The sequence below is a fragment of the Herpailurus yagouaroundi genome, unplaced genomic scaffold (assembly GCF_014898765.1).
Source record: "Herpailurus yagouaroundi ecotype Mexico unplaced genomic scaffold, PumYag 28, whole genome shotgun sequence".
NCBI classification, from domain to species: domain Eukaryota; kingdom Metazoa; phylum Chordata; class Mammalia; order Carnivora; family Felidae; genus Herpailurus; species Herpailurus yagouaroundi.
In genome coordinates this window covers 70,702,657-70,846,835 of record NW_024412376.1, presented here as the reverse complement: position 1 = coordinate 70,846,835, position 144,179 = coordinate 70,702,657, and the positions used below count along the sequence as shown (strand labels likewise).

The 144,179-nt window shown below is 34.7% G+C and overlaps 1 long non-coding RNA gene across 1 annotated transcript; it reads left to right on the top strand.

Moving 5' to 3' along the window:
- Positions 1 to 42,071: 42,071 nt before the first annotated feature.
- Positions 42,072 to 116,249, top strand: LOC121030601 (uncharacterized). Its single transcript, XR_005790314.1, has 3 exons — positions 42,072 to 42,334; positions 48,135 to 48,212; positions 116,194 to 116,249. It is a non-coding gene; the product is annotated as an uncharacterized LOC121030601 (long non-coding RNA).
- The last annotated feature ends 27,930 nt before the right edge of the window (positions 116,250 to 144,179 follow it).

Genomic DNA, 144,179 nt, shown 5'->3' with positions numbered 1-144,179 from the left:
GATATACACAATTATTAAATTCAATGAATTTGATTATTACTTTACATTGCAATTCAATTTAACTCAATTTTACCTTGCAAAAATTCTATTAATCACTTTAATATACAAAGATGTAGTTTTGATGGAAAGACAAGAAAGATAAGGTAATGCTTTCAATATTCCCAACACCTATGGGGTGACACCTTATTAACAACAAAGATATGTGCTAAAATCAGAGTATGAACATTTTATTCAGTCAGAAGAGTTAAGAAAGGTTTCATAAAAGAGATGAAAGGTTTCAGAAAGAGATGATGTTTGAGCTGCATCTTAACACTTTAAAATGAAAGAATTGGTTTCATATGTATGATCTCACTTGATACCCATATTTCCTCCTCAACTTATGCTAATTGGGGTTTATTCTCAACCCTTTCAAGTCCTCTTGGTTAAGGTCACAGGAATGAATTGCTAAGAATTTTAATCATGACTCATGAGTTTTTAATAGTATGCAAAACAAGTTAACCTCTTCTTCTTGAAAATCTCTCCTTTCTTCACTAATATTTTATTTTTTGTTTTTGATTCTCTGTTCCTGAAGATGATTGGGTATTAATATCTTTCCATACACTCTTCCTCTGACTTAGATATTAAATTTACATCAGGCTTATACTATGTGTTAGGAAATGTTCTCTTTTTTCCCCCATTCCTGTTTATTTTGAGAAGTTTATAAGATATTAGAATTCATAGGTAACATTTGTTTAAATACTTCTAAAACTAGCCTGTCAAATACATTTCTTACATGGAAAAATGCTTTAAAATACAGAACAAATTTCTTCAAAGTCTATAGGGGCATTTATGCTTTATATTTCTTCTTGAGACAGGTAATACATATTTTGTAGGAATTTGTCCATATGTCTAATCTCAAATTTGTTAACATAACTATATTTTTTATTCAACTTTCAGGGCCCTTCTACTCACTTTTCCATCTGTCATGATTCTCACTTCTCTAGATCTTATGATTTAGGTTGCAACTCAAAAGTAATGTCAAAGAAATTTTCCTTTATCCATTATATAATTTTCTGACAGATGTCAAGTTTCTCTCCGTATCATTAACTTAATCATTTCCTGAAATTCCCTTTTATTTTTTATTTTTATTAGGATTTAAGCTTTATGAGAGTAGGGACCTAGTCTGACTTATTTATCAATATATCCTGAATTTCCAGAATAGTGTCTAGGGTATAATACAGCATAATATTTTTTTGAATAAATGAATGGTACTTGTTATTTCTCATAGTTTGCTCACATTTTTGCATACCCTGCAGTGAGACACTGTCTGCCATTTTTGTTCTGGAATATTGTTCTGGATTTATGTGGTGAACAGTCTTTGAAGATAGGTATAGTGTTGCCCTCTACAGCAAAGGGAGACATGCTTATTGTTTAATGTAATAAAGATAATTTTTGTCTCCAGTCTATAGGGAGGGCAAGCTTATGCTCAGAATGCCTTTCCTGAAATACAATCCAGTGAGTGGGCCCATGTGGGCCCATTGGCTTGTTCCTTGTGGGACTGGCGAGCAAAAGAAATTGACACACATATGCTGAAGTTAATCCCATTTTTAGTGCTATATGCAATATAGTTCTTTTTCTCTGACTCAGGTTTCTCCAATGTTCTCCAAGTACTCATGAAACCATCGTAAACTAACTTGTTAGCTTCCTATAGAGTAAGATCTCAAATCTTCACATTTCTCAACAATTACATACTAATTGGCTGTGCAGGTATGAGCAGAGGTAAGGTATGATTCAATATACTATGTTGAGAATTTGAGCATCTTTTCTAAAATTACACAGTGAATAACTTGAGGTTTTGGGTCTGGGTCCCATGTATTCTATCTAATACAATTTAATATTAGAATGAAAACCGCTCAATGACTATAAAAATATTTATTTTTAAAATAATATTTTTAATCTTTATTTATTTCTGAGAGAGAGACAGAGTGTGAGTGGGGGAGAAACACAGAGAGAGAGAGAGACAGAATCTGAAGCAGCCTCAAGCTCCGAGCTGTCAGAGCAGAGCCCAGCGTGGGGCTCGAACTCAGAACTGTAAGCCCAAGTCAGATGCTTAAACGACTGAGCCCCCAGGAGCTCCTAAAGATACTTATTTTTAATCTTCCCTTCGTATATACTCCTTTAATATTTTTTGATATTTCATATCATATATTCTATTTATATGATAATTGTTAATGACCAAGATGCATGCTATCTTCTCAGCTAAAGCCATTTAGTATTTTATTATTCTGGAAAAAAAAATCTTTCCAATTTCCTACAATAAAATGGTGCTAAAACAGAATCATTTTAAGTACTTGCCAATAGCTCATTTCTATTTTAGCTGTATTAAAATATCTACTTATATATTTTTTTACAAGTTCCTTATATATGAAGTCTTGCTAATAAGCCTGAATAAAATACTTCTTTCCAACATTATTTTTGAAATGTTTTATGGAGTTGCTACTTCAACTCCAGTTTTACATTTTTTAAGTCAAGAAAATAATTCAACTAAAGTCTATTACAGCACAGTTATCTTATTTGTTACACTAGCTTTGCAGCTACCAAAATTTCCTTGAATTATAGCCTCAGAATTTAACCAAGGTCCCCCACCCTTACTATCCATGGCTGAAATCATCCTTAATAATTTTCTCTGACTTGATACATAAACAGCAATATATTGACTTTATATTCCATCTGGATATGGCTAATAAATTTGGGTTACTCAGCTTTAAAATTGTTTTGGGAACATAAAACTCATTTAACTCATCAATTATGTGGTTGCAGTCACTGTCATTTGGCTTTTTGGAGTATAAATAACTTGCTACAGTTAAGCTACTGAGCTGTTGTTTTATAAATTTTATCAGCTGAAGGATTATTGTAGATACATGTGATTGTAAAATAAGTCAATCAGTATTCATATATTTCACAATATATTCAATCAGTAATTTAAGTATCTTTGTAAATTATTCCATAAAATATACAAATATTTACTGTGGCATAAATCACTACAGATGATATATTGTAATGACTTTCCTTCCAAACCCAATTATCAATTTTAGAGGGCAAAGAAATTGCATAATATAATGTTATTTTTAAAGAAATACGTGTGCTTAATAAAAAAAATCAATATGTAACTCATTTTGTCATATATATATATGTATACATAGAGATAATTGAATTCTATTTAAACTTATTACTGAAATCTTATTAGCTTCCAACAAATAGTTCTTTAAAAAGGCAATATTTAGGTAGTTAATTTTGAACCAAAAGGCAATACTTGTTTGGCTTCCCTTTAGTGTTTTTATATTGTAATATGAAAAACCCTTTTCATCATGCACATATTCTCTCTAATGTTGAAATTTTAATGGTATTCTCCATATCATTTTACCCAAAAATCGGTATAAAGCAAGCAAAAATGTTTTCTTTGCCTTATTTATTTCAACAAAAGCAAAATGCTTTGCAAAATTGGTTTTATTTTAATACTATTTAAAAATACACATATTTCATTATCTGATCTTAAAACTCCGGAAATATGTTTTTCCATTATTTGAAATAACACCCTTTGAGGGAAAAAAAAATGGCAGGGCATTCATACTTCTGTAATGGGTACATATCTTGGTATTCAGAGGTTAAATCACATTTTCTGGGTTGATGCCTCTGAAAAGAAGCACCCCTCCCAATTTGCATGATTATTCAGTTATTATTTGCTCATATATTGGAAAAATGGGAAAGCATTCTAGGATATTTATTCTTCACCCACTCTATTCTCACTAGACATCTACAGAAACACATAGATATGCATAGGCATGCATACACACACAAGCATAGGGACACTTTTGCTATTAGAAATGAGCACTCACTGAGAACATGCCATGTGGTAGATACTCTTCATTTATGAACTGTTTTCATTTTCAACACAATATTTCATGATAGAGAAACAAGCAGAGAAGTTAGGTGAACTTCCCTAGTCATCCCGTGACAAGGGATGTTGCAGGGATTTGAATCCAAAGAATCTGGCTTCCGAGGCTAGCCTCATATCCGTGATACTCTGACAAATTATTTTGAAAGTTCCATCCGACTACTTTTAATTAAAACATACTATTCTTCCTTCAAGTTATTATTTAAAATCAGTGTATCTCTTACGTTTAAAGCTGGTAAACATGAGCCATCTATTTAAATCAATGAAATGACTATATTATGCGTTAAAAGGATTGGTAAGAGTTGCTATTCAGTATAACAATTAAAGGACACATTATTTCTTAAATTCTTGCATGCTCTCCTTCTCCTCATTAATAAACTCCCTGAACCCAAAAATAAGGGAAAAGAAGAAAGAAAATAAATCTTTATAATTTTGTCATAAAGGAAGCAACTCGTAGTTTGCATAGTCAGTTCAATGATGAGTTAGTAATACACTCTTTCATTTCCTACATGCAGATTTCAATATATTCTTCACTTTACCTATGCCCTTTCTAGGTAGAATTCTTTTTTTTTTTTTTTGCAAATAAATCACTCATTTCACTTGCATATGTTTTTATTGTATAAGATATGGGCTATACAACAACATGCTCTGGTAGAAATAAGTGAAAATCTGACTAAAACAGCATAAACATTTGGAAAGCATAACATGATATATTGGGCTAAATTTCAGGTAAATTATTATATTAAATTATATTAAATCACTGTTGCTTGTTTCTTTACATTTGAGATGTGTGTTACTACCATTTTCTTCTTCTAAGTTTTAATACTCATTACCTTTTATTCTTTTATTTTTAATGAAGAACAGGCATAGTATATGCTATATTTGAGCTTAAAATCATTCAGAAAGATTACCTAAGCAACACACATTCTGAGCTGTGTATTCAAGACAGATATCAAACAAATATTTTAGATTTCAAAAAATGAAATCTTAACATAAATTAAAAGTTCATAGCTATACTTGAACTAATTGTGAATTTATGTAAATAGTGCTTCCTTTCCTCTTTTTACATTGCATGTGGTCATTATCACTATTATACCATATGGGGAAAATGAATAATTTATAGATTTGTATATGCCTAAGTAAAACAATCTTTTGAATATTTACTGCTGCAATATTATCACCATTTTAATATAACAAAAATAACATACATAAATATGATAACAACTAAAAAACCATAACCTAACTTTTAAAATGCATTATCTATTTTTGGTATTAATTTGACATCAGAAAAGTTTATCTAAAATAAAGACAGAAATACAGCCAAGAGATAGGTGTCTGACTGTGGTTTGCTGACTCTTTTAACTAAATATATACCAAAAAGCTCAGCACATCTCTACTGCAAAGGCCAAATTAAATATTAACAATGTAAATCCTAAACTAATACAGGTGGTACCTGAATTTCAAACTGGAAGCTGTTTTTGGATATATATTTAGATGTGCAGGGTTCTATTAATGATACATTGATGCTGTTAAAATCAGAAACATTTTTAGTTGAAGTTTTAATAGAACCATTAATATCACCATTAATATCAGGGGCTTACACAGTTTGCCAACATATTCACAAAATAATTTTTATTTCATTTAGGAACATTATATCATGGAAACAGAGAGTATATATAGGCAAAATAAAGATTCATGGTTGCTTCTATTGTTCTTAGCTTCCAAAGATACACATCTCAAATTGTTTAAGAAATAATACAGTTCCTGCATTTTCAGCTGTTTTTTATCATCCCAAGTATATGCTGATTTCCAGGAAACTAAAAGTCCCTTTTCTTCTTTACTTAAAGCTTCCATGTTAATATGCTTTGTGATAAAAGTTAAAAGATTTACATTAAATAAATCTGCCAGTGGTTATCTGAAAAATTCACATAGACTTAATAAAGATAAGTTAGATTGTATGGAAATATTTTAAGTTCCCTTTTCAATATCTGTAAAATCCATCTGGTCCAGTGTGTCATTCAAAGCTATTATTTCCATTGATTTTCTGTTTAGATGAACTTTCCATTGATGTGAAGTGGGATGTTAAAGTCCCTTACTATTACTGTGTTATTATCAATTAGTTCCTTTATGTTTGTTATTAGTTGATTTATATATTTGGATGCTATTGAGTTGGGGACATAAATATTTACAATTATTACATCTTCTTGTTGGATTGTCCCCTTTATGATTACATAATGTCCTTGTCTTTTTACAATCTTTGTTTTAAAGTCTAGGTTATCTGTTATAAATATTGCTACTCCAGCTTTCTTTTGACATCCATTTAATGATAAATGTTTTCCATCCCCTCAATTTCAACCTGCAGGTGTCTTTAGGTCTAAAATGAGTCTTTTGTAGGCAGCATATAGATATGTCTTGTTTTTTTTTTTTTTAATCCATTTTGACACCCCATCTCTTTTGATTGGAACATTTAGTCCATTTACATTCAAAGTAATTAGTGATAGCTATGTAGTTACTGCCATTTTATTACTTGTTTTGCCATTGTTTCTGGAGATTTTCTCTGATGTTTCTTGTCTCTGTCACTTTTGATCTCTCCTTTGTACTTAGAGTCCCCTTTAATATTTCTGTCAGGGCTAGTTTAGTGGTCATGAACTCCTTTAGTTTTTGTTTGTCTGGGAAACTCTAGCCTTATGGGTTTTGCCTTGTAAGTTAAGGGCTTCTTTTGTCTTGTTGCTTTTAAGATTTTTCCTTATCCCTATATTTTGCAAATTTAATTACAATATGTCTTGGTGTTGGCCTGCTTTTGCTGATTTTGATGCTTTCTGGATCTGGATGCCTGTTTTCTTCCCAAGATTAGGGAAGGTTTCTGCTGCTATTTCTTGAGATAAATTTTATGCTTCCTTTTCTCTCTCTCTTCTGGGATTCCTATAATTAACAAATGCTATTATATTTGATGGAGTTATTCAGTTCCCTAAGTCCATTCTCATGTCATGTAATTCTTCTTTCTCTCTTTTGTTCAGCTTCATTATCTTTCCATTATTTTGTCTTCTAGGTTACTAATTCATTCCTCTGTTTCTTATAGCCTATTATTGTTCAATGTATCAAGCATATTTTCAGTCTCATTTCACTAATATGTGGAATTCAAGAAACAAAACAAACAAGCAAAGAGAAAAAGAGAGAGGCAAATCAAGAAACAGACTCTTAACTACCGACAACAAAGTGATGGTTATCAGAGGAGAATAAGTGAAACAGGTCATGGGGATTAAAGAGTGCACTTGTGATGAGCACCGGATGTTGTATGCAAGTGTTGAACTATATTATACACCTGAAACTAATATTACACTGAATGTTAACTAATTGAACTTTAAATAAAAACTGAAAAAAATGACCATTCATCAACATAATTCTTATTTTTATCTTCAAAGATCAGATCAAACAATAAACCTTTATCATAATCTTTCTACCTTATAAAATGGGGATATGGGATTTATTTATTGAATAAATAAATCATACAGAGCATACTGGATCACAAAACAACCATCCAACTAGAACTATATAGTTGGTATAATTGGTTGAGGCTAAAATTGTGAAAAGTTAAAATAATAAAAAAAAAGTGATGGCCCTTTCATGATTACCAGCATTATGAACATTTGAATCAATCCATGATATGACAACCAAAACAGTCAACTCTTCACATTCATTAAAAGAAACATGGTATTTAGAATGAAATAGGTAATGATCAGGTTTCCCTTATACACTCTTCAGATTATATGGGTATTATCATTTTCAATTTTAAAATGAGAAAGATAGAGTGTGAGCTAGGAAGACTTAGTATTTTAGTGAAGGAACTTAAAAGAAACTTAGAACCAACATATGAACATTTGAATGAACTGGGTATGTATTGTACTGAATAAGAGAACACATTGGTTTCTTTTAAATGGTTGTTGAACTGTTCTATGAATGAAGAAGGAGAGTAAATTTGTAGGACTTCCAATGATATAATTTAGGCCAACAGGAGAAAAATTAGTATATATGATAGATTAATGCATATAAAATTTTTCAATAAAGCAGTCAAAATTTGAATATATTCCCAATATAGGTTCAAATATATATCATGAAGATGTCATATGAAGACCTTAGTCATTAGATAGTTTAACTATGCAAAATTTAAATGCCCCTCCAATTTTTTAATTCTTGATTTATGATTATTCCATTTATTATTTCACTCACAAGATATTTGATTTTTCATTAAATATTTAATTTTTTCTGGTTAGGTTAAGAGATGGAATCATCTCTTTTACCAAATATAATACACTTTGCCTTTTTTTTCTATTTGAAAATTTATTCTAGTTTTCTGACATTTGGCCACACCCTCTTTCTCTACTACATTAATATAATTGTCACATTGTATATCCTCATTTTACCCTAGATTGAAGTACACAGTGACATGAATGTCAGGATTTATCATAAGAAAAAAAACCATTCAGGCTCCATTCTAAACCAGTGAATCACTTTTATTTTTTGAATCACTTTTAAGATTAGTTATCTACTGAGTTGAGAAGAGTGTCATGTTGTCATCTAAATAAACTACATATTTTATAAAAGTAATACTAGAAAATATAAAATTAATGTGAAGACAAAGAATACAACCTCCTTATTATAAATGCCATTTGGTTTCAATCTCATAAATCAGTCTTATAAAAAAAAATCCCAAGTTTTAGCTAAACACACTAAAAAGGTTAGAAATATTAATCTTACATAGATGTTGCCTCTGTTATAGGTATAAATTGTTATATACTACAATGTTATATATCAATTATATCTCAATAGAAAAAAAAGGGTTTGACTAATACCAAGTTACCAAATAGTTTAAGAAGAAAAAACTATTTTGTTGTTGATTTACTGGAGGCATTTAAAAGAATTTTAAATTGTAACTCACTGTCTGTATCTGTCTTTTGTCATCGAGTAACATTGAAATTTGAAATATTTAAGTAATACGTGCTGAATTTAACTATAAAATTATATATGGTTTTCTTTTAGATGGTCATAATTAAGTAGGGAACACCAACACTGATGGAGTAAAGTTCCCACTCCTTGTCTAGCTATTAATAAGTGATAGATGTCAAAATAATAAACAAAGGAAAACACTGAATCATTAGTTGAATTCATATTTTAAATAAAGCTAGAAAGGGTGTCAAAAACAATGAATACTAGTGTTCTAAAACACATTGCCCTATATGATGGCCCAATTCTAAAATGATAAATTTATATGTTATAAAGTTGTAAAAAAAATAACAAAAATAAAGTTGTACACTTAACCCAAAACAAATTACTAAAGTACAGGATTATGTAAATAAACTCAACAATAGTAATTATAAGTTATATTAAAATATAGAATCTAGAAAAAGGAAAAAGTTAGAATTATTCTTAGTAGTCAGATGTCGCCCTCACCCCAACCCAGGGATTCTGTTCTATTTGGAATCAAATAAAAATAAATGAGAGACTACTTTTTAAAGTCATTTTTTTAAGAGGGAGAGAGAACAAGCACAAAAGCAGGGAAGGGGCAGATGGAGAGAGGGAATCTTAAACAGATACCATGTCCATTGCAGAGCCCAAGATGGGGCTCCATCTCACAACCATGAGATCATGAGATCATGATCTGAGTTGAAATCAAGAGTCAGTTGCTTAACTGACTGAGCCACCTAGCCATCCCTAGAGTCAGTTTTATAACTATTACTTTGACTTCAACTTTTTAGTAAGAAATATATACAACCTAGAATGCGTAATGAAGGGCGTTATTAGAATGGTAAAAAAATGTAGTAATACGCAAGAAAAAAGAAAAGGAAACAGATAAAGATGCTTTTTCTATAAAAGTAGGACTTTAGGAATGTCGAGAGCTATTCTTTATGCTTTTTCTTCTTTCTTTTCGTTCCCTTTTCTAAAAGATTCATTTCCTAGGACATGAGGTAGTGAGGAATGAGGATGAATAGGCAGAAATCTGAATGGTGGGAGCTGCAACCAGCCAGAGACCGACCAGTCTGTAGCAAATTTAATGTAAGTATTTGTTAAATGCAACAAACAAATATAAAAATATATATTAGTTGGTAGGTCATCGAATATTACTTATAATTCAGTAGGTCATCAAATATTACTTATAATTCAGGTTTAGTTTCAAGATGTGAGACACATCCAAGTAAAAATATTGATATAGGTAATTGGACTGAGTCCCAATAATTCTGGAGAAAATTCTGAAGTGGAATTATCTATTTTCAATCATCACTGAATAGTTGAGTGAATGCGCAATTACAAAGAAAAAAGTAGAGTGCAAGTTTCTGAGGGTCAGAACTGAGCCTTGAGAAGCAATGATAATGAAAATATTGGAAGATAAATTATTTTCTGTAAAAATACCCCAAGAGGAGTGTTAGTTAATGTCCATCTTAATGTTCATTTCTAATGTAGATTATCATAGGAAGTTACTCACAGGAAAACACAGAAGTGTGGCAAATGCTAAAGAAGTTTGTAGATTAGAGAAGAAATTTGGCCTTTGAAGATTAGAAACAACCCTCTCTGGGGTGATGATAAAATGAAGCTGGAGATATCTGGTACAACTGGAAAGAGATAAATGTATGATTACCTCATTTAAAAAATTAAGTTTTACTTTTGTAGAATTACTGAAATATTTATAGTAGCTAGACAGTGAATTATAGCAACACAGATCCTGCATACAGCTAAGGGAGGGAGCATGGTGAATCCTAGCAGTGTAGAAAGGACACTTACAAAGACTGCAGTGAATGAATCATCTCAGAAAGGCACAACGTCTATGAATTCTAAATAGAAAAACTACCCATCTCCATTTATTGTACGCCTGCAGGCAAACACCTATAAAAATCAAGAATTTGTTTGCAGAGGGAGAATGGAAAGATTTGCCAGACTCATATAATAGCAACTGAATTAAAGTATTTTGCTGTTAATTATAACTATTATTTTAACTCTGTTGCAAAACTCCCAATTCCTTATTTTACTCATTCCCAAGAGTGCAAGGGAAAAGAGCCATGTTAATGAAACTAATTACCTGGTAAACATTATTTTTAAAAATTGTACTGAAAATGGTGCTTCATTAATATGAATCAATAATGCAATTTGACTGATAAAAAGGCTAATGTAATCTCAGGCTGCATTAATTGAATCAGAGCATCAAATCACAGAAAGTAATAGTTCTACTGTACTTAAGTTTATTAACAATTAGTTTAAAATATATGTATCTCTAAGACTTAACTTTGGGTGAAAAAACTTCTAGACTGTATCAGAAAAGATGAGATTAGAAATCAAGCAAAGCTGTTTTCTCCTAGTGATTATGTGTCTGAAGATCTTTGCCTGACTTTGCTAGGAATGCTTTTTCCCCAGATCTCATGACGACCTTTTCTTATTATTCAGGTCTCAACTCAAATATCACCTCCTAAAGATGAATGCTTTGATCATTCACTGTATCTAATGTTTTTCCCTCCCAGGGCAACACCTTTTCATCATCTTGTTTATTTATGGTCACAACAATGCACAATATTTTGTATATTTATATATTTTCCATCCAGAGAATATGATATATGGGAGGAGAAATTTTCTCTGCCCGGCATATTGCTCTTTCTCCTGCCAAGCACTGCACTTGGCACATAGTGAGCCACAGCTATATATGAATCAAAATGTTTTAATGGGATATGCTACTGCATTCTACTAATTTTTAATAAACTCAAATATGGCAGAATATCCTACTAAAATGTCTTAATAAAGGATATTTGGACTAAAGTTTAAAGGAAATATAATAGCTTGATTGAAATAGTCTGTATTGTTTCAGAATACAGAGTGAGAAATTATAGTTTGAATTTGAAAGGGGACATATTTCATATCAATGCAAGAAATAGCATTCATACAACTAAAATATCTTCAATGGAAATAGCTACCTAATGCAGAAGAAAGTACGTGAAAATTTCAAGTACTACCACATGCTTATTAATTAAACTATAAAAGTTGGAGAATGGCCTAGAGCCCTTAAAAATCCTCCAAATCCTTAGATCTTATTGTGACATAATCCATAACTTGTTATACATTTTATATCAGGAAGAAATTATTAAAATTTTATCCAGTAGTATAATATATCCACTTCTATGCTTTCTATTAAGTCCACGTATACTTTTTTATGAACAGATTATTAATATCTCACCTCTTTATATTAAGAAAAAATTGCAAAGAGAATTATTAATTTTCATGTAACAGAGGAATAAATAATACAATCACATCAACAGTTAATTCAGAAAAACAATGCATTATTAACAAAAATTCTATGGCAGTTATAACTGTTCTCCATGATATTATACCAAATTTTGACTTTGAAAATGCAGAACTATATATAATTATGTTAATCTAATTTCTAAATCTATTTATCCAATTAAAATTACAAAATACTTTCTCTAGCTATTTGTTGGAAGAGGTCACCAAGAAGACGTGACCACTAGTTGACTCTCAAGCTGGACCCAGGCAATTGGAGGCTCCCTATGCCATCCCCTGTCCTTGGAATGCATGTTGCCCTAGCCTTTCTCCCTCCCAAAAGCTGCTCCAAGGATACAGCCTTGAGACAGAAATGTGGTATTGAAGTTATCTTGACTGGGTAGGTAACTGAATCTAGTTAAGGCCTCTAAATGAACTTTTAAGATTCTGCCACGTGAGTGCAGAGGTCTACTTGTCTTGTGGCCAGGCAAGATAAGCATTATCTGTGCCTTTGCTTATGAAAATTGTTACCTACCAATTTGAAGTAGTCAGTTTCTTTCCTTAGTCTCTTTTTGTGTGTGGATTCTGGTTTCAGATTTCACTGAGGAGATTCCCAAGGATGTTGTGAATGTGAAATTGGCAAGCCAGACAGCAGATTGAAGAAATGGGCTTTGAGAAAGGAGTTGTCTGTAGGGGAAACATTGCCTTGACCAGCAACCTCAACATGGGGAGGCACAGTCTATATGTTAGATGCTAGTAGACCATCTCACTGAATATGAGGACACCTTGAAAATGCCATCTGGTTTAATGCACTTGTTTGAGCACTGCATGTAGTGCACCTTAAGCTAAGAAGTAAAATGAATAGTTGCTGCAGGGCACTGACTTCCACTGCAGGCAGTTTGGCTGGATAACGATGCCCAACTAGAGGTTGAAATTCAAGTTAGAAAGTGGGAAGACGAGCTTAGAGACAGACATTTGGTTGTCCACACTCTACTAGCTTAGGGGCTGGGAGACAAGGTGGAAGAAGAGGATAATATATTGGAGAACTTAGTGCCATTTACAAAACTAGGAGGGCACATGATACTGAGGATTAAAATACAGACACCTGAGGATTAAGATCAGACACTCATGGGTGTGCCTGGGTGGCTCAGTCTGTAGGTCACTCATAGATCACAAATTTAAGCTCTGCATCAGCTCGTTGCTGTCACTGTAGAGACTGCTTGGATTCTCTGTCTCCCTCTCTCTCTGCCCCTTCCCTGTTCCCGCTCTTTGTCTCAAAAGTAAACATTTTTTTTTTTTTTTAAAGATCCAGACACTTGTGAAAAAGCAGGTACAATGAGATGTCCCACCAAGATAGGTGAGTTTCTTCACACCCCTGGGTAAGGAGAAACTATTCAATCTCCACTGGGATTCCTTTGTTCTGCTGCAAACTGGACCTGTTGAAGCACATGATACCTGCAATGGAATATACACCATTGAAAGGGGAGAAAAGTGGGAGTCCTGGTCTGGGATATCTCACTCCTAGCCCCCTCCTTATCAACAGTGCTGCCTTCCTTGGCCAACATGTATGGTACACACAACCTGGTCAAATTCCTAAAGCTGCAGCCACGTTAACATTTAAGGATCAAGCCACAAGTGTAATTCTTAGAGAATGACTTCCTCATATAATTTCCTACAAAATATCCATATTTTTGACCTTAGACTTCTACTGCTCCTATGGTGTCCAGGCATAGTATGGGCATCTGATGGAAATGCCCTTCTAGAGTGGGCCCATTTGTTTGCCCAACAAAGGAATCAATCCAACTGTTAGGTATGTGGGCAGCTGCTCCTCTCTAGCTTGTCAGGATTGCCATGGTAGGTATCACTACTCCAAGGAGGGGATTGGAAGGCCCTAAAGCAATACGTTAAAGAACAAGTTAGGACTAGTATTCTTAATTCGTTTCATATTACTAGTATAGTTCCAGAGACCCGGCCTGTGGCACACACTCCTGTTACAGTGGGCATGGGTATTCTTTATCTGCCAAAAATGCTGCAAGGCAGCACATCAAACTGCTGACTGGAAGGGTCCTAAAAATAACCACTATAGATCCATGGCTGGCTATGTTCAGATTTGGGATAGGTTTATGTGGTTTACCTTGGGTTATGGACAACCTGTGTTTTATCTTTTCTGTTGAGAACAGAAAATTCACTCTAAACAGAACCACCCCAATTATGCCAGAAGTATGGAATGGATTTCACTGGATCTGTGTAGTCATTCTATTGTACTAAAGATAGTGACTGGTTTGACACTGACTGGTCTCCCTGCCCAGGTATTTATTGGTTGGCCCCAAATGGTACCCTATGGTTATATGGCACAAATGGTCTTTGGCCATGGCTTTGACCTGTATGGCTGGACCACGGTACCCTGGGTTACACACAGTAACAACTGCCAACCCCTCTCTTCTCCACACTAGGTGGGCCCATTCTGTTTTCCACTGATACAATCATTTGGCCTCTGTCTTTATCTCCTCCATTGGCCTAGAGGACATTATACCACACATAGAAGCCCTTACTGAGTTCATGCAGCAAACCTTAAATGATAGACAACGAAGCCTGTCCTTGATAAACACTATAATGTCTCTAATGAGAAAAGCAGTCCTCCAGAATAGGATAGCCTTGGACATTATTACTCTCTTACAAGGAGGCACCTGTGCCATTATCCAAACAGAATGTTCTGTGTTCATACTTGATCAGTCTCCTAAGGTGTCATCTTTATAAAATCACGAGGGCATAGTAAATGCCCTGAATGATCTAACCCCCAGCCTAAGAGACTTAATAAATCAATGGTTTAAATTATGAAGCACTTGGTGGAAAAAGTTGTCACTGATTTGGGGAATTATTGTCTTAGTTTGAGTTTCCTATATTATTGCTGTGGAGTCTGCCTCCAATGCAGCCAGATAGACGCCAATGAGCCACCTCCACGCTAGTGAAACCCTCTGATGACTGCTCAGGGATACATTGCAGAAGAGGCAGGAGGGAGGTGCATGTGAGATTGCAAGAGACAGTCACAAGGGCTGGAGTGGTGGAGGAGGTCTTGAAGATGTGACTGCTAGCTGACCCATAAACTGGACCCAGGCAATTGGAGGCTCTTCACCCCCACCCGTGTTCTTGGAATGCATACTCTGCTTGCCTTCTCTGATACCAGAAGCTGCTCAAAGGATGCAGTCTTGAGATATAAATGTGATGTTGAGGCCATCTGGACTTGGGTATGTGACTTAACTCAGTTAAGGCTTCTATTTAAACTGGTAAGATTTTGGTGGGTAGGTACAGAGATTTATTCGTCTTGTGCTCAAGACAAGTGTCATCAGTAAGTACCTTTGTTTATTAAAACTGCCACCTTTCAGTCTGGGTGGTCTGCTTCTTTCATTGATCTGCCTTTGCCCTCACATATAGAAGTTGGTTTCAGATTGCACTCAGGGAGGTTTCAAACCAACACTATTTTCAAATATTCTCGCTTGGACTTCAAAGTGCGCATTTATTCTTTTTGTTCAAAGTAACAGAAAATTACCTATAACTATTTTACATAGAAAAATAATTTATTGGCCCATATACCTGAAAATCCCCGAGATAGACCTGGCTCTTATCAGCTGAATTCACTAGCACGCTCTTTCTCTCCCCATCCCAATTGGATATTCTTTTTTGATGGCTTCAATCTTATGTAGGCTATCTTCCCAAAAATTACTAAAATATATTCTATTAATTTAAACATTTCAGTGAAAGTGAATTTACTTTTCACAATGGTCCTAGCAATTTCTCATCATTGACTTTCATTGGTCCAGATTGAGTTGGATGAGTTTTTCTGGGAAGACTCGAGCCTGAGCCAATCCCTCATCTTTCCCAAACTAATAGCATGAACTGATAAGTGAGTTGTAGGGACATTTCTCTCAAAAGAAAAAAAGAAAAGGTGCTTGCTCTGTTACCAGAAAGTGACATGGTTGGCTGGACAGTAAACAATAGTCATTCACTACAGGACCTCTTACTGCATTTGGGAAATTGGTGAATAATTCTGAGGTTAACTTACTCATGGTTTCACAACCATAATTTTCAAATTCTGTTCTCCTTCTCTCTCATTTTAATTCTTCATTTTAAATTAGTTCTTCATTTTACTATTTCCTGATGTAATCTTCCTTCCCTTATATATTGGTTCATTTTCATTGCCATTTGTGGTTCCATCATATCCTTCTTGATGCATAGTGATCATAACCACATAGCTTTTTATATAAAACTAAAGGATAATTTTCTGTTGAGTTTCTAATGCCTTTCTGAGAAACCATTTCATTGGACTTTAAGATTGATGCTGAGTTTTAGGCCCATTTTCTTATAATACAATTTAAAATGCTTTTCAGATATTTTCTTATATTGTTATCTAGAGCTCAGTATTCAATTTATTTTATAAGTATGTTCACTCATTTTATAAATACTTTATATTAGAGTCACTCTCACATAAAATATTTTGGTATATGCCCTAAATACTCTCTCTCTCTCTCTCTCTCTCTCTCTCTCTCTCTCTCTCTCTAAAGAGAGAGATAGGTAGGTAGATAAATGGATAGATAGATAAATAGGTAGACAGATATCTAGATCTAATGTAGATATAACTGGTCACCATAATGGCTAATCTCTGAGATGTCATATTAAAAAATTATTGAGTTACAAGGACAACTCTTAAAGACTTGAGGAATTCAGTAGATCTTTATTGTAACTTTCTTTAAAGTAGTATACAACATATTCCACAGAAAATTTATCTTTAAGCATCACTTTCTCTCACCAAAGTTTTCCAGCAAAACTTAGGAGCAGAGACCAATAAACAACAACAAAAACACCACACACACACACACACACACACACACACACACACAGAAATTCTTAGTCCCTTTCTATTCCAGTTTTTTTGCTACACAGCTTGCTTTCCTCTCTATTTGCCCATCCTTTGTCCTGCATCTTCATGCACCTGTCATAACCTAGTAGAATCTAGGCTGTGCTTCTATCGGATACTTGTTGAGAATCAGCTCCTTGGTTATAATGATTAAAAAAAAATATTTGCCTTGTTCTCATTTTATCACTAGATTTCAGAAGACTTTAGGTTACTTTCAAAACTTGAGGATTTCAAAGTTATGTCCTACTTTAGAAACTGTGTAGGAAGATGTCAAGGGAGATGATTAGTTGCTGAACTTACTGAACACTAAGGGATCTCTTTAACAAAATTTCCAGCTTATCTTTATGAGGTGTTTCCTGTTTCCAAACAGACAGTATAAAATATAAAATAAGGGGCGCCTGGGTGGCTCAGTCAGTTAAGCATCCGACATCGGCTCAGGTCATGATCTCACACTCCGCGAGTTCGAGCCCCATGTCCGGCTCTGTGCTGACAGCTTGGAGCCCGGAGCCTGCTTCAGATTCTGTGTCTCCCTCTCTCTGACCCTCCCCCATTCACACTCTGTCTTTCTCTGTCTCAAAAACAAATGAACATTAAAAAAATGTTTTTACTAAAAAAAAAAATTAAAATAAAATATAAAATAGTTAAGACGCTGGAGCCAGACTTTAGAAACACAGAAATGTTACTCACTTAAACACTTCAACTGCCTTATCTGTAACATGAGGATGATATTCATTTGTGTATCTCACAGAACTGTCAGAAGAAAATGGTGTAATACATGACACATGTTAAACAATAGTACTAGTTTTTCGTCTTATCTGAAGTCAACACCCCACTGAATGATTACTCAGCTATCTTATGAATATCCATGGCAATGTTTTTGAAAGGATGAGTAGATAGTATTAAATATTTCCTCTTTATTTCCTCCTGAAATAACTCAAGTTTTTGACATTAAAAAATGTTATTTTTCTATAGGGTTGATTCACTCAGCAATTCTTGATAATAGGTTTTGTGCCCTATTTCATTAAGGCTCCATGTTCTATAATTTTCTTGATTTCATGTAGATCCCTTCTTCTGTATAGGGATCACAGTTCTAATCTTGAAGACTTCTGCCATATTAGCTATTCATTAATAAAAGAAAAACAGTTTTGGCAACAGTTACACAATGTCATTCTCAAACTCCTACAAAATATTTCATGGATGCTAACACATTCCAGTGGGGTCATGATGATTTCATTAATTTGACCCTCTATTATGCTCCCAAGGCACATGTTACTTACTTCTGTTTCATTGTTTTCATATATATTTTAATTATTTATGTGGCTGATTACTCCTCAACTTGAAGATTTTATTTCCATCCCCTTATACTTTCATCGTTACTCTCTAACTTTCATCCCTCAAAGCACATGCATATACATACACACCAAGTCTAGAACATATTAAAGAGTTGGTAATTACTTAGTGAATGAGTACATACAATATTGAGAATAATTTGATAAAGGGTCTTGAACTTGAGGGAGGAAAAATCCCCCTAACACATTGTTTGCAAAGGACTAAAACATTCTGTTCTCATTTTAGCCATTTCCTCCTCAATCTCACCTTTAATCTCAGAGTCACCAAGGTTTGTTGAGCCTTCTTCCTCATTTTGATTAAAGACAACAACAACAACAACAAACAAGCATTTATTGAATATCTATGAAAGAGTCTGGAGTTAGATACTAAAGTGGGGAGAAATGAAAGTGGATAAGGTCAGTCACTGGGACCACCTTTGAATAAAGTATCAAATACAATGAGACAGTGAGTGAAGGTGGTCAGAGAGATTACTACAAGTATATGGATTATGGAAGATGCTTGCAACAAAATCTCAATCACATTGTTTTATTTCATTGTTAAGATTCCATTTAGGGGCGCTTGGGTGGCTCAGTCGGTTAAGCGGCCGACTTCGGCTCACGTCATGATCTCGCAGTCCGTGAGTTCGAGCCCCACGTTGGGCTCTTTGCTGACAGCTCAGAGCCTGAAGCCTGTTTCAGATTCTGTGTCTCCCTCTCTCTGACCCTCCCCCATTCATGCTCTGTCTCTCTCTGTCTCAAAAATAAATAAACGTTAAAAAAAATTTAAAAAAATAAAAAAAAAGATTCCATTCAGATAGGAGGGGATGTCAAAGCGTAGACCTATGTGTCTTGGAGATGGGAGAGCTGTCCCAGATAGAGGAATCAAGAAAGAAATAAGGTAAATGAGACATTTTCTTTAAAAACCTTGCAAATTCCTTCTAATATGCTCCTGGAACACATTTGTACTTTATATATTTTAGTTTGTACATAAATTATCATAATCTATAGGATTTATTATTTACATTTGTTACGTGTTCTTATTTTCAATTAGTCCAACACTGGGCAGCCAATTCCTATAGGGTCCTGTTGAGCCAAAATCTGAACGATTTAAAAAACATTTTTTTTTTAGTTTAGCTTTATTAACTAATTTAGGTTGCATTTATGTAATGCAAATCTATTAATACCCTATGAATAGTTATTTGTGAAGGTGTTTCTAGGTTTTAGGATTCTGTAATTGTCAGCATGAAAATATGGAAATGGTAAGGTAGAACTAAAAGGCCAATCAATATGGAGATACTATTTGTAAGAACTCCTGTTTTCAGAAATGAAGCTTGAAGAAAATAAATAAAATGTTACTTTTTAATAAGCATGCTAGTATTTTTAACATGTAAAAAAATTATGAATGCCTCCATATGCACCACTACACAAAGAATGTTAGCTAGAAAGGTAACAAAGCTATTGAAATTAAATAGCTATTTCGTATTCAGATGAGAATCTTTCCCTCTTTCTCCCTAGTAAGTGCCCACTGCTACTATATCCCAAAATTAGGTGGTGGAATATCTAAGAAGGACTTATGAAAGAGGTGATACATCCTCTAGGTTCAAAAAAAAAAAATTGGAGCAACTGAAACATGTTTGAGATTGACATAATTTCTTCTAATGCAAAGCAGAGGAGCTTTAAGAAGACATCAACCCGGGGTGCCTGGTTGGCTCTTCTGGCTTCAGCTCAGGTCATGATCTCGAGGTTTGTGAGTTTGAGCCCTGTGTCAGGCTCTATGCTGACAGCTCAGAGTCTGAAGCCTACTTAAGATCTGTCTCCCTCTCTCTCTGCTCCTCCCCCATTCACATTCTGTCTCTCTCTCTCAAAAATAAACATTAAAAAAATTAAAAAGAAAGAAGACATCGACCCAGAATAACGTGGCACTTCTTCCAGAATTATCAACTTCCAAAAATTTAGTAAATTTCAAAACAAGCATATAGATTCAAAATTTCCATAAATATACTTCAAAATTTAGAAATTGAGCCACGGGAGCACCTGGGTAGGACTCTGGCTCGGGTCATGATCTCATAGTTCGTGGGTCTGAGCCCCGCGATGGGCTCTGTGCAGACAGCTCAGAGTCTGGAGCATGCTTCGGATTCTGTATCTCCCTCTCTCTGCACCTCCCCTGCTCATGCTCTGTCTCTCTTTCTCTCTCAAAATTAAATAAACATTAAAAAAAATTAAAAGAAAAAAAAAGAAATTGAGCCACAGGCCTGCATTTACCCTCCAAATATGAGTACTTTGGTAGACAAGTACCAGATGCACTGCCCTAAGAAGTCCTGTTAACTGTCCCTTTTCAGGATGGGGAACCAGGTTTCTTACCAAGGCAGGCAGAGGAAGTTTTCTGGTGTTCCCATAACTTCTGCCTGGCTTCTGAAGAACAGTGACTTTTAAAAGTTGCAAAGAGGGGCGCCTGGGTGGCGCAGTCGGTTAAGCGTCCGACTTCAGCCAGGTCACCATCTCGCGGTCCGGGAGTTCGAGCCCCGCGTCAGGCTCTGGGCTGATGGCTCGGAGCCTGGAGCCTGTTTCCGATTCTGTGTCTTCCTCTCTCTCTGCCCCTCCCCCGTTCATGCTCTGTCTCTCTCTGTCCCCAAAATAAATAAAAAACGTTGAAAAAAAAATTAAAATAAATAAATAAATAAATAAAAGTTGCAAAGAAGACAAGGAGGAAGCTAGGGAATGAGCCAAGCCATTAGATTTGAGGGGAAAGGAGAATAGGTTCAATAACTTTACGCAAGAGGCTGACTTGAGAACTGTGAGCTATTAGCACCTGTCTAGAGACCTTTTATTTCTCAGTCTAGGGGACACAGCTGTTCCTGCTTCTAACCCTTTTCCACTGTTTGCTACTGCTCTTAGTATCCCTATGTCAAACTTGTCAAAGTCTGTAGGATTCCACCCACAGACCACTGTAGCAATAGCAAAAACAGCTTTCCCACAACAGCGATGAGGGCAGTTTAATCTATTGTCAGCAGTGATTTTCCCCCACTTCTGAAAGCCAAGACAATTTTTCAGCAATTCTAACATGTGCCACTGTTCACATTCTAACATCTTTAGAATCAGGGCATGTATTTCAACTGATGTTGTCTCTTAATGGCAGAATATAAATTAACTGCACATCTTAAATCAGTGCAGTCTTAAATTTGATGAAACATGATATGTGAAAACAATGTCTCTGTTAATGGTAGAACTTCAGACTGCACTAAGATTAAAAAAAAAAAAAAAAAGCATTGACTTGTTACAACCCCCTAGAGGGATGAGGCATAGAAATTGGTGTCAGATCCACACCCAGAAAGAGTATAGCTTGTTAGTTGTTCTAATTAAAAAATTAAAAGGAATAAACTGAATTCCAGAATTTACCAGAACAAAGGATTCACAAGCATTTTGCTTACAGTAGGTGAGAGTCACTAAACCTAACTTAAAGAAATTTTGCCCAAAAGTGAAAGGAGGAAGGTTAAGAAGGGGATTCCAACGGAGAAAGACTGAGTGAACCAAACATCACAAAACCAAGAACTTTTGAGGATATTACAAATGACTAGACAGGTGAAAATGCATTGTGAATATGCTTCAAGAAAGAGTTAGCTTTAAAGACCTTAAAATCACAGAGAAATTCAATGCCTAATAACATTAATATCTGTCAAGTAGCAAAATTCCTGCCCTTTACCTCTTTTCTCACTAATCTCCCACTCTCTTTAATTGTAGAGTAGCCTACTACAGCCTAGTGAGGATGGGAGCAGAGCAGTAACCTATGCAGGAAATAGAAAGGAAGCCATGCATTCAGCCTTTCCTTCTGCAAGTTTCCCTACTGGAAGTCTCCCTCTGTTGAAAGGAATAAGATTAAGAACTGAATTCAACACTAAGTTTTTAATTATTATGCTGAACTGGCCTTCTTAATTATTCAGGTGAGATCCTTCTCATTTGAATGAAACCAGTACAACCAAAGAGTTAAAGAAGCTGTCAAATATTTCATCTAAGGCAGGAAAGTCTATTCTCACAGAATAGGTTTAAATGAATAGGAAGAGAAGAAAATAACTTTATTTTGTGACTATACCATAAGAGCCTCACTAGTTCAGTGAAATATTTCCATAAATAACTTTGAATTACAAAGTGTTATCTTTCAGTTGCTATGGATGGAAGATCTAAAAGATCAAACATCTAACACGAAATTTCTTAACTGTTTTACTGGAAAAAAATGTTGAGCCAAAGAATCAAGTTTCTTTCAAGGAAGGATTTTAGAAATATTCATAATTTGTTAAAATTTCAACTAGCTTTTAAGATTAGACTATTAAAATATACATTGAATTATCAATAACTGGTTTTTATGTCAAAGTATATTTCTATAGACTATTTTTGTATTCACACTTAAGGATCAATGCTTGTGGAAAAATCACTAATGATTGAATTAACTAAGAAATGAGTGAATAAATGAATGAATACATGAGAGAAAATATACCTGAAATTTGGAAAAGGCACCTGAATAACCTTGCATGGCAGAGGGTACTTTATTCTCATTAATGTAAAAAAAGAAGTGATCTGAGCTTTCTATCTGAACTAAAAGAAGCACTATGGATTAAAAAAATATTTGATAAATTCAAATATACTCTTGAACATTATATTTGAGTCTGATCAGAGCATTTAATGTGGCTAATTCGACACTGATCTTCTGGTCTTCTTTCCTGAGAAGAATCTGAATCTGCTACTATGAAAACATGCTGGCTGAGCAGAGAAATAGGAGCTACGAGAGGGAACTGAAACACAGAATTCAGAGTAGGTTCTCTCAAGAGAGAATATCTTGTTCTTGAAGAGAAGGATAGGTCACTGGTTCTATTCATCACTGACACCATGGCTTTCTTCTAGATATATAGCAGGAAATGTACACAAGGGAATGAATATACAAAATTTAATTTCAAAAGGTTACTAAAAGGAAATAATTATGTATAACATGGAGGCTAAGATGCCTCTTCTATATTTAGCCTTTTCTTGAACTCAATATTAAAAAAAAAGTGAAATGATTAGGCTTGATATCAAGTGCCACTTCCATGTTTAAAAATGAAGAATACCAAGGCACTGGGGTATTCTGGGGTATTCTGCTCAGTCAGTTGAGCATTCGACTCATGATTTCAGCTTAGCTAATGATCTCACAGTTTTTGGTATTAAGCCCTGTTCTGTGCTGTCAGCATACAGCCTGCTTGGGATTCTCTCCTCTTCTCTTTTCCCCTTCCCACTACAACCCCATCCCTACACATGCTTGCGTGCTCTTTCTCTCTCTCAGGGTAAATACATACATACATACAACCGTACACACGTACATACAAACTTAAAAAATGGAGAAATACCATTTTCAACGTTTTTTTTTATTTTATTTATTTTTGGGACAGAGAGAGACAGAGCATGAACGGGGGAGGGGCAGAGAGAGAGGGAGACACAGAATCGGAAACAGGCTCCAGGCTCTGAGCCATCAGCCCAGAGCCTGACACGGGGCTCGAACTCACGGACCGCGAGATCGTGACCTGGCTGAAGTCGGACGCTTAACCGACTGCGCCACCCAGGCGCCCCAGAAATACCATTTTCTAATTTGGAAACCTAATGAGCATCTTGAAAATTAGGAATATTGTTTCTAATTTGGAATTAAATAAAGGTATCTGTGCCAAATACAAAGCAATGATAGCATCCTGTATTATTATCTGTATTATTATGTCTATTATCTATCATTAATAGAAAATTTTAAAGCATTGACTGAATCTTAGTAACACTTCATTTCTCATGCTTCTTGAAATTGTCCCAAGACAGGGTGGCTAATTTAAAATATAAGTTTTTTTTTTCCAAAATACAAAAAATAAGATGCTCTGAAGTACCATTTAAAATTAGTTAACTATTGATTTTACCCTCACTGCCTTTCTATTATCTGACTATTCTTTGTTTTATGTAAGTTTTATGTATAAGAATCTTGAAAGTTGGATGGTGTTTTTAAATTTGATTTTTCCAATTTGAAGTAAATATACAAGAAAGAATAGCAAACATTACCTAACCAAATACTGGGTTTAATGAGCTGTCAGATGGCAGAGAGTGGGCATAACAGAAAACAAATGTATGCATCAATGCAGGCTCCAGGAGACACATCAGTATTTTCACGCAATGGATAGTGTATTAAATATACACTAGGAGTCCTAGTACTCACTCACGCTTGCCTATTATTAGGTGAGGATGGCAGGTATGTGACAAGTTCTGCCTGATCACAAGGACTAAATTTAAATATAAAGGCATATTTCAATTCTTCTGAGAGATGCGATGTGGCAGCTGGAGAGCAGAGCCTGAGCAACACTGGTGAAGGAGATGCTGAGAATAAAGTGACTCCTGGCAATTAATCACACATGTCAAGGAACAGTCAAGAGGATCTGTTGAATTTGACAAAATAAGGGACTCCACATGCCCCTGAAGAACAGGGCTTCTAATTCCTCTGGTACTGTTGACTGTTTGTTCTAATCAGAGTGGCACTGGGAAGGGATACTAAATGGGAAAATAGAAATTCAATAAATATAAATTAACTAATGGCATTCTATGATATTACGGATTTTACTATGTGTTTTCAAAGAACAATATAAAAAGTAGACAGTCTTGAGTTTTATATATGATTGTGAAAAACATACTTTCATTCCCTTTGGTGTTTTGGATTACTTTGTTCAGGTTCTTTCAACTCTGTGATGGTTGGAGGCATGTCATGCCTTCTGATTTGTCCATATCTGTGGCTCCTATTCTGGTTAAACTCATTGCTATGCTCTACTTGGCTCCCACATTGTTAAAAACCCCATTGTTTCCTCCTCAGTCTCCCCCATCCCTAGCATCTAGTCTGTCACTAACTTTATCAGATTTGCCTGTGAAATACCTTTCTAATCTTACCTCATTTCCAGTTTCTCAGTTTCTACTTATGTAATACCTCCTTCACAAAACTGCAAGTTATTTTCTAATGTAGACCTGTTTATAATACTCCTCTAGTTAAAGGAAAAGTCTTGAATATGAACGAATATATGAGAATCATATATTGCTAATTAAAAATGTGGTAAAAGTTTATGTGTTGACGTGAACATATTATATAAATGTAATTCAAAAGAATCTACATTGCCGGTATTTTATTTTAAATAAAAACAATACATATTATATATTTTGTATATGTAAGCTTAAAAGATGTTCTTCAGCATAGTTACTGTTTGTCTCTAGGTAACAACCATACATTCATGTTTTTAATACGGAGACACAGATCTTATGCTTAAAGACATAAAAGTATTTTGATGGAGAAAACATACAGATGGTAATCAGACATATGAAAAGATACTCAACATCACTACTCATCAAAGAAATGCAAATCAAAACCTATACCAAATCAATGATATGTCTTATACTTATCAGAATGGCTAGAATTAAAAAGACAAGAAAGCACAAGTGCTGGAGAAGATGGGAAGGAAAAGGAACCGTCATGCATTGTTGGTGAGAATATAAGTTGGTGCAGCCACTACAGAAAATAGTATAGGGGTTCCTCAAAAAATTAATAGAAATAGCCTATGATCCAGTAATTCCACTATTAGGCACTTACCCTAAAAAAAAAAAAAAAAAAAAAAAAACTAAAACACTAATTCAAAAAGATATACACACCACAATGTTTACTACAGCATTATTTAGAATAGTCAAGATATAGAAACAACCTAAGTGCCCACCAAAAGGTGAAAGGATAAAGAAGATAGCACGCATGCGCACACACACGCGCGCACACACATACACCCACCCACACACACACGCACACACACGCACTGGAATGGATATTACTCAGACATAAAAAAAAGGTTAGATCTTGCCACTTGCAAAAACATGGATGGATCTAGAGGGTATTTATGCTTCGTGAAATAAGTCAGACAGAGAAAGACCAATACAATATGATTTCTTTCATATGCGGAATCTACCAAACAAACAAGTAAATAAACAAACAAAAAGCAGAAACAGACTCATATATACAGAGAACTGAAGGTCGCCAGAGAGGAGAGTGGGTTGATGGGCAAAATGGGTAGAGGGGGGTACAGGTTTCCAGTTGTGGAATTAGTTACAGGGAAAGAAGGTACAATATAGGGGATATAGTCAATGGTATTGTAATAGCATTGTATGGTTACAGATAGTAGTTACACTTGTGGTGAGTGTAACATAATAACATACAGACTTGTGGAATCACTGTTATACATCTAAAATGTAACACTGTGTGTCAACTGTACTCAAATAAAAACATTTTACACAAGAGAAAGAAAGAATTTGAGTGGGAGATGAGAGGTTTAACTTAAAATAATCAGGAAATTATTGCATTTAAATTTCATATCTCCTAAAATCCTAACTGAATTTTCAACATATTTTTCTTGTCATTTTTACTATGATTCTTCCTTCATTTCTTACTTCTTCCAGACATCCCCACCCAAGATGAGTGACAAACACACATCCCTGAATTACTGAAAATGTCTTCTTTCAAGCAGAGTCTGTAACTATTTGTATACAAAGGGAATAACCTAGGAGTAAAAAAACTATATAATGCAAATTGGGACCTTGCCTACTCAATCTTCTCAAGCACTCTCTAAATACTTATATCCTCTGAACTTGTGTTTTGTTAATGGAAGAGTAATCTGAAAAAAAAAAAAAAGAGGATTACGTCTAGCATTAGAGATGAATAAAAGTTTTAAACATAAATTATTTTCAAGGAGCGTTAATATTATCTCATAGTCTTCTTACACTACTCTTCTCAGTAATTATTTTTCTTGACACAGAAAAATATTAGATGATGGAATTAGGAAGGAAGAGAACAGGCAGACATGAGGGTAGTGAATATATTTTCAATTTGCTCAGTAATTCTCATTTTGTTTAGTACAGTTCGTGGCAGAAAATAAAGACTAAATAAATGTTTGTTATCTGAAATAATGAATTTAATAAATATTAGTTGGATATTCATTGTTATCAAGCCCTTTCTAGGCTTGGGGAATTCCTAATTAAGTGAAGAAATGCTGAATGTTGATTCATTTATTTGGAAAAATACTTAACACATATGCTGGGGTGCCTGGGTGGCTCAGCTGGCTGAGCATCTGACTACTATTCAGGTCATTATCTTGCAGTCCTTGAGTTCAAGCCCCGCATTATGCTCTGTCCTGACAGCTCAGAGCCTGAAACCTGCTTCAGATTCTATGTCTCCCTCTCTCTCTGCCCCTCCCCTGCTTACACTGTCTCTCTGTCTTTCTCTCTCTCAAAACTAAATAACTGTTTTTAAAAAATATGCCATGACAGATACTAAATAGCACTTTGGATGCAGGGGAGAACAAGTTAGTTGTGACTCCTGAATTCATAGATCTTCCAGGCTAGTGTCATAATAGAATATATTTAAATGCTATGAACATAAATTGAGAAAGCATTTAATTCTACCTAAGGGAGAATGAAATAACATCCTGAAGTTTGTTGAGCATCTATTGATGGATATGCCAAGCATTGTACATAGATGTGTCATTTATGTCACTGTGCTGGTTTATTATAGTGCTACTTGTTTCTGAAATGCTTATGATAATTTCACATATACTAAAATAGAACAATTTATTATAGTACAATATGTGATTTTATTTGACTGTTATTCTGTTTTTATCTCTCAGTCAATATTTGTTCTAAGTTGCTATCCTTAATTATGATTATTATAAAATATGGTTTACACCACTATAATCTGCTTATCTGTCATTTATTTTTTTGCCTGTTTGTTTGCTTTTTTTTTTTTAGTTTATTTTTTGAGAGAGCATGAGTGAGAGTGAGCAGGGGAGGGGCAGAGAGAGAGGGAGAGACAGAATCCCAAGCAGGCTCCACAGTCAGTGCAGAGCCCAAAGTGGGGCTCAAAGTCAGAACCGTGAGATCGTGACCCCAGGTGAGATCAAGAGTCGGATGCTTAACCAACTGAGTCACCCAGGTACCCCTGCCATTTCTTTTTTGTTTTGATTAAGTTTTGACTCATATGCCTGACAAGAGGAAAGTGAGTGATGCATTTAACCTGTTGAAAAGAAATAAAAGGTGTATCACACAGGATATTAAAGTGGAAGTCATATAGATGTTGAAAGACCTATCAGAAAGTGATTGAGAAAATAAATAGCACAGATTATCATACAAATTAGGGTTAGTAGATGGACTTTCATAATATGAAAGATATCAGGAAATTTAGAGCAACTTGGCACTATGGCCAAAGAACTGAATAAAAGGTAGTTGAAAGAAAATATGATGAAAGCAGTTGTAAGTTTGTTGTTCCCCAAATACCCGTACTATGCTGTAAACTTTTTCCTCTGAGGATCATGCTATGAGGGCCCCTTAAAGAACTGATCTAGTTAAAAAGATCATGTCCAAAAATGCAACCCCTCCCAAATTCAATGAGTGTATATGAGCCTGATGCCTTTTATATTGATTATATAAGGACAGTAAAGGTCCTAAAAAGAAGTAAAATTTGAGCTTGACCTAGAACAGGACACTGTGTTTCAACAGTTGGTCAATGAAAAGAAGAGAAAATTAGAATAGATATCTATGCCATATCCTGAGACATTTAGAATGTTACAAAGTGAGGCTATGATCAAGATAGGACTTAGAGAAGGCAGAAAATATTTAGAAATTTAAAGAAAAACAAGTATAAGAAGTAGTATTGAATTTTGATGTTATCAAAATATATGTAGTTATTTTAAATAGTTTTGACATGAAGTTGAAAATATATTAATATAGTCAAATGAAAACAAAAAAGAGAATTATAAAGTATTTATGTAGAATTATTGTCTATATTATTATATATTATATATGTATTATTATATTATCCCTATTCACTGATTTTACAAGTTGACTTAATATGGGTCTTTTTAAAAAAGTTTTTATTTCATTTTATTTTAGAGGTAGAGAGCATGCAAGCAGGGAAGAGGGGCAGAGGGCAAGTGAAAGAGAATCTTAAGCAGGCTCCACACTCAGCATGGAGCCCAACAAGAGGCTCGGTCCTACGACCCTGCGATCCTAATCTGAGCCCAAATCAAGAATGGGATATTCAACTGACTGAGCTACCCAGGCACCCCAATGTCTGTCTTATTTATATATCAATCTCAATTATCTAGAACATGGCCAAGAAATAAGTAGGGTAAAAATAATTATAAGTAGCCATATTTTTTCCCCTGCAATTCAATTCATTTTATTGACAACAGAGTAGCTAACATCCTCACTTCCATTTAAAAATTTAAATTTTCTACCTCCATGCCACTGATCAGTCCACAAAAAATCAAAAGTAACAATCTTAAAAGGGCTTAAATGAAATTTTTGCTTCTGGATATGAGGGAGCAGCTTGCAACAAAATAAGGCCAGCTAAAATGCAAAAGAAAAATCTGTTTCTAGAATTGCTAGCAACGATTTGAGGGAAGCAAGGAAAGACAGACTGATATTCTATAAGCTGCTGTAAGCACAGTGCTTTTGCCAATTCTTGGAGAAGGCAAAAAGGCTATGAAGTGAGAGACAGAGCTGTTACTAGGAAAATGGAAACTAGCAGAGTTTTCAGCAATTTTATTAAGTCTGGGGATAAAAAGTAGAGGTTAGAAATACAATGGCAGCCAAAACTTGAGAGCCCAAGATCTCAGAAAAATTGAGGCATAGGGAAATGAGGAAAAATCCAGTGATTTTTCTTTAGGGAATTTATTGAATTCTTAAACTACAGAGAGAAAGAAGCAAAGAAGCTAAAGGGAATAATTGTTGACACCCTTAAAATGTTGAAGAGATTAAAAATAAAATGGGAGGACATAACAAGGAAAGAGCCTTTAGTAAAAACACACGATGAGTAGATCAGCTCTTGATTGGATTAAGGTATTCATCCCCATGCAAGCTATTCAATAGAAGGAAGATGAATCCTCTTCAGAGTAAAATACAAATTACTCAGTCTTTAGAATTATTAATGCAAAATGTCCCACAATCATTAAAAAAAATACTCAGCATACCAAGAAAAATAAATGACAAGAAAATGTGACCCAGGAAGACGTAGACATTTTATTTACTAAGGATGCACTTTAAAGTAACTATGATTTAAGTTTAGAAAATAAATAATATAAGGAAGAATTTCATTAGAGAAGTGGAATCTCTAAACATAAAAGAATCAACATAATTTTTACTAATTACACATTCAATTACAATTTAAGCAATAAATAGATGAGTCTAATAACAAATTGGATGCAGCAAAAGAAAGGTATAGTGACTTTAAGTGAAGGCCAATAGGAAATATCCCAATTAAATTGTGTGAATAGTGAAAGGATAGAAAATAGGAAAAAGAGATGGGAGACATATGAGGAGAAAGAAAAAAAAGACCTAATATACTTCTAATTTGAGTACCAGTAGGACAGGAGGAAGAGAACAAAGCAGAACAATATTTAATGATGGCCAAGAAAATTCCAAGATTGACAAAAGACATCAACCTACAGACTTAAGAAATGCTGCAAAACCCGAACATCATAAATTATGGAGAAAAGAGCCCCATGGCCTTGTCCCTCACTCATACCGTCAGGGTTTTATATCTGGGTAAAAGAAGCAAATGTTGATATCACAAAAATATATATAGAGATGCCAGAATGGGAAAATGATGTGTGGTAAATAAGGTGAGCTTGATTTTAGCAATGATCAGAAAGCAGTCAAAGAAAGAGGAGAGATAGATATTCTCACAAGAGGTCTGCCAGAATGGAAGAGGAGTCCTCCATCACCAAAAAAGATGCCTCTGCCCAAGGAGAGAGACGTGGCTTCATCAAGAAAGAAAGGGAGAGGAGCGCCTGGGTGGCGTAGTCGGTTAAGCGTCCAACTTCAGCCAGGTCACGATCTCGCGGTCTGGGAGTTCGAGCCCTGCGTCAGGCTCTGGGCTGGTGGCTCGGAGCCTGGAGCCTGTTTCCGATTCTGTGTCTCCCTCTCTCTCTGCCCCTCGCCCTTCATGCTCTGTCTCTCTCTGTCCCAAAAATAAATAAACGTTGAAAAAAAAATTAAAAAAAAAAGAAAGAAAGGGAGGAGGAACTCAAAAGTTGCAGATTTAACCTCCTTAATTTTTGTTTGGCTTATATAAAATGAAAAGGTTAGTGGAGACAATTATATATATATACGTGTATATATATAATATACATATATATACACGTATATATATATGTAGCAATTTACGTTTGTCAATGTTTTTATATATTTTGTCTCTCCTATCTGTGATTAAGGCAGGACAGACATTTTAAAAATCTTCATTGCAACCACAGTGGAACCGATCTTGAGAAAAGTTGCATGTATTTGCTGTAACTCTCTAGAACATGACCTCTAAGGGATGAAAGCATGTTTTTAATTCAAAATCAAGTTTTTGCAATTAGATATTATTAAGGAATCATAGTTAACACATTTAGGATTGAAAATGGTATTATGGTTTAGTTTTTAAGAACGCTTTTCTTTTATAGATATATAGTAAAATACTTTTGACTATGAAACCTGGAATCTGCATCAAAATAATGCAAGGAGCGTAACTGCAATGTTCTATATCTTGTTTTGGGTGATTCTGAAATGGATATGTACAATTGTTAAAACTCATCAAACTGAAAATAAGATTTTAACATTTAAGCACATGCAAACTGTATCTAAATTAAAAAAAAACATCAAAAAGTAACTAGGAAAGACAATCTAGAAGACGGTAACAAAGCTTGTGGACTTATGCTATCAAAATCAAGACATGCATACCTACAGTAATGAAAACAGTGTGTTTTGGTATAGGTATAGAAAAATGGACCAATGGAAAAGAATAGAACAAATAGAAACAAACTCAAAAATATATAGTGACCTGATACAATGTTCATCCTGTAGTAAAATTAGGAAAGAATGATTTTTTCAGTAATGGCCATGGGTCAACTGGATACACATCTAAGAAAAAAAAAATCAGTCTTACCTTCTATACTTTACATTATATTAAACAATTCCAGATGGAAAATAAATGTAAATGTCAAAGGAAAAAAAAAAAAGAAATTTTCCAGAAGAAATCATAGGAGAGTATCTTTATGATCTTGGAGTAGGCAGACATTTTAACTTGGTAACAAACTCTAGAGAAAAAAAATGATAAACAGAGCTACATTAAGATCTTCTGTTTATCATCAAGAAAATGAATAGATAGCACACAGAGTAGGAGAATATATTTGCAATGTGTACATTTGTTAGAGGCTTACATAGACTATATATAAGAAATCATATAAATGGACAAAATAGAAAACTGTATACAATACTTGGAAAATAATTTGAATGGACATTACAAAAGAGGATATCCAAATGGCCAAACAATGTATCAAAGGTTCTCTACCTCATTAGCCATAGAGAAATGCAAATTAAAATCTACTGCAATCATTACCCAGCCTCTAAATATTAAATCCAAAAGAGATAATACCCAGCTTCAGTGACGACTTGAAGTTATTGGACTTTGCATACACTGCTTGCTGGTGGGGGTATAAATAGTAAAACCAACTAGGAAGGTTGTTTGGTGATGTCTACTGATGCAGAATATATGCCTATTTTGTGACACAGCAATATCTTTCCTTGATGTATATCTAGCAGATAAGTATACACATACAGTAAAACCTTGGTTTGTCACCATAATTCGTTCCGGAAACGTACTTGTAATCCAAAGCACTTGTATATCAAAGTGAATTTCCCCATAAGAAATAATGGAAACTCAGATGATTAATTCTACAACCCAAAATATGTATATAAAAATGATTACAATGCTGTGATATAATACAAAATAATAAAAAAAAATACAAAATACAAAGAAAAATAAATAAATCAACCTGTATTTACCTTTGAAAACCTTCATGGCTGGTGTGAGGGAGGGTTATTGTGTAGGATGAATTTCACTATCACTAATGGAATCACTGGTGTCTATTGGCTCAATGGAATCCTTTTCTTTTCTTGCAGCTTTAACAAGGAACCTATCCAATGACACTTGTTTTTGCCTCCTTTTGAGGATTTTGCAGAAATGTGACACTGCATTGTTTTTCAACAGATTCATTACTTGCACTGATACAAACCTTATTCATGTGGTGCTTTTCTACAAAATTTTGCACTGTTTCCCACATTTTACACATCTCCATAATCTCATTTGAAGTGAGGGATTCTCCTACCTTTTTCCCCTCCTCCTCTGCAGACAAGATGCAGATGTAGATGTCTTATAAAATCTTGCAATTTCAGCCATTCCCATACCATGTTTGTACTTTTTGATGTATTTCCTCCTTAACTTCCACCATAATCATCTCCTTCTTACAGCCTTTCTTTTCAACCTTTTTCTGCATGGGAGCCATTGTATATGCTTGTACGGATGTTGACTATAGTACAGTATTAATAAACTCTTGTCATATACTGTATTTAATGTAACTGGCAATAAGACAGCAGAGGAAAGGGTCTGTATCTGCAGGCAACCTGACCCAGAATGAAGCAAAGCATTCCTAAACTTATTCTTGTATGGAAAAGCAAAGGACTGTCCATAGGTGCCTTGAAGTGACAAAAGATACACTGGTGCCAGGTGTGAACACCTTCCAAAGTTCTGAAAATTCACTGATTTCTGCCAAACACTGCAGCCTGAGACCAAGCATCTGAGCCTGGGAGACAATCACCCACAATCCAACAGTGAGAGAGGGAAAGAAGAGCCATTGGCTCAGTTGTGATCATGAAACATTTGGCATCATGTACTACTCATATTGAAATACATAACTCATTTATCAAGTTAAAATTTATTAGAAATGTTGGCTTGTCTTGTGGAACACTCGCAGAACAAGTTGCTCGCAATCCAAGGTTTTACTGTATTCAACAGAACACGTATATGAGTTTTCATAAAAGCATTCTGCATAAAAGCTAGTAACTAGAAACAGCCCAAAGACTATTGACAGAAGAATGAATAAACATATTTTGTCCTATCTGTAAAAGCAAATATATCTTAGTAATGAGAATACACAAATTGCTGCCATACAGAACACCAAGGCTGAATATCAAATTTTTGATATCGAATGAAAGAACCAGACATAAAATGGAACATATTATATGAATCCAGTTATAGATAGCTCAAATCCACGGATGACTTACCCAAGGCTCTTAGATAAGAAGAGGAAGAACAGTAAATTCAAAGGGATCATTGGGCATCTTGCCTGTGCATGTCCTTGGTCCAAGGGTGTTTGCAGTCAGCTTTGGATCCCATTTCTTGTCACCAAAAACTGTTAAAAAATATTAAAGAAAACAATTTAGGTGATACAAACAAACTTTATTTAACACTTTATGAAATAGACAGTCTCTCTTTGGAGAACTGCAAAATGGGTCAGAGGGCAGGAAGCTTTTATTAGATGAAGAACAAAGAAAAAGGAAGACACAAGTAGAAAATATCTGATTGACTGGGTCGACATAGTCAGCCTTGTTTGGGGTACAAATGCCTAAAAGTGGCTTAGAGTTGGGGGACTGGCTGGATATATTGTGTTTGTGTTCAAGCTGAGCATTTACAAGGGCATGAAGTTTGTCTAAGTTTTGGTTTGCTGACATTGCACCTGTGCAGGAGTGGCTCCATCTTGGGACTAAAAATTTATTTCAAGAGCACCAAAGCTAGTTTTCAGTAGAGTTCCTGCAAACTCTGTTACCTTGAGCTTCTACTTTCAGGAATGCATAAGACATGGAGGGCATGCCTCTAGTCTGCCTTTGGTGCAGACCTGGATTGGAGACTCCACATAAAACAGAATCTTAACAGCTTAATGAAAATTAAACCCCCCACCACACAGAAAAAGACAGATTGAAAAACTTAAATCTTGACCTTGATAGTGGGTAGAGAAAAAAATAGCCTCTGCATTCACAATCAGAAGCTGGTCTTTACTTGGCATGCAGTCCAATGAAAATAATACAATTCAAAATTCTTCGAGTGATTAATATATTTTAACATATTACAAATGAAAAGGTAAGGATCTTATTACATTGATAAATAAAGGAAAATAGGCAATCAAATTCAACATTCATTCTGTATTAAATTTTTAGCAAAAGAAACAGAAAGTCTTTTCTTTAACTTAGTAAGTACATGTACAAAAATAATTAACAAATATCACACTTGATTGAAGAAAAACTGAAAGCATTCTTTCTAACATCAGGAACAATGCAAGGATGCCTGCCATCATTATACCTAATAAAACATAATAATGAGGTCCTTGTCAGTGCAGACGGGGAAAAACAAAGTAGATATAGGAATAAAAAGGAGTTTTTATTATTTACATAAGATGTAATTCTCCACAGAGAAAACTTCCCCAAAATCTACTGCTAAACCAATAGAGTTAATGACAGAGTTTAGGATACAAAAATACAAAATAAAAAATAAAAAAAAATGGGGCACCTGGCTGGCTCAGTCGTAAGAGCATATGACTCTTGATCTTGAGGTTGTCAGTTTGAGCCCCACATTGGGTGTAGAGATTACTTAAAGATAACATAACATAACATAACATAACATAACATAACATAACATAACATAAGTAAAATAAAATAAAATACAAAAATCAGTTCATTTCTAAAATCCAGCAGCAAATAACACATTTCTTAGTAAAATAAAATAAAAAGTGATCATTTACAAGGGCAAAAAAAAATAGAAATAAATCTTTTTTTAAGGAATAAATTTAAAAAAATTTTTCTAATGTTTATATTTGGGAGAGGGGAGGGAGAGGAGAGAGAGAGACAGAGGGGGGGGGCTGGGCAGAGAGCGAGAGGGAGACACAGAATTCAAAGCAGGCTCCAGGGTCTGAGCTGTCAGCACAGAGCCCCATGCGGGGCTCGAACCCACAGACTGTGAGGTCATGACCTGAGCTGAAGTCGGACTTAACTGACTGAGCCACCCAGGCATCCCAGGAATAATTTTTTTTTTTAAGTTTGTTTTGAGAGAGAGAGAGACAGAGAGAGAAAGAGAGAAAGTATGAGGGGCAGAGAGAGAATCCCAAGAAGGCTCTGCACTTAGAGGGATGCGGGGTTCAGACTTTTGAACTGTGAGATCATGACCTGAGCCCAAGTCAGACTGTCAACTGACTGAGCCACCCAGTCAGGGGCCCCGGAATAAATCTTTTTCAATGTATAAAATTTATAGAAAGCAAAGTATGAAATTTTACTGTAAATCATTAAGGCAAATCTGAAAAAAATGGTAGAAATACAACTATTTCAAGGATTGAGAGATTCAACACTGTTATGATATAAACTTAAACTGATAGACTGTAATTGTAATAAAATTCTCAATGTGGTTTGTTTCACTCAATTTTACATTTTATTTAGCAATATGATTCAAATGTTTGTATGAAAGAGTCAAGTACCAAGAATATTAAAAGGCATTCTGGAAAAGGAACAATGTTTAAAGACTGGGCCTTCTAGATATTAAAAGGTAGCTAAAAGATGCAGTAACTAACACAAGGAGGATTTAGTGTGACAAAAACATATACAAAGGGTACTGAGGAAAGAGCTTAGATCTAGACCCAGGGCACTGAAATAGACCCATGCAAATGTTGCAACCTGATTTGAGATAGAACAAGAACAGCACAGTGGTTTTTGGAAACAATAGATTCTTAAATCAAAATGTGATAGTAGTACCAATAACAACAAAATAATAATAGCTGCTTTGGGATAAGGGGAATATAAAAAGCTACTACTTTCTTCCATTTTCTTTATTTATAAAAATAGAAAACAATATCAAATATCATTAAAAATGAGTGAATGAAAGGTAAGGAAGTGGTGACTATAAACAACTTTTGAAGTTTGGCTATGAAGAGGGAATTTAGACACTAGTCTTAGAGAAACAACCAGAGGACATTATAATGCTGGTATATAGAGCATATTTTTGGCTGATATGAATGATCTATTTAAGAATGAAACTTTGGGGTGCCTGGGTGGCTCAGTCGGTTGAGCATCCGACTTCGGCTCAGGTCATGATCTCACAGCTTGTCAGTTCAAGCCCCGTGTCAGGCTCTGTGCTGACAGCTCGGAGCCTGGAGCCTGCTTCAGATTCTGTGCCTCCCTCTCTCTCTACCCCAACCCACTTGCATTCTGTCTCTGTCTCTCTCAAAAATAAACATTAAAAAAACAAAACAAAAAAAGAATGAAACCTTCATGATGCAAGAGGGTAAGTCAGTCAATTATTTAAAAGTTTGTCAGTATAGGGAACTCCTAATCCTCTCAAATTTGATAAAATTAAAGCATAGTTAAAATGAAGACATTATGACTACAAGCTGGAATAGCACACTAGGTTTTTTTCCAAGTCTCTAAAACATTTCAGGAAAAAAAAAAAAAAAGGAAATTAGCTGAAAGAAAAAAAAATGCAGGAATATTTCTGGTATAATTCTTTTCACAAGGAAAAATATAATGTAGTCGTCAGTGTAAAATACATGGATATCATGAGACCAAAGGAGATAATTTGATACAATTTTATTTTCTTTAGTTTCTGTGAGGAAACTAAAACTTTTTTTCTTTTTTAAAGTTTATTTATTTTTGAAAGAGAGAGAGAGAGAGAAAGAGAGAATGAGCAAGCTGAGGAGGGGCAGAGACATAAGGAGAGAGAAGTCCAAGCAGGCTCTGTGCTGTGAGCATGGAGCCTGATGAGTGGCTCGAACATATAAATTGTGAGATTACGACCAGAGCTGAAATCAAGAGTTGGACACTTAACCAACTGAGTCAACCAGGCACCCCTTAAAAATATTTTTCCTTGGGGCGCCTGGGTGGCGCAGTCGGTTGAGCGTCCGACTTCAGCCAGGTCACGATCTCGTGGTCCGGGAGTTCGAGCCCCGCGTCAGGCTCTGGGCTGATGGCTCAGAGCCTGGAGCCTGTTTCTGATTCTGTGTCTCCCTCTCTCTCTGCCCCTCCCCCGTTCATGCTCTGTCTCTCTCTGTCCCAAAAATAAATAAACGTTGAAAAAAAAAATTAAAAAAAAATATTTTTCCTTGATGGAAGTTAAAAAGTTATTCTTTCAAGTTTCTTATTTATAGAAAGGGGTATGGGTCTACTAAACTACTTTAGAACTTATAAATACATGAGGGCAGAAGTATGGATAAAGTTATAGTTACTATAGTTCTTCCTTGATGCAAAACTCTACATATCTATTTTGTTGTACTTTTAAGACAACCTCAAAATTACAATTCTAATTTATATTAATTTGCAAATTATTTAATAGCAGTTAAACAAAGAATCTTGATAGATGTTACCACTATTCACCAAAATATGGTCCTTCTGTATTTCTGGGCATTGGAGAAAATTGCATTTCCCTATCCCCTTGAATTAAATACTGATCATGTGATTTGTTTTGGCCAATCTAATGTGAAGAGAGTGAGGCATCTTATGTTGGAAGTCAGTAATAGATTTTTCAGTTCAACTCCTCCTTGCTTCATTGTTTGTGAAAACATATGCTGATGTGAAGGTGCCATAATTTCAAGAGCAGCCTGGAATTCTGAGTAATTATAAGGGCAGATGCTCTGAGATGTTTTCTTACATCCTCAGTGATGTGTGAGCAAAAATAAATATTGAGTAGCCAATGAAAAATTAGGATTGCTATTACCACAGCATACCTTAGACCTTGTTGAAAGACTTAAGAAGCTAAAGTAGAAAGTAGAGCAGGAGAATTAAACCCCAGGAGAATTAAAAGAAGCTGGGTAGAAAAGCCAAATCTTCTGGGTGCCTGGGTGGCTCATTTGGGTAAGCAACTGACTTCAGCTCAGGTCATGATCTCATGGTTGATGAGTTCAAGCCCTGTGGTGGGTTCTGTGCTTACAGCTCGGAGTCTGGAGTCTGCTTCAGATTCTGTGTCTCCCTCTCTCTCTACCCTTCCTCCACTCATGCTCTCTCTCTCTCTCAAAAAAAGTAAACAACAGCAACAACAACAACAAAAAAAAAAAAAAAAAAAAAAAGAAGAAAGAAAGAAAGAAAGAAAGAAAGAAAGAAAAAAGAAAAGCCAAATCTTCAAACTAGTCTTAGGAATGAAGTCTTAGGAAGAGTCTTAGGAAGTAAGGAGTGCTATGTGTAAGAAGCAATAGAAAATATTATGGCATGGTATATAGTTCAAACTATTTATTTCTCCTAGAACTATGTATGAATGTTATTTAGTTATCTTTATTAATATATTTTTTGTTTATTAGTACCTTATTGAAATTTCATTTCATTTTTTTTTCTACTTTAAAAGGCTTTGTGGCTCTGAGACCAGAAGAGCTAAGTCTAGGATTTTGAGCTCTAATTTCAGAAAACAGAATAAGACTGAAATAAAGTTTCACTATGCATATTTTTTAAAAAAAGAAAACTTCTAGCATTTTATTACTGCTCTATGGTGAGATTATCTTGTAAAGTTTACAGCGAGTAAACATAGGTAATTAAACATTAAATAGTTGACTCTGATATTCATAGTTTAAGAAAATGTAACACATCATTGATCTTGTACTTATGTCTTTGTCATTTTATTTTAGGGACTTGGGTCTATTTTACGAAAATACTCCTAAAAAAGTCTTAAGACTCACAACTGAAATTATTCCCGCCAAATAATTTCAGAAACCTATTCCTTATGGTTGGGAAGGCACTCCTGCATATATTAATGAGAAAAGATTATTTTTCAGTGAATTCCAGGAATATTGTTTTAAAATTTTCATACTCTGCCTTTCCTGTTTCCCTTCTTACTGACTTTTAATATTAGAACAAACAACAATATTGGTTTTATTTCAAAGGCCAAATTACAGAAAACAATAAACTGGCTAAAAGTAAGACAGAACTATTATATAAAATCAAACAAGAAACTAAAACTCAAAAATTCAAATTACCACTTTGTCCTTACTTTGGCTTGCTTGTGGGAATTTATTGAAGAAGTCTTTTAAACTTCATCAAAAATCCCTCATGCCAGTTAATGATAGAATGGGGGAAGAAGAGGTTTTGCTATGTTTAAATTCCATTAGAGCATTGTGGGTTTTCACTTCCTAAGTGGATTATTTAACTTCCGAAGAAAATCCTTTGAGGTCTAAGCTTATTTGCTTTTAGGAAAAATATGGCTTCGGTCACTTAGGAAAAAAAAAAAAAAAAAAGACAACAGTAATCTTTAAAAATATATACTTAGAAAATATTTCCCTATCATGAATATGTAGCTGAAATTCATTTTTAAATTAAATTGTTAGTTATAATGCATAAATTTAAATTTTCAATTAGAAATCAGCTAAACTGAGCATCAATCAGTTGCAATTTTTTTTCTTCATTTCACTTAAAGAAGGAAGCATTAAATAAGAACGAATAGCTCATAATGGTAATAAGGTAAAATAATAAAAAATATACTATGAGTTACTTCAAACCTTATGATACAGTTATTATCCAAATTGTTGTGCTAGATTTTTATAAAATATGGATTCAATTCTAGAGCCTCAGGCAAGATAAAATTTGCATTTGCTTGGCCTATATATAGGCCATTGATAAATACATTAGATAAATCCAAGATTATATGAGATAAAATGCATAGAAGTATTTTTGATACATTTATACCAATTGTATCAATCATGTATATTCAAATATCGCAAAACCAATGCTTTTCTTAAGAACTACATCCTTATGGGGCACCTGGGAGGCTCAGTTGGACTTTGGCTCAGGTGTGGGTTCAAGCCCGGCACGGTGCTCTGTGCAGATGAGCTCAGAGCCTGGAGCCTGCTTGGGATTCTGTCTCCTGCTGTTTCTGCCCTTACCCCGCTCGTGCTGTGTCTCTGTCTCTCAAAAATAAATAAACATTAAAAAAAAAGAATGAGGGGCGCCTGGGTGGCACAGTTGGTTAAGCGTCCGACTTCAGCCAGGTCACGATCTTGCGGTCCATGAGTTCGAGCCCCGCGTCAGGCTCTGGGCTGATGGCTCAGAGCCTGGAGCCTGCTTCCCATTCTGTGTCTCCCTCTCTCTCTGCCCCTCCCCCGTTCATGCTCTGTCTCTCTCTGTCCCAAAAATAAATAAATGTTGAAAAAAAAATTAAAAAAAAAAGAATGATATCCTTTCTAATAACTTGACACTGAAGCTTCTGTTTAGACAAAAAGGATTGACAGGTCACATTTATCTCCTCATGAAAACTCACTAATGTAGGAATTCTAAATATATAAAACCCCATGAGGTCAAAAAGAACAAGAGAGCAAATCACTGCAGTGGAGAAGCCTGGCTCCTCACTTCGCCAATTTACAACACAATGCCTCCAGGGGGCATGGCTGACATGAAAAATAACTGTTTCCACAGCTCTTGGAAACTTAAGTCATTGAAGAAGCAGAGGTAAGATGGGGAGCTGAAAACAGGAGTTGCTATAAAAGTTTGTATTTTGTATAAAAGTTTGTCACTTCCTTACAACCGATTGAGGTCCTCCGTATTGACAAAATGCAGGCGGCTCCCGTGGCCAGGCCCACGTCACCAATGCAAACCTGAAACGGAAAAGCCTCACCCTCACGGCCAAAGAAACCTAACACACACCAATGACAATCCTCCAGCTCTGCTGCAGTTGAGTTTACCTTGGCTTAGAAAAGCGGGCTTCTCAGCCAATCACGCCCGCTCTCTGTGCCGCCTCTCCTCACACTCTAGGAAACGCGCTTACCCAAAATCCCTCGGGAGGTGGCAAACCCTGACCTTCGTCTCGCGAGGCCCCGCGAGGCTCCCAGCTCACGGGTTGTTTTCCCTTGGATGAAGGACATCAAACTCATTACAAAGTTATTTCGTTTCCACTTGAAAGTTTCAGTGGTGAGGTCGGTTGCAGGCTGCTGAAGTCTCAGTACTGCTCCTAGACGCAGGTGAAGGGACCCACAGGCTGTTTCCGTTGCTCTCCAGGGATCTGCGGTAAGTTTTTCTAGGTTCTAGCTCCGCTTATTTTGCGTTCTGAACGTTTGAAGTTTGTTTACCCTAATCCTTCTGGATAAAAAATTGGAGTGTGAGAGAATCCAGATTTTCATGGTGAGACTTAGTAGGCCACAATATTTGGGTTTGTGGCCGATCTCATCAATAAGGTAAGCTCCTCAGGGAGGATCTGACGGATCTCAGAAACAAGAAGTCTGGTTTTATTAGGGAGAATTGTTTCAACAAAGGGAAATAATTGGTACTCCTGAATTTTGGAAAGGAAAGTGACAGCCTTTAGGTAACTTCAAAGCCACAGAGTAAGTGCACAGTATGAACTGCTGTGGGGGGTCTTTGGGGGGATATAAGGTAGGAAATCCAGACTGTTTTAATCAACAGCATATCAAAATCTAAGTAGGCATAAATTAGAGTATTAAAAGCTCACTGTAAAGAAGTCATCTCTTGAAAGGCATAACGGGTCTGTTGGTAATGCAAATGTCAGAAGCCAAAGCCACAAAATTGGTGGCCAGGTGTCAAGCATTTAAAAGTTATTAGAGCACTTGCCACCTAACTGTAAACTCCTGTGCTAGGATAAGTTGGTCATGGAATGGGTTAGGTTGATACTGGGTCACTAGCTAACCTCAAGAAAATTTCTGTGCTGATAGGTACACTGTAAAATACTATAAAATCCCCATCCCTGTGGCACATCCATCTTAGGTATGTGCCAAGAGACCCAAGGCTTAGCCAAAGAAATGGGATCCTCAAGTTTCAAAGAACTGAGCACACCACATTCTGGCACACCTGCTTCCTTTGCTAAGAACCATGTTCCCAGAATTACAATGGCCTTTACAGGAAGCATTCCAATTAGATAAGATTTTTCATCTGAGGAGTGCACTTAAAAGTGAGAATACCCAAATCAGACAAATGCAATGAGAAACCTATTTTGATGGGCATGCATAAGTTTCCAAAAGACTTCAGGATTACAGAATAATAATTTCATTGAAAGATTCATAGCAAAAGAGTAATGAAAAGTTAAAGACCCAAGAGATACCTTAACAACAAAAAAAAGACTATTTAGACTGATGTGACTGTTACTACTCCCTTCTGCCCTCCTTTGCTTGAGTACTCAGTCTACTGTACCTCTATCTGAATTGCCTTTCCACTCTGAAGAGACCACAAGACCGTAAATAAGTCATTGACCTTACAGACACTTCACTCCAAGGAGGGCCTTCATGTGGGCCTCTCTCAGTGTTGACAGGACTCTTGAGGGATTCTCCAGTAAACTGCTACCAGCTATTCCCTTAAACTGCAAAAGGGAAACTAAAAATTAATTGAAAACCTTGCTAAAGTCAGGTAGATACCAGAACTACACTCTCTACTTTAAATTGGGTGTAAGCTCTGGCTCTAAAGGTTTGCCTTCTGGAGAAACACAATACTTGGAAACTACCAGCATAGAAAAGGGCATGACCAGGCCTGAGGCCATAAACAGGATTTAGTAAAAAGTAGAAACCAAGTAGCCATTTCCCACCCTCTCAGGGCATAAACACTGCAATCTGGTATGTGTCCTGCAGCAGGAAATAGGATGCCACTGAAGACAGACTCCTTGCAGATCTTCCCACTGTAAAGGCGTCCAGTCAACCAATTCTATATGGAGAGCTTCCTGTCAACCTCAAGTGTCTCAATATTAAATGTAATAGGACAGTAAAGGACTATCAGATGTTTAAGAAAAGCCACTAACATGAAAAGCAAGAGGCCAAAACCAACAAATTAGAAAATTGTTAAAAGGAAGCCAGTGCACAAAGTAGATTAAGTAAAACAAATTGCCATATAAAGAGTTGAGAAGATATTATATTATTATAGTAAGTGCTCAGCTCAGAGTAATGAGAGAAAGAGAAAAAGGACTTGGATAAAATAAAAACATTTAATTAATGAATTGAAAGGTGAAATTGATAAAATTTTGCATCATGGGGGTGCCTGACTCAGTCATACTACTCTTGATACTGGGCTTGTAAATTCAAGGCCCATGTTGAGTATAGAAATTACTTCAAACTTTTTTTTTTTTGCATCATGTCTCCAGACTAGAAAATGAGTCCTGCAGAGGTAGGACACTCAAGGAACAGAGAAGCAAGACAGAGATTTGGTTCAATTTGGCCCTTTCTTAGGAGAACTGGCAGCTAGTATTTTGCAATGTATATAAAAATTTAACTGATAATAGTGATAATTATTAATTATTTAAATATAATTGATACACATTAGTTTCAGTTTTACAACATGTTTGTATATTTGTGAAATGATCACCACAATAAGTCAAATTAATATTTTTCACATTACGTGGCTACAAAAAATTGCTTTTTCTTGTGATGAGGACTTTTAATGTCTCTCAGCAACTTCCACATATGCAGTACAGGATTATTTACTGTAGTCACCATGCTGTACATAACATACCCATGACTTTTTAATTTTATAAATAGAACTTTGTACTTTTTTGCCTCCTTTACCCATCTTGTCCCCTACCCTCCCTCATCCTACATGTCTGGCAACCACCCATCTGTTCTGTGTACCTATAAACTTGGTTTTATTGGTTTTTAATTCCACATATAAGTGAGGTCATATAGCATTGTCTTTTCTCTGACTTATGTCACTTAGCATAACATCCTCAAGAGCCATCCATGTTGTAAACAGCAAGATTTTGTTCTTCTTTATGGCCGAATAGCATTACACTGAGTGGTGTGCGTGTGCGCATGCGTGTATGTGTATCTATGCATATCACATCTTCTTGAGCCATTCATTCACATAAAGACACTTTGGTTGCTTCCATGTCTTTATTATTGTAAATCATGCTGTGCTGAACTTGGGTGTGCATATATATATATATATATATATATATACACACACATATATATGTGTATATATGTGTATATATATATGATATATATATGTTGATAAATACTCAGCAGTGGAATTGCTGGATCATATGGTGGTTCTATTTTTAATTTTTTTAAAGGTTTATTTTATTTTATTTTTTTATGTGAGAGAGAGTGTGCGTGCGTGCATAAGCGGGTGAGGAGCAGAGAGAGAGATACACACATAGAATCTGAAGCAGGCTCCAGGCTTGAGCTGTCAGCACATAGCCGTGCACAATGCTCGAACCCATGAACCAGGAGATCATGACCTGAGCCGAAGTCGGATGCTTAACTGAGTGAGCTACTCAGGTGCTCCAGTATATATTTTAACTCTAAGAAAAAAAAGGTAGTGTACGTAGTGGTTTAAATTTCACTAGTGGTCATTTTATACTTACACTCATTGCTAAATGTAATGTGCTAATTCAGTTTTTTATTAGGAGTTTTAAGAGTGAGTAAGGATTTAGTGATGTCTTAAAGTTGAGATTGCATTTTACCATAAGTAATTGAAAATTAAATTATATTTACTTATAGAAATAGGAGTTTATTTTTCTTATAAAACAAATCTGGAAGTATGTCATGGCTGGTGTTAGTTTAGAGAAGTCCAAGGGGGCCAATGTCACTAATATTATCTTGGTCTTTCCCTATGGTCTTAAGATGACTTCTCAAGTTGTAGTTATAAAAGATTTGTGGTCAAGGAAGGAGTCATCTAAAGGATTAACAGGAATGAGATCTTGTATGGAAGTAGCTAGCATTAACCCAAGTGAAATGAGCAATTTTCCCTCTTGTTACCTTCTTACATCATCTACCTAATTTGAGATGTATACACACACACACACACACACACACACGTGTACATATCAGTTTATTAGATTTGTTTTGTCAGGAATTTTGTGGTTTTCTATCTTTGCTTTCAGAAGTTATCTTTCAGATTTAATGTTTACAATAAGTTTTATAAAATTATGTATAAAAATTACTTAGAGAAAACTTATTTAAGTGCTCATGTGATGATTTTTAGTTGTGTTTTTGAAATACCACTTGTGAATTGTATTTTGTATATTCCATGGTGTTAATATTCCCATGCTGCTGTCTCCAAATTTTGGGGTCTCTACCTTATTACCTTGATAGCCTAGGAAAAATTCTCAGTATTAGAAAACAAAAATGATCTTCCACCACTAAATATTGTTGTGAAATCTTTGGCCACTCTTGATTTTTGTTTGGCTAGTTTTTCTGTCTGAATACTTCTAGATTATTTGATTAAAAAAATTCCAGGGGCGCCTGGGTGGCTCAGTCAGTTAAGCGGCCGACTTCGGCTCAGGTCACAATCTCGCGGTCCATGAGTTCGAGCCCCGCGTCCGGCTCTGGGCTGATGGCTCAGAGCCTGGAGCCTGCTTCCCATTCTGTGTCTCCCTCTCTCTCTGCCCCTCCCCCATTCATGCTCTGTCTCTCTCTGTCTCAAAAATAAATAAACGTTAAAAAAAAAAATTAAAAAAAAAATTCCACCTATTTTAAGGGTGGTGACCTATTTTTACTTTGAGAAATATCAATGAGCTATTACCATTTATAAGTTTTAGTTCTTTTTAAAAGCACTGTTTTTTAAAAATCTGTTTTAATTTGTTTATTGTTTCTGCTCTGTTAGTTCTGGTTACTTCTAGATGTTGCATCACCATTTCAGGATTTCTAACAACTTCTCAGCTATTGTTTTTATCTTGTTTCTTTACTTCACATGCTATGAGTGGTTCTCAACTTTTCTTTTAGTTTTCTGATTTTATTTTTTGTAGCATTCAGTTCTTTATGAATCTAAATTTGATTTTAATATGGCTTTGTGTTAATTACCTTCCAATGTTTTTTTTCTTGCACGTGATCTTTACATGCATTCTAATAACTTTGTTCATTTCAGCTTGTTAATTTATCTCATTTTTCATATTTATCTCTTCTTTGACAAATTCTCAGAATTCTAAAAATTTAGTAATTTTAGTAGACTTGTTGGGTTGTATTGAACTGTGATCCTCCTTTACTTCATGTTCTAGAATCTTATCATGTGCAAATCTATGTAACTAGACCAGTAGTCCACAGTGTGGTTTGGTGTGGAGGCTGCTAACAAGTATAGAATAGTAGCAAAGTTAGTAATTCCCTCTGACCTCCACCACCATTCAGGAAATGAAATGTGTGTGTAAGAAATGCTTTCAGGTTTCTATTGGGGAAGAGAAGATATTAGAAGAGATATGTGAGTTTTATTTATGTTAGGAAATAAGAATAAGGATTAGTAAATTGTGTTTATAATGTCCCTGGAGATTCTGTCATAAATCCAGTACCTTTATTCTGTTTTGATTTGTTTAAGGGATGATACCATTAATGATAAACAGGTATCCATTAAGTTTATTTTTATGTATTATTCCACATACATTTTTATAATGAGAATGTCTATCTTGTGTTAGCTGAGTCAGGTTCTAGATTATTTCTCTTTTTGTTATTATGCTTAGAGGTATAGTCCCAACTTCAAATAAGAATATTGACAGATATTTGCTTTTACTTCTATAGTTTCAGGTTTTGCATCCTGTATCTATATTTACTTATCCATAAGGTGATAAGGTGGTCAGGCTTAACCTTTTTTCCTATTTAAACAACTCATAATTGCCATGGTCCTTTATATTAGTGTGTTATGCCTCATAATTTATATGTATTTTATATTAATATTGTTACTAATACTAAATGATTCCTTGAAAAATGTTTGAACTCAAGACAAAGTTGAGGAAAGGGCATTGTGTATTATTTTTTTCCAAATTATTCTACTTATATGATACAGTTCTAAGGTCACAGTGCTTAAAATAAACTCTGCTAGATTAAATAAAACTTTTAATTATAGTGCCGTTCATACAATATCTCTAATCAGAAGCCTTTTTCAGGTTTATACAAAGGTGCTCTGAACATGCAGTTTTAACCTCTACTGATTCAAGGACTCCGTCATCATCCCATTTTCCAGGGTGAGGTGATTTCTAATTACTACACATCCTGGTGTTTAATTTCATGTGATAAGCTTGTAACTAATAAGTAAATATGCCTGCTTGTTTCTGAGAATTAAATAATTTGGATAGAATTAAAAAAAAAGATTTAAGAAATGAAAAAGGTGAATTTCAGAAAGCCAAGCATACTTTAAATGAGGTTTACTCTAATTTTCCTGCTTGCAAAAAAAAAAACAAAAACAAACTCCTCTTTTGCCCTTTCATAACTGATATAAAATAGATTTAAATGGAAAAAAATACAACCATTTGTTGTTGGTTTATAATAGTGTTTTTAAAAAATCACAGAAAATGGGCCAATTAGTTTTTCCAAAATATATTATAATGGGGCAAATATGTGCTATGTTATCTAATGTTTTTTATTTTATTTTTTGATAGAGTGAGGCATTTAAGATCTTCAAATAAGTGTTCAGAGTCAAACTGAAGCATAGCTTTTACTATACCTCTTTCAGAAAATATTTTTTTCAAAATCATTCCTTCTGTGTATATTTTTAAAGATACAAGATATATCCTACCTAAAGATAAGATCTGCTGATTAATGAACTTTAAATTTATGATGAATGGTGTAACTTCAGATTATCAGTACTATAACATTAACAAAATACTCTGTGTGTTATTTGTGAAGTAGAGGTGTGCTATTACTGTTGAAGGAGTCGGGCGAATTGCAGTCTGTTTAAGAAATGCACATTATATTCAAGTATGGCTTGGTATTCCCTTGCTGTTCACTCTTTAGAGTGCAAAAAGTGGTTTTTGCTAACTCCATTTTGCTGCTCATGGAAAGCTGAAAAATCAATAGCTGCAGGTTGATGAAACCTAAATCCATTTGATTCCTTTCCACCAGTGCCATTATGCAGACAGTCAAGTGTGATGTATTTAGTTCATGCAGTACTTATTACTCTCAAGCACAGCTTCTCATCAGGGAAAAATTAGACCAGATGAGAAGTAATCAAGAAATTCTGGAGAGGTTGCAAAGATCTTCTTTTTAACTGCTTCCTTTTTTTTCCTCTCTGTCTTTGACTCTCATAGTCTGCAAAAAAGAAAAGTTAAGATCTCCACCACAAAGCTCCAGAAAGTTCTGTAGAAATGTTTTGTGTCACCTTTTTTTTTTTTTTTTACATCAGTATTTGTTCTTAGTAACAGTCACAATAAAGAACACTAGCTGGATAAATGCCAAATTAAGAAAAATTCCCCCTTACTAGAACTATTAGAGTCATCACTTTGGCAGAGTTGAACAAATAAAAAACTGCTAGAACTGATTTTGACATTTCCATTTTTTCTTAATAGGCTATTTAATAGGTAGACAGCTAAAAGTAGTTGTATAATCTGGAGGCTCAGAGCATGGTCTTTGGCAATCCCTTTCTGTTAATTACTAGCTTGATTAATCTTGAACACATTTTCCTCTCTGATCATCAATTTTATCATTTATGTAAGGGAATTATAATAATATCAGCCTCAGAATTTTGGAAAGAGAATAAAATGGGTAATCAATATAAAGCATTTAACACCATAAACATTCAATATGAATTATTTGTTAATATTAATCCCTTACATGGCAATGATTGGATATGAATATGCAGCAACTCTTTTTCTACTTTAACAATGTTTTAGATATCTGACTTGAAAGTTACAGATATTTGACAAAATCTCCCATATTACATTGCTGTAATGTATATATTACAATGAATAATGAAATGATCATCTGGTCCAACCTCCTGCTTTAGTAGTTAGAATGCTAAAATGACAGTTTACGTGATTTGCCTGAGTGCAAAACATCTATGCTTGGTGAAGATGCAAGACTAGAACTTGGATGTCCTTGCTTTCAGAAGTGCCTTTTTTTTTTTTTTTAAATGACTGTTTATTTTGAGAGAAGGAGAGGGCAAGTAGGGGAGTGACAGAGGGAAAGAGAATCCCCAGCAGGCACTGCACTGTTAAGCACAGAGCCCAACATGAACCCATGAACTGTGAGATCATGACCTGAGGCAAAATCAAGAGTAGCACAGTTAACCCACTGAGCCACCCAGGCGCTTCTCAGAAGTGTCTTTTTCTTTTATACTCACATCTGTGAATTTATCTAGACTTGCTTTTCAGACATGGGTAGACAAGTTAAGCTCCAAATTACGGAAACTACAATTTAAGGTAAAAACTTGGTCACAGAGATATACATAAAGATCACCCTTACTAGAAGTGATACTAGTGGCTGACTACTTGGAATGAATTAGCAGCTGGCAAAAATCTGTGAACAATGGAATGAGAGCCATTGTGGTGGGCAAAGACACCTGGAAAGCTTTGAAACTGTCCCAGTGCTATCAGACAAAATAGTAAAATAAAGCAGAAATCTATCTCAGGAAGAAATTAATCTACCTTCTTAGACTTAAAAGAAGTGAGAGTTGTGGTCTCTCTCATTTCTATGTTTATTTCAACTATGTTGGTTTTGCAGAAACCAAATGGATTGTAACAAATGGTAGTGGATTATCATAATTTCAACCAGTTGTTAGCCCCAGTCACATTTGTAACCCTGTAAGAGGTATTTTTACCTAAATGTATCAAGACAGCCTTGGACACTGAGTATACTGCTATTAACATGATAAATGCATTCTTTCTACTCTCCTCAGTTGAGAGGACCCAAAGCTGTTTGCATTTTGTGAAAAGAACACAGGAACATATTATTTTGACCGAAGGATAGGTCAATGTTATTTTCTTTTCTCTGCTCAAAAATAATCTGCAGTACCTTGATTATTCTGATATTTTGCAGAACATCACACTGGCTCACTGTTTTAATTATATCATGAAAATTGAACCTAGTGAGCAGGAAATGGTGTTATATTTAATATGTCATGCTAAGACATATGGATATCTGTTTATGGGAAATAAACTCTACAAAAATTCAGAGACATGACATATTAGTGAAAAATTTTAGGTTATTTGGCTAGAATGGTTGGTACATAATGGGGGCAAGGTGGAATGTATCCAGCATTCAGGGGATATACTGGATTGTCTCTTGGTACTTCCATGCTTTCATAGTGACCATAGCTCTAACAAGAAGAGGGACTCATTAAGGAGGAATCAACCCACCATGAAAGCAATCTAGAACAGCTCAATTGCTGATTCCGGCTAAGAAAAATCTAGAATGTATGGCGTAAGAGGACAACAATGAATATAAAACAGTGACAAATACAGTTTGTTCCCATAACTTTATATAAAAACTAGCCACTATTTGAAAACTCAGTGACAAAAAAGACTTAAATGGTGCATGTGGTGGATAATATCAGAGGCCTGGGTTGCCTATCTTTTTTTGTCTCACATAATTGTAATTAAGACTTTGTGGACAGTTCTGTATGAGTTTTGATACACCTGGTGCCAATTGTAACTTGTCTGTTTCAACGCTTCTGCAGAACTGATGACATAAATGGATTTATTCCAACATTCTGAATAGTAATCTGAAAACAAAAGCAATTAGTGCCCTTCAAAACAACCTTTAAAGACGCTGGTGATAGGAGCAGATGCAGATGCTCCCTGTGATTAACTCCTAGAAAACTGCTTGTTTCTGAGTTCTTATTTCAGGCTCTGTTCCATGGGTTTCCCAGACTAAGATATCCTCTAAGAGTAAATCTAACTGCATGATTATAAGAGGTACATATTTTTGTAAAGCAATTATATCACAAGTTCACCTGATGAATAAAAAGTTCTTTCAATTATGAGAGCCACAATTTTCATGATTTTCTTTTTATTTAATTTTTTTTGTGTTTATTTATTTTTTGAGAGACATAGAGCACAAGTTGGGGAGGGGAAGAGAGAGAAGGAGACACAGAATCTGAAGCAGGCTCCAGGCTCCGAGCTGTCATCACAGAGCCTGACACGGGGCTCGAACTCACAAACCGTGAGATCATGACCTGAGTCAAAGTCGGGCACTTAACCTACTGAGACACCCAGGCTCTCCTTTATGGTTTTTTGATACAACTATTTTCTATAATTGATTATATGGAGAGATTATATATAATTATATATTATATGTACAATATATAATGTTTACTTCCTATTTATTGATCTCCACTATATATTTTATTTTTATTTTTATCTGTTTTTAAAGTTTATTTTGAGAGAGAGAAAGAGAGAGAGAAGAGGGAGAGAGAGAGAGAACAAGAGAATCCTAAGCAGGCTCCCTGTTATCAGTGCAGAGCCCAATGTAGGGCTCCATCCTTGCCTTGGCTCATAACCTGAGCCTAAACCAAGAGTCAGATGCTCAATCAACTGAGCCACCTAGGCATTCGTACCACTGCACATTTTAAATAAAGTTTTTTTCTTCCTTTGAGGTGGTTCCATCCAAATCAGTACCACTTTTGCTTTATTTTTTTTTTTCTACCTTCACTTTCAATACTCCCCTATCTTTGAAATTTAAAGAACTGTGTTACATCATAAATGAATTAGGGAAAAACAGAAAGGCCCAGAACTTAGAAATGTAGTTCTGGAATCATGGGGGAATTAGATTAGGGAATCCAAATGCTTTACTGTTTGAATAATATATTTGTATGATATTAAATTTAGTAGGATTAGACACATAAGAGAATTGTTAAATTCATGCACAGACTGACTTTAGTTACCTTTTATAGTGCATTATTACTGGAAGCACTCATATTATATTGTGAATCTCTGTGGCATGTATTCATTAGAGTCTTTTATTACATTTTCAAAAGCTAGAAATGCAATTTATATCAATTTGCTTTCCATACTTCTTAGGGAATTTGATTGAATATGAAAAATTCTACTGAGTTTCTGTATGATGTACTAGTAATTTGGATATATACCTGTACAACACACTTGTTAAAATGTCTAACACTTTCAGATAATTCACTAAAAATATGTATAAGGCTACCAATTCCTGCCAGCTTCACAGGGTCTAGAAATATTATTTCTGAATATACACACATATATAGGCACACAAACACACATAACTCTCTTGATTTTCTTTGCTACACTTTTGCATTTGGCTTAGAACAGACACAGAAAATTAGAAAAGGGTGGGAAGGTAAGTTTCTCATATGATTCTCTAACAAGTCATTTGCTTAACAGTTTTTATTATATACCGACTATTAGTCCTCAGAGGCTTTCTGTGTGGTAGGTTTTATTTTATTTATTTAATTTTTTTAACAGGTGAAGATATATATTGGGGCTTAGAGAGGTTAGACAACTTGCCCTAGGTCTCACAGCTCATAAGTGGTACAGACATTCAAATCCTTCTGGCTTTGTTTTAAATTTTAATATTTTCATGACCACTTATTCCTTGTTTTTGATGGAATATATTTGTCTTTTGGTTCTGCAAATGACTTATTTGAATTTAGATATATAATTGTGAATTGATATCTTATGTAATTTTCTGTGAATATATTTCATTCCCTCTTTACAGTCTCATCCTTATATTATGTTAACAAAAGTTTGGCTCATCTATAACTCTTTTTAGACTGTGTGTTCTTTTGAAAGCAAGAACTTCATAAGTTGGATTATAATGGTATACATGAAAAACTCATACTTGTCAATGATTAGTAGTAAAGGTGTATGATTGTATCTCTGTCTTCTATATTGTACTTTATGAATTTGTTTCTTTAATATTATGCATATTAGGAAAATATACTTATATTACAGATATTACTATTTACATGTTTGAGTTACTTAAAATAGGTAAAATATTCAAAAATAATTTGACTTTGGATACTGAAATGGTCAAGAATTTCAAGAGATGCAAGAAAAAAGGAATAAATTACATATAATGAGAGAGGACTTTGAACTAATGATTTGAAGGAAATAAAATATGAAACCTATGTGGTTTGACTCTATACCAGTCAAAATAAAAACTGTTTAAAAATGAGGCTTGGTTAAATATCACTTTATCTGGTCCAAAAATGTGACTTCATATGAAACTACACAGCCTATTGTTCTATTCCAAATGCAGAAATAACTGTAAGGCCAATAGACATGTAAATGTGACCTTTTGCCTTTGATGCGCCAAATTGAAATTGTGTGCAGGGGTGGCTGACTGGTTGTCGGTAGAGCATTCGACTCTTGGTCTCGGCGTTGTGAATTCAAGCCCCATGTTGGGTGTAGAGCCTACTTAAAAGTAAATAAATAAATACCTCTTAAAAAAAGAAAAGAAGTTATGTGTGCAGTTATTATCAGAGAGAGAGACTTGGAGAATTCTTAAGGCTGCTTCACCCTTCACTAATTATTTCCAATTATTTGTTAGATATTTCTATATTATCAGACAGTTTTTCCACAGTCCAGTACTGAATTTTTTCTATTGTTGTCTAAGTCTGTTTTCTCTTAACTAATATCTGGCTCTTGATAGGTATTATAGCTTATTAACAGAATATAGCATTTAATTTTGGTATCATTCCATATCTTATTCCCTGGTTTATGGTGGGAACCTCAGTATATTTTTATTATAGTTTCTGTCACTTCATTTGCTATTTAAATTATTCTTACACTGCATTAAGTCCCCTTGTTTACTAATTACATACAATTATACTCAATGATAATTAAATATTAACTTAATTCTCATTATTACTTAGACCTAAACTAATTTCACCTTTTGCATGAAAAGACTGACTTTTAAATTCTAAATACTCAATTTTTTTTTTTTTAATTTTTTTTTTTTTCAACGTTTATTTATTTTTGGGACAGAGAGAGACAGAGCATGAACGGGGGAGGGGCAGAGAGAGAGGGAGACACAGAATCAGAAACAGGCTCCAGGCTCTGAGCCATCAGCCCAGAGCCCGACGCGGGGCTCGAACTCACGGACCGCGAGATCGTGACCTGGCTGAAGTCGGACGCTTAACCGACTGCGCCACCCAGGCGCCCCTAAATACTCAATTTTTAATAATTATGGATCTTATTATTAAATATATAGTTTTAAATTTACTGAATTTTTTCACTTTATAATTTTTATTTGGTTACAAAAAACTGAGCTCTTTTACTTAATTTTACCACCCTATCATAAAGCCCAGATTAAAAAAAAAATTATTTTCTTTTATTTTTGGGAGATACAGAGCGTGAGCAGGGAAAGTACAGAGAGAGAGGGAGACACAGAATCTGAAGGAAGCTCCAGGCTCTGTGTTATCAGCACAAAGCTTGATGAGGGGCTCGAACTCACGAACCGTGAGATCATGACCTGACCCAAAGTTGGACATTTAGCCAACTGAGCCACCCAGGTGCCCCAAGATTTTTTTTCAAGGATGGATTCTATAAGAAAAGGAATCTCTTAAATAGCTAATGTAAAAATGAAAATTATGAATCATATATATCACTGTGAAACATTTTGGGGATGTTGCTTATTGTACTGTCAGATAATGCCAGTATTTTCTTATGTTTAGTAAAAAACAAATTATTTAGGGGCGCCTGGGTGGCGCAGTCGGTTAAGCGTCCGACTTCAGCCAGGTCACGATCTCACGGTCCGTGAGTTCGAGCCCCGCGTCGGGCTCTGGGCTGATGGCTCAGAGCCTGGAGCCTGTTTCCGATTCTGTGTCTCCCTCTCTCTCTGCCCCTCCCCCGTTCATGCTCTGTCTCTCTCTGTCCCAAAAATAAATAAACGTTGAAAAAAAAAAATTTTAAAAAACAAATTATTTAATAGAGCTGCCAGGGCCACAGCCTAAATGTTTTTGTTTTTTTTTTTTCTTCTGAAGAAATCTGATTACTTCTTCCACACCATCTATATAAATTTATTAATTTACCTGTTTGTAATTCTCTACTTTTTGAAATGACTAGATAGATGGTCTGTAGACCATTTTATATATATAAAGGACTGGAACCAAACCATAATTCCCAAGGCAGTGTCTGTGTCTTACTTAGAGCTTGATACATTCTTGATGACCTAAGGACATACCTCTAACCCATTCCTCAGTGAGGAATCTTTGGTGTAGCGCCTCAATTTCAGTTTCTCCAGAACTTTCTCCAGAACTTTCAGTGAACAGCAGCTATAGCTGTGGCATCATAAGGACAGCAGTTATTTATTTATGTATGTATGTATGTATGTATGTATGTATGTATGTATGTATGTATTTATTTTTGAGAGAGAGGGAGAGTGAGAGCGTGCCTATAAACCAGGAAGGGGCAGAGAGAGAGACAGACAGACAGACACACACACACACACAGAATCTGAAGCAGGCTCCCGGCTCCAAGCTGTCAGCACAGACAATCAACGTGAAGCTCAAATCCACAAACCTTGAGATCATGACCTGAGCTGAAGTTGGACACTTAACTGACTGAGCCACCCATGTACCCCTGCAATCATTCATTTATTACTCACTCAGTGCCAGGCATGGTGCCAGTTCCAGTTCACACATTACCCTGTCTAATATCCATAACAACTCTGAGGTATATGTATTGTTATCACTATTTGACATAAAATTCATATTTAGAGAATTTTAATAATTTTATTATAGTCAAGAAGGTAAAACAGATTAGAACTAAGACTCAACACACATCACTGTGATCTGAAGCCATAAGTAAAGGAGCAGCATAGTGTTCTTGCAGAAGTAGGAATTATTTCATTTTCATATATTTTTAACTTTTAATGATCTACTGGAACATTATCCTTAATTTGCAAATATCCCTAAGTAACTCCTGTATTTAAATATTTCTACAGTCTTCTTTGTGACCCACATTCCTTTGTACCAAACATTCTGACTCCTTAAAGAAAAGCAGCTAAATTTACTGATGCCTTCAGTTTCTCACATCATTTTATCCTTATGACTAAACTTAAGGACATATTTCCCACTTATATTATTTGCTTTCCTGGGTAACAGTATTGACCACCAACACTCACTATTGAACCCTAGGCCATGCCTGTTTCTATACTAAGTCCTTTGTAGTCTCCTTCATGGGCTGTTCTGCTTCTTTTCCCCTGTTCTAGAAGCTTTCCTGGCTTGATCATGTCATTTGGTATTACTAGGGTTTAAACATAGCTTTATCTGCCCTCTCCCAACTCCTGTAAGCCCTTCAGATTCTTATTTTTTCTACCAAATGTTCTCCTCTTAGTTACTAATACTTTTGACAAACTGCAGTAAATTGCATAGGAGGAGTCTCCAACTACAGTTGATCTTTCCAATGATGACTTTTATGTTGACGAGGTCAAAGTATCCAGATATTTAGTCAATGACTATTGTAGATGTTTCTGTGATAGTATTTTTTGATAGGGTTAACATTTATATGAAGCTTATCCTGAAAAAGTGAAGCAAGATTAGCAGCACAGTTTTTGAGATGTATGATAAATCACATATACAAAAACGTGTTAATTATTTTCTGTTTTTAATAGTGTTTAACAATTGCTGTTCCTTCCCTTGACACTGAGATCTTGCAAGATCCTAATGAATCTCATAAAACCAGTAGTGATTTGTAGACTACCCTTGGCATAGTTTTATTGTTGAAACCTGTTTATAGAAGTGATTCTTAATCCCCTTTTTTCTATTATTTTGAATAAGCAGGATATTAGTATCTTATGCTGCTTAATTATAATAACTGTAGAGATACTGAGAAAATAGATTATTTTTCTTCCACTTTTCATTCACATATATTTGTAAAAAAGAGGAAAATAAATGTAGATATACATCCTACCAATAAATGTAGATAGAGTCACTAACTAGTTTTTACTTCTCCTTTAAACTGTATTTTTATTTGTTATAATTCCAAGCTAACTGCTTTTAGAACATAATAACTTTTTACTTCTCCAACTTTGATCAGTCCTAGAAAGTGTATTACACCTTTGAGAACTCCCTATTTTCATTTAAAAAGAGAGAAAATAAATTTGACAGTGTAATTGTAATGAAATATTAAAAATATGCTATGATCAAGTTTTTTAAATCCCACTTATACACATATATTAATCTAGGTAGGTACACTTAAATCCTATTGGCATTCTTGAATCTAGAAATTACTAGATATTAGGGATAAACATGGAAATAATACTGTATAATTTCCAAGTAAAACTCCTTTTAGGAATGTATATCTGTATGCAAATACTTTCTAGAAATCAGAAGTACCATGCCAAACTAAGAGCAAGCTTAAATGGAATAACTCCAAATGGGAAGCTTCCTCTAGTGAGCATGTTAAAACTTCTGTAACCATTGATAGAGCCTCATAGTAGAATACAACCATCTTTATGACTGCTAAGCCCCAGACATAAGGAATAATATAACTTGATTCTAAAGCTGCATTCTCAGATCTTATTGGTGTTTTATAGCTAGTATATATCTTTAAAGTGAAAACTTTCACAGATCAAATATGAAAGGCCTATGCAATGTTAATTTTTGTTTAAAAAAATTTTTTTTAACGTTTTTATTTATTTTTGAGACAGAGAGAGACAGAGCATGAACAGGGGAGGGTCAGCAAGAGGGAGACACAGAATCTGAAACAGGCTCCAGGCTCTGAGCTGTCAGCACAGAGCCCGACGCGGGGCTTGAACTCACAGACCGCGAGATCATGACCTGAGCCGAAGTCAGCCGCTTAACCGACTGAGCCACCCTGTTAATTTTTGTTTAAAGAAGAATGATCTCAATATTTTATGTAATGTCTACTATATGTTCATTATTAAGTTAAATACTGAATGGAGTTTTTGGCATTAGTACTTAGTTTGTATACGTACTGATACTTTGGGAAGGTAAGATAAGCCTTGATAATCTGCCTGGAGCAAAATTCAAAATTCCAACAAATCTTGTTAACTGTTATACAGGAATGATCACCGAGTATTTGTGCTACCTGACTTTTGATTATGTAGGAACACAGGCACACACACACTAAGAATAAATAATATTGTAGTTCGGAGGAAAACCGTGGGTTCTGTAGTTTGACTGTCTGGATTTTGATCTTGACTTTCACTGACTGGTATTTGAACTTTGAAAAATTACTTAATCTGTGTGCATCTCAGTTTTTCTTCTCTAAACTGGTTGTAATGATTGTTCTCACTTTATAGGAACAATGCCTAGCATAGTAGATGCTCAATAAATGTTACTCATATCGTGGGAAATGAAACGTATGTATCTAATGTTCAAACACTAGTGATTTCTGATTTTTTTTCTTGAAGTCACTGTTTTTGTTAGTTTGATGCTTGTATCTTAAAACCTTCCTAAAATTCTGAATACCGTTTAAGTATTATCACATTGATGTTAACTCTTCTTGGGAATGTTATAATAGTCTTTGAAATAAATGCCCTGGATTATATTACTTTAACTCAATATTAGGGTGGCATTTTTGTCTAGTATTACTTGAATAACATAGCAGACTATAGTTGGAAGCAAACTTAGAGGTCATTATTTACAGGAGGAGAGGAATCTGGACCCAGATTGATAGTATGACCTTCTGAAAATCACTCAGCAAGGGGGAGGATCTGAGAGTGGAATGCAGATCTTCTGAGACTTAAATCTGTGTTTTTCTTGTTATGCTACTCTGCTCTTCTTCTCAGCAATTAAATTGCATGCTTTTAAAAAATGCACATATTCTTTCTTTATATATGTATTCCTTAGAAATGAAGAATGCTATTATGATTGGAAAATAAATTTGTCAGGCTAATTTATATGCAGACAGCATTTTCCTAGCTTTCTGATTCTAAATAATCCTTATACTATTGAACAAATGATTAGGCATTTTTCACATCTTAGGATGTAAGACCAATATTGTTAAATCTTTAATCATGCCCAGAGGCAATACATCAAAGGAATCAACTATTGTAATGATGATGACTTCAATTAACTATTTTGTAATCCAATAATGAATTTCATTAGTATTCTAAGAACTTTCCAGGCATTATTACCATAATCTTCAGTGCTCCTATTTGGTATTTATTTTGGGTCCTGAACATAATAAATAGAAAGGCACAGTCCCTACCACCAGATAACTTTCATTTCTTAGTAGAATACACTACAGAATAATGTGTGTCTACAAAAGGAAATATTTGCATGTAAATTTTACTACCTTGGATTACTTACTGGTCTGTGTTGGTTCTTTACAAGAGAGGAAAGAAGAAGAAAAAACAAATGAGAGATTGTTTTTTTGGCTGTCAAAAAGCCAGGCAACAGCTCTTGCTAAATATTAAAGCTGCTACCATCTCTAAATGAAGGTGAGATATTCACTTACTTCACAAAACACATGTGAGAAAGATAACAAATAGTATTCATGACTTTTAAGTCTGGAGAGCTGAGACATTTATTAACTATAGGATACAGGACCTTGTGATACTGTCATTTCCCAAATTAAACCAAACCAAATCTTACTCAACTCAGTATCTTCTTCTGTAAGATAATTTCTCCTTTAATAATTCCATGTCTTTGAGAAACTAAATATATGTGTTCTTTTAACAATAACACTCAGTTTATTTAAGGAGTATTTGCCATTCCTCATGGGAAGGGTGAAATAAGTGAGCCTGTGCACATACACCTATTGTTTTAAAACCTGGTGGTCTCCCTAACAGGTTCTTTGACATGAAAAGACTTGACAAAAAGTCAACTGTGTCTAATCTTTGTCTTAAAAAGATCTTCCTGAATAGGAAAAATGGGGAAAAAAGATGATGTTCATGCTCATTTCCCATTTTTTGGTAATGCGAGGGGAGAAAATAAAGCTTATCTGTAAGCTATTGAAGGCAATACTGTGACCATCTCTATACTCCTCTCTACATAAATGGTGATTTTCTGTGAACTTAGAATGCATGATTCTTTTATGCTTCCATGGCTGTATCTGGAGTGTGTTTTACCTAAAATATAGCTTAACTTCTTTTTTCTCAAACGTGTAAAAGTCAATCAGAATGGCAATAGTGTATCCTGTAATTTTAACTAATTATTAGTTTATTACTATGATTTTTTTGCCCCACTTAACAGGTAGAGACAGAGTACATGGGAGCTTAAATAACATGCTCACTATAAAGCCATGCATTAGAAAATATTGTTCATTTTTTAAAATTTTAGTTGATGAATCTAATTATTTGATCATTGTCCTATAGTAGTTTTGTTACTAATCCAAGTAAAATAGATTATCAACAATCAAAACCTTAATATTTTGGAGTGCCTAGGTGGCTCAGTTGGTTAAGTATCTCACTGTGGCTTAGATCATGATCTCATGGTTTGTGGGTTTAAGCCCCATGTTGGGCTCTGTGCTGACAGCTCAGAACCTGGAGCCTGCTTCGGATTCTGTCTCCCTTTCTGCGTCTCCCTCACTCATGCTCTGTCTCTCTGTCTCTCTCTCAAAAATAAATAAACATAAAAAAAAATTAACAAAACCCCCCTCAGTATTTCATCTTAAACACATTCCTTATTGCTTATCTTAATTTAACATTTCTAAAAAGTGCCACTCCTATCCTTCTAAAACCTGTCTTACTCATTCTTATCTCTCAGCTAGTGATACTCTTCCAATTGCTTCCTAGATAATCTCTTTTTGTGTACTTGCATTCAAGTCAAACAAGACCATCCCTTGGGACTGCCCTTAACCTCCATCAGTTAACTTCTTTTTAAATGTTTTTTTACCTTTATGTTACTGTTGTTTTCATAGCCTTTGAGGAATAGGCATTTAGGAAACACCAACATAAAATGGGCTTTTTTTTTTTTTTTCTTTTTTACGAATCCCAGTGTAGGTATCTGAGCAGGGAGCTAAATCATAGATTAAACAGAAGAATAAAAGGCACTATTGTATGGAACAGAAACTTGCTCATAGGGGAGAACAAAATAAAAACCTCATTTTTGAAGCTAGGCTATGATATCACATGTAAAAAGCCTGACTTATTTCTCACCTAATCAGTTTTGTTAAATTACATATTATCAGAATACATGTATTTCACCTATATTTTAAAATGACTTTTCATATAATTTTTCATAGTATTATCTATTTTGTTAGCTGGTAATAATTGTTCAAAATATTTGCTCCTATTTCCTACCAGTTTCCTCTTTATACAACCATTCCCTGGAGGAATGACTTTCCATATATATTAAAATGGATATAGAAATGCTAACTTACCTTACCTTCCATTATATTATATTAATTATATGATATGATACGATATGATATATATTTCCTGGCCTAGTTGACAACAGGGTTGGCCTTGTGATCTACTTTGGTCAGTTGAAGAAGAAAATATATAATGTGTGACAAACAATTTTAAGAGCTAGCAGGAGATCACAACACTTTTTAATTCCATGGCTATAAAACTAGCAAGTTCCGGAACAAAAGGGTTTAGAATTAATAAACATAGTTTACTATGAGGAATTTAACCAAAACAATAATGATTCTTTGCTGTAGCAAGCTAGTGAGATTTAATATTATTTGTTATTACAACATAACTCAATTTCAGTTGACTAATATCTGCTTTGTCTATAGTTAGGCTACTTTTTTTGTTTCTTCTAGCTTGCTCATATTTTATTAAACATCAGAAATTCAGCTGTTTAATTATTATCTTAGAAAACTGATTTTGCTTTTTCAGACTTCTATTTTATCTTTAGATAAATAGAAATATTTCTAAATATTTCTATTTAGATAATAGAAAGTACCTTTACTTTATCATCACTTTCTTTGGGTTTATTCTAGCATTCTTTAAAACCACTTAAATAGATCATTAGCTTATTTAGCTTTAGCATCTCTGTTCTCTAATATATAGTTTTTAAGCTATAAATTCCCCTTTTACTATTTTACTTGAACTTACAAGTTTCAATGTATAGCTTTGTTTTGTTTTAATGTCTTTTTGAAACTAGAGGTAGTTACAAATATGTTTTTAAAATTCAAAGTGGAAAGTTATCTTTGCTTATATTGTCATTATTGACTTCTAATTTAATTGTATTGCAAGTAGAGTAAGTGTTCTGTGTGATAATGATTTTTGAACATTTATAGACTGGTTTTAGTGCCAAGTTTGGAGTGAGTTTTTATAAATGGCCCATGTGTGCTACAACGTTTTTTTTTTCTCATTGTTAGGTGCAAGGTTCTTTAGGTCCAACAAATCATAATTACTCATTTCCTTACCAGGTGTTTCTTACTTTCCTAATTTTTTTATCTTCATTTTTCATTAATTGAAAAGATCCTGTTAAAATTTTCTATTAAATGGTGAATTTGTCCATTTCTCCCTGTTTTGCATATTATTAGGTATATCATAAGACTGTTTTACTAAGAAATACAAGTTTAAATAGTTTTATTTTCTTGATGAGGTGAATCTTTAATCATTATGTGCTTAAAGCTACTTTTTCTTGATGTTATGTTATATAACATTAGCAGTGTTAATATCAACTTTACTGTTGTTAGTATTTTCCTATATGTGTTCTTTCATTTTTTTTCTTCCAGTGTTTTCTTTTCCTTATTTTAGGAACATCCCATAAACATCAAACCCCTAATTTTAAAATTCCAATTTGAAAACCTTTTTCTTTTTTATGAAAATTTATCTAAGATTATTTGTCCATTGAAATCCACTTTGGCATTTTGCCACTGTTCCGTTTCACTATGTTTCCATTGACTTTCTAGCCTTGACAAAAAAATTTAGGTTTTTTACATTTATACCTTTCATTCTAGTCTTTGTATTCTATGTCTTTCTATTTCTTTGGAAACAGAACTTAATATGTCTTTCTTTATGTAGGTTACTATTTGGAAGTTACGTTTACTAAAGTGGAGAATATATATTTTAATACCTTTCTGAAAAATAATAAGGACCTTGGAGCCCTCTACCTTATTTTCATTCCTTATGAAATTTTATGCCCTTTTGGTTTTAAGATTTTTTATCTTTAAATCCCCCCAAATAATTATTATTATTTTTATACAGAGAATGTTTAGTTAGATTTACTTCTGTTTATTAACTTTTTCTCCCTACTGGCATCATTTTCTTCTTCCTGAAGTATATATTTTTAGTACTCCCTTTAATTTAGGTCTATTTTTGGTATACTATAACTTTTCTTTTCTTTTCTTCCTTTTCTTTTCTATCCATTTCTTTTCTTTTTTAAATGTTATTTATTTTGAGAGATAGCACACATGCAAGTAGGGGAGGAGCAGAGAGAGGGAGAGAGAATCCCAAGCAGGCTCTGCACTCTCAGTATGAAGCCCCACTGGAGTTCAGTCTCAGAAACCATGAGGTAATGACCTCAGTTGACATCAAGAATTAGACACTTAACTGACTAAGCCACCCAGGTGCCCCTACTATCATTTTTCTTTATTTCAAAGTATTTTATTTCATTCACATTCTTGGTAGGTGTGGGGATTCAGAATTCTAAATTTTTAATACTTTAACCTGTCAGCATTTTAAATATTATATTTCAATGCCTTTTAACCTTATTTAAAATTAATAAGTCTGCCTAATGATTAATTACTGTTCTTTTAAAGAAATTATCTTTTTCTGGCTTTAAGATACCCTTTTAGATGTTGTATTACAATTTTTTTGATTCATCTTCTTTGAATTCATGATTTGTGTGTATTTCTTTTAATCATTTGATATGTATTGTGTTTCTTGTACCTATGCATTTAGGTCTTTCATCGGTTCTGAATAATTTTATTCTTTACCTCTCAAATACTTTCTTTCAATCAAGTCTCAAGTCTCTACCTAGATATATGTTAGAACTTGTTGTCTGTACTTTTAAACCTCTTCTTTTTTTTTAATATCTTTGTCTAGTTCTGCTTTGAGTAAATTCATCAGAATTTTCTTTCAATTGAATTGTCCTCTTTCAGGTATATCTACTTTGCTCTTTAATCCATATTTTGAGTGTTTTTTCAATAGTTACATATATTTACTTAAAAACCTTCTATTTGTCTCTTTTTCAAATAGGCCTATTGATTACTCATTTTTGTAATCTGATTCTTTGTACTGTAAGCATCTACTTATAGGAATATATATACATACACATTTAGAAAACTTTAATATCCAAAGTATTGAGTAGTCTAAGTATGTTTTTTGTTGGCCTAATTCTCATCATGACATTTTGCTTGATTGTATGTGAGCTGATTCTTGATATTGAGCCCAACAAATCTCAAACTCTGGGAAATCTGGAGGCCTAAGTTGATGAGACTCTCTCTTCCTCAGGAGATTTGCTCTTGCTTCTTTGTGAGGTCCTATGTGATGTTTGATATATAGCTCCTCTAGTTGCTGCCAGCAGCATCTTTAGAGCAGCCCTCCCTCTTATATGTACTTCTTGCTCAATATTCTTCGACCACTTCTTATTGGACCCATGGAGATTTCTCTTCTTTCCTGTGAGCCTAAAAATACAAGGACCATTTTGTGCATAATTTGTAGCACAAGGATCGCTTTGAGTATCTAGCCCCAAATGTTATATTTTCTACCTTCAAAATTCCCTTTTAGTCAAGGAGTTGATACATTGAAGTTTTGCAAACTGCTTAAATTCACCTGTATACTGTTAAAGTTAATTGAAATTTTAGTTAGTGGATACTTATGTATATATTTTCATCAATAAAGTTATATGGCCAGTTTAGTAATTGAGCTATCATGTTAGTATGGGTAGGGGTAAAAACTTAAGAATTCCAGTTCTTTTTTCACAACTATATTATATTATACAATTGAAATTCTGAGCCCATGAAATTAAGAACTTTCTTTTCTTTTACTTAGTAAATAAAGCTGATTTGAATTGAATATATTTGTTTTAATGAAATAAACTACTGAATTAATAGCTAATGCCTTGGAGAATATTTATACAATAGAGAAGTCTGCCATCATAAATCACTTTGGTTAAATAGTGTGTAGATAAAGTTTATGGTTTCATTTCTATTTATATTTTTTTATCAAAATTCATGTCTTACGGAATATAAGTATGATTTCACTGATACCTTAAGATGTAATATTGTATACATTAACTTCTACATACAAAATATTAAAACTAATTTGATATTTTACAGTGTTTTACAGTCTATTTAAAATCAGGTACAAAATGTACACTTGATCACATAGAATTGAGAGCTGCCCCTGCCATTCAAGACCAAACAAAAGCTACATTTATTAATACATTAATAGTCAATTAGTTTTGACTATTAATGAGAACACTCTGCATCCTACAACTATATATTTCAGTGAATCCTGATCCTACAATGATATCATAAAAATGACAATTATTTATTACTTTCTGTAGCTCTTAGCTCTTGTCAAAGTATTGGATTAGGACTCATAATATTTCATTCTTAATCTCTGTAATAAGATGAGAATTTCTACCAAAGGGTTCCCAGAGTAAAGCTATATAGATAAATGATGTTTCTATCCAAGTAATTAAGCCTACAATGAATCTACTTGATTTTTAAAAGTATAATCTTTATCTTAGGCTTTAATATATCTTTATAGTTTTAAGAATAAAACTATTTTTTGTCTTTGAAAATTATGTGCAACCCAAGCAGGAATAAGAAACATACCATCTCTTGAATTTAAAAGGAAAAGACTCCCCCTGCCCCCGCATCAACAACAATGTGCTGGGCAATGTACCATGTATGTTACCTACATTAGGGTATTTAATGTCATTAAACAACTGTAGGAGGTAATTAGTAGTTATTATGGCCAGTTTACAGAGGAAAGAGATATGGCAAATTGACTCTCTTAATACCTCTTTATCACTTTATTTTAGCTTGAATTACTATAAATGAAAGGCTGAAAATGTGTAGTATAAATTATAAAGATTTCCTTGCAGTTAGACTTTGTATGTAACACAGCTTATACCAAATACACATAACCATGTGAAACCTGGAAGTTAAAAGTGACCACTTAAAAGTGGCAGCTGCATGGCTCTCTTGAAACTGTTAAGCAAGATATTTAAATTTTCTTCTTTGAAAGCTCTGTTACAATGGCTCTAGTGTCTACATAGTCCCTAGATTGAATGTTGCCAAGCTAGCCACAATGGCTAGCTCCCTTACCAAGCCAGCTTCACAGTGTGTCTTCAGGGGCTTTCCTGATAGGCCAAACTAAGCTCACCAGTTCCTGAACACTTCTTTATGTCACTTAAAACCCTATCATAAGTTGCTTTCTTCTTAAATCTTTTTTCTTTTTCTTAAATCTTGAATGGATTATGTTTTCTGCAACTATACTCTGGTCTGTAAATCTGAGAAGGAAACCGAGACCAAAAAACGTGATGAAGTAACAACATACAATAAAGCTAGTTAATTATAGAGCCAGAATTTGAATCCAGTTGGTGTGGAGCCAGTGCCCAAAATGTTCACTTTTGCCAAAAAATCAAGTATTTGACTGGCAGACACGTGACATGATATTAGAAAGGGGAAACTTAATGGGAATTTGAATTAAATTTATACTACAATGAAATGCAAAAATCATATCGATTATTCCCAGGAATATGAAAACATATGAAATGCTTTCCAAAAGAATGAATGAGTAAACTTAATCCTATTTGAAATTAATGGTGCCTGATAGATAGTTGTTTGACTTACTCTAGTTTATCATGAATTAGCATATTGATTAAAACAATGATAAACTATTCAAATAATTGCTTAAAAATAATCCAAAAAAACAAAAAACAAAAAAACAAAAAAAAAAAACAGGAAAGCAAGAGTAAAGGAACAAAATGCAAAGTGGGTAATATGAAAATAAATTTTCTTAAGTAGTAAACATGAATCTAAAATATCAATAAATGTGTTAATGGAGTAAACATTCTAATGAAAAGTCAGATATTGTTGGCATATAAAAAAGTAAGACTCAGTTATAAGCTCAGCTCTCTACAAAATATGCACTTTAAGTGGAAACCTTCAGATAGTTTGAATGTAAATAATTTGCCATAAACATGGAAAGCATGAAAAGGCAGGCATGGCTCTATTAATATGATATAGATGTCAAGAGAAAAGTTATTACCAGATTAAGAGGAACACTTCATTATAATGAGAGAGTTAATTCTTTAGGGAGACAAACAATTATAACATAAGTTTTCCTACTAATAGACCTTAAAATTACAAGAAACAAAAATTATCATAATTAAAGGGAACAATAGCCATTCAAAAATCATGTTAAAAAATTAACATCTCAACAATTGAGAGAAAAATTAGACAATAAGATATAAATAAATATATTTTTCCATAAATTATAAATTTATTTATAAATTATAAATAAAGCAATAATAAATACATAGATAACCTGGACAACATTATCAACTACCTTGACCTAATTGATAATTATAGAACCATACAAATACAAAATGGACATTCTCTACAAATGCTTGGCCATAAAATAAATCTCAATAAATTTAAAATGATTGGAGTACCATCTGGTATCAAAATAAATTTAAAAAGAAAACAGTAACTGTTTTCTCACCCTAGGTGCCTTCTTTTGTGAAATTTGTCTTTAAGGCACGAATCCCTAAAGTCTTTACCAGTGTGTAAGGTTGACTAAGAAAAATAATGTCAGTGTTTCCTTCTTAATTCAAAACAAATACAGAACCTTGGTTCTTAACTCACAGTTTTAAATTCTGATTGGAGAGTAGTAAGTCATATTACGTTATAGAATAGAAAAATGTTTGTGTTGGTATTTAGCCTTCAGTGAAGAAAATGTATTTCTCTTAGAAAAATTCAGAAATTTCAAAACTTTTACTTAAATAATTGAAAAAAGCTCAGTAGTTTGTGAGGGGAAAATTTCCTAGTTTTTATTTTGAAAAAGTTATAGATACTAGTAAATTGCAACAATAGTACAAAGAAATCTTATTTACATGTACCCTCACAATTTCCCTCACTGGTTACATCTGACATAACCATAGTACGTCAAAACCAGGAAATTGTCATTGGTACATATGTGTGTATAGTTCTGTGCAATTTTATCACATGTCTATATAAATATTCAGAAGAGCTATATATTAGCAGACACAGAACTATTCCATTACCACAAAGATCTTTTGTGCTAATCCTTTATAGTCACACTCATCATACCTAGCCCTTCACAATTATGAATGTGGTTTCCATCCCTAGACAGTATGTGAACTTTGCAGATTGGTCTTGAGTGAACAAACTGAGCATTGTAACTTTGAGGTCTATATAAACTGTATGTTTTAATAAGTTTGATCCTTTTTATTGCTAAGTAGTATTCCAAGGTCAGAGTTCTCTCTAGTCTCTTTTATTAATTTCATGCATCAATCCGTTTGATAATACCATAGTCTTGCTTACTGTAGCTATGTAATAAGTCTTGAAATTAGATTTAATGATTACTTCTGCTTTATTCTTTTAAAAAATTGTTTAGCTATTTTAGTTCCTTTGTGTTTCATATAAATTTAGAGTAAACTTGCTAGTATATGCAAATACGCTGAAATTTTTATTGAAATTGTGTTAAAATATGTCATTTAGGGGAGAAGTATCTACTATATTGTCTTCCATTTCATTTAAGTTGTCAAATTTATATATATAGAATTATTTTATAGTATTACCTTATGTTTCTTTTGACGTTTTCAGGATATGTAAAGACTTCCTTATTTCATTATTGTATCTTAGCATGAATTTCTTTTTGTTTATCTTGCTTTGGATTCCTTCAGCTTCTTTAACGTGTAGGTTTATGTCTTTTGCCAAATTTGGTAAATAGTCATTTTTACTTCAAATCCTTTCTGAGCCTCATATTCTTAATCGTTTTCCTTCTGGGGCTTTGTTGTTACAAATGTTAGAGCTTTTGTTATATATAGTCTCACAGGTCCTGAAGCCCTACTCATTTATTCTCAGATTTCTGTCTTTGTGTTGTTAATATTGTATAATTGCTACTGTTCTGCTTTCAAGTTTAATGATTCTTTCCTCTGTAATCTTCATCCTACTGTTGAGCCTATCCTGTGAATTTTTTGGGGGGGGGGTGGAGGCATTGTATTTTTTACTTCTAGATTTCTACTTGGCTCTTTTTTAGATCTTTTTCCTTTTGCTGAAATATTCTATTTAATTGTAGGGACTTTATTTTTTTAATATAAGTGTATTCAAAATGGCCTGGTGGATTATTTTTAAGATGGCCGGTTTAATGTCCAACATTTCTGTCACCTCATTGTTATTTATTATCTTTAATCATTCAAGACAGGGTTTCCTGATTCTTGTTAAGATGAGTGCTTTTCATTGTGCATGGGTGGCTTAGTTGATTGAGCATCTTATTCTTGGTTTTGTCTCAGGTCATGATCCCAGGACCCTAGGATCTAGCTCCTGTGTTGAGCGTAGTGCTAAGTGTGGAGCCTCCTTGGCATTCCCTCTCTCTCTTCCTCTGCCCCTCTCCCTAACTGGCATGCCCTCTCTCTCAAAAACAAACAAACAAGCAAAAAAACAAAAAACAAAACAAAAACAAAAACCAAAAATAACCCAAGTGCTTTTCAATCATACACTGAATATTTGAGGTACTTTGTTGTGAGACTCTGGATCTTATTTAAATCTTCTGTTTCAGTAAGTCTTTACTGGCACTACTCTGATAGGGTAAAGAAGATGGTGCTTTATCACTATTTTGTGGGAATAAAAGTCAAAGTTTCCCACTCAGCTTCTGTTGGCATTTCAGGAGGAATTTGGTAGGAAGTCTCAATACTGATGGGTGGGATTGAACTTCAAACTCTCCACTATTCTCCATTCATACCATCCTGGCTTGGAGAAGAGGGACACCTTGTTCCTGCTTCCATATGGCCGCCATCAGCACTGTGTGGGGTAGCCTCTTTCCTGCCTGATGGAATTGAAGTCTCAGGTATCCAGCTGGGTTTTTCTGACTTTTATCATCACCTCAGTAGGGACCTTTGCTGAAAGGCTTCAGCTGACTTCATTGAAGGTGAGTGAGGTCACTCTTTTCTCTAAGATATGTGGTTGAAGTAGGATGATAATTTAAAAGATTTTTGTCTTGCTAATTTACCTTTTCCTGGTCCTTTTCTATAGAGAGAAGAATTTTCTTTAGCTCTTTAAATTTTATACTTAATTAAAAAATTTGTTGTGGCAAGACCACTTAACATGAAACCTGCCCTCTTTTTTTTTTTTTTTTTTTTTTTTGAGAGAAGAAGGGAGGGAGGTTGGGAGGAGGGAAGGCAGAGAGGGAAGGAGAGAGAGAATCAGAGAATCGTAAGCAGGCTCCATTCTCAATGTGGATCCCAATGTGGGGCCCAGTCTCATGACTCTGAAATTATAACCTGAGCTGAAATCAAGAGTTGGACACGTTAACTGATTGAGCCACCCAGGTGCCCCTCTTTTTTTTTTTTTAATCTGTCCTCTTAACAAAATTTTAAGTGTGCAATATAGTTACAATGCCAGTGTAGATCTCCAGAACTTACTCATCTTGTTTAACTCAAAGTTTATGCCCATTACCAATTCCCCATCCCCACCTCTCCTGCCCCACTCCTGGCAACCACTATACCACTGTCTGTTTTATGTGTTTGACTATTTTAACAACTCATATAAGTGAAATGATGAAATGTTTGCCTTTCTGTGACAAGTTTATTTCACTTGGAATAGTGTATTCCAGATACATGCATGCTGTTGCATATTGCAAAATCTGTCTCTTTTGAAGGCAGAATGATATTTATATAAATATAAATATCATTTTATTTATCCATTCATCTGTCAGTGGACATTTAGGTTATTTACACATCTTGGCTCTTGTGAATAGTGCTGCAGTGGACTTGGGAATGTAAATCTCTCTTCAAAATCCTGATTTCAGTTTTTTTGGATAAATACCCAGAAGTAGGATTACTAGATAAGCTGCAATGGAAACAATATGGAGGTTCCTTTAAAAAATAAATAGAGAGCCTTTTCTTTTATTATTTTTTTTTTTCTGGGATTTTTCAGGATATTGGCTTCTCTAGCATCAAGTCTGGGCTTATCACGTAAAAAGAAAACTGAGAAGACTTACAACCATGTTGCTCCTCAATGCTGAGTTCCCTAGCTAGTCTTCTTTCTTCTTGCCACCTTTTAAAGCCTTCTTATGTTTGCTTTATATATAACATTTAGGGTTAGTATCTGTAGGATACTGGAGGAATAGAGAGAAATGCATCTAGTTCATCTTGTCCCAGAATCAAAATCCTTGTAGTAGCCTCTAAACTGGTATCTGTGTTTTCTTTTCTTGCTTTTCCTAAGAGAAAGAAACTTAAATTCATTAAGGAATGAGAACAAGCTACAGGGAAATCAATAAAGGAAGTAGGATAGAACAATATAATTAATTGTTCTAACAAAAATATATTTATATTTTTATTTTATAAACATATCTATATTTTATACTCTCCCTTTGAAGGTTTGTTTGATCTACCTTTGCCTCTTTAGGCTTTATAGCAGTGTCTAATCATTACCTTCTTTTATTTAATTGTCTTTGTTTCTAGAGTATACTTCTAAAGATTTTTATTTATTTATTTATTTTTTTGTTTTTCTAATCTTCAAATTGTCTCTTCTGCAGTACAGGGAACAGTTTTATTCAGCCTTTGATTGATTGATGTAGAATTGATTTGGGGCTATTTTAGAATTTTATTTTTTTTTCTTCCCTTTCAGACCCTCACCTAAAATGTTTATTATTATATATTTCCAAATCAATGGCACATTACTATCTTCATTGAATGCTTTTCTAGTGAGATGAACAAGTAATATTTCTTCTTACCCATTTAACTTGAGATCTGGGAATAATTTTGGCAGAAGAAAACAAAACTCTCATATCAAATCTCTGTTTCTTAGTTTCCTAATCAGCAGTATAGAAAATTCTGGATGCATACTAAATCACTGGATTATGTAAATAATAATGAAACATTTATAAAGTTATTGTATCTAATGGAGGGAAGAAGTTATGAAAACAAACTCATTTTCAGTAACAAAAATAACTGTAATGGTACAATATTTTGGTAATCAATCTTTTAGGGAAGCATGGAAATTCAATAAGAAACCATTTTGTTTGTTTAGAAAGACATTAAAACTATTTATGATCAATACCTGTGATTGTAGAATTCTAGATTATAGCTACAGTTCATTGGCCACCTACAATATAATTTTCATTTGCTATACAATTTAATTCTTACAGAAAACTTTGCAAGTATATATAAACTGTTTTAGTTATGAGGCAAATGAAGTTCAGGGAGTTTAAGTAACTTTCCTACTATTGTAGTTAGTAAACACAAGATCCAACTCTGTGTACAATGTAAATCTACATTTTGGTATTTTTATTTGCCACCTTAAAAAGAATATATTATCTATTTTAAGATTATATAATTTAGTGAATAATATTTAACTAAATAGGCAAATGCTATTTCTTCAGTTTTGCCAAATCTTTCTCCTTCCTTCCTCTTTGTCTCTTTTTTTTGTGATAGTGATGCTTACAATTTATTTTTTAAATGTAGGATGAAGGATAAGTCATATCCTCATTAACGATGATGTTTCAGGATAGAAGAGTGGATAAGCAAATTTTTCTGAAGTCCTGCTGCTTTCTTTTTTTTTTTTCCAAGTTTATTTATTTTGAGAGAGAGTGAGCAAGAGCTAGTGAGAGCTCGCAGTGGGGGAGGGGCAGAGAGAGAGAGAGAGAGAGAGAGAGAGAATCTGAAGCAGGCTCCAAGCTGTCAGCACAGAGCCTGAGGCAAGGCAGGGCTTGAACTCATGAACTGTGAGATCACTACCTGAGCTGAAATCAAGAGTTGGCCACTTAACTGATTGAGCCTACCAGGAACCCTCCTGCTGCTTTTTTACAGGCAGAGTTATGATGATGTGCTGAATAGGATTTTTTAATGCCTCAATGGAAATTTATATGAAAGATAGCTGAGTCCTTTTTGGAATGGAGAATGGCAGAACCTGAAATACAGGAGTTTGTGAGCAACATACTCTGCTATTATTGTATTAGCTAAGTATATCATAACTTTAAAAAATATCAGATGTTTATTTCAAATATTTTCAAAGGATATGAGACATGATTCTGTCCTTTGAACAAAACAGAAATTTCACATACTTTTCCCCTAAGGCTCAGACATATGAAAAACTACCTTCTTGTCTACTGCTCATGCTTTTCTGTCTTCTTTCCTGTACTAACCTCTATGGTGAATGGTTTTCCTTCTGTCTAGGTCCTAGGTCTTATTATTGTGGCTTATTTTTAATCATACTGAGAATTTATGATACACACTTCCAAATTCCAGAGAAGGAAAAAATGTTCAATTTAAATTACATATTTTAAAACTTTGATTTAATGGAAAATTAATTTATTTTTTGCTACAAACACATAATCTTTGAAAGAACTTGAAATGTTTCTTAACTGAAGAGTAGGGTCCAATGATTGAGAAATGTATCATAGGGGAAAAGAAAGCTGTTTGGTATATAGATCATAATTTTACAACTGAAAATTCCTGTCAAACCCTAAATGAATTTCAATATTATAAATTGGAGTTTTGTTATGATTCTGTTATTATTAATAGTGATAATAATAGCTAACATTTACCATTTTCTAACTATGTGAATTGAACTAAATGTTTTGCACTAATTCCATTTATTTCTTATATGGTATTAATTGAAAATATTTTCATTATATAGATGACAAAATTGAGGTTTAGCAAACCAAATCTCTCATCAGTTGGAGAGAGACTAAAACTTTGATCTCAGCTGCATTATCTCCAAAACTTACATTTTAGGCCACTGTAGGATACTTCCTCTAAATGATGTTGAGGCCAATAGAGACATACACACATTATAAAGACAAATATTCCTTTTTTACACATTTTTCTTAACTCCATTTTTACTGATTTGCAATTTTCAGATATTATTCATGAACCTTGACTGACCTAAGAATAAAGAAATGCCACTGCTTTCAATTGACAACTGATTTAGTCTCTTGGCATTTTCAATCTGAATTGGAGGAAAGTGTAATTTCTCAAGTTGCTGGTGGAAGTTTCAACATGTAGTCTTGGGAGGAAAAGAGCAAGTACTTCCATTGGTTATATAAAATTTCAAACAGTGGTATTTATTAAGATATTTTCAGAGCCCTTCTGGGTATCACTACGCTATAGCAACAACAAAGAAATGCAAGGACCTATGTTCAAGTATATGGGATAAACTAATTCTTTGTTTAGAAAATATTTTAAGAGTACTTTACCTTCTGCCTCTAACTGCAGCATGGCCCTATACAATTTTAACTACAACATTTATGGCTCTGTTCTGCAAAATACTTTCCCCTGGTGATTCAAATCAACAAATTCTCATAAATATTAAAGCCAATTATTATTTTTTGACAAGTTAATTGACAGAAGAAAATTCATGATTGTTGAAGTATCCTGTTTTTGGTTGTCTTCATGTGTTTTTATGGGAAGATAAAACATATTGTATCAGGTGCCATTAACTGTATATTTTTTCAAATTGGAATACATTTTGGCATCTGTTAACTAAAACAATAGTGACTTGACCTAAGAAAATATACTAGCCTGTAACATTGCACCACTAGATATTTCCTTATTTAGAGGTTTAGATTCCAGTTGCATGTTGTTTCAAAAATATTATGGGAAAATCAAAGGAACTTAGAAAAATTTCTATTCATTTTATATATTCAAAGAAATGTTCAGCCATGGGGGATTGTATTAATATTTCACTTGCAGATTCAAGGATTCAGAAAACAGATTCTGCAAGATAAAGTTCTCAAGAACATGTTCAGGGGCACCTGGGTGTCTCAGTTGGTTAGGCATCCAACTTTGTCTCAGGTCATGATCTAATGGTTTGTGAGTTCGAGCCCTGCATCAGGCGCTGTGCTAATAGCTCAGAGCCTGGAGCCTCCTTAGGATGTTGTGTCTCCCTATCTCTCTCTGCCCCTCCCCCACTCGTGCTGTCTCTATCTCTCATAAATAAATAAACTCAAAAACTAAAAAAAATATATATTTTTTAAGAACAGGTTATTCAAAAGCTATTACCATGAAGCTCACATTCTTTCCAGTGCAGATGAAAACATCTGGCAGCTGGTGGTCATGATATCCTGGTATCCATGATTTTGGTAAGGTCAAATACCTGAACTGTACATTGAATGATAAGAGAATGATTTCTTAGGGTGCTGTGGCATTTTTCACTGTTACTCATAAATTGGCTTAGCAGTTTTAGCAAATTTTCCAATGCAAATAACTAATGTGGTTTTAACACCATTTTCTCAAAGGGTTTTGCGAACATATTTTTATTTTTTATTTATTTGAAGTTTATTTATTTATTTTGAGAGGGAGGAAGGCGGGAGAGAGAGAGAGAGGGAGAGGGAGGGAGGATGGACAGAGAGAGACAGAAAGAGAATCCAGAGCCTACTCCATAGTGTCAGGGCAGAGCCCTACTCAGGGCTCCATCTCATGAACCATGAGGTCATAACCTGAGCTGAAATTGAGAGTCGGGTGCTTAACCAACTGAACCACCCAGGCACCCCTGAGGCTAATTTATTTTTAAAGGTAAAAAATTATGGCTCCTGCTCCTGGAAATTCAACTATTCATGCCTTTAGAACAATCAGACTTTAGGAGATACCAATTGATTTACTTCTATGTTTTCTAAGTACAATGAATATCTGAGGTATATTCAATGTGTTGTAATTTGTGTCTGTGTCTTTGAACTATAAAACTAGAATTGCTGTTTCTTTTTTCTTTTTTTTTTTCCCTTAGAGAGAGAGAGAGGGACAGGGAGCACTTGTGTGCATGAGTGGGGTAGGGGCAGAGAGAGAATCCCAAGCAGGCTCTGCACTGTCAGCACAGACCAGATACAGGGTTGAATCTCATGAACCATGAGATCATGACTGAAACAGGGTGATATTGAAAAAAACCCACCAGACACCGAATAGAACAAGGCAAGATTTTATTCACGGCCAGGCCAAACCTGATCTCCTTATCTTAAGGAGAAAAGTGCAGAGAATGGCCCTGAACAAAAGCAGCAGTGGGCTTATATGGATTTTAGCAAGTCAGAATACATCATTATTTGGTTAACCAATTACCATCGACAGCATTTCATGGTAGCCAATTACATTGTGACATAAAGACGTTAGTTTTGGTGGGAACCTATAAATTGTGAATGTCTTTGTCCTAAGAGGGTTTAAAATGACCAATCATAGTTAGACACCTGAGATGCTGTAGGGCAGTGAGTACGTGACTTTTTACTTGTTGGTCTTGCCTAGGCCAGATCTTGGTGGAGGAGGTGGGGGAGCGTTTTGCATCCTAAGTTATCTGTTTAGTAAGCAGGTGAGGTCACAGAAGTGAGATAGGGCGGTTAGTAATTACTGATAACCCTAATAGGGAACTACATAAGCCTTTTATCTCAACTATTCATGAAAGGTGAGTTTAAGGCGAACTTATATACAGTAAGCTTTCTGATATCTTATAAGTTGACCTATTACAATGACCTGAGCTGGAATCAAGAGTCAGATGCTTAAACCAACTGAACACCCAGGTGCCCCTGCTTCTTTTGTTTTAAAAGGGAGAAATTAATATATTGACTTCCATTTACTTTCATTTTTTTAACACTTCTCTCTCTGTCTCTCTCTGTCTCTCTCTTGATTAATGGATAGATACAGATGTAGATAATCATATTTTTATGTATACATATATGCAAAAGAAATAAAACTAATGAGTAGAATTGCTTAAAAAAATAAACTCATGAGTGGCATTGCATCTTTCAATGGGCTCAATAAAAATGTTAGGTAAGACTATAAATGCTCTGAAAATTAAAGTTAATCAGCAGTAATGGTTACTGTTTGGAGTCCTTGATACTCTTCTTATATAGTGGGTCTTTGTACATTTCAGCCCTTTCTAAATGTATCAGTCATTAAATATAATCTTTGCCCCAGTGCTTAACTTTATGGCCTAGAGATGTTGTAGAGAGAAAATAGGTAATATTTATGATTCTTATTAAACTATGGCACAAGATAACAATAGTTAGGATTTTTAAATATACTATTCCATAATAGCATTCAAATGAATATGTTCCTAAAGGGACAATCTCAAAATTTCTTTAGATATTTTTCTGATGAAGTATAAATTGTAAAATTCTATTATTTTGTATCTTTTGTCATCATCTTTAAAAAATTACAAAGGCCAAGTGAACAATAATTTTTCTTTAACCATAAAAGTTGAATTAATTTGATTTTTTTTTTTTTGAGAGAGAGAGAGAGAGAAAGAGAGCATGTGGGTGGTGGGGAAGGGTGGAGAGGCGGAGAGAGAGAGAGAGAGAGAGACAGAGAGAGAGACAGAGAGAATCTTAAGCAGGCTCCATGGAGCCCAATGAGGGGCTCAATCCCGTGACTATGAGATTATCACCTGAGCAGAAACCAGGAGTTGTTGCTCCTCAGTCGTGCCTGACTGAGCCACCCAGGCACCCCTAATTAATTTGTATTTTTAAACCTATTTGTGTAACACATAAGTCTTTGTGAAAAGACATCTCAAGTTAAAATTACAACAAAATTATGCTAAATAAGGAAAGGTGTTACATATTTAAGGTGTACTTTTTTTTTAAAGTGAACTTAAAGTTGAAAAAATAAAGTATACACATCATCAGAGTTCATTTCAACAGATTTTCTCAAAATAAACCTCATGTAACCAGCACAGAGACCAAGAAACAAAACAGTATTAACAATATAGAAGTTGTCTCTTGCACAGTTTAGGGCTTCCCCCACAAAGGTGACTACTATCCTGATTTCTATCATGTTAGAATAATTCTGCCCTTGTTGAATCGTGCAGTATATACTCTTTTCTCTCTGGCTTTTCCCACTTCATATTATGTATCTGAGGTTTATATATTCCCTTTATTGTGTAGTATTTCATTGCACGTATGTAGCACAATTTGTTTATCCATTTTAATGTGGCTGGACATTTGGTTGATTACAGATTTTGATTCTTATAAATTGTGCTGCTGTGAACATTCTTGTACATATTTTTGCTGAAAATATGGCTGCACATCTGTTTAGAACAAATGTACTCTTGAGTTTGTTTTGTCTCAGCATTATGCTTATGAGATCCATCTACATCAGTTTATAGTAGTAGTTCATTCATTCTACTTACCCAGTAATGTCAGAGCACTGTGTTTTGATATGTGTGTTTTCTTGCTGGTTTTCCTGTGGTTGCAAATTTTTCTGATTTAGGTTGAATTTGCCTAGAATGATGTTTGCCTCAGAGAATGTCTGTTAATAGCCTACTTATTCTTTACCTCTTTATGCCTTCCTGAAACAGCTCCCTTTGTCTGTCAAACACTTGGCAATCAATGCTTAGTGGCCCAGAACAAGGAACTATTCCTGCTTTTATCATGAGAAAACCTGAGAAAATACTATATGCAAAGAATTAAAAAAAAAAAATTCTCCTAGCATTTTTTTAATTAAGTAGCTGTTGACTTTATGGTTATTTTATTTCCTTTTCTTTTTGGAATCCTTTATAATTAAACAAAGTCAATGCCTAATTTACTAAAACCTTTACTTTTTATTACTCTTTTATCTCTTAGTGTTTCTAGAAACTTAGAAAGTTATGGGAAAAAACTTGCTTAGACTTGTTCAAAATAAAAGTTTATGTAAAAGTGGGTAAAGGATTACTCAGTTACATCTGTCCTGTCTGGTGGCTCTGGGCTCCTTGCATGCTGGATGGTTCTTCAGACATTGTTAGCTTTATCTCTATTTTAGTAATTTGCTGTCATTTATATCTTTTATTATCTTGATGTGTAGTTACTGATACTATGTAAAACTGTATCTTTTCTTCTTCACTTAAATACAATTCTATTAAGTAAAATTCTATTTCTCAAGTACTATATATATTTTACTTTAGTTTTTTTATTATTAATATACAATTTCAGCATTCTCTAGAGATTTTTGCCAATAGGGATATTAAAAGTAGGTTTTAATGTACAGTATTTGTAGTATGGGATTCTTAAAAAACATAACAAGGCAAGCTATCTAAAGTTATCCTCAATAATTTTTCAGAATAGTTTGAAAACGTAAACTATAGCAGTTGCCATATGTTATCTATTTTATCATTTTCCCCCAAATTTTAGAGAGCAATTATTGGTGTGGTATATTGATATATTTTAATTTTGGGAGGGAAAGCCTCAGAAAGGGCACCTGGGAATAATGCATTAATACTGAACCGTTTTTGGGGCGCCTGGTGGCCCAGTCAGTTAAGCGTCCGACTTTGGCCAGGTCACGATTTCGCGGTCTGTGAGTTCGAGCCCCGCGTCAGGCTATGGGCTGATGGCTCGGAGCCTGGAGCCTGTTTCCGATTCTGTGTCTCCCTCTCTCTCTGCACCTCCCCCGTTCATGCTCTGTTTCTTTCTGTCCCAAAAATAAATAAACGTTGAAAAAAAAATTAAAAAAAAATACTGAACCGTTTTTGAGGATGTTATATGAACTGTCAAAAAAATTGCATCAGAGTTAAACAAGAGAGACTTTATATAGGGAAGAGAGGGTGAACTCAACTCCACTGAAATCAAAGGCGAAAGGATTTTTAAAGGATGGGGTGAGCTAATGCAAACGTACTGGAGTACAATAGGGATGGAAGTTGGTTCATGTGATTAAGCCATCTGTGTTTGCTAATTGGCTCATCAAAGTTAGGGTCCATGGACCCTGTGTTTTTTATCATTACATTTCAAAAAGATGATTTCCAGGTTCTTGAGAAAGACATCTTTAGGTTGTAGAAGATTTACATCTCGTAAGGCACAGGAATAATTTTCAGTGACAAGTTTTCTAAAGTAAATGCTGTAAGAAGAGGGAAATCAGGGACTGTAGTCAGGAGGAAACCTATCTAAAGTTTATTCAAGTTGAGGAGGATGTTAGTATCTTCTTGGTTAATACAAAATATTTGTTTTCATACAGAGTCATATACAGAAATACTTTTGTATTTTTAATCTAGTAATTTATTTCCCCAAAACAAACTAACTGACCTTGTACTTAGTTTTGGCTTGAAAATGAGCATCGACCTTTATTCTGATTCCTTAGGTAGAGTTATTAAAACAATTAAAGAAATATTTATGATAATTGGGGATAGTTAATATCCAAAGACATTCCCATAATTTTAATACACATATATGCATTCATAGGCATAACTTTTTTTAAGAATTCAAAATTTAGTCTTAATACTAACTGCTTTCAATAGCTTATTCTTGAAATGAGTCCAATTATCTGTTAGTTTTTATAAGCTAGACCTGGTAGGTTTAACTTCTTTTGACTATAAATGAAACCCAAAAGCAATGACTCCCTCTGGACCATAGACAATTTCCAAGTTGCTATAATTTAGTATTACCATCAAATAAAAATAATAAAGTATTTCAGCTTCCTTGTGTTATGTGCAATGAATATATTTACTCACTATTAAAACAAGTTTTATCATCAGAGAAGAAAACATGGAAAAGATCTTAAAATTACCTTGCACATGTCAATTGCTCACTGTTCAGAGGTCTGTTGACACTTAGTGGTTTGTACAGGGTTATATAAATTACCACTTCCTGGTTTGCTCTTAGTCATGAGTTTCCTGCCTCCTACATATGCTGTCCTACATAAACACTTTCTCCATCTGCCTGTCAAACTGCTACTTCTAAATTTCACATTGCTATGTGCAATACATGAATGACGTAAAATACAAATTCTATTAAAATTTATTTTGCATAAAGTGGTTTTATACTTTGCATCATAAATACAGAAACATTTGTAAATGATTTCTCCAGAGCTATTCTACTTCTAATAAAATAATTTGTTTTCCTCATTGATAAGACCACAGACTACCGATTTTTTAAATCAGTTTCTATATCTGAGAATTGCTGCAGTACCTCTCATTCTGAAAGGATTGAAACATTTGCTTTCAAAAATTTGATTGAGTATGAGTATTTTGAAAAAAGATAAATACAGATGAAACTCTGACTCTCACAAGGCTTTAAGAGCTAGTCATCGTTCTTAAAAACAAAACAAAAGAATAAACCTCCTTTGTGGAATTATTTTAAGAATTTTGTTTTTGGAACTATACATTACTTTCTGGTTTCAATATGTCTTTTATAAACATTATTTTATAGACACAGTGAGTCACAGAATTTTAAAAAAGGTTATCTGCCCTTTTCCTTTCATTATTTTGTTCTTAGATTCTGATCCACTTACTAATCTAAAGCAACCATATGAGCCAGAGTTGGCATCACAACGAGAAAACCTTGAGTTGCTTTAAAAAAAATGTTTTTTTTAAATGTTTATTTTTGAGAGAGAGAGAGCAAGAGGGAGCGCACACAAGCAGAGGAAGGACAGACAGGGAGACAGAGAATCTGAAGCAGGCTTCCCACTGACAGCAGAGAGCCCTATACAAGGCTCCATCTCTTGAATCATGAGATCATGACCTGAGCCAAAGTCGGTTGCTTAACTGACTGTGCCACCCAGGTGCCCCTTTGAGTTGCTTTTTAAGTGTGTGGGCTCTATGACACATGAGCAATTTCAGTTTTAAGAGTCTTTCTGTATGTTCTGTGGAAGCTATGAAAGAAAGAAAGGGAAAACAAGTTAGGACATTGAAATGTTATCAAAGGGGAAATGACTTAAAACACTTTGATGCAAAAAATGTGAGGGTGAATGGCAGTAGAGAGAATGAGACTAAATTTTTTTTTCACGTTTATTACCATAGCTCTTTGTACTTTTCTGTTTCTGCCTTCTAGGATTCTGCTGAGATGTCTACTCAGTTGTTGGATAACAGCTGCATTCTCTTCCTCCTTGCACTGTGCTAGACATCTTTTCTCAGTACTTCCGCTGTTACTTGGAGACATGTGTGACAGTTGTGGCCAATGCACTGTTGGAAGAGGTGGATAGCAGTTCCAGGGCTGACTCTTTTTTTTTTTTTTTTTTTCAGGGGCTAGATTGGGGTGGGCACTAAAATGAAGATTTATTTAGAATGAGACAAGAAATCACAACTAATTACAAGTTTCAGTACTACCACAACATTGCCAAATCCAGAAAAAGAAATCTCTGTGATATTTGGTTTTCCCCTGCATTTTGGGAAAGAATCAGAATCAGCATTCAGAGCTGATTCTTAGACATGTAAAATTTCTCACATACTTTCCCAAATTCTCTTACCTTCCTCATTTGTTGGCAAAATACAGATATCTAGTGGATTTTTCCAAGGTTTTTGGAAGCCACATAAGGGAGGAGACTGCTTTTTTAAATAAATTCTTGTGAAATAGAGTCCCCCAAAGTCCAACTGCCATTGAACTCCATGGTGAGTGAGAAATAATCTCTGACTGCATGAAGTTACTGAGATGTTGGAACTGTTTTTTTTTCTTTTTTTAATAATAATTAATAATGCTTACCATGACTAACACAGACATACTTTGTTTATCAGTTGTCATTTCATACCACTGAGATATGGTAGACATCACTGTAGGACATTTTCCCATTCAAAAAAAAAAAGTGTTTTGCCTATTCTGTGTAACAGAATCTTGACTGTAATGTTCACTTGAAGTTCGCATGATTCACAGATCTCTCTTTAAGCATACTGCAAAAAAATCTTTATCTTAGGACTTAAAAATAGTAACAGGTATAACAGAAATACCTTTTTGAAATCCAGAATTCATATTATCACATGAAGTTACATACATGTGCACATATGCACATATATACTTATATAATTTAGTATATAAGTATACATATTTTATTTAATATATATTTAAGTTTGTTATATAATTATATTTAGGTATAGAGATATATGTTATATACTTATTCAGTTAACTGTAGAATAAAAATATCACAGTTAAAGATTTGATACAAATTTTAAACATTTTATTTGGGAGAGATTTGGAGATGTTCCTTTGCTAGTTTTGCTAAAAGAAAGATCTCTATTCAGTTAAGAGAATTTTACTTGTTACATTGTTCAGTTCTGAGGAAATTCTTTTTTGTTGTTATTTATATGCTGGGATGTTGTCTTCCTACAAAAGATCTTCGTAATCTTTGGAAAATTATTGAGTCTTTGTTAAATTACACAATTTATTTTAAGCACATGTCTGGAGTCTTAAGTTTTTCAATATTAAAACAAAAAAAGTGTATATACTTCCTCTCTGACAATAACTGTGAAAGGTCTAAGAATTTACTCTGTAAGCTGACAACTTAATCTGCAAACAATCATAGTTTCTGGGGAAGAGAAAAAAAAAACAGATTACTGGGTCAGAAGCAAAGTAGTTTATTACAGCAGTGTCATCAGCCAATGTATCAGCTTTTCCTTGTATGATGCACCAAGTGCCAATTCTCACAAGGTAACACTAAGAGGACCAAATGGTACCTGCACCTGTGAGAGAGTAACCACAATCTTAGGGAACTTGAATATAATAAGCAGTGGAGATGCCTGCTCTTCACTCTAGAGGGAAACATTTAGTCTTTTCTAAACTGTTCACTATAAAAACAGTCTTCAAAGAGTTCCAAACAATGGTAGCTAGTGTGTTTGCTTATAAGATAATGCAGAAACATGAGAGGCCAATGAGGAAATAAATGCCTTCTAACACTACCAAGTAGCCTCTGTTGAGGCTTATATGTTTCCATTCAACATCTTAGGTTATAGTAACCTGTTTTTGTTTTCTGTCCTTGCTACCATAATAGGAGAGAAATTTCATTCTATTCTGTTTAACTAAAACTTTAAATTACAATCTGAGCTGAAATTTGTTTCTCTTTCTGCGTTGAGTCAAATTATTTAGTGTCATCATTAACCAGCTTCTCTGCATTTTGTTTACAGCAGCTCACGGTGTTAATATTTAATTATCCGTAGCCTGTGGCCTTTTATATGAGTAATGTGAGCCACAACAGATGATTGTTGGACCTTTCTCTTGAGGGGTGTAAATTGCAGTGGCTACAATAGGACATAATACATGCATGTAAAAATAACAAAATGTAAGGGACTGAATGTGAACATAGTTAAATACCAATGTAAAAATTAGTGCTATGTAATAAGTCATTTATTTCAGATAAAAGCTATTTGTGAAAATGGATGCTAATGGACCCTCCTGCCTAAGAGTTATTTCAAGTAGAAGTTTTAATTAGTTGAACATAAAGGTATATAGTCTTCAGAAGTCAACAAAATTAAATTCATCAGTTTGGTCTCACACTCACTTTAGAACAGCATTGCCCAACAGATAAGTGATATGGTCCTCATAATGCAATTTTGAAAGTTCTAGTAGGAAAATTAGAAATATAAAAAGATGAAGTTAATTTTAACATTGTATTTAAGCCCATATATCCAAAATATTTCTTTGTATAATCAATGTAGAATTGATAATGAGTTTGTTTATATTATTTTCATTACCTTAAGCCTTCAAATTCCAGTTTGTGTTTTACACTTTATGGTATATCTCTGCTTAGGCAAGACACATTTTAAGTGCTCGATAGCTACAAGTGCCTAGTACCTATAATACTGGACATGTGGAAAAGAAAGTCAACTTTCATTTAATTGCTTCATCAAAATTAAAGCCAACTTTCATTTAACTGCTTTATCAAACTCATCAAATGGCTATTAAATAAAAATTACATGATGCCAAGATACCCTCTATAAATTTACCTAAACAAAAGTTTTGAAATTAATCTTTCCATTATAGCAGAGTGATATGGTAGTAAGAATATTGGATTAAGAGCCTGGCGTCACAGGCTGAAATTCCTACATACTAGCTGTAGGACTTTGAGTGAATCATGTAAACCCTTCTGTCTTATTCCCTCATATGTAAATGAAAGGCTTTGGGTTTCATGATTTATAAAGTAGTTTCAGTTCTAAAATTCTGTCAATCTATGCAGACTAAATAAATGGCTTGGGGGAAGGTATAAAACATCATTAACTTGAGAAATAAGGTAATCATGAGTTTGGAAAATCGATGGCTATGCTTTACTAAACGTAGCTACTAAATCTACTTTGTATAGGGTCATATAAAAATCACATAAACATATGTAGTTAATTTGGCATAAAGCTTCTGGATTGCCTAAGAATAAGCATTTAACAGATATTGTGATTATCTCATATTTGGATTCAAGGCTTATAAGGTATATATAAGTAATATATTATCAAAAATAATATTGATCCATTGCATCTAATTCAAAATGTATTTTTTTCTTTCAAAAAGAAGTAAGGTACAATAAAACAAGCAAAATGTGTAGGGAAAAACAAAACACACACACACAAAAAACGGCACAGAAAAACAGTGTATTAAACATGCTGCAGTCTTCCTAGACACATACATTAACCTGTCTGGCTGAAGGTATTTGCTAATTCATTTAGCCCAAAACATTGTCTTGAAAACTCACAGCTGGTTACAAATCCAATCTTTTACAATGCTATATACCTGCAGGCAGTTCAAAGAAATATTCAAGTTCAACTGCAGCTACAATGGGAAGTTAATCATTAAGTTAACTTCCAGGTTTTCTTGTACAATTGAGTCAATCACACTGAATTTGCCCTTTAACATTTTGGCTTTTCTTCTGCCAAAAAATTATTTGGCCCTAGAAGGAGAGTGAAAAAAGAAACAGTATTGATGCAACAATTAGAAAGTATAGGAATATTTGCTTTGCCACCAGTGAGCCTGTATCATTCCTTTGCTGATGACCCACTGTCATATTTCAGAAACAGATATTTTACTATTTCGTTAATTTTTATGGCAATATAGTTGCCTGCATACAGTCAATAAGAATCTGCCTTTGCCTGTTATTTGACCAGTATCACTTATAATACCAAGACATACTCTGTGTCATGTTTCAGAATAAATCTAACTGAATCAGAGCTGAATATCCTTCTATTAAATAACAAGAGTTGTATTTTATTTGCAAAGTTAATGTGATAAAAAAAAATCCAGGAAAACTGGCTTGCTACCTGTTTTATACCTAAAGGTACTTGGCCTCATTTCCTGGCAAGCCAAAAACCTCAATATATTTTTAGTCCCTTGAATATACAGAAATTCTTCAAAATCAACATGTACTGCAGGTGAAACAATAGAGGTTTTATTTTAAAAAGTCAAATACTGTATTTCTTAATAGAAATTCAGGATAGAAATTAATTCTAAGGTCTTGGCAGTTGCTTAACAATTTGTGTTCAAGGAGGTTTACATAGTTAATACCTTTAGTTGTAGACATTCAGAACAAAACAAAATGTGACCAGCCTTCTTCTTGAGTACCACTTAAGATTATTACTGATCAAAATGGAGAAACTGTGAGAAAAAAAAAATATTAATGCCTATGAAAATTAAAAAAAAATATTATGGCAGTTTTAACAACACCTAAAATGTATTCATTTCTTTAGGATAATCTACCCTTTATTTGGGTATATCTTTTTGTAGAAAAGATAACTTCAAGGGCTGTAAATATTAACTAGGTTTATATTTAGCCTAGCAGCCTTTTTATAATAGTCTTTTTTTAAAAATGCCTTTAACAATGGACTGTATATTTTGGTTCTTTAAATGATTGTGGAATCACCATCTTATCAGTTTATTAATGAGTTAAATAAATACATTCTATTCATGAGAGTCATGTTTTTAACATGTGAAAATGATACTTTAACACTTAAAACTGTTTTTGAAGACTAAATTATTCATGTAATTCAGTTATCTTAGTGCTATTGTAAGAGTCAAACCATACTTCCATTTACTCATCTGGGGAATATCTCCTTCATTAGGACAGTGGATTACTCATCTACATTGACAACTGCTTATATATTAGTAATTCTCACTTTACTGTACCTACCAATTCTAAATTATTATGTAACAATTACATCCAGATAGTTCTCTTGAGCCCTGATTGCAAAATCATGAAAACATACTCTCTCAGTCTTCCCTCTCTGATACTATTAAACCACCTGAGAGCAGTGGGCCTTGCCTTTCACTTCCTGTCATATATCCTTCTAGAGCAGCTTCACCTGGAGCAGGGCACCAGACTGGCAGAAATGGCTGAGTAAGTGTGGGGAAATAAAACTTCCCCACACTCAGTGCTTCTCAGTGCTTCTATAAAAAGTCCTGGCATTTCTGAGCCATGGCAATGTATACAATAACAGATAAAGAATATTTTCTTTTACTTCCCCAAGAACATCTTACTCTTTAAATACCATGAGAAACACATGTAGCCATTTGCCTAGTTAATTGCTCTGACTGAAGGAAGCCAAATGGTTAAGCCTGGACTAGGTTAAGACCAAGGTGTTGGAAAGATAAAAGACATCTCTTGGTTGTAAAATCCACAGATATCAGGAATTTATTTGGGCTTTGGAAAGATGTATTTATATTTCAAACTATTAGGCTAAGAACCCAAGATCCTTTCCATCCCCTCACAAAGACACATTCCCCTCCTCCTATTCTTTTGGACTATGAGGGGACAGTTCTTTCTCCTTTAGGTAAATAGAGAACATCCGTTGTTCTCCATCTGTTATGTTTGACTATAGAGTTACTCCTGTGGGACATCTGAGTTGGTTTCCATCATGTTGGGGCAGGATAAAGCCTGGGCCAAAGAGAGCCAATTTGTTAGGTGAATAATAAGAAATCTCTGATCCAGAACACCTTGTATACAACATTCAAGATAGAACCAATAAAGATATATTCTAAAAACTCAATGGTCAGGTGCTAAGGAAACTTCTGCTATGTTCTGTTGCAGAACTTGACACTCAATAAGCTAAAGTTCCATTTTCCCTTTGAGAGAAGGCTTGCAAAAAGACATTGACTTTGTGGGGGGATCTAGGGGATAACAATCTGGTGACCAATAGCCATGATAGGAGAGACAAATACCAAAAGTACTATGAAATAACACATTCAATGATGTCAACGTACACTGTAGACCACCAATGACCGGCTGACTCATTAGGTTCTTACTGTAGGGTTAGATATAACACCCTGTAGCACGATACTGCAGCATTATTAGCCCAACATGTAAATTAGATCACACTTGGAGAGAAGGGAAGGGGAAGGCAAAAAATCTTGAGAAGAAACCTAAATTAAACATTCTTCAAAAAGTTTAAATCCCCCATAAATAACAGAGCTACTTTGGGTTGGTAGATTTGTTTTTCATGATCAGCATGAAAGGAGCCTCAAAACCATACTTAGGTTCATTGTAAGTAAAAATGTCATAATATTTTTGCTTCTGTGTAAGCATAGAAAATTATTTTTTCTTTGAAGTTTAATTCCTTTTGACTTTCTGCATTTGGGAGGGCAAGTTGATCCTGATGCAGTATTACACAGTTTACCACCTGGGTGCAGGCTGTAGTTTAATGTCTGTAAATACACTTTCTAGGCAGATAGTTTTCTGAGGATCTTATGAATAAATTGAAATTCCTGAAACTTGTCTCTATTTCTTTTTTAATTGATACATCATTTCATTTACTAATTGCATTCCTGCTTTGCTGTATTACAAAAAAAGAATAAAGTAATATTAGTATGTATTTCAAAGGCAGCATGTTTTTGTGAGGACTAAGGTCTTTTATTTCCCATTCTTTGTATTTACCATGCTACTTTATCCCTACTGATCTTCAAAAAATCTTTCCAGATTTAACATGAATACATACATGTAAATCCTTTCCTGAGGCATTTTGTGTACTTTTGATATCTTGATTATATTTTATTTCAATAACATTTTCATCTTTTAGTGATATTTTATTCAACAAATACCCACTCAGTGCCTCCTAGGAGACAGGTACTCTTCTAGGGGTGTGAGTATAACAGGGTATAAAAAGTAAGGGTTACATCATATTAGGAATAAGACAGATACAAAAATGACCACTGAGTTATATAGTGTCTTAAGAGGTATTATAAAGGACGATAATAAAATAAAGGGGCAAAGGGATGTCGGCTATGTAACAGCAGTTTTAAAAAGGGGCCATTGAGAAAGTGCTATCTGAGCAAAGATTTGGAAGAGGTGAGGAAGTATACCTTTTGCATATTTGAAACAAATGCTTCTCAGCAGAGGCAAAAACAAATGGCCAAGGCCCTATGGCAAGAGCATGCCTAGTGCATTCCTGGTACAACCACTAGGCCAACATGACTGGAGCAGAGTGAGTTAAGGGACTGGAGTAGGGAGGAGATCAGGTCGGAGAGTTGGGGAATGGGGAGGCACAGAGCACCTATTGAGGTATGCTATGTGTTTTAGCTTTTAATTCAGTGGTATATGAGTACATTATTGGGGTTTGTGATACAAAATTTGTCATGCTCTTATTTTCATTTTACAAAGAACCTACTAGTTGCTGCTTGGAGAATGCATTGATTCCTGTAATGATAGAAGTAAGAAAACCATTTTTCCTTCCCTCCATTCCTCCCCCTTCCTTTCCTCTTTTTTCCCTTCCTTCCTTCCTTCCTTCCTTCCTTCCTTCCTTCCTTCCTGTCAACTTTATTTTTCTACAGAAATTTTAACTGCACAGCAAAATTAAGAGGAAGTACAGATATTTCCCATATATCTCCTCTCTCACGTGAGTAGTGGGGCAACCACTAGAGTGGTCCATTTGTTAAAACTGATAAACCTATGTTGATCCATAACAATAACCTAAAGCCCACAGCTGACGTTATGGTTCACCCTTGGTGTTTTACATTCTAGGAGTTTGGACAACTATATAGTGACATATATATCCATTACAGTATCATACAGAGTAGTTTCATCACCCTAAAAATTCTTTGTGTTCCATGGATTCACCTCTTTTCCCCACTAAACTCTGATAACCATTGATCTTTTTACAGTCTCCATTGTTTTGCTTTTTTCAAAATGTCATACTTTTGGAATCATACAGTATGTAGCCGTTTCATAATGATTTCTTTCCATTAGCAATGTGAATTTATTTCATGCCTTTTTATGGTTTGATCATTTATTTTTAGCACTGAATATATTCCATTTCCTGAATGTACCACAGTTTATACATTCACCTGCTGAAAGACACCTTGGTTGTTACCAAGTATTGGCAATTATGAATAAAGCTGTTGGAAATAGCCCTGCACAGGGTTTTGGGTGGACATAAGTTTTCAGCTCCTTTGGGTAAATACCAAGGAGCACACTTGATGCCATGGTTTTCCCTGTGCCGTCCCTTCTGTTATGGATCCAAGAATTGTTTATTTTTCAATGTGTTTATATTTTCACTTGTTAGGATGGAGTGGTGAGTTCCAAGCTCCTTAAATCTAAAACTGGAAATAGGAAACTATCTTTTAAAATATTGCTATCATTGAACTAGAGGGTATTATGCTAAGCAAAATTAGAGAAAGACAAATATCATATGACTTCACTCATACGAGGACTTTAAGACACAGAACATATGAACATAAGGGAAGGGAAGCAAAAATAATATAAAAACAGGGAGAGGACAAAACATAAGAGATTCTTAAATATGGAGAACAAACAGAGGGTTACTTGCAGGGGTTGTGGGAGGGGGCATGGGCTAAATGGGTAAGGGACATTAAAGAATCTACTCCTGAAATCATTGTTGCTCTATATGCTAACTAATTTGGATATAAATTAAAAAAATAACTTAAAAAAGCAAATAAATAGAAAAAAAATAAAACTTCAAATACATCGTTAGTGTTTTTGGATTAAGTAGTCAAATATTTATTAAGGAGGTTTTTGTTTTGTTTCGTTTTGTTTTTAATTTTTTTAACGTTTATTTTTGAGACAGAGAGAGACAGAGCATGAATAGGGGAGGGTCAGAGAGATAGGGAGACACAGAATCTGAAACAGGCTCCAGGCTCTGAGCTGTCAGCACAGAGCCCCACGCAGGGCTCGAACTCACGGACTGTGAGATCATGACCTGAGTCGAAATCAGACGCTTAACCGACTGAACCACCCAGGTGCCCCAAAGGAGTTTAAAAAAAAAATATATATATATATTGCCATCATAAAACAAGAAATGGTAGTGTTTTAGACCAAAGTCATGAGATGGTAGTGATAAGAAAAGCTGAATATGGTTTTAAATTAGAGTCAGCAGAATTTGATGATGGAGCAGATGTGATGTGTGAAAGAGAAGTAGGAATTAAAGACTTTGATTTCAGACTGGTGGGGTGGAGTTAACTGGTGTGTGTGTGTGTGTGTGTGTGTGTGTGTTTTAAACTGAAAATCAGCTAAGTATAAACTGTTTAAGTCATTACCATGTTGATATTTCATTTAAAGGTAGAATTTATTTTATTTTTATAACATTGAAATCTGTTTTTTCCAGCAAAGAAAACAATAAAAGACTCAACAGACCTAGTTTTTGCTTCTTAGGAAGAACTGAGATTCCTTTGGAAGCATTTAGGTCTTTTTATTTTTGAGCTAATTTGGAAAATGTTTATTTTATAAAAATTTTTGCATAGGCACCTTCTAGATTTCTACTGTTTAGGTCATTTTGTATGTATTATGTTCTGAAGTTAATGGTTATGAGCAAATCATGTCATAGAAAATAGTTTTAAGATTTTAAGATTATTTTCCTTTTTTTTTTTTAAATTTAGCCAGTGTTTATTCCTTTGGATTAACTGCCTTTTAGTTTGAGGTATCACCACACGCCTTTTAGTTTGAGATATCACCACACAATCCTTTATTATTCTCTTACATAAATAACCAGAATAAATTAAATTTATGTTTCTAGTCTTATGGTTTTTAGAACTATCACTAATATCTGTCATAAACTTTTCATTAGGGCTAGGTATAATTTAAACTGAATAATCAATGTGTATTTTCCCATTTTCTATAGACTTTTGGAATTTGATCACTACAGAGGGAAAAAATGTAGAAATAGACAAAAATTAAAGGTAGCTTACACTTGGTTGAAAGATAATTTAAAATAAAATTTGACAAGGGAGGTTTGATAAGCATTCACTGCTCTTAGAAATAGAAATGACAATAACTTATGCCATTTGCATAAACAAGCTTTGGCCCAGTAACCTCATTCATAATGTCACAAATTTGAGAGAATTACATGTTAAATGATGTTTCTCTGAGATAATTTTCTAATAGTCAAGTTTCAATTAGTACTTAATTTTCAAGGCCAGCGATTTATGATAAATTCATTTTTTTTGAACAGTGCACCACACCAAGTAACAAAGACTAATTTGATTTTTTCAAGTGTGTCCACTGTAAGGAATTCATAATAATATAGTGATCACTGTATATTTTATGTTATTATTACTAGGTAGTCATCTTGAAAGACTGGAAATGATTAATATGTTGGTGCATCAACCAGAGAAAATGTTCAACACTTGATAGAGGAACATTTAGGACAATGTAAAAACTGCCCAGGAAATTGTTTTCCAAACTCTGAAAATTATAAGCAATTATAAGAATTTTACCTGGCTGTACTATAACTCTGACTCAGTGACAGCTTAACTGGTATTAAGCTTCATTTTTCAGCACTAGGATTTTGGGATAATCACTGTGTGCCTGTAATTTATACTGCTTCATCTTCCTTCTTTGTACGTGCTGAAAATGTTTTAGCAATATATTTTTAAGAGGGTAATTAGGTTATAGTATAGGGTTGATTTTATTTTTTAAAGCTAGTGAAAAGAAATTTTCATTACTGTCACTACCAAAAGTTTGAGAACTTACATTTTCTCAATTTTAATTTTAACCTTTTATAAAATAATACCAAGCCAATCCCTTCCAGTATTAATGCATACATTTCAATTGCATGTGTTCATTAATAGCAAAATATAAGACCACTAAGAAAGAAGGAAAAATATAGTGAAGATTACATGCCAAAATATAGGTTTTTGTATCAGGTAAACTGATATTCAAATCTTAACTTTATTGCCTACTGTATAACATCTCTTAATTTCAGTCTTAGTTCCTTTTGTAAAATGGGAAATATTTCTGCTGGAAAGGACGATGAGATGATGTATATAAAGTGTTTATTAAAATGGCCAGCACTCGCAGTCGGTTAAGCGTCCGACTTCAGCCAGGTCACGATCTCGCGGTCCGTGAGTTCGAGCCCCGCGTCGCTCTGGGCTGATGGCTGTTTCCGGTTCTGTGTCTCCCTCTCTCTCTGCCCCTCCCCCGTTCATGCTCTGTCTCTCTCTGTCGCAAAAATAAGTAAACGTTGAAAAAAAAATTAAAAAAAAAATAAATAAAATGGCCAGCACATAGTATTCCATGAATAATAATTAATACTGTTGGCCAGCAATGCTCTTTTGAAAAATAAAGGTTTTGTTTATTCACTATAATTATTACCAAAGCATAATTCATCTGGTGTTTTATTCACGTTAATATAAAAAATTTTTCCATATTAACAAAAAATAAAGAGGATAAGTGGTTAATGAAAGATCATGAAATTATATGTGAAGGTCAAAAAGCATTAAACAGAATAGCAATCAAAAATTCTGTGAACTTTTAGACCTCACTGGAGACCACAACTCAATATCCTTGTGTATATTTCCTTTCCAGATCTTCAGCCTGCCATGGCTATATTTGAAAAAGTAAACCAGTTTTTAAGAGTCTCTTATGGTTTGCCTCCCTCCCTAAGTTGTTTTTTTTTTTTCCTCCCCCTCCTCCATGGTCTTCTGTTAAGTTTCTCAGGATCCACATAAGAGTGAAAACATATGGTATCTGTCTTTCTCTGTATGACTTCTTTCACTTAGCATAACACTCTCCAGTTCCATCCACGTTGCTACAAAAGGCCATACTTCATTCTTTCTCATTGCCAAGTAGTATTCGATTGTATATATAAACCACAGTTTCTTTATCCATTCATCAGTTGATGGACATTTAGGCTCTTTCCATAATTTGGCTATTGTTGAAAGTGCTGCTGTAAACATTGGGGTACAAGTGCCCATATGCATCAGCACTCCTATATCCCTTGGGTAAATTCCCAGCAGTGTTATTGCTGGGTCATAGGATAGATCTATTTTTAATTTTTTGAGGAACCTCCACACTGTTTTCCAGAGCAGCTGCACCTTAAAATCTGAGAATAAACTGAGAGTTGATGGGGGGGTGGGAGGGAGGGGAAAGTGGGTGATGGGCATTGAGGAGGGCACCTGTTGGGATGAGCACTGGGTATTGTATGGAAACCAATTTGACAATAAATTTCATATTAAACAAAAAGAAAACAGATGAACATATGGGAGTGGGGGGAAAGAGAGGGAAACAAACCATGAGAGACTCTTAAAGATAGAGAACAAACTGAGGGTTGATGGAAAGAAGTGAGTGGGGTATGGATTAGATGCATGATGGGTATCAAGGAGCATACTTGTGATGAACCCTGGGCATTGTGTGTAAGTGATCAATCATTGAATTCTGCTGAAACCAATATTGCACTGTATTTTAACTAAAATTTAAATTAAAAAATGAAAATATTGGGAAAAAAAGTAAACCTGTGTGTGTGTGTGTGTGTGTGTGTGTGTGTATTTTTTTTTTTTTTACATGAAGCTACATTTTTTCTTACAATCTGCACAGAGGGAAATTGCATCCAGGTAGCAAATAATAGCACATGTACTTTAGTCAAAATGCTGGAATCCTGCTTAGAGGCCTGGTGGCTACAGAAAAGGATTTTATGCCTGATAAATTTGAAAGTAAGTCCAGTGAAAGATAAAACCTAACAAGTATAGATAATATAACTGCTTAGTGTTATCTGTCAGTGTTCGATGTCTCTAAGCAGAACTCCATAGTCTTTATTTTAATACTGCAGAGACAATATGTTGAAAGCTCTAAGTAAAATTCTAAAAGTACAAAATCAAATATGTACCATATCTATGAAACTATTTCATTAATCTCCATTTTTCTGGGAGCCTCTTCTTCATTTCCTTGCTACACCCTTAAAACTGTTACTTTTCTGTTTTATTTCAGATTTGATGCAACAGCAAAAAACTGTTTCAAAATTTAAAAAATATAAGCAGGAATGCCTGGCTAACTCAGTCTGTAGAGCATGTGACTCTAGATTTTGGAGTTGGGAGTTCAAGCCCCACATTGGATGTACAGATTACGTATTTTTTTTAAATAAAATAAATAAATAAATAAATAAATAAATAAATAAATAAATAAATAAATAATAAATAGTCTAGCATTATAGACTTACATGCTATTTCTAATATTAAGGCAAAACTGAATGAAAACTTTTATTTGAACAGCAGTATAGTTTTCCAACTTTTGTCAGAAAGAGAATTTGTATATAGAAAAGGTTTAAACAGCTGAATAATACACCGCCATCATTATCATCATTATGATAATTAACAGTATTGTTTCTAATAAGTTACAGTAAAATATACATTGTTCGAACAGAAAGCCATCACTTTTTTTTTAATTTTTTTGGGGCGCCTGGGTGGCTCAGTCGGCTAAGCGTCCGACTTCAGCTCAGGTCACGATCTCGCAGTTCGTGGGTTCGAGCCCCGCGTCGGACTCTGTGCTGACAGCTCAGAGCCTGGAGCCTGTTTCAGGTTCTGTGCCTCCCTCTCTCTCTGACCCTCCCCCATTCATGCTCTATCTCTCTCTGTCTCAAAAATAAATAAACGTTAAAAATTTTTTTTAAATAAATAAAAAATTTTTTAACGTTTATTTTTTATTGGGAGACAGAGCATGAGCATGAGCATGGGAGGGGCAGAGAGAGGAGGAGACACAGAATGTGAAGCAGGTTCCAGGCTCTGAGCTGTTAGCACAGAGCCCAAGGTGGGGCTCAAATTCGCAAATCACGAAATCATGACCTTAGCTGAAGTCAGACACTTAACTGACTGAGCCACCCAGGCTCCCTGAAAGCTATCACTTTTACAGGTAGATAAATATATGGAATGTCTGCAAAATACTGAAACATATTTTGAATCTAACTCTCAACTAGGATGCAAACTGACAACTTAAAATATTTAATTATATTTAATTCTCTTTCAAACTTTAGATGACAATTACTTTGTACATGGTTAAAAGAAGAACTACATGGGACAAATATAGCTGATTTTTTTTTCTAAATGCCCATGTTTTAATCTTTTCTTTGAGAAACTTGGTTAAACGTAATCATTAAGGAAGAATCAATAATTCTTCATCTGTTCATCTGCTCATCTATATCTTCAGTGTATCATCTTCCATGATAAAGCTAAATAATAAAAAAAAAGTATGCATATGAATCATATTAGCTTTGGAGAGGACAAAAGAGTCAGCTATAATGTAACTTTCATTGAGTTGCAGTTTATTGAAAGAAACATCACATACTTTTTTGTTTAATTTTTAAAAATGAGGCAAGTGACAAAAAGAAAATGAGAATACTGTTGTTACCAGACAGTGATAATTATACTGCTTTCATATTTTTGAAAGATAAAATGACATATTTCTAAGCTTTTTATATATTCCTCATATTTTTAGTTTAATATCCTAATTATTTAGTCATATATCAGGAAAATAGCTGTATTTACTAATATTGAGTGATTATTAATGCTTTTGTCATCAAATTTGTATGTTTCAAAGAATATACCTGCAATTTAATTTTACCAGTTATTTGAATAGTTAGTTGACAGAAATTACATTTTCAGTCTAATGAATTAAAGTTATTTCCACTGCCAACTAGAAATGAGAGCATGGTAGTAAATCTGCTTTTCCAAGATTTTCCTTTGGGCTAGTAGTAATCTAAAGGACAGTTTGTTCTTGGAGACCTGTGTATTTTGCTCATTTCAAAAAATTTTCTACATAATTCTCAGGGTCTTCATACTGACAAATAATTCTGAAGCATTCCTGGAGTTGACAAAACAACTCATAGTTAAGAGCAGTTATGTAAATTATCTGCTTTGAGAAGATACTGTGCTGAAAGTATTACCTTACAGAAACAACACTTTATACAGGCCTTGAGTGATAGATTTTGGTGGGGAAATGATGGGAAGCAGATAGGTAGTTCCCTAGTTGAATAATATATATTGGAAAAGAGTGAATAGAAAAAGCAATTTACAAAGCTAAACCTTTTGGGAGACCTTTGAAAGAAGTACTTGCTGGCTGACCAAAGACAATTAACAATTTGTACCATGCATGTAGAAAGGAATGCTGGTTTTCATTTTGCTGCATGAGGAAATTAGACTATGTGCCGTGTGTGGACTATTAAATATCTGTGTTTATTTATAAAGATTTCTTGTGTTAGTAAAGAAATACTGTTTGTGAAATGTATTGCAGAACATAGAAAAGAGACAAATTCCACTTGATTTCTGTTGCTAGGAACTTGATGATCACTATCTGAGCCAATATAATGACCATGAAAATGAACTGGAAGGGGTATATATGAAAAATGTTTCAGAACTGATTGTGTTCTTAGAAGTTATGCAATCTAATTTAAACTAATCTTTCTACAATATTACAGACAGATGGGAACCTACCATTTACAGACAATTTCTCTCTGTGGGAAAAAAAAACAAAAAACAAAAAACAAAAAACACAAACACCAAAAAGACATGGTGTTCTCTGTGTACCTCATCTCAATCTATTTTTGTTTTCTTTTATCTTCCAATCCCAAGTAATTATTTTATTGTTTTTGTTTCTTAAAGATTAATTAACTCTACTCTTTAGCCTACCAGACAATGTTATTCTAGTTTAATGGAATTTTTAGTATTTTATTACTCTCTTTTCCCAATTTTTAAAACTGTTTTATAAAGATATATATCCCTTAATGAACAACTCTATGTATATAACCACATTACTATCTATAAGTATGTTGCCTTAATTTCTAGTTATCAGAAATCTAGTTAACATTTTATCATTGATAATCATTGCTTTCCTTCAGTTTGGCTATAGGACAATGTCTTTTTCCTTTAGAACTTTCAAGAATTCTCTATTTAAAACCTGATTCTATTCAGTATTTCTTTCCTTGACAATTATGATTTATGAAATAAATTGAATTAGATTGGCATTTTCACTGATTCTTTCCTTAGTCTACTGAAAGATTAGATTATTATTAGTTCACATGGCCTAATTTTATCAAAATGAGCCTTGTTGCATGAAGAATTGGAAAACATTTCAGGGTGCCTAGATGGCTCAGTCAATTAAATATCTGATTCTTAATTTCAGGTCAGGTCATGATCTTACGGTTGTGAGATTGAGTTGCCCAGGTAGGACTCTGTGCTTGGCATGGAACCTGTGTAAGGTTCTTTCTCTCCCTCAGCCCCTCCCCTGCTCTCACATGCATGCCCATTAGTTCTCTCTCTCTGTTTCTGTCAATAAAAAAAAAAAAAGTCAATATATTTGAAGCAGGTGTGATAGGGGTGGAGCATTTCCTAGCCCCACCCAAGTACCTATATTGAAACTTTCCTATTACTATCTCTCTACCCTTGGGGATTAAAGACTCTACATCTATTTTCTGTGTGGGGAGGCTCCTTGGTCTTTAACAAAGAAAGTGACCAGAGTAAAAGTTCAGATAGATACTCATCGAAGTGTAGTGTCTCAGGATATGGTCCCTTTGCAGGAAGACCCACAGACAAAGGGAAGGTAACTCTTCAACATATTGAATGAGATGTGACTAAGACTCTGTAGCTTGAACATATGGGGAAACTCTCCAGCATATGATATGAGATGATGCTATGCAGTTGTTGGCTTGGCTTCCACTTGACTCAGTCATCACTCTCTCATGGCCATTAAACAAGATAACTAACTACCTTGCTTCTTGCCCCAATGCACTCTGTCCCTACCTTGGTCCAGATGCTCCATGTAGTGTCTATAATGGGAAGGAACAGGATTTGCTCTTTTATTACCACTATTCGTTAATCTATTTATAGTATAAACTTGATTCTTTTTCCTCAGTACCTTTCATTTTGATTTTCAAAAGCCTAGTAAGGAAGTAAAACCAAAGCAAACTAAAAGTACTACTAACATTTTAAATTCCACATTTCTGTAAAATATCTTTTCCTCAAGGTCCTATAGATGTCTCTAATTGACAAGGAAAAATCATATTTATATTTAATCTGTTTTACAGTGACAACTCCAACTCTTGATAGCTTTTGCTCTGTGGCTCACTATTATACCCAGTAATATAACTTTTTTTTTTTTAAATTAACTTATTTATTTTTTTAATTTACATCCAAATTAGTTAGCATATAGGGCAACAATGATTTCAGGAGTAGATTTCTTAATGCCCCTTACCCATTTAGCCCATCCCCCGCCTCCCACAACCCCTCCAGTAACCCTCAGTTTGTTCTCCATATTTATGAGTCTCTTCAGTTTTGTCCCCCTCCCTGCTTTTATATGATTTTTGTTTCCCTTCCCTTATGTTCATCTGTTTTGTCTCTTAAAGTCCTCATATGAGTGAAGTCATATGATTTTTGTCTTTCTCTGACTAATTTCGCTTAGCATAATACCCTCTAGTTCCACCCATGTAGTTGCAGATGGCAAGATTTCATTCTTTTTGATTGCTGAGTAATACTGCATTGTATATATATGCACATCTTCTTTATCCATTCATCCATTGATGAAAATTTGGGCTCTTTCCATACTTTAGCTATTGTAGATAGTGTGGCTGTAAACATTGAGGTGCATGTGTCCCTTTGAAATAGCATACCTGTATCCCTTGGATAAATACCTAGTAGTGCAACTGCAGGGTCATAGGGTAGTTTTATTTTTAATTTTTTGAGGAACCTCCATACGGTTTTCCAGAGTGGCTGCACCAGCTTGCATTCTCACCAGCAATGCAAAAGAGGTCCTCTTTCCCTGCATCCTCACCAATATCTGTTGTTGCCTGAGTTGTTAATGTTAACCATTCTGACAGGTGTGAGGTGGTATCTTATTGTGGTTTTGATTTGTATTTCCCTGATGATGAGTGATGTTGAGCATTTTTTCATGCGTCAGTTGCCCATCTGGGTGTTTTCTTTGGAGAAGTGTCTACTCATGTCTTTTACCCATGTCTTCACTGGATTATTTGCTTTTTGGGTGTTGAGTTTGATAAGTTCTTTATAGGATTTGGATACTAACTCTTTATCTGATATGTCGTTTGCAAATATCTTCTCTCATTGTGTCGGTTGCCTTTTAGTTTTGCTGATTGTTTCCTTCGCTGTACAGAAAGAAGCTTTTTTATTTTGGTGAGGTCCCAGTAGTTCATTTTTGCTTTTGTTTCCCTTGCCTCCAGAGACATGTTGCATAAGAAGTTGCTGTGCCTGTTTTCTCCTTGAGGATTTTGATGGCCTCCTGTCTTACATTGAGGTCTTTCATCCATTTTGAGTTTATTTTTGTATATGGTGTAAGAAAGCGGTCCAGGTTCATTCTTCTGCATGTCGCTGTCCAGTTTTCCCAATGCCATTTGCTGAAGAGACTGTGTTCATTCCATTGAATATTTCTTGCTTTGTCAAAGATTATTTGACCATACGTTTGTGGGTCCATTTCTGAGTTCTGTATTTTGTTCCATTGATCTGAGTGTCTGTTCTTGTGCCAGTACCATACTGTCTTGATGATTACAGCTTTGTAATACAGCTTGAAGTCCAGGATTGTGATGCCTCCTGCTTTGGTTTTCATTTTCAAGATTGCTTTGGCTATTCAGGGTCTTTTCTGGTTCCATACAAATTTTAGGATTGTTTGTTCTAGCTCTGTGAAGAATGCTGGTGTTATTTTGATAGGGATTGCATAGAATATGTAGATTGCTTTGGGTAGTATCAACATTTTAACAGTATTTGTTCTTCCTATCCAGGAGCATGGAATATTTTTCCATTTTTTTTGTGTGTCTTCTTCAATTTCTTTCATAAGCTTTCTATAGTTTTCAGTGTATAGATTTTTCACCTCTTTGGTTAGGCTTATTCCTAGGTATTTTATAGTTTTTGGTGCAATTGTAAATGGGATCAATTCCTTGATTTCTCTTTCTGTTGCTTTTTGTTGGTGTATAGGAATGCAACCAATTTCTGTTCATTGATTTCATATCCTGCAACTTTGCTGAATTCATGAATCAGTTCTAGCAGTTTTTTGGTGGAATCTTTTGGGTTTTCCATATAGAGTATCACGTCATCTGTGAAGAATGAAAGTTTGACCTCCTCTTGGCCAGTTTGGATGCCTTTTATTTCTTTGTTTTGTCTGATTGTTGAGGCTAAGACTTCCAATACTGTGTTGAATAACATTAGTGAGAGTGGACATCCTGTCTTGTTCCTGACCTTAGGGGGAAAGCTCTCAGTTTTTCCCCATTGAGAATGATATTAGCATTGGGTCGTTCATATGTGGCTTTTATGATCTCGAGGTATGCTCCTTCTATCCCTACTTTCTTGAGGGTTTTTATCAAGAATGGATGCTGTATTTTATCAAATGTTTTCTCTGCATCTATTGATAGGATCATGTGATTCTTGTCCTTTCTTTTATTGATGTGATGTATCACATGGATTGTTTTGCAGATACTGTATCAACCCTGCATCCCAGGTATAAATCCCACTTGGTTGTGGTGAATAACTTTTTTAATGTATTGTTGGATCTGCTTGGCTAATATCTTGTTGAGCATATTTGCATCCATGTTCATCTGGGAAGTTCGCCTGTAGTCTTCTTTCTAGTGGAGTCTCTGTCTGGTTTTGGAATCAAGGTGATGCTGGCTTCAAGAAGGAGTTTGAAAGTTTTCCTTCCATTTCTATTTTTTGGAACAGCTTCAAGAGAATAGGTGTTAACTCTTCCTTAAATGTTTGGTAGAATTCCCCTGGGAAGCCATCTGTCCCTGGACTCTTAGTTTTTGGGAGAGTTTTGATTACTAATGCTATTTCTTTACTGGTTATGGGTCTGTTCAAACTTTCTATTTCTTCCTGTTTCAGTTTTGGTAGTGTATATGTTTCTAGGAATTTGTCCATTTGTTCCAGATTGCCCATTTTATTCGCATGTAATTGCTCATAATATTCTCTTATTATTGTTCTTATTTCTGCTCTGTTGGTTCTGATCTCTCCTCTTTCCTTCTTGATTTTATTTATTGGGGTCCTTTGCTTTTTCTTTTTGATCAAATTGGCTAGTGGTTTATCAATTTTGTTAATTCTTTCAAAGAACAAGCTTCTGGTTTCATTGATCTGTTCTGTTTTTTTGGTTTCGATAGCATTGATGTCTGCTCTAATCTATATTGCTTCCTGTGTTTTGCTGGTTTGGGGTTTTATTTGCTGTTCTTTTTCAAGCTCTGTAAGGCATAAGGTTAGGTTGTGTATCTGAGATCTTTCTTTCTTCTTTAGGAAGGCCTGGATTGCTGTATACTTTCCTCTTATGACCTCCTTTCCTGCATCCCAGAGATTTGGGGTTTTGGTGTTATCATTTTCATTGGCTACCATGAACTTTTTAATTTCCTCCTTAACTTCTTGGTTAGCCCATTCATTCTTTAGTAGGATGTTCTTTAGTCTTCAACTATTTGTTACCTTTCCAAATTATTTCTTGTGGTTGATTTTGAGTTTCATAATGTGGTTTAAAAATGTGCACTGTATAATATCGATCTTTTTGTACTTGTTGAGGGCTGATTTGTGTCCCAGTATGTGGTCTGTTCTGGAGAACTTTCCATTTGCACTGGAGAAGATTGTATATTCTGCTGCTTTAGGATGAAATGTTCTGAATATTATCTGTTAAGTCCAACTGGTCTAGTGTGTCATTCAAAGCCTTGTTGATTTTTGATTCCTTGTTGATTCCTTGTTTCCTTGTTGATTTTTGATTCCTTGTTGATTCCTTGTTTCCTTGTTGATTTTTGATACCTTTTGATTCCTTGTTTCCTTGTTGAGTTTTTGATTAGATGATCTGTCCATTGCTGTGAGTGGGGTGTTGAAGTCCCATACTATTATGGTATTATTATCAATGAGTTTCCTTATGTTTGTGATTAATTGATTTATATATTTGGGTGCTTCCATATTTGGCACATAAATATTTATAATTGTTAGGTCTTCTTGGTGGATAGAACCCTTAAGTATGATATAATGCCCTTCTTCATCTCTTGATACATTCTTTATTAAAAAAAATTTTTTTTAGCGTTTATTCATTTTTGAGAGAGAGACAGAGTGCAAGTGGGGGAGGAGCAGAGGGAGAGGGAGACACAGAATCTGAAACAGGCTGCACGCTCTGAGCTGTTAGCACAGAGCCTGACACGGGGCTTGAACCCACAGACCGCAAGATCATGACCTGAGCTGAAATCGGCCACTTAACCAACTGAGACACCCAGATACCCTGATACAGTCTTTATTTTAAATTCTAGATTGTCTGATATAAGTATGGCTACTCTGGCTTTCTTTTGTTGACCATTAGCATGATAGATGGTTTTCCATCCCCTTACTTTCAATCTGAAGGTGTCTTTAGGCCTAAAGTGGGTCTCTTATAAACAGTATATAGATGGAGCTTGTTTTCTCTCATCCATTCTATTACCCTGTCTTTTCATTGGAGCATTTAGTCCATTGATGTTTAGAGTGAGTACTAAAGGATATGAGTTTATTGCCATTAAGTTGCTTGTAGAATTGGATTTTCTGGTGGTGTTCTCTGGTCCTTTCTAGCCTTTGTTGCTTTTGGTCTTTATTTATTTGTTTTTTATTTTTATTATTATTTTTTTCATCTTATCTCCCCTCAGAGAGTCCCCCTTAAAATTTCTGGCAGCGCTGGTTTAGTGGTCACAAAATCATTTAATTTTTGTTTCTCTGGGAAACTTTTTATCTCTCCTTCTATTTTGAATAATATTCTTGCTGGATAAAGAATTCTTGGCTGCATATTTTTCTGATTCAGTACATTGAATATATCCTTCCACTCCTTTCTGGCCTGCCAAGTTACTGTGGATAGGTCTGCTGCAAACCTGATCTGTTTTCCCATATAGGTTAAGGACTTGTTTCCCTTTGCTGCTTTCATGATTCTCTCCTTGCCTGAGTATTTTGTGAATTTGACTATGATATGCCTTGTTTGTGGTTGGTTTTTGTTGAATCTAATGGGAGTCCTCTGTGCCTCCTGGATTTTGATGTCTGTGTCTTCCCCCAAGTTAGGAAAGTTTTCCGCTATGATTTGCTCACATAACCCTTCTACCCCTATTTCTCTCTTCCTCTTCTGGGACCCCTATGATTCCGATATTGTTCCTTTTTAAGGATCACTGATTTCTGTAATTCTTAAATCACGCACTTTTGTGTTAATCTCCCTTTTTTTTGCTTTATTATTCTCCATAAGTTTGCCGTCTATATTGCTGATTCTGTCCTGCCTCATCCATCCTTGCTGCCATGGCATCCATTCAAGATTGCAGCTCAGGTATAGCATTTTTTATTTCATCCTAACTAGCTTTTACTTTGTTATCTCCACAGAAAGGGATTCTAATCTATTTTTGACTCCTGCTAGTATTCTTACTATCGTGATTCTAAATTCTGATTCAGACATCTTGCTTGTATCTGTGTTGGTTAAATCCCTGGCTGTCGTTTCTTCGTTCTCTTTCTTTTGGTGTGAATTCCTTCATTTCGTATTTTTAAGGGAGAAAATGAACTAATGAAGTAGAAAAATTAAAATTAAACAAATATTAAAATTAAAAAAATATATTAAAATTAAAAAATTAAAAACACACATACACACACACAAAATCAAATAAATGATGCTAGATCCTAGGTGTGTCTTGGTGTGGGTGTTGAACGTGGCTTGAAAGATTAGAGAAAAAAGGGGGGAAAAGAAAGGAAATCGTTTGAAAATTTGAAAAAATGAATACACTGAAGTAGACTTAAGTGAAATGATGGAAGTAAAATATAATTTGAAAAAATTTACACACAATAAAAAATATAGTAGAAAATTAAAAATATTTTTAATAAAAACTGAAAATAAAAATGTTTTTTTCTCTTTCTGTATTCAAGAAAAGGGAACAAAACAAAAAAGAGAAAAAAAAAAAAGAAAGAAATTGAATAGATGGACTGGCTAACAGACTGAAATATGACTGAAATTACTTCGTTTTTTCCTAGAAGTCAAACCATAAACTAAGCAGGATGTGAGACTTGTGTTCTTGAAGAGCGAGGTTGGCCCAGTTAGTTAGGGCTTAGTGTAACGGTTTCATATTCCACTAGATGGCACTGCTTAGCTTACTGGGGTGGATTGTTGTGGCACTTGTAGGTGCATATGTGCATGTAGGTGCATATGTGCATGCGCAGGAGCAGTGAAAATGGCATCACCCAGCTACTCAGTCTGTAGTATTGGAATTCTGTTTTCCCCGATCAGCAATTGCGTGCCTGTCCTTTTCGGCTTTTGTCCACTTCCCACTTTTACACTGTCTGTGACCTAGCCGTTAGATTGCCAGGGGCACCTCCCTCCTGAGTTTTGTCTCAGATGCAGCTGTTTTTGCCTGGCCCCTTATTTTTGAAGGACTGTGGATTTGACCACTCTGCTGCTCTGTGGAGAGTCTCACTGAGCAATGGCTGGGTGCTGGCCACATCCAGGAACATTTGTGGGACTGTGCTGTTGGCGATGCCCAGAGGCTGTGGCGACATGCTAGCCCGCCCCAGAAAAAGTTCACGAGATAGTGTAGCAGTAGCGTTTCAGGGATTATGAAAAATCACAACACACATCTGGCACCAGGCTTCACCCTTAATGACCTTGTTCTAGCACCAGCGAATGTGGTTGTTCTCTGGGGTCTGCTGGAACCAGGTGCCCTCACAGCCTCTACCCAAGTGTCCTTCCAGCAGTGGAGCCACTTCTCCCCGTGTGGCCTGAGAACCTCCCAGACCCCACTCTGCTGCTAGGGATTTGTCCTTCCCATCAGAGCCCCACCAGGTATCAAGCTGTGGAGTTTCAGACTCTGCGCTCCCCCTGTTTATAGTCTTCATGGAATTTAAACCCTCTTTTCTCCTTTCTCCTTTTCTCCCTTTTCAGTTCAGTCCCTGTGGCTTTTTCCAATTTTCCACTTTCTCTCCATCTGCTTTTGGGGGGGGGCATTCCCGTATTCTCCATCCCCCCCTCATCTCTGTCCTCTCTCTGCATGCAGAAATGGCTCCCTGCCCTCCAGGGTTCTCTCTTCCCAAGTTCACCTCTCTGCACAGTGTACCTGCTGAATTCTGTGGTTCAGTTTGTGCAGATTGTTGTGTTAATCCTCATGTCAGTTTTCTAGGTGTGCAGGATGGTTTAGTGTTGGTCTGGCTGTATTTCATGGATGTGAGACACACAAAAAACTTCCATGGTGTTCCGCCATCTTGGCTCCTCCCCCTGGTAATATAACTCTTATTTTGTTGCAATTTCTACAGTCATGCAGGTGATTTTCCAACATTGTAGATAATCCTTTCCTTGAAATTCTCTTCAAAGATACTGTCCTCTACTCTCAGTATCTCATGCTCATAATCATATTTACAATGTTGTTGATACAAGTAACTGCAAAACTTCTATGGTTTCATGCTTCTAACCTTTGACTGTTATCTTTTTTTTTTAACCAATTCATTTTTCCCTTGTATCCTGATCTCAAAAATCTTTCAATCACACTAAGTCCTCACATACATTATCCTACCTACTTTTGAATTTCCCTCATGCAGTTGGTTTCCCTGATGCCTTCTTTATTCATATTTAATCAGTATAATCACTTCTTTGTGTACTCCCTCAATTCCATAGCTTCTTTCTTTATTTGTGTAAACTCTTAGAAAAACCATTGCCTTGTTTAAATTCATCTCTCTGCCTGCTTCGCATGTGCACCATTGCAGCTGATTCTGGTTACTTGAAACACAAAAGAAAACAAGCAAGACAAAAAACAAAAACACAGCTCCACTGATGATCTCACTTTACATTTGTGACTGTAAGCCTTAAGTGGCTGTAACTACTGCAGCCAGTCATCCTCTACATTTCTAGTCCATTTACTTGCCTTATTTTCTATGTTTATTTCCTATTTTTCTCTTCTTTGACAACTTCCTCAGCCTCATTCTTTAGCCAATGGAAATTATTCCTACTTTACTGATTAAACTAACATGAATAGAGAGAATGTTCAGACTCTGAATATTTCATTTATTCTTATCAATATCTGCACGGGGATAACTTGTCTTTTTTTTTTTTTTTTTATTACCGTGTATAAATTCTCTATACATAGATCAAAAGACACTTTTTGTAGTTGAGCATCAAACTCTATCTCCACTTTCTGGCTGACACCTTGATTTTAAGATGTCTGACCTTTAGAGTTGATAATACTTTTGTGTTTCTTTAAAACCACTAAATCTGTGGTAATTTGTTACAGTAATAATAAGAAGCTAATACAATTATATTCATAAGACAGGTAATACTGTTTACCAGATTGTTGATAACTCTCTCTGTGTGCCCTCTGTATTGAATATCTAGGTAAATATGGCCCATAACAATCTAAACATACTAATAAAGTGCATTTTCCAATCTCATCACTTCAAGCAAGCTCAGTAGATGCATATTTATTTTTAGGCCATGCCATAAGCCAGTGTGGGTTGAAGACTGAGGTCTCTGATCCGTGCCTTCCTTCAAAGATCCAGGCTTGCCTATGTAGTAATTTTCAAATGTATTTAGTGTAAGTGGAAAGAGTTGAATATTACTCATGGGATACTTTATGCAAGATGTGTGTGTGTGTGTGTGTGTGTGTGTGTGTGTGTGTGTGCGTGCGCGTGTATGTGTATGAAATTTCTGTCTACACTGCTTTACCCAGAATAGGCTCACATGAGCCTACCAATCTGCTTGGTAGTTAGAAAATACAGTTTAGAATTATTACTAGATAAAAGAGGAAGAACATGAGTATTGCTGAGTATCAGCATTTTTTATCAATAGTCACTTTTATAAGTAACTTATATGTAATATCTTCTTTAAATCAAACCACAGGGGAGGTTGGGTGGCTCAGTTGGTTAAGGGTCTAACTTTTGATCTGGGCCCAGGTCATGATTTCATAATTTGTGAATTTGAGCCCATGGTAGGCTCTCCACTGACAGCATGGGGTCTGCTTGGGATTCTGTCTCTCCCACACTCTACCCCTCCCCCACTTGCTTTCTGTGTGTGTTTGTCTCTCTCTCTCTTTCAAAATAAACTTAAAAAATAAATCAAACTACAAATACTTGAAGCAATGTATTACTTGTATTCTCTTTTATAGTGGAGTATGCTCTGAGAAATATGTAACATTCTCAGAAAAATAAGTAACTTTTCTAAATGTGTATAACTAATGCATTAGATTTCAATCAAGACAGTATACCATTATAGTTGCAAAGACTTAGTTAGAAAGACTTGCTTTTGTGTTTTAAAAGTTAATGGTAATTGTAAATAAAGTTTATAGATTATGTCCTATAAATATTATAAGTATTCTAATGTAAATAGTATACACTATACTGCCATCCTAAATTCAACTGAGTCCTCTAATGATTCTGTACATTTGCTTTGACATTCTACATACTTGGTCTGATGGAGGTTGGAGATGCTGTATGGCATAGAGTGCTTTTTTGCTTCAATCCCTTTTTCAGTTGATAAGACATGGATCTCAATACATTATACCTATATTCATTCACTACCTTTTGTGAGTTACTACTGAACCCAATAAATGGTTATGTTCACTAGCTGAGAACTTTTCAAGATGTCATTGAAAATTATTACTATAGGGGCGCCTGGGTGGCTCAGTCAGTTAAGCGTCCAACTTCATTCGGCTCAGGTCATGATCTCACGGTTCATGAGTTTGAGCCCCGTGTCGGGCTCTGTGCTGACAGCTCAGAGCCTGGAGCCTGCTTTGGATTCTGTGTCTCCCTCTCTCTCTGCCCCTCTCTTGCTCACTGTCGGTCTCTCTCTGTCTCAAAAATAAATAAAAATAAAAACTTAAAAAAAAAGAAAATTGTTGGTACAAATTTACTTATTTTTTTAATGTAAACCATTGACATATAAGGAGGACTCCCTCATTTATGTAATATGTACAGGTACATTTTTCTAAGACAACTAACAAAAATAAATAAAGAACAATAATAAAACTAAATGAATATCCTTACAGTTAAACACTCTCATAAACATATTCAATTCACTAAACCAGAATAAATTATAACTAAATTATCTAAGGGAGATTATTTTAATTTAAATGAAAGGAACTTCTATCACTTATGTATTTGGGGGACACTTAAAAGGCATAATTTAATCATAGTATTCTGTCCTGATACCCATATATGTGTATGGTATTCTTCCCATGTGACCTTACAACACCAAAGAATTCTCCTGTGATAGCATTTATCACACTAGATTTTACTTTTTATTTTCTCTCTCTCTTCTCTGTATATTAAAGGATAGGATCCATGGAATTTTTATTCATTTCAGTATCTTCATTACCCTAGTAATAGAATAATTTAAGTGTTCAATAAATATTTTGTGAATATAGGTGAATTCATGAAATATTTACATAAAATATTCCTGGGCTCTACCTAAGATATTTACATTAAATTTGAAGAAATGGGGGTACCTGGGTGGTTCAGGTGGTTAAGCATCTGACTCTGGATTTCGGCTCAGGTCATGATCTTGTGGTTTGTGGGTTTGAGCCCCATGTTGGGCTCTGCACTAAGTGTGTGGAGCCTGCTTGGCCTTCCTCTCTCTCTCTCTCTCTCTCTCCCCTCCCCCCCTCCCCCCCACTTATTCTCTCTCTCTCTCTCTCTTAAATAAACTTTGAAAAAACATTTTTAAAGAACTGATTTTAAAAATAATGTCTCTTTTCTAATGCAGTGTAAGCCAGCAGATAGTCACGTTTATTCAGTGTATAATATATATAAGATGTTCTGCTAGGAGGTTATTGCCAACGAAAAATAGATAACTCTATGAAGAAAATATAATTCTACTGGAAAATCAGGAAGGAACCCAAAATCAACCATACCAGGTGTTTTATAATGCTTCTTTTGATAATATAAAAAACATTCAACTATGAGTAGAAATCTATTCCAAGACCATATATTATAGAATGTGTTCTATGTTCATCTTTTATTATAGAATGTGAGTTTTTACTTAATTTACCAGATTGTACTTCACTACTCTCTGCATTCACTTGAGCATCCTTCTAATTAACTCCTTCCTGAAAAAGTGGCCTAAATCTATTGACATACTACATGACCTGTCCAAATTTCAGTTTTGACCTGTGATAACCTCCCAAATCCACTTAATTGATTTACATCTGTGGATTACAGAGTCACTTAAATACACTGATGTCCTCTCTTCACTGCAGATCTTGCTCTACACTCCAGTGACCTTTCTTTTCCCACTGGGGGAAAAAAAACTTAAATCCTTATAGAAAATTAAAATTAAAAAAAGAAAAAAGTTGAAACATTACTCTCTTGGAACTTATAATCCAGATAGGAAATGAGTAAAAATACTATGGAACATAATGTATAATCATAATTTATACATAACTTTAGTTAAATATGGTTGGGCATGGTAATTAGAGATATGAAATAAAGGAAACTGTGTGAGTTGAATCTTGTGGAAAAAAGTGATAATCCTAAGTGTAGGATAAGAAGTAGCAGTTCAAAGGAATCAATGGAAATACTGAAATTATCTAGAAAATTATATTTTCCAAAATTTAGTATTAATAAATTACTACCATATGTAAGCCACACATTTAGAACTATCATAATTGATAAAAGACTTTTTCTTCTTCCCACTTCCTCAAGAAAAAAAGAGTAATTTAGATTCGGTTTAGTTTCTCCTCCCATATTTGAAAGATGCCATGCATATCCAACCTACCAAATAATTTTTACTCAGTAACATAGAGTGAGTGTTATTTTTTAATTTTATTTATTTTTTTGAAAAACAGGATGGAGTTGTTGGGCCTGCCTTGCCTGTTAGAAAATCCATGGGAGAAGAAGAGTATTTGTGTGTACAGTTCACTTATCTAAGGATAATTGATATTCTTGCCATGGACAGCAAAGTTAACCTCTTGCTTTCATGAGGGATTTGTTTTTGCAAATCTCTTCTGGGAAGGATTAAAATCATACCTTTTTCTATACTGTACTTAAGGTGGTAAAATATTTCCTCTTAACTCTTGAACATATATAAGCAGCTATTTAAAAATGTTTTTAAAAGTTGAAGAATAGCAAATATGAATTTTTATAATTATCCCCATTATTTCATTGTTAAAAGCAATTAAACCTGTGAGTGCAAGGTAATAGATTTGAATGAGTAATGGAAAATTTATCCCTAAATCATCTCATTTTTAATAGATTTGTCAAATTCAGTTCTCATAGGCCAGAATTCTCCTTCAGTAAAGATCTGGTGAGAGTTTTGTATGTTCATGACATGAACTTCATAAGTCATAAAGTTTTTCATTAAGAGGTTTTGCCTGTTATATCAAGATGTTTGAGAAATAAATGGAAATGCTTCTTCAGAACTTTATTACCTTTTCTTTTCTCAAATGAAATGAGTGTTAGAGGGTAAAACTAGTTCCAGATTTGACTTTATTCCATAAAATCAATTCTTCCCAATGGATATTTTGTTATATACATTGTATCTAGCATTTGGAAAGTGCAAAAATAAAATATTTGTATGGTGCTAAAATAACATTTTAGATGACAAAATAGCTTTGCCATAATTATAATCATCCTCTTCTCTATATTAAAGGTGTTGCTTTTCTAGTCTGGGAATAAACAAATGCTTCTGTAAGCTTGTCTTCCAATATATTGCCTATGGTGAAAATCAAATTAATTCTTCCACTTGTAAACCTTCTTTTTAGATTTAAAAATCTCTTGAAAGTGAATTCAGTGATTTTTTTTTTAGCAAAAGAACTATAGGTGGCCTTTGGACATTATGAGAACGAGGGCAAGCCTGTATATGGGGCTAAAGTGGTAGGGATGGAATCAAAGTTAATGTACCTGAAGTTCTCTAATCAACAGGTTAACAGACTTATATTTGCATAAGGAACTTTATATGACTAATATTAATTACATTTTTTAGAAAAACTAACAAGATGTGTTCTAGCATTTTATTAATTTTGATTATTAGGGAATTGAGTCTTTGAGTATGTAATTTTTCCAGAATCACACAATGAAGTAGAGCCAGAACTAAGAATATCTGATTCCAGGAGCACCTGGGTGGCTCAGTCCATTAAGCATTATACTCTATTTCATGAGATCAAGCCCCATGTTGGGCTCTGTGCTGACAGTGCAGAGCCTGTCTGGGATTCTCTCTCATTTTCTCTCTGCTCCTCCCCCACTAGCATGCTCTTTCTCTCTTCCTATCTCTCTCTCTCTCTCTCAAAATGAATAAACATTAAAAAAATACAAAAAAGAATATCTGATGCCAATGTCCAAGTTCTTAATTATAGTATCTCTTATATAAGCTATATGAAGCCTGAAGTTATAAAAGGTAAGGTGAGGATTAGTCTTAGTATCTGTTGGCTGGGGCTCACAACTGAGAGAAAAATAAAAAGTTAATTTTACATAATTTTAGAAAAATTGAATGTTTCAATACTCTTGCTACTAACATACTCCCAAATCTCATGACTCTGGGGATAATTGGAATAGCTAGGCAATTTTTAGTTGGGTTCTCATGAAGATTCAGTCAGTTGGTAGCTGGAGCTAGAGTTATCTCAGAGGTGTCTTCACTTTCATGTCTGGCTGTTTGTGCTGACGGCCCATCAGCTGAGACCTCACATGGAGCTGTCAGCCAGAACACCTCCACATGTCCTGTGAATGTGTCCTGGACTTTCTCACAACATGGCAGGTGAATTTAAAAACCAGATTCCAGGAAAGAAAGCCAGGTGGAAGTTTTTACAACTTAGCTTTAGAAGTCTTTGTGTCAGTTCTGCAGTATTCTGTTTGTTAGAATGTGTGTCGCCAAGACCAGTTAGTATTCAAGGGGAGAGAATTAGACTCCACCTCTGACTGGGAGAGATAGCAAAGATTTTTCAGTCATATTTTGAAATCACATCAGTATACATGTGTTTTAATCTTCTCAATTATTTTTTTAGTGCCAAATAGTAGACTCATTTCTCAATATCTTGCCAGATATTAGGACATCATTGTTCATAGCCAAATATAGGAACCAGGCTGATCATTCCTATTTGACATATTCTATAGATCATTCTGGGTTAAAATCTGTTAAATTACACATTAAAAACTTAGACACCTCAGAAACAGACAGGATTATGTAATAAGCTAGAATGAAAAGAATACTTGCTTAGGGATCAGAGATATGGGTTCCTGGCTTCTTTATTCCTTACTAGTCAACATATACTTGGGCAATTTGCTAAAGTTCTTAATGCTTCAGTGTTTTCAAGTGTAAATATATATATGAGATATTGATAAAATTCGATAATGATAAAAAAGTGATATGTGTAGTTTTTAAAAATTTTTTATGTATATGAGGATTTCAGAAAGGGGGAAAATCGCCTAACCATTAATTCACATAATTGTGCTGTCTCCAATATACTGAGTTTGAAAGCAGATAGAGGAAATTAAATAGAGACATTTCAATATAGAATAGACTTTAGAGGGTATATACCAAACCTTTATTTTACAACTGAAGGGAATGAGACCAAAGCTTGTAAGATATTTGCATGGGGCCACATATTGCTGGACAGCGACAAAGCTGAATTCAGAAATTCTTGACCAGAGCTTGAGCCACAATATTCAAGTTCAGAATTTTATAATAACTTACTGATGGGGTGTCTGGGTGACTCAGTTAAGCGTCTGACTTGGGCTCAGGTCATGATCTCCCGGTTCGTGAGTTCAAGCACCATATCAGGCTCCATGTAGACAGCTCAGAGCCTGGAGCCTACTTTGGATTCTGTGTCTCCCTCTCTGCCCTCCCCCGCTCAAGCTGGCTGTCTCTCTCTCTCTCTCTCTCTCAAAAATAAAATAAACATTAAAAAATAAAAAAAAATAACTTACTGGAAAGAAAACTATATTGTTTGTGCAATATTATAATCAACATGTTTATAGTCTTTGCTTATTTTTTTATGCACTAGCTTGACATAAATTTTGCTCCTGTGCTGGTAATTGTTTTATGTATTCTCTCAGTGAATTTGGCTATTTGAGGCCTACACTTCTGCCATTAATGCGTTTCTAAGTTCCTGTAATCCAAAATCAATGTTCTAGTAATAATATTGTTTAAAATTTCTCCCCTTTGATGAGGAGATGTATAAAGGAATGGAATCTAGTTCTTCTGATTTGTTGGTAGAATAATTGAAAATGTAGTACAGAAATACATAATTAGCTGACAATGTGCAGAAACAAAACTACAACACATTCACAATCTGCTAAGACATCATTCTTCTAAGTTCTCTCTCTCTCTCCTGCAATATAGCGTAGCCTTTATTTATGTCAGTAAAACACCTTTCAAGAAAAAATAAGATGGAGCTTTGAAGTGCATGCAACATATTTTACAGTATATCTGATGAACTCATCTTTAGTTTTCAACAAAGATTGTCTTAGAACAAGACTGTAACTGTATTTTTTAATTCATTCATTGGATAGGTGTTACATGCTCAGGACCATATAAGATGCTGAACACAAAATGATAATGAGCTAGAGGTGGCTCTAGCTTTCACAGAGCAAGTAGTCTTATTGATAAAACTGATAATGGATCATCATGGTAGACCATGTTGAGTAATACGTCAGTGGAGGTAGAAGGCTCGGAGGACGTACGTTTGAAGGTTGAGAAATAATCCCCTGAAATAACTTTTTCTTCTCCAACTCCCACTCCCAATTTAATATTAAATTAACAAGGAAGATGGCCCCCCTTTCCTTGGGGGTCTCAGGGAGAATCTTTCACTGCCCCCTTTACCTACTTTTTCCTTCTTTAATCCCCTACCATGACAACTCCACTTCAGTCTGATTTGCTATTGAATTTTCATTTTGCTGCTCCATCTTTGAGCCTCCTCACCTTCCTCATCCTCCCCTCACCATGCAATGAAGGGGCTTTTGGAGTGAGCTCTGGGTTTAGGGGCTTCCTCCATCCCTTAGCTACCCTGGATCTTTGCCCACCTCCTTCTCAGATCCCCACTGCAGATGCCATAGCCCTCATCCAGGGCTGTGTGTGGAGGGGGAGGACTGGCTCCCAACCCTTTCTCCCTTCCCACCCCCTGCACATCACAAAAACCTTCCCTACACCCTTCTCTTCCTTTGTGTTTTGATTTGTACAACTTGTAACTAGGTGTTTATGTAATAAAGCAGAATGGATAGAAGAAAAAAAAGTACTTGAAGGTTGTTGATCCAGACATGGGTGGTTGGGAGATTTCCATTCTATTAGTGACATTTCAGCTAATACTTAAGGCTTAAGAAAGTGTTTCTGGCAATTGTCAGAGTTGGTGAGAACATAATGCATTCAAGGAGTAAAAACATTCAGCCTAGGTGGAACGACAGGAAAATAATTGGTATATATGCAAAAAATAAATCATGATGTGTCTTACAAGTCACATTCAGGGATTTTTATTCTATTCCCAGAACCGTGGGAAGGCTTAGAATGGATTGAAGCATTCTTCCTCTTCCAGGACTTGGGGTAAGTTTCTTTGCATCTCTTTCTTCATGACTGATCTTCCATTCCCCAAGCCTAGAGTCCATCTCTCCTTCTCTAGGCCAACATGAACATAGACTGACAGTCAAAAAAGATTGCTATGTGTCAGAAACATTTTAGAGTTTCTAATTTATGCTTGTTACTGTAAGAGTCATGAAAGATGGGATCTTTTTAAAATTGGTTTTAATTTATCTCTCCAGCTATGCTTTCCATCTACCATCCTCACAAAAATGGTAAAAGGAATGTAAATTAGTAAGAATTTTAGATTTTGAAGTCTTAAGTTTCCTTTGTTCCAAGAGAAGTTAAGACATATTTTTAATTAATTTTGTTTTCTATTTTTAAAATTTAAATTCCAGTTTAGTTAACATATAGTGTAATGTTGTTTCAGTAGAATTTTGTGATTCTTCACTTATATACAACACCCAAGATTCATCATAAGTGCCCTCCTTAATGTTCATCACCCATTTAACCCATCCCCTCACACACCTTCCCTCCATCAACCTTTGGTTTGTTCTCTATATAGTTAAGAGTTTTTCTAGTTTCCCTTTCCTTCTTTTCCACCTATGTTCATCTGTTTTTTTTCTTAAATTACACATGAGTGAAATCATATGTATTTGTCTTTATCTGACTTATGTCACTAAAAATAACACACTCTAGCTCCATCCACATTGTCACAAATGGCAAGATTTCATTCTTTTTGATGGTTGAGTAATTTTCCATTACACACTCACACACACACACACACACACACACACACACACACACACACACACACAAAACCTATTCTTTATCCATTCATCAATTTATGTACCTTTGGGCTCTTTCCATAATTTGGCTATTGTTGATAATGTTGCTGTTAACATCGGGGTGCATGTGTCCCTTTGAATCAGTATTTTTGTATCCTTTGGGTAAATATCTAAGAGTGCAATTGCTGGATCATAGGGTAGTTGTATTTTTAACTTTTTGAGGAGCCTCCTTACTGTTTTTCAGAGTGGCTTCATCAGTTTGCATTCCCACCAGCAGTGTAAGAGCATTCCCCTTTCTCAACCTTCTTGCCAACACTTGTTCCTTTGTTGTGCATTTTAGCCATTCTGACAGGTGTGAGGTGGTATCTCATCATGATTTTGATTTGTATTTCCCTGATGATGAGTGATGTTGGGCATCTTTTCATGTGTCTGTTAGCCATCTAGATGTCTCCTTGAGAGAAATGTCTATTCATGTCTTCTGCCCATTTCGTAACTGGATTATTTATTTTTTTGGAGATTGAGTTTGATAAGTTTTTTATAGATTTTGGGTACTAGCCCTTTACCAGATGTGTCATGTGTAAATATCTTCTCCCATTCCAAAGCTTACCTTTTTATCTTAAATCAGGTATACAAACTCAAATGCCAACGTGAATAGTGTAAATAAGCTTAATGAGTAGATCTGGTCATGCTTAAGAAATGAATAACCAATTTAAATAATTAACTATAAAATATAATTAGGGGATCAATTGGAGATTTTGGATATAGCCTGTATATTATTTGATATCAATGAATTGTTGCTAATTTTTAGATGTAATAATGGTATTGTGATTATGTAGGAGTTATTTTACATTTTTTATTAAGAGATGCACCCTGAAACATTTAGAGATGAATATCATGATGTGTACATTTTCATTCAAAACATTTTCACAACAAAAGTGAACACGTATTAAAAAATGAGCAAAGAATGTTAGACATTGTACTAAATTGAAGAGAAATCTTACAAGTTAGGAAGCCATTATTTAGCTTTCTTCACATGAGGAAATGTAGGCTCAGTATTGGCCAGATGTTCAACTTTTCAAAATAAGCTGTAAGCCCAGATTTTTATGTGAAACTGCCTGTGTTTGATATCTTGGTTCTTAATCAAAATTGTAAACATTATTTATTCCAAACAGAACAAACTTAAAGGATTTTAAGAGATCTTTTAGATCTCTAGCTTTGGCTCGTATAAAAATGTGGGAGAAATGGGGCTAAGATTTGGAAAGTGAGGAGGCAGAAACAGCCATCCAAGGGGAGATACTGAATACATCCCTCTAAACTAGGAAGCAGACTTGGTCCTTGAAACGTTCAAGTAATACATGTAAGGTAGGTGGTAGGATTGAGAGATATTTAAGAAAGATGTTAAGTAAAAAAATAATATTGGTTTGGAATGTACCTTTATTGGTAGATATAAATATTAACCTGTGTCCACTGTTGGATTTTTTATGACCCATTGGGCTTTTGCTTTAATTTGAGAGATTTCATCTAATGACTTTATTGCATTTTTGTGCTTCTCCAGCAGGATAGTGTGTAGAATGGATTAAATTTTTTTAAGTAGTATGAAGTCAATACAACATTTATTATAAGCATTTTGTTGTGTGACGCTCATATTTACTGTAAATATTTTATATTTGCTTTGGCAAAACACCAGTTTGTAGAAAGAATTAGTGGTGATTATGTCTAAAGAATTAAAAATGGTGAGATTAGTAAATATTCCACTTTAGTAGCCCAGTCTAGAGGAAGCCCTGGTCTAAACTAGGAATATATAAGAGCGATGTATGTGAGTGATGAGAAACAGTGAAGAATTTTGATTGAGTAGGAATTAACAGTGATAGGGATAAGGTAAATACAATTTTCAAAGAGATTTACTGTGTTTCAGGTTTAGTGAACTAGGTTGACTCATGGAGTCATCTGCTGGGCTAGAGAAGGCTGATGTAGAAGCAAGTTTGGACGGGGTTATAGACTTGCTGATATGAGATGAATGGAGACCTTAAGGTCAAGATGTACATGAGTCATTTAAATACTGATATGAAGCTTCATAGTGAAATCTGAGTTAGTAATACAGATTTGGGATCACTAATTCAGTGATTATATTTAACATAAATTGTCATGGAAAATATGTAGAAAAGAGAAGGCTTGAAGGCTAGCTCAGTGAATACTATCATTTTAGTCTTCCCAATCTCCAGCGCCTTATTCTTCTAGCACAAGAGTGTACTGTCCACTTGATCTAAACAAGAGCAATCATAAATGCTCCTTTCCTTTGGTCACACTTATTGGTAAAAGGAATAGGCATGTAACTCAAATGATGTAATCAGAGGAAAACTAGAGCTGGGAAAAAGATACTCTTTTGTTCTTGTAAGATGTGTGAGTAGATGACCTTAGAAGCAGATCTTGTATGGGCAAAGGAAGACAGCAGTGGAAGAGAAGTCAGCAGAAAAACAAAAAGAGAAAAAAAGAGGCAGTAAAATAGTCCTAATGGCATTTAAGATTTTGGTTCCACTTTTTTACAAAGCTAATTTTTAAAAAAGCTTTATATTTTCACCAAGATAATTTTTAAAAAGCAATATATTTTCTTGGTTGGTTTAAGTTAATTCTATCCCAATACACAACACTTTGAAGAAGTTAAAATGTAGAGGACTAAATGCATAGAATCAGAGGGTTGATTAGGGCTTAAAAAGAGGGTTTTTTTCCATACATACACACACACATTTAATTTTAAAGAGAGAAAAAAATAAGGTATTTTTAAATACCTGTAGAAAAGGTCCAGTGGTAGAGAGAGAATTGCAGTGAATCGAACTGAAAATATTAATACTCATTAATTATGTGCTTCACAAGTAGGAGTGACTAAGACTGAACTACAATAATAGTAGTTTATCTTTATTAAACAGGGCTATTTTACCAAAGTAATCATAACAGAAATGATATATTTTCCAAAAAACTGTTTAAAATGAGGAATTTAAAACTTGTAAGAATTAGTAATAGTAATCTTAGCATTTCGTGTTTTTTCCCCCTTGATTTTTCAGTTAAGTTCTTCATGTAAGTAAAGTGATATGTACTGAAATTATAAGTTGATTTTATCACAATTAGTTGCATATTACATATTAAATCTAAAGCAACAATTTGTTTCAAATTCACTTGTTAAAATTTTGTGACATTTATCTTTATCTTGAATTCTAGATAAAAAACAAACATTAAAACCTTATTTAATAAGCTGCACATATGAATCTGATATGTGTAATGGATTTTATTTATTTATTTTTTTTTTAATTTTTTTTCAACGTTTTTTTTATTTATTTATGGGACAGACAGAGACAGAGAATGAATGGGGGAGGGGCAGAGAGAGAGGGAGACACAGAATCGGAAACAGGCTCCAGGCTCCGAGCCATCAGCCCAGAGCCTGACGCGGGGCTCGAACTCACGGACCGTGAGATCGTGACCTGGCTGAAGTCGGACGCTTAACCGACTGCGCCACCCAGGTGCCCGTGTAATGGATTTTAAATTCACTAGAAATGTGCACACATTAAGGAGCTGTGGTGATGTCACAGTGTCGCAATAAGTGGGGAAGTGAGCCATGTAAATAGTCTGGGTTAGATTGAGTATTTGGAAAAATCATTAATATATATTCCCCCAAGATTATGGTGATGCGCAATAAATTTACATTCTTACAAGATGGATTTATGCTAGAAAATATTACCTTATCTATGGGCTTTGAGGCCTAGGCTGAAAGGTTAATAGATAAAAGGCTCTATTTTGAGAATTACCCTCATTAGATGTGTGTGCGTGTGTGTGTGTATGAAATTCTTGTAAAGCAGGTGATTAGCATAAATGACTCTTTCTACTTTTGGCCTCTTTTAATTTCCCACCTGGAAATTATGTTTTCAGAATATTACTATGAGTCTCATTCCTTTATTTGCTTAGTCATGAGAAATGACTATTTTGGATTTAAAATGATATGTCATTACTAAAGAAAGTAATCCACATGGAATTTCATTAGTAAGTAGAGGCATAATAAGGCCTCATTTTTATTATTATTTAATAAAATTTGTCTTGGTCTTTCTATTTCCTTTTGGCCAAAGACAGATTTTATAGCAAGTAGATCTATTATAATTACTGTATTTTAATTAAGAGTCTGTGTAAAGAGAATAAAGGTAAATTGCATTTGTTACACTACTTGTTGTTTTCTATGCATATTCATCTGAAGAGACATTTTTGTTACTAATTTAAATATGTATCTTATATTCTTTTAAGAGTAGATAAGTAGATGCTCAAACTTAATTCCTTTAAATGTGTTATAAATAACCTATTATGTTGATGGAATACACTAGATGCTACTTTTTAATTTAAAATAAATCTAAGTACTTCTGATGTGTATGGTGGCCAATTTGCAATTATGATCTCCATGATGAGATTCTTCCAGGAAATGAGAGGTACATTATAATTTAAATGGAGTTGTAGATCTGGTTGATTTTAATTTGTGACCTACAGGTCAATAGTTATTGGGTGTAATAACCCTCCGGTAATGGGGAAATTCAAGGCACATTTGTATAATGAGAAATCATAACTAGTTATGGTTCAGGATGATGATTTTTTCTCTTTGCCATTCTGATCTGCTGTGATTTGGCCTTCATTTTATAGACTTCATACCTCTAGCATTTAAGACATATCTTTACTAGGCAAAGTTATAAAGCTAGTCTTTGATTTATAATAAAGTTTATGATATCCACTATATTCAATGCAGTGCTACTTTCATATGCTTGCTATTTTTAAATGCATTTTTTATTATCTTTCTTATAAGTCTCACATTAGTGTTTGTCTAATATTTTGTTGCCTCAGTATTATCTTTCAGATAATCAGATTTTTAGTTTTACTTATTTATTTTACTAAATTAAAATGCACATTTCTGAGATAGAAGAAAATTCATAGCAGAGATGTCCTTGTGTAAAACTTTTTATTGCACATCAAGACAAAAATAAAATTTATTACAGGGTTAGAAACTAGCATTTCCAAGTTAAATGAGAATTACACATAGTAAAATAACATAAAATCTGATCTTTATTCATTATTACTAAATCAGAATTTAACCTTGAATTCAGAATAATGCAATCAAAATAGAGTCAAAACTTTAAAAAGTGCCTGGAAAAGATTTTATTGTATAGAAGAAGTGTTTTACTCATGAATAACAATAATAATAAGGGTAAGGATAGTATATTTTGGAGCAATTATGCAGTTATGTAGAAGTATATCACTCTTTTGGTGATTATCATATAATCCTTTAGTTAATCTTCATAACAACAAGTGAAATAGGTACTATCATTATATCCATTTAAAAATGAGAAATCTGAGATTAAAAAGATTAAGTAACTAAGTCAAAGTCACATTTGCTATTAAGTCAGTTTAGGTCTTTGCAGCCTCAAACCTGTGCACTCTGAACCGCTTTTTTTTTTTTGAAGTATTTTCTTTGACCGTCTTTTTCAGACCTACTGAATCAGAACTCATGGTTGTGGCACATAACAATCTACACTTTAACATCTATCTGCACGGAATTAATGTTTCTTATATATGGTTGTGTACAGAAGATAAGAAATACCATAAATAATTAAGGATGATTCTAATTCACTTCAAACAATGTACTGTTAGGGTTGTAGACAGCCCAATAAGAAGAGTGGTGACAAACTACCTATTTTAGTAGGAAACTGTCTATTTCAATGGTACTTAAAATGGTGAAGCTTTTTGACAGTACTTTTATTGGACTTCACCTCTTCTGGCTCAGAATGAGTTCTTCGTAACAAACTGTGTACTCTTCATAACAAACTTGTATTTTACTCATCTCTCTGGGCAACAGTTGGGTGAGAGGAAATGTTAGGAGGAACTATAGCATATGTTGTAAAAATCTATTCCATTTCCAGTTGCAGTGAACTTTGCTTAGTTGCTTTAAAGAGCTTTGCAGGTACCACTCTTGCTTTTCAATGAATACCACAGGGAGTTTACAGTGATAATTAGAATTCTTTCTAGTATCAGCACTTTTTTTCTGGGGTTTGAGTAGTTACAATAGGTAAAGCAAATATGTTTATTTAAGGTTTTTGGTATTTAAGTGAAAGAAATTCTGTTCACCATTTGGCATTAAAAAAAGAAACTCAGAAAATTGACCTGTTGGGGGGAAAATTAAAAAAATGAAATAAAATCTGAGTATATCAAAGCAGGATTTTAGATGTTGAATGTTTGAAATATGGATGAAAGAAATGTTCTATGTGTTTCAGGATGTTAAATAGCTTTAGTTGGATTCTTAAATATTAGCTTATTGAAATCCTATGCAAGTATTTATATTCTAAGGTAATACTAGTTAATTTATGGTAGCTTCAATGTAAGTCACTTTTCTAAAGTTGAAAATCACACTTTAAAAATAAAACAACACAAAACTAAACAAAATGAGGTAGAAGCTGAGATAATAATTTTGGTCATATGAGTCATACTTAAAATAATAGGTTATTCCTTATCTACCCACCTATGGTAAGAAATCAAGTGGCTGCTTCCCACTCACTGAAAAAGCTTCAGCCAAACTAAATAAGCCTTTCAGGTATGACTGGTTTGATTGGTTCCTTAAGTCCTTCAGAAGGGACTAGCTTTAAAACAAATAAGCAAACATATTTTTATATTACAATAACAATGAGAATCATTGTAGAATGTGTTAAGAAAATAAAGCAAAAGGAATACAAATTAAAATTACCTATAACCCACAGACATGAACATTATTGTTTGTTGTCTATTTGTTCTTCCCACCCCCCAAAATGGAGTCATATTTCTGTATTTGATAAATTTGATCCTTCATTCACAATCTGTGTTTATTTTGCCATGTCATGAAATAGTCTTATGTAACAGTTTTTTTTAATGTTTTATTTATTTTGAGAGAGCGCAAGCAGGGGAGGGTTAGAGAGAGGAGGAACAGAGGATCCAAAGCAGTTTCTGAGCTGTGAGCCTGATGTGGGACTTGAACTCAAGAATTGTGAGATCATGACCTGAGCCAAAGTCAGACGCTCAACCGACTGAGCCACCCAGGTGCCCCTATGTAACTCCGTTTTTTTTTTTTTTTTCTTTTTTAAATTTTATTCAAGTCAAAGCTAGTTAACATATAGTATAGTAATAGTTTCGGGAGTAGAATTTAGTGGTTTATCACTTAAATATGTAACACCCGGTGCTCATCCCAACAAGTGCCCTCCTTACTGCCATTCACGAATTTAGCTCATCCACTTACCCAACACCCCTCAAGCAGCCCTCAGTTCTCTGTATTTAAGAGTTTCTTACGGTTTCCCTCCCTCTTTGTTTTTATTTTATTTTTCCCTCCCTTCCCATATGTTCATGTTGTGTTTCTTACATTTCACATAGAAATGAAAACATATGATATTTGTCTTTCTCTAACTTATTTCGCTTAGCATAATACACTCTGGTTCCATCCACGTTGTTGCAAATAGCAAAATTTCATTCATTTTGATGACTGAGTAATATTCCATTGTATGTAGGTACCATATCATCTTTACCCATTCATCTATTGATGGACATTTGGGCTCTTTCCATACTTTGCCTATTGTCAATAGTGCTGCTATAAACATTGGGGTTCATGTACCCCTTCAAAACAGCATTCCTCTATCCTGTGCATAAATACCTAGTAGTTTAATTGCTGGGTCATAGGGTAGTTCTATTTTTAATTTTTTGAGGAACCTCCATACTGTTTCCCAGAGTGGCTACACCAGCTTGCGTTCCAACCAGCAGTGCAAAAGGGTCCATCTTTATCCGCATCCTCGTCAACATCTGTTGTTTCCTGAGTTGTTAATTTTAGCCATTCTGACAGGTGTGAGGTGGTATCTCATTGTGGTTTTGATTTGTATTTCCCTGATGATGAGTGATGTGGAGCATTTTTTCATGTCAGTTGGCTATCTGGATGTCTTCTTTGGAGAAGTGTCTATTCATTTCTTTTGCCTATTTCTTCACTGGATTATTTTTTTTTTTTGGGTGTTCAGTTTGATAAGTTCTTTATAGATTTTGGATACTAACCCTTTATCTGATATGTTATTTGCAAATATCTTCTCCCATTGTGTCGGTTGCCTTTTAGTTTTGCTGATTATATCCTTTGCTGTGCAGAAGCTTTTTTATTTTGATGAGGTCCCAATAGTTCATTTTTGCTTTTGTTTCCCTTGCCTCTGGAGATGTGTTGAATAAGATGCTATGGCCAAGATCAAAGAAGTGTGGAGTTTGATGAACTCTTTATGGATTTTGGATACTAGCCCTTTGTCCAATATGTCATTTGCAAATATGTTTTCCCATTCCGTTGGTTGCCTTTAGTTTTACTGATTGTTTCCTTTGCCCTGCAGAAGGCTTTTATCTTAATGAGGTCCCAGTACATTTTTGCTTTTGTTTCCCTTGCCTCTGGAGATGTGTTGAATAAGATGCTATGGCCAAGATCAAAGAGGTTTTTGCCTGCTTTCTCCTCAAGTATTTTGATGGCTTCCTGTCTTGCATTGAGGTCTTTCATCCATTTTGAGTTTATTTTTGTGTATGGTGTAAAAAAGTGGTCCAGGTTCATTCTTCTGCATGTTGCTGTCCAGTTTTCCCAACACCATTTGCTGAAGAGACTGTCTTTTTTCCATTGGATATTCTTTCCTGCTTTGTTAGAGATTAGTTTGCCATATGTTTTTAAGTCCATTTCTGGGTTCTCTGTTCTGTTCCATTGATCTAAGTGTCTGTTTTTGTGCCTGTACCATACTGTGTTGATGATTACAACTTTGTAATACAGCATGAAGTCCAGAATTGTAATGCCTCCAGCTTTGGTTTCTTTTTAAGGGTTACTTTGGCTGTGCAAACTTTGGCTGTGTGTGGCTTTGGTGGTTCCATACAAATTTTAGGATTGTTTGTTCTAGCTGTGTGAAGAATGCTGGCGTTATTTTGATAGGGATTGCATTGAATATATAGATTGCTTTAGATAGTATCAACATTTTGACAATATTTGTTGTTCTAATCCATAAGCATGGAATATTTTTCCATTTTTTTGTGTCTTCAATTTCTCTCATAAGCTTTCTATAGTTTTCATGTATGGATTTTTTACCTCTTTGGTTAAATTTGGTTGATAAAACAGGTGTTTTATGGGTTTTGGTGCAATTGTAAATGGGTTTGATTCTTTAATTTCTCTTCATTATTCATATTCATTTTGTTTCATTATTGGTGTATAGAAATGCATCTGATTTCTGTGCATTGATTTTATGTCCTGTGACTTTGCTGAGTTCATGGATCAGTTCTAACAGTTTTTTGGTGGGATCTTTTGGGTTTTCTGAATAGAGTATCATGTCCTCTGTGAAGAGTGCAAGTTTGGCTTCCTCCTTGCTGATTTGGGTGCCTTTGTGGTTGATTTTGACTTTCGTAGTGTTGTCTGAAAACATGCACAATATGATCTCGATCTTTTTGTACTTGTTGAGGGCTGATTAGTGTCCCAATAAATGATCTATTCTGGAGAATGTTCCATGTGCATTCGAGAAGAATGTGTATTCTCCTGCTTTAGGATGAAATATTCTGAATATATCTGTTAAGTCCATCTGGTTCAGTTTGTCATTCAATGTCATTGTTTCCTTGATGATTTTCTTCTTAGATTATCTGCCTTTGCTATAAGTGGGATGTAGTAGTCCCCTACTATTATGGTATTATTATCAATGAGGTTTTTTTATGTTATTAATATATATATTTAGGTGTTTCATGTTGGGGGCATACATATTTATAATTGTTAGATCTTCTTGGTGGAGAGACCCCTTAGTTATGATATAATGCCCTTTTTCATCTCTTGTTAGTCTTTATTTTAAAATCTAGATTGTCTGATATAAGTATGGCTACTCCAGCTTTCTTTTGGCAGCGATTAGCATGATAGATGGTTCTCCATCCCCTTACTTTCAATCGGAAGATAAGTTTAGGTCTAAAATGGTTCTTTTCAGGGGCGCCTGGGTGGCTCAGTCGGTTAAGTGTCCGATTTCGGCTCAGGTCATGATCTCACGGTCCGTGAGTTCGAGCCCCGCGTCGGGCTCTGTGCTGCCAGCTCAGAGCCTGGAGCCTGTTTCAGATTCTGTGTCTCCCTCTCTCTGACCCTCCCCCATTCATGCTCTGTCTCTCTCTGTCTCAAAAATAAATAAACATTAAAAAAAATTAAAAAAAAAAAATAAAATGGTTCTTTTCTAAACAGCATATAGATGGATGTTCTTTTTTTATCCATTCTGTTACCCTATATTTTTTGATTGGAGCATTTAGTACATTGACATTTAGAGTGAGTGCTGAAGGAAATGAATTTAGTGCCATTGTGTTGCCTGTAGAGTTGGGGTTTCTGGTCATGTTCTCTGGTCCTTTATAGTCTTTGTTTCTTTTGGTCTTTTTGTTTTGTTTCATCTTTTGTACCCTCAGGGACTTCCTCTTAAAATTTCTTGCAAGGGTGGTTTAGTGGTCAGGAACTCCTTTAGTTTTTGTTTGGGAAACTCTTTATCGCTCCTTCTACTTTGAATTACAGCCTTATTGGGTCAAGAATTCTTGGTTGCATATTTTTCCAGTTCAGCATGTTGAATATATCCTGTGGACATATCTGCTGTGGACCTGTGGACAGATCTACTGGGAACCTGATCTGTCTTTCCTTATAGGTTAAAGAAGTTTTTCCCCTGCTGCTTTCATAATTCTTTCATTAGTGTGTATTTTGTGAATTTGACTATTATATGCTTTGTTGATGGTCAGTTTTTATTGAATCTAATGGGAGTTCTCTGTGCTCCTTGGATTTTTATGTCTGTGTCTTTCTCCAGGTTAGGAAAGTTCCCTTATGATTTGCTCACATAACCCTTCTACCCCTTTTTCTCTCTCTTCATCTTCTGGGACTCCTTTGATTTAGATGTTATTACTTTTTAATGAGTCACTGAGTTCTCTAATTCTTATATCGTGGTCTTTCACTTTAGTTTCCCTCTTTTTTATTTTTCTGCTTCATTATTCTCCATAATTTTGTCTTCTATATTGCTGATTTGCACCTCTGTTCCATCCATCCTTGCTACCATGGCATCCATTCAAGAGTGCATTTCAGTTACAGCATTTTTAATTTTGTCCTGACTAGAGTTTACTTGTTTTATCTCTGCAGAAAGGAATTCTGTGTTTTTTTCCAACCCCAGGTAGTGTTCTTATTATCGTGATTCTAAATTCTAGTTCAGACTACTTGCTTATATGTTCATTGATTAAGTCCTTGGCTGTAATCTTCCTTTTCTTTCTTTTGGGGTTAATTCCTTCATTTCATCATTTTGGAGGAAGAAAAAAGAATAACATGAAAAGTTAAAATTTTAAAAATTAAAAACACAAAAAATCAAATAAAGGAAGCTAGATCCTAGATGTATTTGGTTTGGTTGTTGAAAGAATTTTGATAGAACAGAGGAAAAAGGGGGAAAGAAAGGAAAAGAAAAAAGGGAAAAAATAAGAAAAATGTTTAAAAATTAAAAAATATATACAATAAAATAGAATAAAATGAAGAAAGTAAAATAGAATTTTAAAAATTTACAAAAAATTTTAAAAATATAAAAAATTAAAATATTTTATAAAAATGGAAAATAAAAATAAGTTATTTCTTTTTCTGTATCTAAGATTTAGAATAGAAAAAGAAAAAGAAATGAATAGATGTACCAGTGAAGAGAAAGAAATCTGACTGAAATTACATCCAGTTTCCCCTAGAAGTCAAATGTGATTGTCAAATCAAAGGGCTTGGTTCCAGCAGTTAGACTGGGCTTGGTGTAAAGGCTCCATTCTTCACTATGTGGCACTGCTTAGCTTACTTGGGTAGATTCATGTGGTGTGTGTTTGCTATGTGTATGTGCATGTGCAATAGAGGTAAAAATGGGGTCACCCAGCTTCCCAGGCTCTAACATCAGAACTCTACTCTCTCACAGACGGACAATCAAGCAACCCTCCTTAGTCTCTGGCTTCCCGGCTTCTACACTGTCTATGTTGAAGCTGTCAGACTGCTAGGTGGCACCTCCCTCCTGAATTTTATCTCAGATGAGACTGTGTTTCCAAATCCCCTACTTCTCTGGACCCTGCAGCTTGGATCTGCTCCAACCCTCTGGTGGAAGGGCTCACCAAGTAATGGCTGGGTGCCATCTTGCCCTCCGGGAACGTTCATGCAGTTGCACTGCTGCAAAATCTCAGAGAATGTGGTGGGCTCTGGCTTGTCCCCGGAAAAGTTTGCATGATCGAAGAGCAGCAATGGTTCAGGGATTATGATAAATCACAACACATGACCAGTGCCAGGTTTCACCACATCCTAGTCTTTATTCCTATACCAGCAAGCATGGCTGTTCTCCAGGGTCCACAGGGACCTTTGCCTGTGGGAAGTCTGTACAGCCTCTACCAAATGCCCTCCTAGCAGGCAAACTGCTTCTCCCCATTTTGCCTGTGACCCCTCATACTTCACTGTCTTCTCCTGGGGATTTGTCCTACCCACCAGAGCTCACTAGGTATTGAGCTATGGAATTTCTGACTGCCCTCTCCTTTCTTCCTTTCTTGTTCCGTCACTTGTGGGTGTTTCCACTCTTTCTCTTTCTCTCCAGCTACTTTCAGGGGGGAGTGCTTTGCACTCTCCCTCCACCCTTTCTCTGTTCTCTCTCTGCAAAAACAGCTCCATACCCTCTGTGACTTCTCTGTCCCCGAGTTCACCTCTCTGTGCCCTGTACCTGCTGAGTTCTGTGGCTCAAGTTATCCAGATCTTTGTGTTAATCCTCAGATCAATTTTTTAGGTGTGCAAACTGGCTTGCTACTGATGTAGCTGCATTTCAAGGATGAAAGAAGCAGAGAACTTCCATGCTTCTCTGCCTTCTTGGCTCCTCTGCCTGTGTAACTCTGTTTTTAATAGCATTATTCTATTCCCCAATGAGGTTTTAAAAATATAATAATGAAATAGGTTACTGTTGGACATAATCACACGATATAGGGGATAAAATACAGACTGTGGAATAGAGGTTCAGCCTCTCTCAAGCTGAATGCCTTGGGCTGTGTTATTTAATCTCTGTGTACCCCATTTCCTTAACTGAAAATGTATATGAACATATTTGTCTCATGAAGTTGTGAGGATTGGGTAAGTTACTATCTCTTAAGCACAGTAGCTGGAATATGACACAGCTCAATAATTATTAAGTGTATTTAAGACAATGATAATTATGTGATACATCCCTAGAATTAAAGTTCCTGAGTAAAAGATGAGGCATAATTTTTAGAACTTTTGGTGCTTATCAAGAAATCACCCAGATGTGCCCAATGGGAATACACAGATTATCTGTCTTGTTTTATTCCCAGATTCAGACTTTAGGAACAAATTTAACATGAAAATTATCAAAATTTACTTCAGGAACTAATATTCCTGATAAAAAAAATCCAAGTACATTTCTTACTTTTTTTATATATATTACTTTATACTTGTTTATATTTCTGTTATGCTAAGTGGTGCATATTATAATGTTTTCATAGTTGTTTGTTGTTTTCTCCTCTGTATCTGTACTAAGTAGTATGTTATTTATGATCTATCTTTATGATCTATCTTAATTTGAAATGTACAAATAGCATATCAGTGTTGTCTTTATTTTCATATTTATTGTATTTTCGAGGTGAAAACCTTTTTATCCTTTTCTTTGAACTGCTTGTCTTTAGGAATGTTTCTACTAGATGCTTGTTTCCATTTGTTACTAATATATTAAACCTTTCTCTGCAGTGAAATGGGCACCTTTTTATTTTCATAGTTTGCATTGATATATTTTCCTTTCATTTCTTTTTCCTAGGAATTGTGTATGGTACCATTATGTATATGTGTGTATGTGGGTTTTATATGTGTATGTGTTCAGTCAAATCTATTATCTGTAAGTTTATAAACTTTTTTTGTTTCTATAGTTGATAATAAAATGTTTAAAATTTTTAATTTCGAGGTGCCTGGGTGGCTCTGTCAATTAAATGTCTGACTCTTGATTTCTGCTCAGGTCATCCTCTCATGGTTTGGAAAATTGAGCCCCATGTTGGGCTCCATGCTCACAGTGCCGAGCCTACTTGGGATTCTTTCTCTCTCTCTCTCTCTTTCTCTTTCTCTATGCCCCTCCCCATGCTTGCATTTACACACTCCTGCTCTTTCTAGTGCGCTCTCTCTCTGTCAAAATAAATAAACATTATTTTTTTTTATTTGACATGTGTGGAGTATTAAATTATTGTGAATTTGAAACTCAAAAAAATTAATATCTCCTGACAGTTTTCTCCTAATTTGGCTTCCATATGAAGCCCATAAGTTTCATAGTAGCTCTATAATTAACACGTATCATACACATAATGAATGATAGCCATTCTGTTAAATAATTTGTATATAGTCTATTCTCATAAATAAAAGATATCCTTTTCCATGTTTTTATTTTTTGTTGTTTATTTAGAGAGAGTGTGAGTGGGGAAGAGGGGTAGAGGGAGAGAGAAATCTCAAGCAGGCTCCACACTGAGTGGGGATCTGGACATAGGGCTTGATTCCACAACCCTGGCATCATGACCTGAGCCAAAATCAAGAATCAAATGCTCAACCAGATGAGTCACCCTGGCCTCCCTTCCATGTGTTTCAAATTAGGCATATGGAGTTTAAGTAATAACCCAATTCCACAGATCTGTAAATGACAGGGCTGAGTCTTATTGCCCTGTTAACCCTCTGTAAGATGACCTCTTTTACACTACAGCACCCTAGCATATGGGAAAACTGAAACAGAGGTAGTAAAAAGTGAATACCAGAACTGTGGGGCTGGAAAAAGTGTTTGAAATATTCTGGCACAAATGCTTCTCTTTTTCCATGAGTGGACTAAATTAAAGCAGACCGGGGCGCCTGGGTGGCGCAGTCGGTTAAGCGTCCGACTTCAGCCAGGTCACGATCTCGCGGTCCGTGGGTTCGAGCCCCGCGTCAGGCTCTGGGCTGATGGCTCAGAGCCTGGAGCCTGTTTCCGATTCTGTGTCTCCCTCTCTCTCTGCCCCTCCCCGTTTATGCTCTGTCTCTCTCTGTCCCAAAAATAAATAAACGTTGAGGAAAAAAAAAATAAAAAAAAATAAATTAAAGCAGACCATTTTGATTAAGTATATTGCCTAACACATTCTAGGTGAGAATTTCAAGAATATAAATTAGGGTATTGTATATGGATATTAAGACCTATTTGGTTGATATTTTTGAATCTTGAGTTAAAGCCTATGGATGTATTTAAATTACTTGTTTGTTTCATACGACAGTCTCTAGTTTTATTCTTTATCTTCACGTGCTTTTAATGTTAAGAAATTTATATTTTTATCAGTAGATGCTCAGAAGTCTTCATTATTGGCTCCATTAAGGGAAAATGCAAACAAGATATATAATATATAAGATAATTTTTAAGCTTATTAAACACAGATAATGATAGAGAATTTTGTGTGCTACACATTGTTAACCTTACCTATGCTGTATGTTGTGTAACATATTTGTTACATATTTTTCCTTTGGTATTATGTTTGAAATAATATTTAGAAAAAAATTTTAATGATTATTTATTTTTGACAGAGGGAGAGACAGAATGAGCAGGGGAGGGCCAGAGAGAGAGGGAGACACAGAATCTGAAACAGGCTCCAGGCTCTGAGCTGTCAGCACGGAGACCCATGTGGGGCTCAAACTCACAGACGGTGAGATCATGACCTGAGCCGAAGTTGGACCCTCAACCGACTAAGCCGCCCAGGCGCCCCTGAAAATAATATTAAAACAAAGATTCTCCATAGATGATCTCTACTTCTGGATAGCTTAGTACATGCACACTGACTAGCAAGTTTATTTTTCCTCCTTTTGAAATCGATACCATGGCTGTCAGCAGAGTCTAATAGAAGTTTTAAGAACATTTAATTGCTTTTCAGAGCTGGAGGTAGAAAGAAAATTTCAGCAAGGTCTTCATTTGAACCACTGTTCTAAGTCTATTTGATATGCCTTGGTTCTCATATTAAGGAAATAACACATTTATAAGTAAACTAATATTGTGTGTTCTGCATGAGGGCAGAAAAAGAATACATGAATGATGCAATAAATAGAGCCCAGTTCCTGTTCATTAACAGAGATGAGGAACAGCAAATCTTTACTTCTCTATCTCTTTCAGCTTTCCCTTAGTTACTTCTAACTCCACCTACAGTGTCCTCTTGAGTTTCTAGAGCTGGCTCTATGTAGTATAAGATGCAGCTGTAAACTGGAGAATCAAACACTGACTTCCCATGGAAAATTCCTTGAACTCTGGAAGAATTTCTAAATGTGAATACTACATTGTAATTAATTCTTCTCAAAATAGTTTTCTGTATTCCATTTGATTTCTCATGAATAAATAGGAACTTGGGAGGAAGAATGAGAGACAGATGTGTAAGAATTAATATAGGTAAAACCAAGCACAGGCTGACATTTATAATTCCCATGAATTTAAGTCTCTTCTATGACCTAATCATGCTAACTGAACCAGTATTTTTCCTCACAACACTGGATTAGCCCATTTATTTTGGCTTGCTGAATTCTTGATTCTTTGGTTTGATCTCTTTGGCTACTGACTTCACTCCTGTTTTGCTTCTTCTTTTTACAACACCCTCCTATCCCATCTTCATGAACCTATTTACTGGCTTGATCACTTTTTCCTGCCGAAACCACTGAAACTTTATTTAAAAGATCTCCAAGGACATTCTTACAAAGACCTGCACAAATTATTGTTCTTTTATGTTGCTGAGTTAGGGAGCATTTATAACATACATGTAAACCTATGTTACTGACATTTATTGAATTTTATATATTAAGCACTGTGGTAGGTATTAGAAAATTAAGAAGAATAGAGATACCGTGCTCAAAAAGTATTAAGTTGTGTTGATTATGCCAATGGTACTGATTCTGAATGTTATCAGAACTAACTATAAGTAGATAACAATGTTCCCTGGATCAGTCAAAAAGGCCTATTGGAAGGCCTTTTATTTAAAATGAAAATAGAAGCACATACATGATGGGCAAGAGGACATTTCTATCAGAGTTTAAAGATTATTTTAAGCACAGATGGGAGTTGATTCAAGAGAGCCTGTCTGCCTTAGCCATTTTGTGAATATATTTATTTGAAGGCAATAAAACATACATTATATAAATTATAAGCACTCTTGTGTAATTTGTTTTGAATCACATTCATTTATTCTATAGAAAGAAGGACTCAAACCTAGGAAAACATTAAAAAGGTACGCTATGCTATAAGAAAGTAAATGAGCTACAGACATTTTTTATAAAGTATACATTTAATCGTATTTTTATGGCAGTTCTTCACTGTGAACGGTTTTGCTTCAAGCGAGAAGTAGGTGTACAAAAGTATCTAAATATTCATAGAAGTTTCCTTTTCCTCTTACATGTATTTAAGTGTATGTGTTAGGAAGAAAAGCTAAGAGAGGGAATTTGAGGATTTAATATGGCAATTTGATCAATAGGCATTATGCCAAAACAGCACTTTGTATGAACAACTGAAGAATCAATAAACTCAAACAATGGGGGCAGCTGAAGGCAAAGGAAAGCAGGAATTTTATTTTGGAACAGTATAACCATGACATTGTTATCAGAGAAGCAGCAGCCATAGCTGATTATGCCCTTGTGCAATAAGTAGATGTGGTGGTTTAATTTGGAGTAAAAGCACAAAGTCAGCCTGAGGTTAGCAGAGTGGATTTTAGGCTCTCTCCCAAGCTCTAATACTAAGAATAAATGTTAGATGCTGACTAAGTGGGAGAAACAGCAGTGAAAACATCTTTAAATAGACAGAGATCACCTTCTCATGGAGGAAACAATTACTACTGGGGAGTCTTCATCTAAAAATGCAATTCAAGATTAAGTTTATGCAAAAACTATGAAGAAGAGGAAATTTATTTCCAAGCTCTCCAGCCTCGTCTGTACAATCATAAATGCTCTTAGGTGCTATATATGCTTACATGAAAAAGAACATTTTTTTGTTGCAGCCAATTTGATACAGCTAAAATGAGGTACCTGTTAGATGCAAAGGACAACTCCAAATGGAAAAAAAAAGAAAGCAAGTACAAACTCAAGAGATATTCCCAACCAAACTCAGGTTCGTGCCTCAGCACTTACCTACCCCATCCCTGAGTAGAGATCACAGGGTGAAAATGTATGTTTTGCATAACTATTCAAACCCTAGAAGTATACATATTTATGAAATTACTAGAGGATACATGTGGCTATTCTTATTACTATATTTTAGTGTGGGGAAGAAATTTCATGTTAGAAGCACATACATAGAAGCTAGACACTTAAGAAGAAAAAAATGGCAACATTTAGCTATTTTGGCTTTAAAATAAAAGATAAATGGGGCAAATATATTTGTTGTAAATACTGGAGGGCTTATATCCTTTATATACCAAGCATGCTTATAGCTTAACAGAAAAACAAGACCCCCAACAGCAAATAGGGAGCAAATATGCACAGTTCTTTTTTATGGAAAGAAAAATTTAGATTTTTGGACAATAAAATAAGATATTTGAAGTCAAGCAAATGTTTGAAGATAACATGTTTTTAAATGTCAGACTGCCAATTATGGAAGAATATTTAATATTCAGGGTATATTGTTAATTTTAAAAAGTCAGTTTTTTAGGACAGTTGAATAGCTTTTAATGGAATATGTATAGATCTCAATTATGGAAGTCCACACAATTATGAGTATGCATGTTTTAAATGTAAATCTATAGTCTGTCTATCTTCATAATGATCTAGATGTGTAAACATGAAACAGTTCACTTTAGATATTTTTGGGAAGGTGATTGGAATTGCAGGGTAGTTAAGGAGAACCTCACTTCACATTTTATTAGCTAAAGCTGGAATCCACATCTAAATCAAAACCAGGTTACTACATGGTACCAGCTCCAGCCTGAAAAATAAGATCAACTGGTTCATTGATTGAACCAGTTCATGAGACTGATTGTGGGCATCACTTTTAACTCTGTACTCAGTGACTTTATGTTAGCAGTTTAGAATACTCCATGGTGGAGATATTTATGCCAAAATAATAAATCACTACAAATAAGGATTCTCTTCCCCCCTCTCGTTTTCTCTCTCTCCTTTAATCTATAGAGGTGACTATTAAATATTTCTCAGCACACTACTGGATGCAACCACTGTAATTGGTTTAGAGACATCAGGATTTACCCTTTGCAGTGAATTATATGTTAGGGGTACTATTAGTAAAGTCTGGATTCTTAACAGTTTGAAACGGTGAGTGAATGTTAAATAGTCAGTGAACAGTGTCTGATATTGTAGTAATGGAATCAAGAATAGTGAAAATTTCGGTGTATTCTGAGTGGGGCTAGCACATTTTAGTTATTGTAGTCAATTCTGGGTAACCCATTTTAAGTGTTGCCCTGATTAACTTGGGGACTTAGGTAAAGGAAAATAAAAGATCTAGTGTCTAAAATGTATGATACATAAATACATATGCAAGGATATGTGAATGCATATAATGAAACAGACAAGTATCAAGGAGGATATATGTATGTTCCTCAGTATTCAAAGGTCTATCATTTGGAAGAATGTTTTCACTTTTTCTACAGTATAGAATTGGAATGGACACATACACATTCATGGAAATCAAGCTTATTCTTGATAAGTTAGTTGTGATTAACAGCATAATTATTATGGACTTGACTAGTTCTAACTCATTAGATATGTTTTTGGTTTTTTAACCATGTATAATTTAATAAGCACAGTGTCTTATTATATTTTTGAAAACATAATACCATCTTTAAATTAAATAAGAAAAAACATAACTGACAATTTAATCTCATAAATCTCTTTATAATCCTATTCTTATCAACTCCTCTAATTATTAATATTAATAATTCAATATATAAAAATAATCATTACACTATTATAAAAGCACATTAGTCTCTACACTTTCTTGGGTAACTCATTTCCATGTTAACTATGACTGAATATTTAGATATTAATGCTGAGGAACACTGCATATTAGAAGCAAGCCTGTTTTTATGTAGTGTTCCTTTCAGCACAGTGAGAGAAATAAAAATGCTTTAGTATCATAAAGAAACCAATGCCACATTCAGGACCAAGAAGGCATTTTTTTTACCCCAGCTTCTCATTAGCTTTTCTTTTGCATTCTTAGAGTAGTAATAGAAAATGCTGAAATCCCTTCTCCTTTATTTTGCTTTAGGTGGTTGTCATGATACTTTGGCAACCAAGTGAGGTATATGAAAAGTACAATGCATAAACATATAGTCATGCTTCTTAACAAAATAACATCACTCCTTTTACCTATTGCCCATATTGTGCCATACAAATTGCTTACATTTTGAATAAGCAGGAATACAGTTCCAGTTATTTAAATTACAAGAAAAATGGCTGAATTTATATGACTTATAGAGGGGAGATCAAGGCAGCCATTTTATTTATTTTTTTATTTTTTATTTTTTTATTTATTTTTGGGACAGAGAGAGACGGAGCATGAACGGGGGAGGGGCAGAGAGAGAGGGAGACACAGAATCGGAAACAGGCTCCAGGCTCCGAGCTATCAGCCCAGAGCCTGATGCGGGGCTCGAACTCACAGACCGTGAGATCGTGACCTGGCTGAAGTCGGACGCTTAACCGACTGCGCCACCCAGGCGCCCCAAGGCAGCCATTTTAATTAAGAGTTTGGCATTTATATAAATAAGGTTTTATTTTGATATTTCTTTCTCTGTTAGAAAATGCAAATAAAAAATCAAGAAAATGTACCTTTCCTTATATTTTCCTTTCAACCCAGCTATTGTATAAAAGTATTTACTGATACTTTGATAATTTGGAGTCAAATTTAGGATGGGGGCTACAGAATTAATGCACTAAAAGGTATGCTGTTTATTCACAATGGGTGAGAAAAAACTTCTCTGCATTCATGAGACCTTTTCATTATGAGGAAATGGAGAATTTTCACAAGTTACGTAAAATTCATTTATATTTTAATTCAACATTTAAGGAAGAACATTTTGGATTTAAGAATCAGAAGATCTGGAATTAAGTTCATGTTCTCCAAAAGTGTGTAATAATACATATATAATACTATTTTTAAAATATATTGGGCCCCTGGGTGGCTCAGTCAATTGAGTGTCTGACTGTGGCTCAGGTCATGATCTCACAGTTCATGAGTTCGAGCCCCCATCAGGCTCTGTGCGGACAGCTTAGAGCCTAAAGCCTGCTTTTCATTCTGTGTTTCCCTCTCTCTATGCCCCTCTCCTGCTCACACTCTGTCTCTCTCTCTCTAAAAAATAAATATTAAAATAATTTTTAAAAAGTGATTCTTAAAAAAATAAAATATAAATGTGATATGTAAATAAAAATTCCTGTTATTTATATGTTCCATAACTATAGACTACCATGTTCTAAGTACACTATAAGATGTGAATTTTGACAAATTATTGATTATTTAATACTAAAGTGCTGTCTTAATCCATTACCCTGTTACTAAAACCCTCTGAACAACCATGTACCACATATTCTCCAATTATAGATGAGAAAATTGAAGCTCAGAAATGTGATATTATTTGTCAAAAGCTAAAGCCAATAAAACAAAATTAAAATTTATTTTAGTAAATTATAGGTCCAGTGCTCTTTGATAAATGTAAGATAAATGTAAGACAGCGTATTTAGCTTAACAGAGCTTCACTTCTTAAAAGCATATGAAAAGACTAATTAAAAATCTAAAACAAGGACCTAAGATATTTTGCTGTAATTGATGCAGAAATAAGAGATTAAGAAGTTTTAAGGAAGAAGAGATTACTGCGGGCTGAAGAGGTCAGAGAAGACTGTAATTCAAATCTATGATTCAAAATTATATGTAAACCTTTGTGTTATTGTGCTTTGCAGGTATTGCATTTTTTACAACCTGAAGGTTTGTGGCAACTTTTTGTCAAGCAAGTCTGTCAGCACCGTTTTTCCAACAGTATTTGCTCACTTCATGTCTCTGTGTCAATTTTGGTAATACAGTATTTCAAGCTTTTTTCATTATTATTCTGTTATGGTGATCTGTGAACCATGACCTTGGCTATTACCATTGTAATTGTTTTGGGTACCACAAACTGCATCCATATGAAATGGTGAACTTAATAGATAAATATTGAGTCTGTCTTGACTGCTCCACTGACTAGCCATTCCATCATCTGTCTCCCTCTTCTCAGACCTCCCTGTTCCCTGAGATATAACAGTAATGAAGTTAGTAACCAATTAATTACTAACCAATTAATGATCTTAAAATGGCCTCTAACTGTTCATGTGAATGGAAGAGCCACATGTCTCTCACCTTAAATTAAAAACTAGAAATGTTTAAGTTTAGCAAGGAAAGCATTTCAAAGCTAAAATTGGCTGAAAGCTAGGACTCTTACACTAGTTAGCCAAATTAGTGAATTCAAATTGGAAAGAGTTCATGCAAAAAAAAAAAAAAAGAAAAGAAAAAGTTCTTGAAGGAAATTAAAAAGTGCTACTGCAGTGAACATATGAATGATGAGAAGGCAAAACATCCTTATTGATGATGTGGACAGTTTTAGTGGTCTGGATAGATCAAACCAGCCACAACATTCCCATCAGCCAAAGTCTAATCTAGAGCAAGACCCTAGCTCTTTTCAATTTCATGAGGGCTGAGAGAGGTAAGGAAGCTGCAGAAGAAAAGTTGGAAGCTAACAGAGGTTGGTTCTTGAAGTTTAAGGAAGGAAGCCATCTCCATTACATAAAAGTACAAGGTGAAGCAGCAAATGCTTAGGTAGAAGCTGCAGCAAGTTGTTCAGAAGATCTAGCTTAAGAGAATTAAGCTCCACTAAATTTACAACCGACTTTTGATGTAGATAAAACAGCTTTCTATTGGAAGCAAATGTTGTCTAGGAGTCATAGCTAGAGAGGAGAAGTCAGTGCTTGGCTTCAAAGCCCCAAGGACAGACTGATTCTCTTGTTAGGGACCAATGCAGCTGGTGACTTTAAGTTGAAGCCAGTGCTCATTTACTATTCAAAAAACATAAACATAATGAAAAACTAGGGCCCTTCATAATTATGCTAAATCTAAACTCCCTGTGCTTTATATATGGAACAACAACAACAACAACAAAAAACCTGGATGACAGTATGTTTAAAAAATGGCTGACTGAATATTTTAAGCCCACTGTTGAGACTTACTGCTCAGAAAAAGAAAAAAAAAGATTTTTAAAAATATTACTGTTCATTGATAATGCATCTGGTTACCCAAGAGCTCTGATAATATATTTGGAAATTAATGTTTTCATGGCTGCTTATGAAAGATCCATTGTATAGCCCATGGATCAAGGAGTGATTTTGACTTTTAAGTCTTTTTTTAAGAAACACATTTTGCAAGGCTGTAGCTGTCACAGATAGCGATTCCTCTGTCTAATCTTGGCAAAGTAAGTTGAAAACCTTCTGAAATGGACTCCCATCCTATATATCATTAACAACATTTGTGATTAGGAGGGGCCAAGATGGTGGAGCAGTATGGAACTTTGGTTTGCCTGTCTTGTCCCTGAAATGTAGCTAGATCAATACCAAACCATCTTGCACACCTAGAAAACTGATTTGAGGGTCAACACAACAATCTGCATAACTTGAACCACAGAACTTGGCAGGTACACAGCACAGAGAGGTGAACTGGGGAGAGAGAAGCTGCACAGGGTAAGGAGCTATTTTTGCTTGTAGAGAGAAGATGGAGGTGGGAAGAGTACAGGAAAAGCACACCCCTGCTGAAAGCAGCTGGAGAGAGAGAGAGTGGATTGAACAACAACAAAAAAAAAAAAAAAAAAAAAAGGAGAAAAGAGAAAGGTACTGCAAGGTACTAAATTAAAAAAAAAAAAAGGAGAAAGGAGAGGGTTTAAAATCCATTAAAATGCTATAAATAGGGAACCACAGAGTCTGAAACTCCATAGCTCGATACCTGGTGGAGGTCTGGTGGGCAGGAATCCCCAGGAACAGACAGCGAGGTCCGAGGGGTCCTAATGCCACATGGGGAGACGTAGTTTCCCTGCTGGGAGGACATTTGGTAGAGGCTGTACAGCCTCCCCACAAGCAAACATCCCAGCCAACCCAGAGAACAGCCACGTTGGCTGGTGTTGGAATAGGGATGTTAAGGGTGAAGCCTGGCACCCTGTGGGTGTTGTGTTTTACCACAATCCCTGAAATGCTGCTGCTACATGATCGCATGAACTTTTTCTGGGTCAGGCTGGCACCTGACTGGCAGTCTCTGGGCATCTGCAGCAGCATGGTCACACAAACGTTCCTCGGGGTGAGCCAACACCCAGCCATTGCTCGGTGAGACCTCCCCCAACCCTTCTGCAGAGGTTCTCAGTGGGTCAAAGCTGCAGGGCCCTCAGAAGTGAGGGGTTTGGAAACACAAGCCATCTGAGATAAAACTCCAGAGGGAGCCTGGCAGGCTGATGGCTTGGTCACAGTGTAGAACTGGGGAGTGAACAGAAACTGGAGACAAAGGAGGGGTGCTTGATTGCTGGTTGGCAAGAGCATGAAGTTATGATACTAGAGACTGGGTGATGCATTTTCACCCCTCCTGCACATGCACATACATGCCTACAAGCACAATGATCCAGCCCAGTAAACTAAGCAATGCCTTCTAGTGGAGAACAGAGCTGCTACCCAAGCCTCTCCAACTGCGCTCTAGAGGAACAACTCAAATCTCTCCAACTGCTTAGTTTATGGACTATAAAGTGGTTTATAGTTTGACTTCTAGGGGAAACTGGATGTAATTTCAATAGTATTCTATTAGCTGGTCCATATATTGATTTTTTTTTTCTTATTCTTGAATACAGAAAGAAAAAAATATTTTTATTTTCTGTTTTTATAATAAATATTTTTCTTTAATTCTATTTTTTTTACTTTTTTGTAAAGTTTTTAAATCCTATTTTACTTTCATCATTTCATTTAATTCTATTTTGTATTCATTTTTTTAAATTTTCAAATATTTTCCTTTTCTCTTTTGTTTTCTTTCCCTTTTTCCTCTATTCTGTCAAACTTCTTTCAACAACCAGACCAAAACGTACCTAGGATGTAACATCCTTTATTTGATTTTGTTGTGTTGTTTTTTAATTTTTTTTAATTTTAAGTTTTTAATTTTTTATTCTTTCTCTTCCTTCAAAATGACAAAAAGATGGAATTCACCCCAAAAGAAAGAACAGGAAGAAATGACAGCTAGATACTTAATCAACACAGATAGAAGCAGGATGTCTAAACCAGTATTCAGAATCATTATAATAAGAATATTAGCTGGGGTTGAAAATAGATTAGAATCCCTTGCTGTGGAGGAAAAAGAAGTAAAATCTAGTCAGGTCAAAATTAAAAATGCTATAACTGAACTGAAATCTCAAATGGATGCCATGGCAATAAGGATGAATGAAGTAGAGAAATGAATCAGCAGTAGAGAAGACAAATTTGTGGAGAATAAGAAAGCAGAAAAAAGGGGAACTAAGGCAAAAGAGCACAATATGAGAATTATAGAACTCCATGACTCATTAGAAAGCAATAACATATGAATCATAGGGGTTCCAGAAGATGAAGAGAGAGAAAAGGGGGCAGAAGGTTTATGTGAGTAAACCATAGTGGAAACTTTCCTAACTTGAAGAAAGACACAGACATGAAATTCCAGGAAGCACAGAGAATTCCCATTAGATTCAACAAAAGCATTGACCATCAACAAGGCATATCATAGTAAAATTAACAAAATATTCATGCACGGAAAGAATCATGAAAGCATCAAAGGGGAAACAAGAAAAAGTCCTTAACCTACAAGGGAGACAGATCAGATTCATAGCAGACCTGTCCACAGAAACTTGGCAGGCTGGATAGGAGTGGCAGGATATATTCAATGTGCTGAATCAGAAAAATATGCAACCAAGAATTCTTTATCCAACAAGACTGCCATTCAAAATGGAGAGATTAAAATTTTCTGAAGCAAAAACTAAAGGTGTTCATGACCACTAAACCAGACCTGCAAAAAATTTTAAGGGGGACTCTCTGAGGAGAGAAAAGATGAAAAACAAAACAAATAAGGCCAAAACCAACAAAGACTAGAAAGGATCAGAAAACACTACCAGAAACTCTAACTCTACAGGAAACATAATGGCAATAAATACATACCTTTGACTACTCACTCTAAATGTCAATGGGCTAAATGTTCCAATCCAAAGAACTAGGGTAACAGAATGGATAAGAAAACGAGATCCATCTATATGTTCTTTACAGGAGAATCATTTTAGACCTAAAGACACCTTCGGATTGAAAGTAGGGGGATGGAGAACCATCTGTCATGCTAATAGTTGCCAAAAGAAAGCCGGAGTAGCCATACTTGTATCAGACATTCTAGATTTTAAAATAAAGACAGTAAGAAGAGATGAAGAAGGGCATTACATCATAATTAAGGGGTCTATCCACCAAGAAGATCTAACAATTGTAAACATTTATGCTCCAAACATGATAGCACCCAAATATAAATCATTTAATCATAGCATACAGACTCATTGATAATAATTCCATAATAGTAGCAGACTTCAACACCCCACTTATAGCAATGGACATATCATCTAAACAGAAAATCAACAAGGAAACAATGGCTTGAATGACACACTGGACCAGATGGACTTAACAGATATATTCAGAACATTTCATCCTAAAGCAGCAGAATACACATTCTTCTCGGGTGCACATGGAATATTCTCCAGAATAGATCACATACTGGGACACAAATCACTTTCAACACATACAAAAAGGTCAAGATCATACCTCACATATTTTCAGACCACAACGCCATGAAACTTGAAATCACCCACAAGAAAAAATTTGGAAAGGTAACAAATACCTGGAGGCTAAAGAACATCCTACTAAAGAATGAATGGGCCAACCAAGAAGTTAAAGAGGAAATTGAAAAGGACATGGAAGCCAATGAAAATGATAATACCACAGCCAAAACCTCTGGGATGCAGTAAAGGCAGTCATAAGAAGGATTCGAAAACCAAATACCCCACTAAAAAAGAGAAGTATAGACCAATTTCCCTGATGAACATGGATGCAAAAA